Raw genomic sequence first — 125,601 nt, 5'->3', positions numbered from 1 at the left:
GCATGAGTCACTGTGCCCAGCCAGAAACTCATTTTTCTAAGAGAAAAATTCATTCTTCTGTTAATGAATACTTGAGTTGTTTTTAGGGTTGGCAATTGATATAGTTTGGCTCTGTGTCCCCACCCAAATCTCATCTCGAATTGTAATCCCCATGTGTCGAGGGAGGGAGGTGACTGGATCATGGAGGTGGTTTTCCCCATGCTGTTCTCATCAGAGTGAGTGAATTCTCATGAGATCTGATGGTTTTATAAGCGTCTGGCATTTCCCCTGCTTGCACTTCTCTCTCCTGCCACCATGTGAAGAAGGTCCCTGCTTCCCTTTCAACTTATGCTGTGATTGTTAAGTTTCCTGAGGCCTTCCAGTCATGTGGAACAGTGAGTCAATTAAACCTCTTTCCTTTATAAATTATCCAGTCTCAGGTATTTCTTTTTCTTTTTCTTTTTTTTCTTGAGACAGAGTCTCGCTCTGTCGCCCAGGCTGGAGTGCAGTGGCGTGATCTCGGCTCACTGCAACCTCCACCTCCTAGGTTCAAGCGATTCTCCTGCCTCAGCCTCCTGAGTAGCTGGGATTACAGGCATGTGCAACCACGCCTGGCTAATTTTTGTATTTTTAGTAGAGATGGGGTTTCACCATGTTGGCCAGGATGGTCTCAATCTCTTGGCCTCATGATCCGCCCGCCTCAGCCTCCCAAAGTGCTGGGATTACAGGCGTGAGCCACCGCGCCCAGCCAGTCTCAGGTATTTCTTTATAGCAGTGTGAAAACAGACTAATACGGCAATTAAGAATGGGTATTGTGTATGTTCTTGTTCCTGTCTTTGGGTTGACATACACAAATTTCTCGAGTGTATACCTACGAACGGAATTGCTGGGTCATAGGATAGGAATATGCTATCGTTTTGATATCTGACTCCTCCAAATTTCATGTTGAAATTTGATCCCCAATGTTGCAGGTGGAGCCTAATGGGAAGTGTCTGAGTGATGGGGGTGGATCCCTCTTGAATGGCTTGGTGCTGTCCTCCTGGTAACGAATTCTCACTCTATTAGTTGGCAGAAGTTTCCTTCACAGCTGACTGTTTAGAGGAGCCTGGCACCTCTCTTTCCCTCTCTTGCTTCCTGTCTCACCAAGTGATGTCTGCCTACACCAGCTCCCCTTGACCTTTGCCAAGAGTGATAGAGGCCGGAGGTCCTCACCAGAGCAGATGCTGGTGTCATGCTTCTTGTACAGCTTGTAAAACCATAAGCCAAATAAACCTCTTTTTATAAATTACCCAACTCTGGTATTCCTTAATCCTTGTCTTGTTTGCTCCGAGGATACTCACTGGCAACGCTTGTGGCTGCAGCATTTACCCTGAGATAAATTTGCCATGAAATATCTCGCTTTTATTATTTTTGCATCGCTCTAGTATATCAGCTTTGGAAACAAAAGACATCGTTCTACTTATAGCATTGTGTTTTTAGCAGTGGTATTTTCATTTACTATAGTAATTGCCTATGATTGAAAATGTCAAATCCTAGAAAATGTAGCATTTCTATGCATGATGTTAACATCATTCTCAAACAGTTGTTGGCCAAAGATTCATTTGATGAATCTGATTTTTCAAAAATAGACAATTCTGATGATTCAGGTGATTCTGACGTTACTTCTGTTTAGAAATAACTCCAAAAACAGTTTTTATATTTTATTTTCACATTGAAAATCAGTCAGATTTGGTTCAGCCTCAAAGAGTGTGTTTCTATAAAATTAAATGAGCGCTGGCAGCAAGCTGCGTTTTTTTTTCTAAATGGGAAAGGGTTAATAGCAACACAAAAGGACTAAGACAGCGTATGTGTAGCTTTAGTAAATACTGACAGTATTTACTGCACTGGCAAAGTGAGAGTTCCAGTTCCACATCTTCACCAATCTTGGTGGTGTTTGTCTTAATTTTAGCCATTTAGGTGGGTGCGTCTAATAGTGGTTTTGTGTTTCCCTGATGAATGATACTGAACACTTTTTCATATGCTTTGAATATGCACATCCAAATTTGCATATCCTCTTTTGTGACTTGCCTGTTCAAATCTCTTGCTCATTTTAAAAACTGGATTGTTGGTGGCCAGGCGCGGTGGCTCACGCCTGTAATCTCAGCACTTTGGGAGGCTGAGGCGGGCGGATCACAAGGTCAGGAGATTGAGACCATCCTGGCTAACATGGTGAAACCCTGACTCTACTAAAAATACCAAAAATTAGCCAGGCGTGGTGGCGGGCGCCTGTAGTCCCAGCTACTCGGGAGGCTGAGGCAGGAGAATGGTGTGAACCCGGGAGGCGGAGGTTGCAGTGAGCCAAAATCACGCCACTGCACTCCAGCCTGGGTGACAGAGTGAGACTCCGTCTCAAAAACAACAACAACAACAAAAAAACCAGATTGTCTTATTGATTTTGAATAGTTCTGGATATATCTGGATTCTAGTTTTATTTTTTTTAAGACAGGGCCTCACTCTGTCGCCCAGGATGGAGCGCAGTGGCACAATCACGGCTCACTGCAGCCTCGACTTCCCTGGGCTCAAGCGATCCTCCTACCTCAGCCTCCTGAGGAGCTGGGACTACAGGTATGCGCCATCACTTCCAACTAATTTTGTATTTTCAGTAGAGATGGGGATTTGCCACGTTGCCCAGGCTGGTCTCAAACTCCTGGGCTCAAGAGATCCACCTGCCTAAGCCTCCCAAAGTGCTAGAATTACAGGTGTGAGCCACCACTCCTGGCTTGGATTTTGGTGTTATTTATATGTACTGTCAATATACTCTCCATCTGAAGACTGCTTTTTCACTTTATTGGTTTCCTTTGTGGAACAAAAATCCTTAATTTTAATGAAGTCTAATTATGGTCGGTGCTTTTTATGTCTTGTTTAAGAAACATTTGCCTAAAGTTTTGAAGATTTTTTTTTTTTTGAGATGGAGTCTCACTCTGTCACCTATGCTGGAGTGCAGGGGCGCAATCTTGGCTCACTGCAACCTCCGCCTCCCAGATTCAAGTCAAGCGATTCTCCTGCCTCAGCCTCCTGAGTAGCTGGGATTGCAGACGTGCGCCACCACACCCGGCTAATTTTTGTATTTTTAGTAGAGATGGGGTTTCACCATGTTGGTCAGGCTGGTCTTGAACTCCTGACCTCGTGATCCACCTGCCTCGGCCACCCAAAGTGCTGGGATTACAGGAGTGAGCCACCGCGCCCAGCTTCCCTTTAAGATGGAGTTTCACTCTTGTTGACCAGGCTGGAGTTCAGTGATGGTGATCTCGGCTCACTGCAACCTTCACCTCCTGGGTTCAAGTGATTCTCCTGCCTCAGGCTCCTGAGTAGTTGGGATTACAGGCACACGCCACCATGCCCGGTTAATTTTTATATTTTTTTAGTAGAGACGGGGTTTTACCACATTGGCCAGGCTGGTCTCGAACTCCTGACCCTCAGGTGATCTGCCCGCCTCAGCTTCCCAAAGTGTTGGGGTTACAGGCATGAGCCACTGCATCCGGCCCTCTTTTCTTTTTTTTGAGACAGAGTCTCACTATGTTGCCCAGTCTGGTCTTGAACACCTGGGCTTAAGCAACCCTCCTGCCTCAGCCTCCCAAAGAGCTAGGATTACAGGCATGAGCCATGGTGCCTGTGCCTACTTTTTTTCTAGAAGCTTTATTGTTTCACTTTCCACGTTTAAGTCTGTGATGCATCTTGAATAAACTTTTATATATGTTGTTAAGTAGGGGGTCAAAGTTCATTCTTTTCATTTAGATCATAGTTCACCGTAGCCTCAACCTCCTGGGCTCAAGTGATCCTCCCACCTCAGCCTCTTGGGTAGTTGGGTACAGGCCCAAGTCATTGCGCCCAGCCAAAATTATATTAGTAGTACAATCTCTACCATGTAAATATTTGCACAGAAAAACCAAGGGAAGACAATTCAGTACAAACAACTGTTATCTCCACATGGTAGGCATTTGAGGAATTTAAAATTTTCTAAAATGAGCATACCCTACTGTTATCAATAAAAACTACTGTTTTCAACATTTTTATAAGATATTTTGAAAAAGAAACAATTGGTCTTTCAGTTATCACTAGGTATAAATAAACTAATAGGCCGGGTGCCGTGGCTCACACCTGTAATCCCAGCACTTTGGGAGGCCAAGGTGGGTGGATTGTTTGAGTGCAGGAGTTTGAGACCAGCCTGGGCAACATAGCAAGACCTGATCTCACAAAAAAAAAGAAAAAAGAAAAAAGAAAAAAAACCCCAGAAATTTCTATGAAAAAAAAAAAATCCAGAAAAAAGGCTTAGAATAAACTCTCAAGTTGGCTGAGTAAGTTGGACTTTGGTTGTTTAGATGTATACCTGAAACAGTTCAGGCTGATAGTTCCCCATGGCTGATCTATGGGTGAGCTATATTTGAATCAACTGCAGTTTTTTTTTTTTATTTAAAAAACTAGATTGTCAAGCTCTCTCTTAGACATGCTGAATCAGAATGCCTACGAGGTGAGGCCAGAGAACCAGTATTTTAAATAAATGATCTAGATTTGGGAACTATTCTACCTTGAATTATAATGAAACAAAGGTATGACTATTCTCTCTGAGCAGGCAAACTACTATCAGATTGGAGAATGTTAACATTTTAGACCCAGACTAGGGAACTAGGAAAAGGCTGTGGGCCAGTGTTCTGACCTTCTCAGAAAACCATCAAGCTGCAGACACCACGTGATGAATGGGAGTTAGTCCAGTGTAAGGTGGTAGTACCCATGTTTAAAAATAACAAGGTCAGGCCGGGTGCGGTGGCTCATGCCTGTAATCCCAGCACTTTAGGAGGCTGAGGTGGGCGGATTACGAGGTCAGGAGATCAAGACCATCCTGGCCAACATGGTGGAACCCCATCTCTACTAAAGATACAAAAAACTAGCTGGGCGTGGTGGCACACGCCTGTAGTCCCAGCTACTTGGGAGGCTGAAGCAGGAGAATTGCTTCAACCCGGGAGGTGGAGGTTGCAGTGAGCGGAGATCACGCCACTGCACTCCAGCCTGGGCGACAGAGTGAGACCGGGGGTGAGGGTTAAGTTCCTTTCACAATTAGTTGAGGTCTTGGCAACCAACTTTCAACCATTTTTGCTCCAGACATAGAGAACTTCAGTTTCTCCTAACCTAGGCAGTCAGTACCTTTGTAGAGCAGTGGACTAATATGTCTATTGTTTTCTCTTTCCAGATAAAGACATCCAGTGAACCAGTCCTTTCACATATCCTTTCATCACCTTAGAATGTCCAATAGAAACAGGAACACAGAGAAGCAAAAGGTCAGAGCGACCCCTGACCTGCCATGCAGTGTGTCCCTCAGAAGGCAAGGGGGAAAGAACAAGTTGAGCCTGCTTCCCCATCCCAGCAACCATGGAGACACTGTGGAGGGTCTCTGGGCCCAGCTCCTGCTCCACTGCTTATCTGGCTGGTCACTGTCCCACAGTGAAAGGCTCCCTGCACTGAATGAAAGGGACAAAATACCATAAGCAGGACTGATGCCACACAGGTGCCAGTGCTGGATGTCTGCTGACAGGGGCATGTGACCTACATCAGAGGACACAGACTTGCAGTCTACCATCTGCACCCTGCTTCCAAATCATTTTTTTTTCCTTTTTTTTTTTTTGAGATGGAGTTTCGCTCTTGTTGCCAAGGCTGGAGTGCAATGGCGCGATCTCGGCTTCCCACAACCTCTGCCTCCTGGGTTCAATCAATTCTCTTGCCTCAGCCTCCTGAGTAACTGGGATTACAGGCATGCGCCACCATGCCCAGTTAATTTTGTATTTTTAGTAGAGACAGGGTTTCTCCATGTTGGTCAGGCTGGTCTCAAACTCCCGACCTCAGGTGATCTGCCCACCTCAGCCTCCCAGAGTGCTGGGATTACAGGCGTGAGCCACCATGCCCGTCCCAAATAATTTTTTAAAAATTGAAACAGTTGCCAACTTTTAAGCACCAACCGACCAACCATGGAAATCAAGATTTCCATTTTTCTTGAAAAATGTAAGACCTACCACCTTGGGCGTTCATCCTCACAGCTTCTGTCACTTCACTACTGCTCCTCAATGCTGAGGATGAGGGTTGATGATCATTGATTATCTTAAATCCAGTTCACACCACTTTTTTATTTATGTTACCTTCTTGGCCCCTATAGACCACTGAAATTGTCACTTCTCCTCCATTCCTTCTACCCCTTGCCTATATCCACAGGATCCTTCATGAGACTCCACTTGTTCCCCACAAGGTCCAAGGGATTACACCCACATTCTCAGCATCTTCGGACTGGACAAACTGAATGGCAACATGAAGAAGAAAACGACGAATCTTCAGCCAATATTTGGAATAGTGGATACATCTACTGGCTTATGATCAGCTACACGATTCCAAACTCCTAGGATATTTATTTACCCACTCCTACCCCCTCCTCCCATTAAAGAAAAAAGATAACTTAGTAGACAGTAGTTGGGTCTACAGTAATTTTATTGTAACAGAGAAACCAGGCCGCAATAAGTCTACATGGTTAGAGCAGATGGTAGTTCTTTCCAGTGGGTGAAGCCTGAACCCAGCTAGCAGCACACAAAGCCTAGAATATCCTCTTTCCTGGTACCACCCTGCGCCGCTGGACTCACGGTGTGAGATGAGTGGCTGCACACCACATTCAACAAAGGGAGGAGGTCCAACCAGGCAGAGACAACATCCCAACTGGAGAAACTTACACTATCATTCAAGAGGATGCTGAGAGAAAGTACAGTTTCCTACTCTCCACTATTCTTTGCTGAGAAAGGTGAGGGTATAGCATCAGCAGAAAATTATGTTCTTCATTCTTAAATAAATCTCAATAGGATGGAGTTGATGGTAAGTCAAGCAGTAGAATGGGATGAAAATCTGCAATAGTTAAAAAATCTTTGTGTGTAAGGAAAAGAACAGCAATGACAAGGGAGAAAAGAGAGCCTTCTCTTTTTCTTAAATAAGACAGGAAACCGCATTATTTTCCTTGCTGGAGTGGCAGCAGCCTCATTAGTTTTCATAAAACATCACTTCTGCAGTGCGGCCTGTTGATAAGGTTGCTCCAAGATGGGAGGACAGATACGAGGCCGACTGCTCATGATAGAACTAGGTCTTCTCTCAAAGCCTCTAATGTGTGCTGTTTCTCACGAGGAAGCTGACACTTCAGTTAAAGCTTCTGAAATATTGCAATGGCATAGTTGACAGGTTTTTTGGTGCGATGACTTTCTTGCACATGTAAACTCTTTGAAAAAAGTTGGAGAAAAAAGGACAGGGGAGAGTTTGGTTTAATGTTCCAGACGCCAGCCACAGATGCCTCTGCCCTGTGTCACTACATATTCTTTTCTGAGAAACATTCAAATGCTGAGTGTTACACACTGTGGTTGAAAGAAATGATCCACTCACCACCATCCACCCTCTCTCATTGTCTGTGTGAAGCTCTCAATCGCAGAGGCTGAAGACAGAAAGGTTGTCTCTGTTTCCTCACACCAGGGACACTACTTGGTGACCTGGTGAATGGCATGGGCAAGGTAGCCCACATTGCTGGAGGTGACCCCTGCCACAGAGATGCGGCCGTCCTTTGTCATGTAGATGGAGAACTCCTTGATCAGCCGCTCCACCTGCAGAGAGGAAAGAACTTGGGTACCTCTTCCCGGTACAGGGGATTCTCCCCAGCCTGACATGGCACAGTAGCCAACTTACCAAAGCTCTATTTCCTCACTTAAAACCTGTTCCCAGAATTTGCTGTTAGCTTGGAATAAAATAAGAATAAAAAGCTACTTTAAGGCTGAGTGCAGTGGCTCACACCTGTAATCCCAGCTATTCAGGAGGCTAAGGCAGGAAAATAGCTGGAACCTGGAACCTGGGAGGCAGAGGCTGCAGTGAGCCGAGATTGTGCCAATGCACTCCAGCCTGGATGACAGTGAGACTCCATCTCAAAAAAAAAAGCTACTTTAAAGTAGGATGATGAATTCTGAGGCATAAACAGATGGGGAAAAAAACACCTTTAGATTCAGCAGAGCCAGGATTCAATTATGAAACAGCTATTTCTCCTGTTGCTCTCTTGGGAGAAGCAACAGTGATCATGAACATGATCGAAACAAGCTCTGCTCTTTAGAAATTTGTGAGTTCATGGGGGATACAGAGAGGTAAACAACTAAAAAAAAAAAAAGCAAAATAAATGCTAAAAAGTATTACAATACTTTTACCTAAAAGGGCTCCAAAATAACTGTTTTAACTGTTTTTAGGGTAACTTTGAACAGGTGGGTGATCTATGAAGACTCCTTCTGGGGCTGGGCTCAGTGGCTTACACCTGTAATCCCAGTAGTTTGGGAGACCAAGGCAGGCAGATCGCTTGAGTCCAGGAGTTCAAGACAAGCCTGGGCAACATGGCGAAATTACGTCTCTACAAAAAATACAAAAATTAGCCAGGTATGGTGGCACTCACTTGTAGTCCCAGCTGCTCAGGAGGCTGAGGCAGGAGGATCACTTAAGCCCTGGGAGGTGGAGGTTGCAGTGAGCTGAGATTGCACCACTGCACTCCAGCCTGGGTTTCAGAGCGAGACTGTCTCAAAACAAAAACAAAAACAAAACAAAAAACCCGAAAACATTAAATAAAAAAGAAAAAAGAAAAAAAAAGAATCCTTTGGGTTTGCAAAGACTGATCAGTTGGTCTGCTGCAGAGAAATCAGAATCACTCACCTGTTCAGGCTTTAGCCCTGTGAAACAGAACATGCCAATTTGGTCGGTGATGTGTTGCCAGTTGTGGGTGGAACCCTCCTTCTTGAGGTTGGAGACCAGTTGAGTCCGCATGCCAATGATGCGGTCGGCCATGCCTTTCACTTCTTGCAGCCTGTAAAGAAACCCCGAGATACAGCTCATTCTGCCTAAGCACTGACCGATATGCTGGAGTTCACTGCATTTTTACCTCCCTTGAGCGCTCCCTTAGTGTGCCTCAATTCTCAGGTCACGAGTGAGTGACATGCTGTCACTGGCCAGGGAAGAAAGCTATTTTATAGTATTCTGTTTTATATTGGAACACTATTTCCATCAGGCAACTAAAACAGTTAACACACTTGAGTAGAGACAGTCCTTGACGTACAATTTTTCAACTTCATGATGGCACAAATGCAATATACATTCAATAGAAACCATACTTTAAGTACCTATACAGCCATTTTGTTTCTTTCAGTACTGTATTGAATAAATTACATGAGACATTCAGCACTTCGTTATAAAATGGCTTTGTGTTAGATGATTTTGCTCAACTGTAGTCTAATACCTGTTCTGAGCATGTTTAAAGTACGCTAGGGTAAGCTATGATGTTTGGTAGGTTAAGTGTATTAAATGCATTTTCTTTTAATGTAGAGATGGGGTTTTGCCATGTTGCCCGGTTTGGTTTCAAACTCCGAGGTTCAAGCAATCCTCCTGCCTTGGCCTCCCAGAGTGCTGGGATTACAGGTGTGAGCCACCACGCCTGGCCCATTTTCTTTTTCTTTTTTTTAGATACAGGGTCTCAGTCTATCATCCAGGCTGGAGTACAATGGTATGATCATGGCTCACTGCAGCCTCAATCTTCCAGGCCCAAGTGATCCTCCTGCCTCAGCCTCCCAAGTAGCTGGGACCACAAGTGCATTCCACCATGCCTTGCTAATTTTCTTTTTTTTTTTTTGTAGAGACAAGGTCTCCCTATTTTGCCCAAGCTGGTCTGGAACTTCTGGGCTCAAGTGATTCTTCCACCTTGGCCTCCCAAAGTGCTAGGATTACAGACATGAGCCTGGCCTTAAATGCATTTTTGACTTATGACAGGCTTATTGGGATGTAACCCCATCATAATTGCATCTGTAGTAAGAAAAGTGGGCCGGGCGCGGTGGCTCACGCCTGTAATCCCAGCACTTTGGGAGGCCCAGGCAGGTGGATCACGAGGTCAGGAGATCGAGACCATCCTGGCTAACATGGTGAAACCCCGTCTCTACTAAAAATACAAAAAAATTAGCCGGGTGTGGCAGAGGGTGCCTGTAGTCTCAGCTGCTGGGGAGGCTGAGGCAGGAGAATGGTGTGAACCAGAAGGTGGAGCTTGCAGTGAGCGGAGATGGTGCCACTGCACTCCAGCCTGGGTGAGAGAGCAAGACTCTGTCTCAAAAAAAAAAAAAAAAGAAAAGTGGATGAATCACTCTAAAACCTACTAAGATTAAGGTAAAAGCTGTGGGTTAAACAAAAAAAAGACCTTATTTTTGACATGGATGAAATATACATTCCCATCTTCACAATTGAGACAATGTACTATGAATCTACAATGAGCCAAGCTATTTTAGGTGGTGAGGACTGAGACATAGTCCTTGCCTTCAAAAGCTTGCAAGGGATGCTGGTAACCAAACCTGTAAACCAAGTACAGAATATGGCCGCAAAATGTAAAACACATAGGACATTGCTATGCTAAAAGCCCCAAGGAGAGTAAATTCTGTGAGGGACTGGAGAAGGTAGTCCTCTGACTGTGCACAGGGATCACCTGATTCTGAATACAACCTTCCCCTTCCTCAGAATCTACCCTTTCCACTCCATTCCCATGGCTCTGGGACATTCTTGGCTTTCACCAATGACATTCCCATTTACAGTTTATCTCCCTGTTCTTAGGTGTTCACTTTCCTAAACCATCTCTCTATAATGATGTTATGCACAGTTAGAAGAGAGATCACAAACTGCCAATTAAAGACCAAATATGGGACCTAGTAATGTTTTACTTCACCCAGTGAAACATTTTTAAATTGGGCACCTATGCCTAAAAGCTTAAACCTGTAGTTTCTCTTGAAAAATGAGAAGCTGATAGCACTGTATTAGCAAAATAATTACTGGCTGGAGCTGAGGAGCCCCTGGACCCTCCAGCTATGGCATCTGATTTTAAATTTCCTACGGTCTCCATCATCCAGCTTCATTCACTTTGAGGCCTGGATCTCAAAGATATTGAGTACATGAACAGGGCTAGATGTGGAGCCATCTTAGCCAAACCCCTCCATCCTCCTTGTTGCCTGGAGAATCAAGTTCTGACTTCTTACAGTATCAACCAGGGTGCTTCACGATCTGCTCCACCTTCTCAGCTTGGCTGCCTCCCACAGTCCTCCTCACACTCGTGTTTTCATCACGAAAACAACTTGGGGCTTTCTACACAAGTTCTGCATAATGCATGTCCCACGCCTATGCCCTCACTCAGATCTCTGCCCAGTTTCCTTGTCCGTTTCATTTCCTTTGCAAAAAAAAAAGCCCTTTCCCCTCTTTAAGGCACAGCTCACATGCCGCGGTCCTCACTACATCTTCTCCAACTCCCCGCTAGAATCAACAGCTCTCCCTTTAGTCATCATTTATTCCATTCTGTCTTATATTAAATATCATGTGTGGCCAGGCGTGGTGGCTCACATCTATAATCCTAGCACTTTGGGAGGCAGAGGTGGATGGATCCATTGAGGTCAGGAGTTTGAGACCAGCCTGGCCAACGTGGTGAAACCCAGTCTCTACTAGAAATACAGAAATTAGCCAGGCGTGGTGGTGGGTGCCTGTGATCCCAGCTCAGGGGAGCCTGAGGCAGGAGAATTACTTGAACCCAGGAGGCAGAGGTTGCAGTGATCCGAGATTGTGCCACTGCACTCCAGCCTGGGCCACAGAGCAAGAGTCTCTCAAAACAACAACAACAATAACAACAACAACAACAACAACAACAAGAAAGTCATGTGTGTATCTTTCTCATTGGATTATAACCACCCTGAGGGCAGTCATTAACACAGTCTGGCATCTGTGTCTACTACAGACACTCAAATTGTGTATTGAAATGCATGTATTAAAAAAAAACTTCATAACCAGAGAATATGAAAATATGTTAAAAAACATTGAAAATATTAAGTAAAAAAAGCTTAGTATAATTCTAAGTGACAAAACCAAAACCAGTCCTGCACATATGTACATAACAGTATGTCACAACTACAGATAACGATGGGTGGCTGGGCACGGTGGTTCACGCCTGTAATCCCAGTACTTTGGGAGGCCGAGGTGAGCAGATCACCTAAGATTGGGAGTTTGAGACCAGCCTGACCAACATGGAGAAACCCCGTCTCTACTAAAAATACAAAATTAGCCGGGCGTGGTAGCACATGCCTGTAATCCCAGCTACTCGGGAGGCTGAAGCAGAAGAATCGCTTGAACCCAGAAAGCAGAGGTTGCAGTGAGCCAAGATTGTGCCATTGCACTCCAGCCTGGGCAACAAGAGCAAAACTCTGTCTCAAAAAAAACCCACAAAAAACAAAAAAAAAACCCCACACAAACAAAAAGCAAACAAACAAACAAAAAACAAACAAACAAACAATGGGCAAGGGAAAAAAAAAGCTGAGTTAGAATAGCTAGAGTTATGGTTAATTTTTTCCCTTTCACAAACTTTCTGAAATATACTTACATGTTAATATCATGCTGCAAAAAAATATAACTTAAAAAGTACTCAATTTTTTGGTAGGTCTAGCATGAACCTATTATATCATAAAGAACTATCCTGAGCTGGGTGCGGTGGCTCACAGCTGTAATCCCAGCACTTTGGAAGGCTGAGGTGGGAGGATGACTTGAGCCCAGGAGTTTGAGACTGGCCTGGACAATGCAGTGAGACCTTGTCTTCATAAAAAATCAAAAGGAAAAAACAAAACAAACAAAACAAAACAAAAAACAAAAAAAACTATCCTGAACCAGACTCTTAGTATTTAATGTTCATGAGACAGAAAGTGAAGACAGAAAAAACAGTTGTCACATGATGACTAGGCGAGGTACATATCAAGTTTCTTAGAGATAGCAGATTTAGCTTTTCTACCCAAGAGCTGCTTAGAGATGTGACCTCTCAACTAAGCAGCTACACAGGATAAACTCATATAACAAATCGCACCTTCCACAGGCATCATGGTTTTATGAACTCATAGAGTAGGGGTTGGCATACTTTCTGTAAATGGCCAAACAGTAATTATTTTAGGCTTTATGGGCCATATGGTCTCTGCCTGCTACAGCTGCTCACTCAGCCATGGCAGCAAAGTAGTAGCTATACAAAATTCATCAACAAATGGGTACAGCTGTGTTCCAATAAAACTTTATTTACAAGAATAGGGGGCAAACTGGATTGACTCTCAGAACAGTTTGCCAACCCCTTTCTAGAGCAGTGTTTTCTAAATTATGTGTCATGACCCATTGGTAGGTTAATTTTTTTATTTTTTATTTTCTTTTATTAATAGAGACACAGTCTTGCTATGTTGCCCAGGCTGGTCTCGAACTCCTAGGTTCAAGGGAGCCACCCGCCTTGGCCTCCCAAAGTGTGTGCTGGGATTATGGGTGTGAGCCACCTTGCCTGGCTTAGTATGTTAAATTCAACTTAGTAAGATGCAATTGGCATTTAGAAAATATTGGAGTGGAGGCTGGGCTTGGTGGCTTACGCCTGTAATCCTAGCACTTTGGGAGGCCGAGGCAGGTGGTTCACTTGATGCCAGGAGTTAGAGAACAGCCTGGCCAACATGGCAAAAACCCGTCTCTACTAAAAATACAAAAAAATTTAGCTGGGTCTGGTTGTGCACACCTGTGATCTCAGCTACTTGGGAGGCTGAGGCACGAGAATTGCTAGAGCCTAGGAGGTGGAGGTTGCAGTGATCGTGCCACTGCACTCTAGCCTGGGTGACATAGCAAGACTGTTTAAAAAAAAAACAAAAAACACAACAAAACAAAACAAAAAACTCAAGTAAAGCACATGAAGGCTTTAGTATTGAGTCTGAAAAACAGTTTCAGTTATACACACATATAAATATATAATATGTTCAAGGTCATGATGTAAAATATATATTTTTAAAATTTTATAGATGGGGTTTCAGTATGTTGCCCAGGCTTGTCTCAAACGATCTTTCCACCTCAGCCTCCCAAAGTGTTGAGATTACAGGTGTGAGCCACTGTGCCCAGCCTTAAATATATTTCTTACGTGGATTGTGGTCAAAAAGATTTAGTAACACTAATTCAGAGAACAGATGTTGAGAGTCAGATAGTACAGATAATAAAAAACAGGCTGAGTGCAGTGGCTCACACCTGCAATCCCAGCACTTAGGGAGTCCGTGGTGGCAGGATCATTTGAGCCCAGGAGTTTGAGGAGACCAGCCTGGGCAAGACAGCAAGACCCTGTCTCTACAATAAAATACAAAGATACGCAAAAATACTGATTCAATGCTAGCAATTATTAGGACACAAATAAAAATATGATGTTTTTAAGGAAGTCTTCCTATGTAAGGTACTTAATTTGAAAATGATTTTAGGGGAAAGCAGGTTCTATTTAACATAGAAATGATGGAATAAAAGGAACTACCATTTAAAAATTATGTCTGCCTCTTACAGAGAAATACCAATTAACTTGGTTCAAAGTGCTAACAAATACTCGGGAGGCTGAGGCTGGAGGACTGCTTGAGGCCGGGAGTACAAAGTTACAGTGAGTTAAGATTGCAACACTGCACTCCAGCCAGGGTGACAGAGCAAGACCCTGTCTCAACCAATCTATCTATCTATCTATCTATCTATCTATCTATCTATCTATCTATATGTACATATAGATTGAGATGGAGTTTTGCTCTTGTTGTCCAGGCTGGAGTGCAATGGCACAATCTCGGCTCACTGCAACCTCCACCTCCCAGGATCAAGCAATTCTCCTGCCTCAGCCTCCCGAGTAGCTGGGATTACAGGCATGCACCACCACATCTGGCTAATTTTGTATTTTCAGTAGAGATGGGGTTTCTCCATGTTGGTCAGGCTGGTCTCGAACTCCTGACCTCAGGTGATCCGCCTGCCTCGGCCTCCCAAAGTGCTGCGATTACAGGCGTGAGCCACTGCGCTCGGCCTTAATTTTTTAAAAAAGGAATACACATTTTTTGCTCCCTTCCCTGCCTTCCGCATATGGAATCTATGGGGTACTGTATATCACTAGAGGTCAATTAAAAACTAGCTTTGAAGGAGCAGTGGTGGGAACAGGTGGGTGGCTGGGGAGTGGCATAAGCCTTTACCATTGTTTTCGCAACTCTGGGGTGTTCAGAATGGCAGCAGCAATCCGGGCCCCATTGAGGGGAGGGTTGGAATACATGGGACGGATCAAGATCTTCAACTGTGACTCTACCCTTTTGGCTTCATCCGCATCTTTGCAGACCATAGTGAAGGCTCCTACACGCTCACCTGAAAGACAAAAATGGATCTTGTCTTCTACTTCTACTATCTAATGTGCTAAAGCAAATCATGAATGTATTTGCTACCTATTATCTGTTTCCATCCAAAGGACCCCAAAATAACTTTATTATAAATAAAAAGCTTTCAACAACCAGAGTGGTGAACTGAGGCACAAGGAAGTTTTGAGTACTCAGAGTATTTATTCAAAGGTATTTTTTATTGTATCTATCTTCTTGGCTCATGGATTTGTTACTTTTTGTTTAGAGAAGCAGTAATCAGTTTCCTTTGCTGGAAAAATTTAGGGACACCGAAGAATATATGGCTAAGAAAATCAGTAAAATCTATGATACTGGTCTTTCATCTTAGGGTAGGGAGGGACATGGACATGGATGGACACACACACACACACACACACACACACACACACACCTACAAGCTCTATGCCCTCGTGGCATTCTCTCCCAGCATAAGAGCATGTGTCATGCTGGGTGCTGTAGCTTACCATATAAGCCCATGTTCTTGGCATATGATTGGCAGAGACAAACATTAATGCCCTGTTCGATGAAGTGGCGCACAGCCCAGGCATCCTTATCACCATCACCACTGGCAAAGCCTTGGTAGGCCATGTCAAAGAACGCAAAGAGATTCCTTTTCTGAGAAGGAATGAAAGATCAAAGCTTTAGCAGTCTTTCTGAAGAGGCCCCAGATGTTTATAAAAATCTGAAAGACATTTATGTGAAGTGGGCATGGTCCCAATAAGCACAATAAGCCTTTTCTGGGGCTAACATTGTAATCCTGGAAGACTCATCTTATACCTGGGACTCACAAGACAACATCATTAGAACCATTTTATCTTGAAAGTGCTCTCCAAATGCTGTTTCTGTCTCATTCTGTTTGCAGCTTAGATTTGACAGAAGTTAAAGAAAGGGAAACTGGCCAGGCACGGTGGCCCATGTCTACAATCCCAGCACTTTGGGAGGCCAAGGTGGGAGGATTGCTTGAGCCCAGGAGTTTGAGATCAGCCTGGGCAACAAAGTGAGATGCTGTTTCTATGAAAAATAGAATTAGCCAGGCAGGTGTGGCACACATGTCTGTAGTCCCAGCTACTCAGGGGCTGAGGTAGGAGGATTGTCTGAGCCCTGGAGGTAGAGGCTGCTGTGAGCTATAACTGTGCCACTGCGTTCCAGCTTAAGGCGACAGAGTGAGACTCTGTCTCAAAAGAAAAAAAAAAAAGAGAGAGAGAGAAAAGAAAGGGAAATGAAAAGTAGTGAAAAGGGAAAACAGGGACATGAGACAACAGGAATAATATTTTCCTCTCTAGAAATTTTGACTAGTGTCTTCTCTTACAGCTGGCTACGCTTTGAGAGTGATCATGGCAATGCTGCAAAGGAGAGGACATGAAAAAGTGTTTAAAAAGATCAATAAGCAACCACTGACCAGGGCGAATATAGGCATCAACAGCAGACATCCTGGGGCCAGTGGACAGGTTTTATCAGAGTTCCCTACATCCAGGATGAGGAAAAAAATTATTTTCTTTTTTTCTTTTTTAGAGACAGAGTTTTGCTCTTGTTGCCCAGGCTGGAGTGCAGTGGCACAATCTCGGCTCACCACAATCTCCACCTCCTGGGTTCAAGTGATTCTCCTGCCTCAGCCTCCCAAGTAGCTAGGATTACAGGCATGGGCCACTACGCCCAGCTAATTTTGTATTTTTAGTAGAGACGGGGTTTCACCACGTTGGCCAGGCTGGTCTCGAACTGACCTCAGGTGATCCACCCACCTCCCAAAGTGCTGGGATTACAGGCATGAGCCACCGCGCCCGGCCAAAAAAAATTACTTTCAAATACTCATGCGTCATCAATCCCAGAACTGCTAATCACGCAAATGGGGAGCCCTTTTCTGGCAGCTTATCCACCTGTGTGGACATTTCACGCAGGTTCAAGGTTAAGACTCTCTGTTGAGACATTGCCAAATTAAGCCTCCAAAGCTGGTTACTAAACACAGAACTGTCGCCAGTGAGTGCATCCTCCTCACCTTCACCACTGTTGCTATTTCCTTCCACTGTTCCGGACGCGGGTCCACTCCCGTGGGATTGTGGGCGCAGGCATGCAGAAGAAGAACACTCTGCTCTGGTATTTTCTAAAGAGAAAAACAGCCAAGAGACGACTTTGAAGCTTTAAAGGAAACGGTTTATCTGAAATGCCACAGGATCCTCATCATTTGATAAGTAACAAAGGTAACCAGAAGTCTGGGAATCAGCTCTTCCGCAGTATTTTAACTCAGATATTGGGACATGGTGGGAGACATCAAATGTCCACAAGCAAGGAGTTTTGTTCACCTCTCTCACCCTGAAAGCCACACTTACTGAAATATCCTCCACAGCTCCTGTGCAGTCAAAACCGCAAGTCTTGGGGTCGTAATATCGATAACCTTGTAGCTGCATGCCAGCATCCCTGAAGATGGGTGTGTGGTTTCCCCAGGTTGGTTTGGGCAGAAAGACATCTCGGCTGAACTTAAAAAATCTTTGCTAAAAGATGGGACGAAAGGAAACAGAAAAATGAACAAAGGAGAGGCAAAAAAATGTTGACGTGCTTTACTGAGAGAACATTTTTCTCCACTGACACCCAGTTTCTCTCTATGGTTGAGAAGCAGTATTGACTCAGCAGTAAGACTGCCTGGGTTGGAATAGTCTCTGACAGTTATACTGGCTGTGTAGCCAAGGACCTTTCTGGGTCTTGCTTTCTTCACTTGTAAAGGGGGTTAATTGTACCTCTCTCATAGGGATTAAACAAGTTAAAATGCAAAAGCTCCGTAGTAAATAGTAAGTTCCTAGTGAACTGAATTTATCATCATCACTAATATATCTTTCCTGTAATTTCTTCAAAGTCCTTTCATTTTTTCATCATAGAATAGGACATCTGCAAACTTCATGGAAAGAAGAAATCTACTTCTGCATCAACAGTCAAATACACACACAACAGGAAGCCCTGTCATCCGGAATTTACAGTTCTTTCCTGAAGAAGCTTCCAGACTCACCAGAAAACTGGCTCCGATTCTTAAGGCTCCAGTTCCAGAAATGGTCTGCACAGTGACAAACTGAAGGAGAGATACCCACGGTCAGTGATGTGTAACACTCTCTATACAGGCCCAGACCCAGGGCCACTGCTCTGTCCAGGACCCTTCATACTTCAGAAGCTCATTCTTTATGGCCTGTTAGTATCATTCCATGCTACACGGGAAACTTTCAGGACACAAAAATTCCTCCTCAATATGAAAAAGGGGTGAATTATATAAAAGATATAAAAAGACACTGAGAGGCTGGGTGCGGTGGCTCATGCCTGTAATCCCAGAACTTTAGGGGGCCAAGGTGGGTGGATCACCTGAGGTCAGGAACGAGACCAGCCCGGCCAACATGGCGAGACCCTGTCTCTACTAAAACAAAAATTAGCCGGGCGTGGTGGTGCATGCCTGTAATCCCAGCTACTAGAAAGGCTGAGGCATGAGAATTGCTTGAACCTGCGAGGTGGAGGATGCAGTGAGCCGAGACTGTGCCACTGCATTCTAGCATGGGCAAAAGAGTGAGACGCTGTCTCAAAAAAAATAAATAAATAAAATAAAAAGACACTGAGAACAGTCACTACATTAAAACATTACTTTAGAATTATACAAAGTAGAATGACTCTCTAAACATCAAAGTTCCTTGAAAAGCAAGTCAACAAGTATACAAGGATAACATTACAACATTTTAAAGGTTTTCTGGCCGGGCGCGGTGGCTTATGCCTGTAATCCCAGCACTTTGGGAGGCCGAGGTGGACGTATCACCTGAGGTCGGGAGTTTGAGATCAGCCTGACCAACATGGAAAAACCCTGTCTAAACTAAAAATACAAAATTAGCCAGGTGTGGTGGCGCATGCCTGTAATCCCAGCTACTCAGGAAGGCTGAGGCGGGAGAATTGCTTGAACCTGGGAGGCGGAGGTTGCGGTGAGCTGAGATCGCACCATTGCACTCCAGCCTGGGCAGCAAGAGCGAAACTCCATCTCTAAATAAATAAATAAATAAATAAAGGTTTTCTAAGAGGTCCCCTTCTATGTGTTTTCATAATCTGAAAATATTCATGTTTTGGGTAATAGGAAGATGCCTGAGGTGAATCTCCTTATTCAAATTGGTCAGCTTTAAGGGACAAACAAGACATCACCGTAGGTTTAAGAGGTTTTTGTTTGCTGTTTTTAAAGGCGTTGTAGAAGTACAAGGCTCTATAAAGCACAAACGTATTTTTCTGGACTGGGGTGGCAGTAGATTATAGAGGGAAAAACCCAACTAAAAAATGATTTTAAATAGTTTGTCCTGCAAACTTTGGCATGATGGAAATAAAAACCTCACTGAAGGTCCGATAATACTACAATTCACAAAGGCACAACAATTTTTTTTTTTTTTTTGAGATAGGTTCTTGCTCTGTCACCCAGGCTAGAGTGCAATGGCATAAACTTGGCTCACTGCAACCTCTACCTTCTGGGTTCCAGCAATGCTCCCATATCAGCTTCCCCAGTAGCTGAGGCTACAGGCGTGCACCACCACACCTGGCTAATTTTTGTATTTTTAGTAGAGACGGGGGTCTCACCATATTGGTCAGGCTGGTCTCGAACTCCTGACCTCAGGTGATCCACCCGCCTCGGCCCCCGAAAGTGCTGGGATTACAGGAGTGAGCCACTGCGCCCGGCTCAGGCACAACAACTTATAAAAGACAAGCTGATGTTATTTTAAGGTAGGCCAGTCTCATACTTAGGTTGTTATCTAGATGGAGCAGAGACTAGGCAAAAAAACACGAGAATTAAAAAGTACAGAAATTTCCAGGAGGGGCTAACAGGCAGTTGACTGTATGGACAGAACTAAACCAAACTCTATTTGACGTAGGATAATTACTACATAACCCTGGGGTTGAGGTTGCATGCTTTACTCTGAGTTAACAAATTCATGTGTGGACTTAGACCAGTCTTGTAAATAAAGTGTATTTATTCTGGCTTTTCAGAGGGGGAAGGGGAGAGAAAATGTTGACTTAATTTTGCTAGTTTGTTTGTTTCTTCACTCCCCAGGCTTACCCAGAAAAACATACAAATGCACTCACTAAAAAACATATTTTTTTCAAAAGAAAGTGAACCACAATGTGCATGAGTTCACATGTTGGGAGCATGGTCTTCTTTCTGTGTCCATGTGGGCTGTGAAGGGACAGCAGAGGGCTGCCAGACTGGTCCAGCCCCCACAGTCCACCCATGGCTTGTTTCCTGCTTGCTGTTTCTGTGCAAGTTGGAAGCTTAGGACATGAGGGTGTGGGCTAACTGCAGGCTTAAAACTCGGCATAGTTAACATTTCTAAAGCATATTCAATGTAAAATGAACATAAGCAGGTAGAGACTAACAGCAAAAGTAACGTCAAATCTATCAGTCAAACGACTACCACATTTTCAGGATTACTAGTAGTACATTTTTGGAATTGGTGTCATGTAAATTATTTTATTTAATGATGGCAATTTACTATCAAATAAGAATTATTAGAAATAGTGTGGCCTCCTCAAAACAATCATTACACACAAAATGAGTTATCTTTTCATATTTCTTAATTTTTTTTTTTTTTTTTTGAGATGGAGTTTTGCTGTTGTTGCCCAGGCTGGAGTGCAATGGCACGATCTCAGCTCACCACAACCTCTGCCTTCCAGGTTCAAGTGATTCTCCTGCCTCAGCCTCCTGAGTAGCTGGGATTACAGGCATGGGCCACCATGCCCAGCTAATTTTGTATTTTTAGTAGAGATGGGGTTTCTCCATGTTAATTAGGCTGGTCTCGAACTCCCGACCTCAGATGAACTGCCCGCCTTGGCCTCCCAAAGTGGTGGGATTATAGGCGTGAGCCACCATGCCTGGCCTAAAATTGTTTAAATAATTACAAATTTGTTAAAACAGACCTGGGATGATGCCAGAGCCTGCTCAGCTTACCCGACCACTCTTCAAGACTTCGCTGTTCTCACCCAGGGCTAGTTCTGCAGATGCCTTGCAAAATTCAGCCAGTCCCCCAATGGGCAGGTATTCCTTGTCCAAATTTTTTGCGGCAATCTGGGCCTCTGCCTAGACAAGAGAAAATACATCCATTGAGTTTCTTCTCCTTACTTGGAATTACTATGATTAATGTTTAAAGTTTTATAAGTTAAGTTTTGGAGGTAAAGTCTTTTTTTTTTTTTGAGACGGAGTTTTGCTTTGTCACCCAGGCTGGAGTGCAGTGGTGCGATCTCGGCTCACTGCAACCTCCACCTCCCGGGTTCAAGTGATTGTCCTGCTTCAGCCTCCTGAGTAGCTGGGATCACAGGCGTGCACTACCACGCCCAGCTAATTTTGTATTTTTAGTAGATATGGGGTTTCACTATGTTGGCCAGGCTGGTCTCGAACTCCTGACCTCAAGTGATCCACCTGCCTCGGCCTCCTAAAGTGCTGGGATTACAGGCATGAGCCACTGCGCCTGGCCAAACCTTTTTTTAAAATTTGAAGTTACTCTCCGAGAAGAAGAGTAGGTAGAATGCTTGATAGTTTATATTGTAGAACAGAAATACTTTCTTTTTCAAATTGTATTTTGTTGTTAAAGTTAGGTTTTATGTGGATGGGTATAGTCTCTCTTGGTTACAATTTAACATAAAATGAGATTCTTGGAATGCACAAGACCAAGGTTTAAGAGCAACACCTAAAATAGATATAAGATGATTAAATCAAACTAAATACAAAACGAGAAGCACGTCAAGCTATATGCCAGTCTAAGAACTTCGAAGGGTTAACAGTAATAGCCACACATCTTCGCGCTTTGGCATTGGAGGCCTGGCTGTCCCTTACAAGTTGTGTTACCCTAGGCAAGTTATTTAGCCTTCCTGAGCCTCAGTTTCCTCCTCTGTTAAATGGAGGAACTATTTCTACCTCTCACACAGTGTTGAGGTGAAGTGTGAATGAGGGAATGTACAATAGTGCTTGGTTGTGATGCAGGTTGCAGTAGCAAATACTTGCTGAATAACTTAAAAAATTATTCTAAGGGGATTTGTTACATTATTTAGTTAACAAATGAAGATGCTACTAATAAAAATATAACAAAAGAAAGAGGTGAAAAACATTCCATAGCTCAGCAGGAAGAAAGGACAGAGCATGCCTGTGTACAAAGGTTTGATTAAGGTAATCACAGTTAGAGAAATGGAAAATAAAAATAGTAATCCACGAAGAGCTGTTCCTCTCACCAAGAGACAGTGCTTAAAGTCTTGGTCCTCTTATGCACCTTCAGGATTAAACTAGGCATAGCTAAGCATTTCTAAAGCATATTTAATGTCTGTCTTACAGATGATCACAGAACCATAGAAAGTTCAATCTTGGAAAAAAACAGGTGGTTCCAACCTCTCACCTTTACAGTCAAGGAGAATATAGCCCAGAAAAATCGGGTGATTCATGCCATTAGTGCCAGAACTAAAGCCCAGGGCTCCTGATTCCTGGTCCAGCACTATTCCTGCCACTCTCCAGGGCTCTCTTCAGTTTATTCATCCCACTCAGAAGGAGATGAACAGCAAGCTCACCTTGCGGACGCTAGGCAGCACGTAAGGCTTTCCGTTATCATCCCGGTAGGCACCAACTCCCAGATTCATCTTTTTGCTATTGGTGTCCCTCTTAAAGGCTTCAGTGACTCCCAGAATGGGATCTGGAGGTCCCATTTCCACATGGGTCCACCAGGAGCTGAAATGAGAAATACATTAGCTCAATCCCATTAGCTAGATCCAAGATCCATTTTACTTATTTATTTATGAGATAGACTCTTGCTCTGTTGCCCAGGCTGGAGTGCAGTGGTGCTATCTTGGCTCACTGCAGCGTTTGCCTCCTGGGCTCAAGTGATTCTCCCATTCCAGCCTCCCAAGTAGCTGGGATTACAGGCATGCATCACCACGTCAGCTAATTTTTGTATTTTTAGTGGAGATGGGGTTTCACCATGTTAGCCAGGCTGGTTTTAAACTCCAGACCTCAAGTGATCCACTGCAACCGGCCATATTACTCTTATATGTTTAAAATTATGAAAAATACAAATTTGTGTTAAACGAAATTGAATTGCTATTCTGACAAACTTTTTTTTTTTTTTTTTTTTTGAGACAGTCTCACTTTGTCACCCAGGCTGAAGTACAGTGGTGTGATCTTGGCTTACTGCAGTCTCTGCCTCCTGGGTTCAAACAATTCTGCCTCAGCCTCCATGAGCCAAAACAGTATTGATTTACAGAAAATTGAGCAGATAGTACAGTCCCATATACCCTTACCCCCAGGTTTCCCCTATTAACATTTTACATTGGTATGGCACACTTGTTACAATTAATGAATCCATACTGATATATTATTATTATTATTATTTTTGCGACGAAGTTTCCCTCTTTGTCACCCAGGCTGGAGTGCAATGACGTGATCTCAGCTCACTGCAACCTCTGTCTCCCACGTTCAAGCGATTGTCTCACCTCAGCCTCTCGAGTAGCTGGGATTACAGGTGACCGCCACCATACCCAGCTAATTTTTGTATTTTTGGTAGAGACGGGCTGGTCTCAAACTCCTGACCTCAGGTGATCCGCTTGCCTTGGCCTCCCAAAGTGCTGGGATTACAGGCGTGAGCCACCATGCCTGGTCCATACATTATTAGGTCCACACATTGTTTAGATTTCCTTAGCTTTTACCTATTTCTGTTCCACGATTCCATCTAGGACACCACATTATGCTTAGTTGCATGTCTCCATAAGCTCCTCTTGGCTGTGACAATTTTGGGAATGCTGGTCAGGTATCTTGTAGGATGCCCCTCTACTGGAATTTGTCTGATGTTTTTCTTATTAGACTGGGAATATAGGCTTTTGGGAGAACAGTAATTGTATTTTGTAATACACCAGCTTAACAATTTCTTTTTTTTTTGGAGCCAGGGGATGGAATCTTATTCTGTCACCCAGGCTGGAGTGTAGAGGCATGATCTTGGCTCACTGCAAACTCCGCCTCCTGGGTTCAAGTGATTCTCCTGCCTCAGCCTCTCAAGTAGCTGAGATTACAAGTGTCCGCCACTACACCCAGCTAATTTTTGTGTTTTTAGTAGAGATGGGGTTTTACCATGTTGGCCAGGCTGGTCTCGAACTCCTGACCTCATGTGATTTGCCCGCCTCAGCCTTCCAAAATGCTGGGATTACAGGCGTGAGCCACTGCGCCCGGCCTTGAAGACAATTTCTAAGATCTTTAGGGTAACTTACACTTTTGGTCTAATATTACAATGAATTGATTAACAGATTATTATTCATTGCATACCTAAATAATTTCTAAGATAGACCACAGACACATTGATTACCAAGCATAATTTAAAAATTATATACCTTTATTTTTACATGCTCGAGAGGCTATAGCTTTGAGTCATTAAAATAAAAAGGTCTTTCTTTGTTGCCACTTTAAGGAGGTATAAAAGGGATATATGTGGCTGTAGAAGTTGTACTGCGTGTATTCACGAGTTTTGCCAGTTGGTTTAGAATGCTTGTGTAGGACTGACATCACCACCCTCTCTTCTTAATTTTCTCTGGGAAATAGAAGCTACTTTGGTTAAAAGATAAGCAACGAGTGTTGAGACCACACTAGGATCAACAGTGACAAATAAATACAACTGTGTGTTTTTAAGGAAAAAGAGTAGTATTGGTCTAAAGCAGCAGTTCTCAAACTTTGTGATCTTTAGATCCTGTTATACTCTTAAAACTTACTGAAAACCCCAAAGAGCTTTTATTTATGTGGGGTATAACTATTAATACTTACTGTATTAGAAAAACTGAGCAGCTTGTTATACTTACTGATTTATTTGAAAATAGCAATGATGGAAACACACTGCATGCTAACATAACTAACACAGAACTAACATGTTCCCAGGGAGAACTACCATCCTAAAAGACCAGTTTGTTTTAAATATGAAAGAGCACATGAGGACAAAACTTAGTGAATTTTGTTTATTTTTTATTTTTTTGAGACGGAGTCTTGTTCTTGCCGCACATGCTGGAATGCAATGGCGTGATCTTGGCTCACTGCAACATCCGCCTCCCGGGTTCAAGCGATTCTCCTGCCTCAGCCTCCCAAGTAGCTGGGATTACAGGCTCCTGCCACCATGCCCGGCTAATTTTTGTATTTTTAGTAGAGATGGGGTTTCGCCATGTTGGCCAGGCTGGTCTCGAACTGCTGACCTCGTGATCCACCCACCTCGGCCTCCCAAAGTGCTGAGATTACAGGCGTGAGCCACCCCCAGCCTGCTTTTTTTTTTTTTTTTTATTTATTTTTGAGATGGAGTCTTGCTCTGTCACCCAGGCTGGAGTGCAGTGGCACGATCGTGGCTCACTGCAACCTGTCTCTGGGTTCAAGCGATTCTTCTGCCTCAGCCTCCCAAATAGCTGGGATTACAGATGTGTGCCACCATACCTGGCTAATTTTTGTATTTTTAGTAGACACAGGGTTTCATCCTGTTGGTCAGGTCTCTAACTCCTGACCTCAAGTGATCCACCCACCTTGGCCTCCCAAAACGCTGGGATTACAGGCATGAGCCACTGCACCCGGCTGTGAATTTTGTTTTGATCTATAGTAAGTGAATCTGAAAAGAAGTTAACTTTTTTTTCTTTTGTAAAGAGATGGGTCCCGGCCGGGTGCAGTGGCTCACGCCTGCAATCCCAGCACTTTGGGAAGCCGAAGTAGGCGGATCATGAGGTCAGGAGTTTGAGACCAGTCTGACCAACACGGTGAAACTCTGTCTCTACTAAAAATACAAAAATTATCTAGGCAAGGTGGCGTGCGCCTGTAATCCTAGCTACTTGGGAGGCTGAGGCATGAGAATCGCTTGAACCCAGGAGGCGGAGGTTGCAGTGAGCCGAGAACACACCACTGCACTCCTGCCTGGGTAATAGAGCAAGACTCCATCTCAATAAACAAACAAAGAGATGGGTCTCACTCTGTCCCCCAGGCTGAAGTGCAGCCTTGACCTCCTAGACTCAAGCCATCCTCCCACCTCAGTCTTTCAAGTAGCTGGGACTACAGGCGCACACAAGTTAACATTTTAACAAAGTTTGCCCAATCTTGATGGACTAGTTTCCTTGGTTTAGTGATTAATAACTACACCTACAATATAAAAGGCTTTAAAAAAAAAAAAAAACTGTGCAATCAGTTTAGAGTGTAGAGATTCTCTGCCTTGCCTGAACACTTTTCTAGGCTTTATGATCTTCTAAAGCAATCATTAAGAACACTATGCTAAGGGTTGGGAATGTAAAGAAGAGTACAACACAATCCCTTACCACCTGACTAGTCCACTGTAGTGATCAGCAGGGATCTGCATGCAATGCAGGCTGGGCACTGCAGGGAGATGACGGATAGTGATATACACCTACCCAGGGCATTATTATGGGATATTACTTATGGGAGCCCTGAGCAGAGGACCTAATAGCTTGGAGAAGGGAAGGAAAGTACTGCACAAGGTTAGGAAGGCTTCCCAGAGGACGTGACTTAGCAGCTGAGTGCTAAGGCTGAAAGGAGGAGTAAAAGGGCTTTCCAAGCAGAGACCTAAGAATAAAGGCTCACGGTGAGAAAGAGCTGGGGGTTGTTGCAGGAGAATTGCTCAAGTTCTCCTAGTAATCACTTATCCACTGTGAATCAGCCACATGTTTCAGTATGGTACCATGGAAGTTCTCTGTGTTCACCATGCTGATAAACTCGTGAATTACCTCATGAACACTTCGTTCCCAACAAAGGTTCTCTTAATGTACTTGTGGCCAGTCAGCACTCATACACCTCACTCCTCCATGGGGCACATGTGATGGCAGTACAGAGTTTAATTCATGCTCCCTTGACAAGTTTAAGACTGCTGCAGTCTCAATCGTTGTAATTAATTAGTGTGTACAGTCAATTCTCTGTTATTAAAGGGCAGATTATTTCCAGTTTTTTGGATTTCCCAGGCTCTTATTTCTTGTAATGGTTCTTTTAATAGTTTGCCTTGGGTAATTTCAGTACTGGGCAAACTGCATGGATTCAAATAATAGCTCAGTCACCTGCCAGCTGTGTGAGCACTGGCAAGTAAATTAAGCCTCAACTTTCCTTATCTGTAAAATGGGGCCATAGAACTACCTATCTCACAGGGCCGGTATAATGATGAAAAAAACACTCAGAACCTAGATTGGCAGAGTGCTTGATGTTCGCTAATAGTCATCGTTACTAAATTATTACCACTCCATTTTTATTTGTAACCATCCTGCATCCCAGTACAGAGCCTGGTGAGGCCAGTATGTAGAGAATTCAAGGAGCACATACAGCCGTAAGACCTTGTGACCAAATGCACGTCCTTTCTGCTTTTTTTCCTCTTTAAATACAAAGCGAATCAAGCATGGCTGTGGGGGGAGACAATGTTCATCAGTTTAACAATAACCCACAACCCTCCGACCAACTAACCTTTTCTGCTTTTCTTTTTTTTGAGACGGAGTCTCACTGTGTTGCCCAGGCTGAACTGTAGTGGCACGATCTCAGCTCACTGCAAGCTCCACTTCGCGGGTTCAAGCTATTCTCCTGCCTCAGCCTCCCAAGTAGCTGGGATTATAGGTGCCTGCCACCACACCCGGCTAGTTTTTAAAAAAATTTTTAGTAGAGATGGGGTTTTGCCATGTTGGCCAGGCTGGTCTTGAACCCCTGACCTCAAGTGATCTGCCCGCCTCAGCCTCCCAAAGTGCTGGGATTACAGGCGTGAGCTACCGTGCCCGGCCCTTTTCTGCTTTTCAATTACTACTGCATAGTTTTTTCTAGAGTATCGGGAGACACTGCCATTATCACCCTTCCCCCTCACTAGTGTTGGTGCCAGTTCTTTTAATAGCTTGCCTGTCATTTTGTGTTGTTGTGGCTCTAGGTTGCTCGGCTATTCCTAGGCGATAGTAAGAAGCACAGATACCTTAAACCAACTTCTGAACTGGGCCTGAAGAAAGCTTTCATTATTACTTAACCACAATTCAGACCCTGAAAACATGTACCCACCTGTCTATCTACATCACTGTCATTAACTGCCGAGTGAAAGGAATACCCTGAATGTCAAGGACATACTAGATTATAAAAGAGAACACTTCTGGAAAAGTTTTCATTTTTCAAAAGATGGTCTGGCTGGGCATAGTGGTGCTTGCCTGTAGTCCCAGATACTCAGGAGGCTGAGGTGGAACAGTCACTTGAGCTTAGCGTTTGAGGTAAGCCTGGGCTACATAGAGACCCTGTCTCAGGAAGAAAAAAAAAAAGAAAAAGAAAAAAGACGGTCTGTATCTTCCAAGACCGTCAGTCATAACAAAGCCACTGCCCACTGCTCCCTACCACAAGGAGAGAAGGCATCATTCTTGTTAAGTAGTGTGAAAAGCACTTATTTTTCAAGTTCTTTAAAATGTTAAGCATAGAAACTCAGAAACCATAGCCTTGTGTCTTCTGGTATATCTTTTAAGAATTCTTTTTTTTTTTTTTTTTTTTGCTTTGGAAAATGACATGTTTTTATTGCTATGTTTGCAGTGGCTTTTTAGCACAGTAAGAATGTCCCCGCAGGCCCACCACCCTCACTCAATCCCAGCCCTCCAGCCTCTGTCTTTTAAGAATTCTAAACACAATTTCAAAGTACTGAATTTTTAAACAATCTAAATATAGGAGCAGGGATACTCAATTTTTTTTTAAATGTAATAAATTATGTTCATTTTACAATTACAATGCTAGTTTTGAGGTTGAAAATGAAATACAGATTAAATAACACAGGTATGAAAACCACATATCTATTGCTTGAGACAAGTTTATAATCTAGATCACAAGGAAAGTTGTTCTTAGCCAGAGAGAGAGGAAGGGGTTGCCTAGCTAGGGAACACTGACAATTTATGGAGACATTTCTGTTTGTTGAAACTCTGGGGGAAAGCAGGTGCTACTAGCATCTGAAGGGCAGAGGCCTGGGAGGTTTTTTTAACTTTTATTTCAGGTTCACGGGTACATGTGCATGTCATGGGGGTTTGGTGTACAGATAATTTCATCATCTGGGTAATAAGCATAGTACCTGACAGTTATTTTTTCTGATTTTCTCCCTCTTCCCATTCTCTACCCTCAGGTAGGCTCCAGTGTCTGTTGTTCCCCTCCTAGAGGGATACAAATTTTTTTTTTTTTTGAGACAGGGTCTCACTCTGTCACCCAGGCTAGAATGCAGTGGCATGACCACGGCTCACTGCAGCCTCTACCTCCCGGGCTCAAGTGATCCTCCCCGAGTAGCTGGGACTATGGGTGTGTGCCACCGTGCCTGGCTAGATTTTTGTAGAGATGGGGTTGTGCCATATTGCCCAGGTTGGTCTCCAACTCTTGTGCTCAAGTGATCCTCCTGCCTCAGCATCCCAAAGTGCTGAGATTACAGGTGTGAGCCACGGCATCTGGCCTAGAGGGAATACTCAATTTGATTAGCCCCACATTAGTAACCATCTTTCAGCTCCTCCATGCCTTTCATTATTCCATTTCTTAAAATGGTAAAGACTACGCACACACACATTGTAAGAACTCTGATGTTTTTAAAGGAATTGAGTAGATGAAAATAAGAGTGTTCTAGGGGCAGAACTCATGCTGATAACCTGTGACCTAGAAAGTGATTTCTATCAGTACACTTTGGATACAAGCACAACGCCTCAAACACTGAGCAATATTGACTGGTCATCCAAGAGAGGTTAGGTACAAAGTATTCAGGTAAGCCTTTCCAACCAAATCACACTGTAGTTTCCCTGGAGCTTAAGCCTACTTAAAGTTTTACAGTTTTTAAACTGCTTTTCCTCACATTCTTCTTACTTTAAAATCAGAAGGGAAGTTAATTAGCTTGCCCACAATCACAGAGCTAAAAATGGCAGGGACAATAGCACAGTTGTGATTTTTTTTTTTTTGAGACACAGTCCTGCTTTGTTGCTCAGGCTGGAGTGCAGTGGCGTGATCAGCTGGCTCACTGCAACTCTTCACCTCTCAAGCGATCAGGCTCAAGCGATCCTCCCACCTCAGCCTCCCAAGTAGCTGGGACTCCAGGTGCACATCACCATGCCCGGCTAATTTTTGTATTTTATGTAGAGACGGGGTCTTGCCATGTTGCCCAGCTGGTCTAGAACTCCCGAGCTCAAACAATCCACCTGCCTCAGCCTCCCAAAGTGCTAGAATTACAGGTGTGAGCTACTGCGCCTGGTCTGTGATCTTTTAACCAATGGTTATGGTACCACAGTTGCACACTGCATTTTTAAAGTCTCATGAGACCTGCTGAGTTATTTCACCAAAAAGTAAATAATCAGAATTAAATAATTAAAAGCAAATCATTATAAATCGAAATACATTAGTATCTTTTAATCAGAATTAAATAATTAAAAGCAAATCATTATAAATCTAAATACATTAGTATCTTTTTTTTTTCTTCATTCAACTGCAACTATGTCTGATCTCATGTCACTATACATTTACAGTACAGGTCAACAAGAGAAAGTTTTATTCGCAGTGTTTAGCTAAATGATACACCTGAATTTACAAAGAGTTCCACATATTTACAAAGAGTTCCAAGTATGCCATTGGATAAATCCTCAGTTCTTCAGAATAACAACAGACAAGGTTTTATTGTATTAGAATGAGCCATTTAAATAGAAACGTCGATGAGTTCAGTTTAAGTATTTTCCACTTTTACCATTTGGAGCTAGGTAAAGATCACTTCCACAGTGTAAGGAGGGAAGTCTGATCTTGCCTGAACGGTTAACTTTCATGCCAAATATGGCATCTGATTCTATCATCTAATCAGGTATCATTATTTAAATCTGAAGAGTAATTCCTCAACATCAGGTGCTCAACTATTTCAAGAATTTATTTTCTGGTCAGGTGGGGTCGCTCAGCCTATAATCCCAGAGCTTTGGGGGGCTGATGTGGGAGGAGTCTGAGACCAACACAGGGAGACTCTGTCTCTACAAAAAATGAAAAATTAGCTGGGTGTGGCAGTGTATGCCTGTAGTCCCAGCTACTTGGGAGGCTGAAGCAGGAGGATCACTTGAGCCTGGGAGGTCAGGCTGCAGTGAGCCATGATTGTGCCACTGCACTCCAGCCTGGGCAACAGAGTGAGACCCTGTATTTAAAGAAAAAAAAAAAAAAAGGGGAATTTTTTTTGTGTGCATATTTTGCAGCACTGTGGTTCCCCTGTGTAAGATTAGTCGAGAGAAGAAACAATAAAATCTGTAACTGGTTATGATCAATTAGTTGTAAACACCATTACACTTGGATCAGTCTATGTTCAGATTTTGATCTAAGATACAACATTAAAATGTCATACTGTATTTGTTTCTGTTGCATTACGTGAAAAATCAGGGCTTAAAATAAAAATATCCAATATAAGAGACATGCCAGGAACTGTTAATAGTGCTGAGATGTAACAGTGAATATAAAGTAGGTAAAGTCTCCGCTCTCATGGAACTTATATTCTAGTGAGAAAAATACAGAAAAGAAAAATGAGTCAGACTCTCAAACTGAAAGAATGACTAACCCTGACCCCAAGGGATTTTCACCAAGCACTAAAGCTTCAGGCGATCTAGCCAAATCCATAAAACAAGGTATTATTTTAAGATTACTACAATAGGGAAACATACTTTCTCTTGCCGGAAATTTTAAGCACTCCTTTGATTTTCCAAATTTGCTGCATAAATAACTCCTCCTGGCTCTGGCCCACTAGGTAGGCAGACTTAAAGAGCACACGTTGACAGTGGGCCAGGAAGGAGCCAAGTCGGGAAGAGAAGAAAGTGCGAAGCCTGGGCAAAACTGTACTGCCAAGGCTGTGGGGCCCTGCTGGCTGAAAGACACAGAGCATACATTCAAATGAAAGGCCAAGCTACGCTTTGCTCCTTGCAGTTAATACCTGCTTGGGGGTGGTTTTAAAACTCAGTTCCTTATTAAGGTAGTGCTTAAGGAGAGTGCTCCAAATCGGCTTCTTGAGTTGAATTAATCGTCTGGCTCCGGTCTCCATTGGGAATGAATTACTAGAGCTCGTTTCAAGCTCTGAAATTTCCCTCCATACTATTATACACGCCACAGTACGAAATTACGTTGTCATTTTTTGAGCAATGACAATTTGTCATTGTCCTTCCCTCGCTTTGTTCACAGTTGTATCGCTGGCATCTGGTCCAGAGCCTGGCTCTGAGAAACTGCAGTTACGAAATATTTACTGAATGAAAGAGCACAGGGAGATGGAGAGGAAGATTGATGGCCTCCCTGCAACCGGACCTCCTTAGGGGCAATAAGGAAAAAACAAAACAAAAAAAGAGGCACACTACACCTCGACCCTTTCCCAAGCAAAGGCCAAACGGGCCGCGGGGTCATAGGCACCTCGGGGGGTCGCAAGGTCAGGATGCCGCACGCCAAGGTCGCAGGTGCGGGGAGGAAAGCGAGGCCCGAATGCCGGCGCCCCAGAAACCTTCTTCTCGCACGCTTCCCGCCCAGGGCACACACGCGGCAGCCAGCCGCCGCCGGCCCACCGACTCGGGCGGGCCGGGGGCCAGGACAGGTGCGCCCGCCGCCCCCAGGGCACCCTATCAAGGGCACGGGCGTTCCCCGGCGCCGCTGCCCCAGTACTGTCCGCACCCCTCCCACTTGAACGGGAGTCCGGGAGCCGCCGAGGGCCACACTGCCTTTCCCTAGGGATTGCGTTGCACGCCCTGCTGCAGGGCCCAATGTGGGGACCAGAGGGATGTGGGATCCTGAGGATCATTGTGGGGCACGGACGCTCAATCCTCAGCCCCCAGTAAGGGAAAGCCGAGGGGGTGGCAGAAAAGTGTGTGTGTGTGAGTGACAGTGTGTATTTGGGAGCCGGGAGGGGTGAATGTCCTGGGGTGCTCGCAGCTCGGCGGGGCAGGGCCATCGCCCTGGCTTCATCTCCGTTTCCGTTGGCTTACCTGGCTCTGGCAGAGGCCGCGGCGGCAAGACCCCGGTAGAAGGCGGCGGCGATCCCGGGGAGGACGCGGCCGGAGTGCAGCAGGGCCATGGTGGACCGTAGGAGGGCAGTGGGCAACCGCAGGACGGAGCAGAGGGCGAGCGGACACACACACAGGGAACGGGCTCCTGTTGAAGGTAAGGACAGCGACTTCCCCGGGCCAGAGCGGCCGCGTGCTGGGCCCGAGCCGCGTCACAGCGATCCCTGGCGGCCGGCGGGCGGAGCGGCGTGGGCTCAGCGGAGGTCGTGGAAGAGGATGACTGCAGTTTACCTACGCCCAGCCCTTGCTGCGCTTCATTCATTTAATCCAGCCGGGCCAGGCCTGGCCGGCCGAAGAGGTGGCTGCTGTTATGGCAGTTTGAAAGATGAGAAAATGTAGGCTGACATAGTTGACGTATTTTGCCTGATGCCTTACAGCCATTAGGACCCAAGGTGGCCTTACTTTCAACCCTAATAGTTTCCCTAAGCACAAGTCATGTCACGTCCTTCCTGGATGTTTCCTTATCCCCCACCCTTTTTTTTTTTTTTTTTGAGATGGAGTCTCACTCTGTCTCCCAGGCTGGAGTGCAGTGGCGTGATCTCGGCTCACTACAACCTCTGCCTCCTGGGTTCAAGCGAATCTCCTGCCTCAGCTCCCCGAGTAGCTGGGTTACAGGCACCACCACCACGCCCGGCTAATTTTTGTATTTTTAGTAGAGATGGGGGTTTCACCATGTTGACCAGGCTGGTCTCAAACTCCTGATCTCAAGTGATCCTCCTGCCTCAGCCTCCCAAGAGTGCTAGGATTACAGGCATGAGCCACCGCGCCTGGCTTCCTTAACCCTTTTATGGAGAGGGTCGCATGTGTATTTTGTGGGGCAGTTGTGAGGATTAATAAGATTAGCAGATTATGTCTAAAACAGGGCCTGATTTAGTAAGCACAAAATAACCCATGGTCATTAATGACAAACTCGTGTATGTCAAATCCTGATAACTGTTTGTGGAAGGAAATGAATCGGTTTTAAAGGAAAAAGCAAATGAATTTCAGACACATCCACAAGTCAAACGAGTCTTTCTCGTGTGTAGTCTATTTCTCTGATACTCGTCTCTTAAACCCAGGTAGGGGCCCGGTGTGTTGGCTTATGCCTGTAAACCCAACACTTTGGTAGACTGAGGCAGGAGGATGGCATAAAACCAAGAGTCTGAGACCAGCCTGGGCAACAAGATGAAACTCCCATCTCTTAAAAAAATAAAAAAAAAACTAGCTGGATGTGGTGTTGCGCGCCTGTTCCAGCTACTCAGAAGGCTGAGGAGGGAGGATTGCTTGAGCCCATTAATTCAAGGGTGCAGTGAGCCAGGATTGTGCTACTGCACTCCAGCCTGGGTAACAGAGTGAGACGCTGTCTCTAAATAAATAAATACATACATAAATAAAATAAAACCGAGATAGCACTGTGTACCTTGGCAATTTAATATCTCCTCTGTGGCTCCACGTTGCCTGAATGGTAAAGTCTAAACCCCTACTTATGGCCACATTCTAGGTCCTTCCAGCCCAGCTCCAATTTACTGTCTCAGACCCTTATGCTCTCGTATGACCTTGACCTATGCCCCTATAGGCCATGCCTTGGGATTCTACCTGTAAAAAGTAAAGTAGAGATTCCTCTTCAAAGACTTTTCTCCCTGTCTAATTAGAAATAAATAGTAACTTCTCTTAAAAACAAAATGTATTCAAAGACCTGTACTAACATTCTTAAATATCTACTAGCCATAATAAAGAAATCAATGTACTTTATGTTCTTAGCTCCCACCATTTAGCTTAAATATTTGCCCTGGCATGCTTATACTGGTCCAAGCAAGCATTAGGTCATAGCCTGTTCCTCCTCCTTATTTGAAGGTGTTTTTACCTTTCTCAGCATTCCACAAGTTACTTCCTCCTTCCTTTGCTCTCCTCTGCCTTTCTCTCTTTTAAAAAGTTCTAAGTTGCTAGCCAATCAGAACAAATACAAAATGTGAGGACCTGTTCCAGCCAATGAAAACCGGACACAGCAGCAAGGTGGATGCATCAGGTTATAAGTGACCCTGTCTCCTTTGTTTGGTGCACTCTCATGGCAAAACTGCTGTTGAGTGTACCCTTTCTGCAGAAAATATAAAAATGGCCTTGCTAAGGAAATTAAATTTATGTTCAAGTGCTATTTCTTTACGGCACCAAGAAACAAGCATTTCGAATATACCAGTACATCAGTTTGCTCAGGCTGCTGTAACAAATCCCCATGAACTGGGTGGTTTAAAATAACAGAAATTTATTCACTCACAATTCTGGACGCCCAAAGTCAAAAATCAAGGTGTCGGCAGGGTTTGTGCCTTATGAGGTCTCAGAGACTCTGTTCCATGCTTCTCCTAGCTTCTGGCAATTGTCTGCACTCCTGGGCATTCGTGTGCTGTTAGAGGCATCACTAATCTCTGCCTCTGGTGTCACACGGTGTTCTCTCCCTGTCTGTCTCTTCTCTTCTTTTAAGGACACGAATCATATTGGGGTAGGGTGCATCTTAATTGCCTCATCTTCGCCTGATTACATCTGTAAAGACCCTATTTTCAAATAGATCACATTAATGGGTTCCCCAGGTTAGAACTTAAACATATCTTTTTTGGGGGCACATTTCAACCCATAACAACTACTATTCCCAAAACAATTACACTTCCAGGTATAAACCCTAGAGATCTTCTGATACATTTTTAAGGCTGTCAGTAAAGCATTGTTTATAAAAGCAAAATAGGGAACAACCTAGTCGCCCATTGATGGAGGAAGAGATGGATGGTCTGCAACAGTCTCATGATGGAGCATTACAGAACTACTAACATGAATGAACTCAATAGATGTCACCATGGACAGACCTCAGAAACATAAACATGCTATAGAATTATACATATAATATGATGCCACTTAGATAATATTTTTAAAATACATGAAACCATAACATACATTTATTCATAAATGTATGTAAAAGTTTGAAAAAATATGCCAAGGATATAGTTCAATACAGGATTAGGAGGGCATGAGCGTATTTGCCCTTGTGGAGGGACGGAGACAACTTTGTCATATTTGCTTCATAAAATTTATAGATAAGAGGCAGGCGTGGTGGCTCACGCCTGTAATCCCAGCACTTTGGAGGCCAAAGCGGGCAGATCACCTGAGGTCAAGAATTAGGGACCAGCCTGGCCAACATGGTGAAACCCCGTCTCTACTAAAAACACAAAAATTAGCCAGATGTGGTGGCACGTGCCTATATTCCCAGCTACCTGGGAGGCTGAGGTAGAAGAATCACTTAAACCTGGGAGGCAGAGGTTGCAGTGAGCCTAGATCGTGCCACTGCACTCCAGCCTGGGCACGGAGCAAGACTCTGACACCAAAAAAAAAAAAAAAAAAAAAAAAAAAGAGAAAAAAAATACAGATAAGATTAACAATTGTCACCATTTTGGGGTTGAGTATTTGTCACATTGGATTCTGTACTTTTCTGTATGTGTGTATATGTGTGTGTGTGTGCATATAGTTTTTTTGTGTGTATGTGTATATACATATACACATATATATACATATATACATATATACGCATACATATATACATATATACATACATACACATATGTGTGTATGTATGTGTATGTGTATATATATATATATAGATACACACACACACACACACACATATGTGCTAATTTGAGTTCCTGATATGAAAGGTGGATTGGAAGGAACAACCCTACAGTGGGGAGACTAGGTAGAAGGAAGGTTTACACAGGAATCCAGGCAGGAAATTCTGATTGCCTGAGTTCAGGCAGAGGTAACAGTGATGGAGAAAAGGTTACAGATCTGGGGCATATCAAGGAGGTAGAATCAGATGGATTTGGTGATTAGATGCAGAGAAAGGTAGAAAAGGAGTCAGAAATAATTCCCAATGCTTTAGTTAAAATTGGGGTTGTCTGCAATTAACAGAGACCCCGAATAATTTTTTTTTTTTTTTTTTTTTTTTTTGAGACGGAGTCTCGCTCTGTCAGCCAGGCTGGAGTGCAGTGGCGCGATCTCGGCTCACTGCAAGCTCCGCCTCCCGGGTTCACGCCATTCTCCTGCCTCAGCCTCTCCGAGTAGCTGGGACTACAGGCGCCCGCCACCACGCCCGGCTAATTTGTTTGTATTTTTAGTAGAGACGGGGTTTCACCGTGGTCTCGATCTCCTGACCTCGTGATCCGCCCGCCTCGGCCTCCCAAAGTGCTGGGATTACAAGCGTGAGCCACCGCGCCCGGCCTGACCCCGAATAATTGACTTAACATAAAATATATCTTTCTCACATAAAATTCTGGAGATACGCCGTCCAGGGTTGGGGTGGCATTTCTGACCCACTGAGTCCTTAGGAAGCCAGGTCCTTCCAGATCCTCGCCCCGTCCTCCCTGAAGTGTGGTTGACTCCCAGTGGTCCAAGATAGTAGCCATAGCTTCATCCATCACATCTCCATTCAAGGCAGCTGGAGTGCAAAGGACATACACCAGTTAACTTTTAAAAGAGTTAAAATATGGGCCGGGTGCAATGGCTCATGCCTGTAATCCCAGCACTTTGGGAGGCTGAAGCAGGAAGATTGCTTGAGTCCAGGACCAGTCTAGACCAGTCTAGGCAACACAGTGAGACCCTGTCTCTACAAAAAAAAATGCAAGAATTAGCCAGGCGTGGTGGTGTGCGCCTGTAGTTGAAGCTACTTGGGAGGCTGAGGTGGGAGGATCGCTTGAGCCTGGGAGGCAGAGGTTGCAGTGAGCCGAGATTGTGCAACTGCACTCAAGCTTGGGCAACAGAGTGAGACCCTGTCGGGGGGCAAGGGGTGAGGCGGGGAAGTTAAAATAGGGGGAGGCAGAGTGTGGCAAAGATCAGATAGAGGAGAGAGTGAGCCAGGGGAGCACAGAGGAGGAAGGGCTCAGTGTCAGCTGTGGAAATCAGGGAGGCCTTCATGGGGGAGGTGACATTTGATCTGAACTTTAAAGGACAGAGGTAATGTGGTATGTGGAGGAGGAAGGAAGGAAAAGACATGGCCTATGCCCCTCCTGATTATCTTCCTTGTCCTGGCTGTCTACCTCCCCAATCTCCCTCCACCCCCCTCTTCTGTGCACCTGCCCCTTCTGGCCATTGCCCTGGGCTTTTTCACCCATGCACCTCATATTTCCAACCCTACTATTAATTACTTGGATTCATGAATCCTGCATTTCAGGTTTTGGTCCTGAGCCACGGGTCCTTTAAGCTGTCCACCTGTTCTGACAGTCTCAGAAGCAAATGATGGCACTCCTTCCCCCTCGGGGTCAACCACCATGTCTCCATTTCTCTGTATTTTACAATATGGAGTAAATGCTCATTTAAAAAAATCAACAGGTTTTTGATTTTTGAGTAAGACTCCATCTCAAAAAAAATCATAAACTTTGTTAAAACATTATGAGTTTTTTTGCGATTTTTTTTCTTTAGCTCTTCAGCTATCATCAGTGTTAGTGTATTTTACGTGTGACCCAAAACAGTTCTTCTAGTGTGGCCCAGGAAGCCAAAAGATTGAATACTCCTGTCTTACATTGTCACCTCGGGACATCTATAAAGCTTAGATGTTGCAAAACAATGAACTTTGTCCTCAAGAAACACAGGTAATTTACTAAAAATGCACACGTAGACCTATGATTTTAATTTAAAACCATCTTCTAGGTATTTACCGAAGAGCCCTTTCCTCCACCCTTTCTCTTCTCCTTCCACCATTCCAGGGACTAAGTACAGGACTATGTCTAGCTCCAAGAGGTCTAGGGACAAAGGTCTCTCCCAGAAGACAGGCGTTTGTAAAAACGAACAAGAGTACATTTATAAAGGGATTATTTTACTTCCTCTACTTTTAACATACTTTGAGCATTATAACTTATTTTATTATTTAATGCACGCAATAATAACTAAAATGTGCATACAGAACAATGGTTAGGCCATGTGAACTAATCTAACTCATGGGCATAGAACCCTTCTCTCTGCAAACTTCCTCCTCCCCATCAGCCACCACCACCCAATGAGCAGTCAGCATACCCTCCAAGACATCAACTTTAACAATTCTGTCCCCAAAATGCAACCACTCCTATAATATTAAAAAAAAAACCTTGAAGGGTATTACTTTAGCCCTTTTAACATATTTTTGTGCATTTTTAAACATCTAGGAAGATAAGCTGTTTCAAATAGGACTTAAGTTTTTCACTATACACACAGTACCATTGAGTAAACAGTGCACATACATAAAAAAGGCTATAATTTCAATATGTTTTCTAACTAGGAACATTCTGGCCTAGAATCCTACCTTCCTACCTCTATCAACCCAGGGGACAAGTATAAGCATCTGCAATGCTTAGAAGAGATTTTTTAATTTTAATTTTTTTTCCTTTTTTTTTTTTTTTTTGAGATGGAGTCTCGCTTTGTCGCCCAGGCTGGAGTGCAGTGGCGCAATCTTGGCTCATTGAAACCTCCGTCTCCCAGGTTCAGGCGGTTCTCCTGCCTCAGCCTCCTGAGTAGCTGGGATTACAGGCACATGCCACCATGACTGACTAATTTTTTTTTTTTGTATTTTTAGTAGAGATGGGGTTTCACCATGTTGGTCAGGCTGGTCTCGAACTCCTGACCTCGTGATCCGCCCACCTTGGCCTCCCAAAGTGCTGGGATTACAGGCATGAGCCACTGTGCCCAGCCCGGGATTTCTTTTTTTCTTTTTTTTTCTTTTTTGAGACAGAGCCTTGCTCTATCGCCCAGGCTGGAGTGCAATGGCGCAATCTTGGCTCACTGCAAACTCTGCCTTCCAGGTTCAAGCCATTCTCCTGCCTCAGCCTCTGGAGCAGCTGAGATTACAGGCACCCACCACTATTCCCAGCTAATTTTTGTATTTTTAGTAGAGATGGGGCTTCGTCATGTTGGCCAGGCTGATCTCAAACTCGTGACCTCAGGTGATCCAGCTGCCTGGGTCTCGTAAAGTGCTGGGATTACAGGTATGAGCCACCACGCCTGGCCTTACAAGAGATTTTAACAATTTCACTTCCATAAGTGTTTTTAAGAACAGTCTTTCCTATGAATTTTAACGTAAAGTGTACTCAGTGTATTAGTTTACTAACTTCACTTTTGTCATATGCTGGCAAGCTCCTTAACATCTTGAAAGACTAGATGTTGTAAAGCAAGACTCATTTGACCCTTATATACACTAGATACACAGCAAAGTAAAATTAAATGCACAGACGTAAGGGACAACGGTCAAATGCTGTTCACCATAAACACTCTTGTATAAAGCCCTTTGAACTTTCTTCTCCTCCTTCCTCCCTGAACTAGCACAAATATAATGTGTACTGCTCAGAGAAGTGGTGTGATCAATTTCTAAAAGACAATATTTCATATGAATTTTAACAAAAGGGTATCCACAAAATGTGTTATTTACTACCTCTACTTTTAACATACTTGGTCCACTTCTAAATATCTAGAAAGAGTAGATGTTTCAAATAAGGACTTAGGCTGGGGGCAGTGGCTCATGTCTGTAATCCCGGCACTTTGGGAGGCTGAGGTGGGCGGATCATGAGGCCAGGAGTTCAAGACCAGCCTGATCAACATAGTGAAACCCCATCTCTACTAAAAATACAAAAATTAGCCGGGAGTGGTGGCATGTGCTTGTAGTCCCAGCTACTTGGGAGGCTGAGGCAGGAGAATCGCTTTAACCCGGGAGGTGGAGGTTGCAGTGAGCCGAGACTGTGCCACTGCACTCCAGCCTGGGTGACAGAGTGAGACTGGGTCTCAAAAAAAAAAAAAATTAAAAAAAAAATAAGGACTTAAGTTTTCCACTATACACACAGTAATGTTAAATAAATGACACATGTCGCAATGGTTATATCTGAAAGTATCTTCTAAATGGGAATATGCTTGTTTCTTTTCTTTTTTTCTTTTTACTTTTTCACTTCCTTGTCCCTTCCAAGGAACATTCTGGTTTGAATCCTTCATTTCTTCCAACTCCTCTCCACCACCAATCTGGTGGATATAGGGACATGTGTCACTTAGAAGAGGTTATAATTTCACTTCCAAAAGTCCTTTTCAGGAGACAGCTTTTCATGAATTTTAACACAAACTGTACAAAATGTGTTATTTACTAATATTTAGAGACTAGATATTATAAAATTAGGACTCATTTGTCCAGTATATACACAATACATACAGTACAGAAAAGTTAAGTGAAATGCATGTAACATATAGGGCAATGGATAAACTGAAATTTTCTATTTATTTATTTATTTGAGATGGAGTTTCGCTTTTGTCGCCCAGGCTGGAGTGCAATGGCACGATCTCAGCTCACTGCAACCTCCGCCTCCCGGGTCCAAGCGATTTTCCTGCCTCAGCCTCCCAAGTAGTTGGGATTACAGGTGCCTCCCACCTCACTCGGCTGATTTTTGTATTTTTAGTAGAGATGGAGTTTCGCCATGTTGGCCAGGCTGGTCTCGAACTCCTGACCTCAGGTGATCTGCCCGCCTCAGACTCCCAAAGCACTAGGATTACAGGCATGAGCCACTGCACCCATCTGATAAGCTGAAATTTTCTAGTACATAGTAACAAAACACATTTTGCAATTTCTTCCCTCCTATCTCCCTCAACCCAATGAACAACTACAGAGATTATACTGTTCCCAGAGATTTCATATTAGAACTTGTCCACTGTATACACAGCACTGTTAAAATTGCACACATGTGGGCCGGGCGCTGTGGCTCATGCCTGTAATCCCAGCACTTTGGGAGGCCAAGGTGGGTGGATCACCTGAGGTCGGGAGTTCGAGACCAGCCTGATCAACATGGAGAAACCCTGTCTCTACTAAAAATACAAAAATTAGCCAGGCATGGTGGTGGGCACCTGCAATCCCAGCTACGTGGGAGGCTGAGGTAGGAGAATCGCTTCAACCCAAGAGGCGGAGGTTGCAGTGAGCCGAGACTGTACCATTGCACTCCAGCCTGGGCAACAGAGCGAGACTTCATCTCGAAAAAAAAAAAAATTGCATACATGTAACAATTGTTATAGGTTGGTGCAAAAGTAATTGAGGTTTTTGCATATAATTTGAGGTATCTTCTAAGTATGACCATCATGGGCTTGAACCATGTGCTCCTCACTTCCTTCTCTCTGTCATCAATCCAGTGGACTAGTACAGGCATGTGTAATGCTTACAGAGGTTGCACAAACTCATATCCAAAAGTCATTTACAGAGGACAGCGTTTCTTATGAATTTCAATACAAACTGTACAAAATGAGCTAATTTTACTAAGACTTGGTCATACGCTGGCAGCCTCTTTAACATCTAGAGACTATGTGTTGCAAAATTAGGACTCATTTGTCCATTACATACACTAGATACACAGCAAAACAAAATAAACAAAATGCGCAGAAAAACGGTGTCTGAAAATTTCCAAGTGTGAATGCACTAGCATATAATCTTTTGCAATTCCTTCCCTCCCACCTCCTGCAAACCATTGAACAAGTATAGATGGTACTATCCTGCTCATAGAGGTGGTTTAACAATTTTATTTCCAAAAGATAATATTTCTTATGAATTTCAGCAAAAGATATTTACAAATTGATATTTTACTACCTCTATGTTGAACATATGTTGGGTACTTGTAAACATCTACATGTTTCAGCCTAGATGTTTCAGGTAAGGATATTTGTACTCCATAGACACAGCAGTACTGAATAAACCTCATACATGCAACAATAGTTGCATTTTTTTTTTCTTTTCTTTTTTTTTTTTCTGATACAGAGTCTGGCTCTGTGATCCAGGCTGGATCTTAGCTGACTGCAACTTCTGCCTCCTGGGTTCAAGCAACTCTTGTGCCTCAGCCTCCCAAGTAGCTGGGATTACAGGCATGTGCCAACATCCCCGGCTAATTTTTATATTTTCAATAGAGACGGGGTTTCACCATGTTGGCCAGTCTGGTCTCAAACTCCTGACCTCAGATGATCCGTCCACCTTGGCCTCCCAAAAAGCTGGGATTACAGGCATGAGCCACTATGCCTAGCCTGTTTTTTTTTTTTCTTTCTTTCTTATTAGAAAATATGGGATGCTTCATGAATTTGCATGTCATCCTCGCACTGGGGCCATGCTAATCTTCTCTGTATCATTCCAGCTTTAGCGTATATGCTGCCAAAGTGAGCACGATAGTTATCATTTGACAGTGTCTTCAAAATATGAACATTCTGGCCTAAAACTGTTCCCTTCTACAGCAACACAGTGGGCTATAATGCTCAAATTTTCAGATGACAATCTTTCCTAGGAATTTTAAAACAAAATGTACAAAATATATGAGTTTAACTCTACTTTTGCTTTTGTCATACACTGGCAACCTCTCTAACATCTAGAAAGAGTAGCTGTTGTAAATTAGGACTCGTTTCTCTTTTATGTGCACGATATACACAGATAAGTAAAACAAAATGCACAGACAGAAGGGCTAGTGGTTAATCTTGCTTCATTATAAACACAGTGGTGCAGAGTTCATTGCACTTTGAGAGGCTACAGTGAGCTTCCTTCTTGCCCTGAAGCGGTGCACAAACACAACGTGTACTACGCAAAAGCATTCCATATGAATTTTAACAAAAGGACGCCTGTAACCCCAGCACTTTGGCAGGCAGAGGTCTGCGGATTGTTTGAGGTCAGGAGTTCAAGACCAGCCTGGCCAACATGGTGAAACCCCCGTCCATCCCTACTAAAAATACAAAAATTAGCTGGTTGTGGTGGTGCACACCTGCAATCCCAGCTACTTGGGAGGCTGAGGAAAGAGAATGGCTTGAATGTGGGAGGCAGAGGTTGCAGTGAGCCGAGATCGAGCCAGTGCCCTCCAGCCTGGGCAGAGCGAGACTCTGTCTCAAAAAAACAGTTTTAGAAAATGTGATATTTTACTACCTCTATTTTAACATATATCAGGCACTTCAGAATGTCTAGAAAGACTAGATACTTCAAAAAAGTACTTTGCACTGTCAACTATATATAAAGTAGTGAAGAATAAAATGCACACACAGAACAATGATTATAATATGAAAACATCTTCTCCATATGACCTGCCTGGCATAGAACCTTCTCACGGTCTTCTGCTTCACGTCCCCTAACCCCCTGTACAAACGTGGACGTGTGTCACTCTTGGTGCTTCTACATTTCAAAAAGTCATTTCCAGCGGGGGTGGCAGGATTGGGGTGGGGTAGCTCATGCTTGTAATCCCAGCACTAAGGGAGGCTGAGGCAGGAGGACTGCTTGAGGCCAGGAGTTCTAGGCCAGCCTGGGAAACATAGCAAGACCCTATCTCTGCAAAAAAATAAAAAATAAAAAAAAATTAACTGGTTATGGTGGCATGTGCATGTAATCCCAGCTACTCAGGAGGCTGAGGTGGGAGGATTGCTTGAGCACAGGAATTTGAGGCTACAGTGAGCTATGTTCACATCACTGCATTCCAGCTTAAGTGACAGCAAAATCCTGTCTCAAAAAAAAAAAAAAAAAGAAAAAAAAAGTCATTTTCAGGAGACATACCTCTTTATGATTTTTTAAAAAAACAAGTGGATGTTTACAAGATGTGTGATTTTCTAACTCTGTCATAGTTGGCAACCTCTTTACATCTAGAAGGACTAGATGTAGCAAATATTTTGTTTTGTTTTGAGACGGAGTTTCGCTTGTAGGCCAGGCTGGAGTGCAACGGCACAATCTCGGCTTGCTGCAACCCCCCTGGGTTTGAGCAATTCCCATACCTCAGCCTCTCAAGTAGCTGGGATTACAGGTGCCCGCCACCACACCCAGCTAATTTTTGTATTTTTAGTAGAGACGGGGTTTTACCATGTTGGCCAGGCTGGTCTCAAACTTTCGACCTCAGGTGATCTACCCACCTCGGCCTCCGAAAGTGCTGGGATTACAGGCGTGAGCCATTGTGCCTGGCTGCAAATGTTTCCTTTTTTCTTTTCCTTACTATTTTTAACACAGGGTCTCGCTCTGCTGTGTTGCCCAGGCTCTAGTGCAGTGGCACGCTCATAGCTCACTGCAGCCTCTGCCTCTCAGGCTCAAGCATCCTCCCACCTCAGCCTCCTGAGTAGCTGGTACCACAGGTGTGTATCACCACACTTGGCTAAATTTTAAATTTTTTGCAGAGAAGGGAGTCTCACTATGTTGCCTAGGCTGGTCGTGAATGTGCCTAGGCTGATCGCTCAAGCAATCTTCCCACCTTGACCTCCCAAAGTGCTGGGATTATAGGCATGAGCCACCAGCCCAGCCAAATTTTTTCTTTTAAAAAGTTGGGGGGCAAGTTGAGATTAGCTTTTTCATATTATATACACAGGCCTTCTGTGTATTATACACACAGCCAGTAAATCTTTCCAAAGGGTGGTAGGCATTTCCAGTTGGCCAAATGTGGTCTCTTATTCTACCATTTCTCTCTACCTATATTAAGGTCTGGTAGATTTGTCTGATGGCTGCTGACTCGTCCATCTGTGGTTGTCCTGCGCTCCCTCATCTCCTGGCTGGTTCAGGCCTAGGGAGGTCTTGTCCAATTGGGACAGAGCGGGTAACCCAGGATCCAGATCTGCGCGGCCCCATGGCCTACAGAGGTGACCAAGCCTGTGTCAGTAGACCCGCCTTTTCGCCTGGCCACACCTGTGCCACTCAAGGGCGCTGTGTCCTAGCAGCTTGCAGGGGCTTTGCCTGGGCCTGGCAAGACTGGGCCAGGAGACCTGTTGGCTGGCATGGTTCAGGCTGGGAGAAGCTGCCACTGCCATCAAGTCACCCAGGTGGGGAGGGGTGAGAGGTTCCCTGCTGCCTGGGCAGCAGCATGGCGAGAGCTCTGGGTATCTGCAGTGCAGAGGCTGCAGCCTGTCCTGGGGACCCCCAGTTCATCTGCCAACCTGGAAGAGCTGGCCTCGTTCCGCTTCTCACCCGGCTTTCTGCTGGAACGTAAAATCAGTTTTTGTTTTGTTTTGTTTTGTTTTTTTGGAGACAGGGTCTTGCTTTGTCACTTAAGCTGATCTTGGAACTCCTGGGTGACTGTGCCCAGCCAGAATCAGTTTTAACAAAACAATGTGCAAGTCCTTGGATTAGGCAGTCTGAGTGACCTTTGGGTTCAGGCGTTCATGGTGCCAAGTTCCATCACTTAGAACTTACTAGACACCATGCTCTGTTCTGCTGCATCCAGAGCTTCTCTGGGCCTCTCCCATTTGTTTCCTGCTGGCTCCCAGACAGATCCAGAGAAAACATTTCCAGAATGACCTCAGAAATGATTGCAGGGATCCTTTTCACCCATGGATCCAGGTGTGTATATATATATATGTGTGTGTATATATATGTGTATATATATATATATATATATATATGTATATTGGATTCTCCTGGGAGGAAGGGTTTGGGAAGGTCAAACAATGAGGGGGTCCTGAGTCAAAGAAAGGTCCTGTCTTCACCTGCTTGCTGACATCATCATTTGTATTGTTATTTAATATTAATTTTTATTTTAGAGACAGGTTCTTGCTCTGTCACCCAGGCTGGAGTGCAGTGGCACAATGCTAGCTCACTGCAGTCTTAAACTCCTGGGCTCAGGTGATCCTCCCGCCTCAGTCTTCCTATAGCTGGGACTAAAGGCATGTACCACCATACCCGGCTAATATTTTATTTTAATTTTTTGTAGACATGGGGTCGCACTGTATTGCCTAGGCTAGTCCTGAACTCCCGGCTTTAAGTGATCCTCCCATGTCAGCCTCCCAAAGTGCTGGGACTACAGGCATGAACCACTATGCCCAGCTGTATTGTTTTAAAATTACTTTGACCACAGCTGGACATTCTGCTGAAATTATGAAAGCTGTTCTGTGGTCACCAGGGATCAATACAGACAAAGCTTTCCTGCTAAGTAACCAACTCTTCTCAACCAAAAGCCTCATGCTCCCATCTCAATCTTTTTTTTTTTTTTTTTTTTTTTTTTTGAGACGGAGTCTTGCTCTGTCCCCCAGGCTGGAGTGCAGTGGCGCGATCTAGGCTCACTCAGCCTCCCGGGTTCCAGTGATTCTCCTGCCTCAGCCTCCCCAGTAACTGGTGGGACTACAAGGGCATGCCACCACGCCCGGCTAATTTTTTGTATTTTTAGTATTGATGGGGTTTCACCGTGTTAGCCAGGATGGTCTCGATCTCCTGACCTCATTATCCGCCCGCCTCGGCCTCCCAAAGTGCTGGGATTACAGGCTTGAGCCATGGCACCCGGTGTTTTTTTTTTTTTTTGAGACAGAGTCTCACTCTGCTGTCCAGGCTGGAGTGCAGTGGCGCCATCTTGGCTCACTGCAACCTCTGCCTCCTGGTGAGAGGTGACAGCATGCTGGCAGTCTTCACTTACCCTTGGCGCCTCCTCAGCCGCTGCGCCCACTCTGGCTGCGCTTGAGGAGCCCTTCAGCCCGCCGCTGCACTGTGGGAGCCCCTTCCTGGCATGGCCGAGGCCAGAGCCGGCTCCCTCAGCCTGCGAGGTGGTGTGGAGGGAGAGGCACAGGTGGGAACAGGAGCTGCGCACGGCGCTTGTGGGCCAGCTAGAGTTCCGGGTGGGCGTGGGCTTGGCGGGCCCCGTGCTCGGACGGGTGGGCCGGCCCGCCGGCCGCGGGCAGTGAGGGGCTTAGCACCCGGGCCAGCAACTGCGGAGGGTGCGTGGGTACCCCAGCAGTGCTGGCCCACCGGTGCTGCGCTCGATTTCTCGCCGGGCCTTAGCTGCCTCCCCGCGGGGCAGGGCTCGGGACCTACAGCCCGCCATGCCTGAGTCTCCTCACCACACCACCGTGGGCTCCTGCAAGCCTGAGCCTCCCCGACGAGCACCACCCCCTGCTCCAGGGCGCCCGGTCCCATCAGCCGCCCAAGGGCTGAGGAGTGCCGGCGCATGGTGGGGGACTGGCAGACAGCTCCACCTGCCGCCCCGGTGCGGGATCTACTGGGTGAAGCCAGCTGGGCTCCTGAGTCTAGTGGGGATTTGGAGAACCTTTGTCTAGCTAAGGGATTGTAAATACACCACTCAGCACTCTGCATCTAGCTCAAGGTTTGTAAACACACCAATCAGCACCCTGTGTCTAGCTCAGGGTTGTGGAGGCACCAATCCGCACTCTGTATCTAGCTAATCTGGTGGGGACTTGGAGAACCTTTATGTCTAGCTTAGGGATTGTGAATACACCAATCAGCACTCTGTGTCTAGCTCAGGGTTTGTAAATACACCAATCAACACTCTTATCTAGCTAATCTAGTGGGGACATGGAGCACTTTTGTGTCTGGCTCAGGGATTGTAAATGCACCAATCAGCACCCTGTCAAAACGGACCAATCAGCTCTCTGTAAAACAGACCAATTGGCTCTCTGTAAAATGGACCAATCAGCAGGATGGGGGTGGGGCCAGATAAGAATAAAAGCAGGCTGTCTGAGGTAGCCGTGGCAATGTGTTTTGGCCCCGTTCCGCATTGTGGAAGGTTGTGTTCTTTTGCTGTTTGGGTTCACGCTGCGTTTGTGAGCTGTAATACCGCGAAGGTCTGCAGCTTCGCTCCTGAAGCCATAGAGACCACGAACCCACCAGGAGGAATGAACAACTTCAGACGCACCGCTTTAAGAGCTGTAACACTCGCTGCGAAGGTCTGCCGCTTCACTCATGAGTCAGCGAAACCCCGAACCCACCGGAAGGAAAAAACTTCGGACACGCCGCCTTTAAAAACTGTTAACACTCACCGCGAGGGTCCGCGGCTTCATTCTTGAAGTCAGTGAGACCAAGAACCCACCAATTCTGGACACGTTGGGTTCAAGGTTCTCCTGCTTCAGGCTCCCGAGTAGCTGAGATTACAGACGCCTACCACGCCCGGGTAATTTTTTTTGTTTTTTGTATCTTAAGTAGAGGCGAGGTTTTACCATGTTGGCTAGGCTGGTCTCAAAGTACTGACCCCGTAATCCGCTTCGCCTCCCAAAGTGCTGCAATTACATGCGCCCGACCACTGCCACCCCAATCTTGTTGAAATTGTGGAGTACATGGAATTCTAGAAACTTGAAAAAGCTTTTAGAGCTCATTTGGAGCAGTGCTTCTAATGTACATCACCTTGAGAACTTGTGAAATTGCGGGTTCTGATTCAGCATGGTGTTGTAGGGTGGGGGTGTGACTGCTTCAGTGTTTTTTTGTTTTTTTTTGTTTTTTTGAGATGGGGGTCTCACTTTGTTGCTTAGGCGGGAGTGCAGTGGTGCAAACAAGGCTCACTGCAGCCTTGACCTGCGGGGCTCAAGTCGTCTGTCCACCTCAGCCTTCTGAGTAGCTGGGACTTCAGGCGCACATCACCACACCCAGCTAATTTTACTATTTTTCGTAAAGATAGGATTTTGCCATGTTATCCAGGCTAGTCTTGAACTCCTGGGCTCAAGCAGCCCGCCACCTTGGCCTCCTAAAGTGCTGGGATTACAGATGTGAGCCACCATGCCCGGCTGCTTCTGTGTTTTTATTTTTTATTTCTTAAAATATTTATTTGAGATGGAGTGTTGCTCTGTTGCTCAGACTGGAGTGCAGTGGCACTATCTTGGCTCACTGCAACCTCTGCCTCCCAGGTTCGAGAGATTCTGCTGCTTCAGCCTCCCAAGTAGCTGGGATTACAGGGGCCTGCCACCACGGCTGGCTATTTTTTTTTTTGTGTGTGTGTGTTTAGTAGAGACGGGGTTTCACCATACTGGCCAGGCTGGTGTCGAACGCCTGACCTCATGTGACTGGCCCACCTTGGCATCCCAAAGTGCTGGGGTTACAGGTGTGAGTCACTGCACCTGTTCTGTATTTTTAGTAAGTTCCCAGGTGAGGTCAGTAGGGGCTATTAGACCACATTTTGAGTATCATAGATCTGGTTCATGCCCTGGCTGGGCGTGGTGGCTCATGCCTGTAATCCCAGCACTTCGGGAGCCTGAGGTGGGTGGATTACCTGAGGTCAGGAGTTCGAGACCAGCCTGGTCGACATGGTAAAACCCCGTCTTCCCATCTCTACTAAAAAGAAAAAAAAAAACTAGCCTGGCATAGTGGCACATGCCTGTAATCCCAGCTTTTTGGGGGGCTGAGGCGGCCGAATCTCTTGAACTGGGAAGCGGAGGGTGCAGTGGGCCGAGGTCATGCCATTGCACTCCAGCCTGGGCAAAAAACGCAACTCCTTCTCAAAAAAAAAAAAAAAAAAAAAAAAAATCTGGTTCATGTCTTACCAGCCATTTATAGATGTTAGAGTGAGGCCTGAGACCGGAAACTCATGTCCCAAACTCCAGACTTCCCACAATATATATAGAAAATCTGAGGCTAAAAGAGGGAGGTATTGATAAGATCACACAGCAAAATGGGGTTTGAGATTAGAAACATGCGCAGGTGAAGCGTAGATTCCCATATCAATTCCAACACCAAATATAAACAGCTAAGAAGACCCTTTGATCTGCACCCAGCTGTGAGCCGCTTCTGTGGCCTGTCCAGGAATCATTTTGGGGCTTTCACTCGAAGCCCAGGCTATAGGATGGATTCTGTAATTTAGCCTTCAGGCTCTAGGAAGAAAAAAACCGGAAAGTCTTCCCCCAGGGCCAGAACTCTGAGAGGGAGTGTCCTGTGCAGACTCACACTATCGGGGAATGTGCTGGCAATCCCTGAGCAGCAAGACCGCCCCCTCTACACAGACATTTATTTAAATGTGTAAGAGCAAGTGTGTGTGAGATGCTCCTGTAGACATGGGTGGGGTGTGTGTGTGTGTGTGTGTGTGTGGAGCCAACTGGAGCCTGTGGAGGGTGTGGACTTGGTGTTTGAGCATGACCTTGTCGTTTTTACATGTGTGTGCATATGTGGAAGTCGGTGAGTGGTGTGTGTCTCCATGCAGGTGTGTCTGTGTATGTGCATGTTTGCATGCCTGTTTTCTGTGTGTGGGAGGCATGAGGAATGGATGTGTGGCAGATTCCAAACCCATCAGGCCAGAAGGACAGAGGAGGCCGGGTGAGCCAGGGACAGGGATGCTGGGTGGCCTCAGTGGCCTTGGTAGCATCCTCGTGGGGGATAGTGCTGGTTGAAAGGACTGCTTTTTCTTTTCTCTTCTTGAGACGGGGTCTCTATATTGCCCAGGCTGGTCTCAAACTCCTGGGCGCAAGTGATCCTCCTGCCTTGGGCTCCCAAAGTGCTAGGATTACAGGCACGAGCCAACGCGCCCGCCGAAAGGGCTGCTTTTATCTGGAGCAGTAGCCCTTCCTTTGGACCAGTGTCTTTTGTATTCCTACAACCCTGCGATCCCGGGCTCAGCCTGCTCCAGGGGAAATGCAAAGCCTCAGGAAGAACTGAAGGAGTCCTGCGGGAAGGCACTGCCTTGCCAGCGGCAGCCTGGTCCAGGAAGAGGCAGGAGGAGTCATTGCTGGTGACTCTGTTCCTCCTCATGGTCGGACAGCATCTCCTGAGCCCCCACAGAACATAGTAGTTTCTGGCTAGCAGCCCCTCTGGAGACCTCTCCCACTGGCCCACAGAGTGTCTTCAGATACTTTTCTGTGCACGTGAAATTATTCAGAAAAAGTACAACCACAAACCCTACCTGATAATTATAAGGAATTTAATAAGTGATTAAAAAAAATCCTTTATAGTAGTGTCCATCTGTGGCCCCTGTTTTGTAGCCCCTGTGGGGCTGTCCTGATTGCCCTTCATTCTGCCCTATGCTCAGACTTTTCACCAGAAGAACCCCGGTTCCCTTGCTGGCTTGGGTTACCACAGCAGGAGCTGCAGGTTCTAGACTGGCCCTGGGCTCCTGCTGGCCGCTTGCAGGGATGGGGAACAGAGCAGCAAATGTGCTGGTGAGTGCCTGGGTGTGTCCTGTCCTGTGCCAGGGCCTGGGGTAGATAGAAGTACTCAGTGTGGAGATTCTAGGAGCTTAGAGTGGAGGGAGGTTGCTTCTGGCTGGGGAACTGGGAGAGGTGCATGGAGGAGGTGGTGTGTGAGCAGGGCCTGGAAGGAAGAGGGGGAGTTTTAACATCATCTGTACTTCATGGCCATAGTGTCTGGAAGGGCTGGGCAGTTTTCTGTCCCATTCACACCTGTGAGCACAGGTCCCAGATGGTGAAGTGACTCACCCAGGGCCACATGAATCTCTTGTCAGCTTTGCCTTTCAGATAGGTGGCCTATTGTTTTTTCCAATCAATTTCCAATCAGTCCTGCCCCTCTGGCTGCCTGTGCTGGATCCACCCTGTCCTGTTCAGGGGGGTGAGGACCAGGCACCAGCACCAGCCAGGGCTGAGGCATGAGGGCCTGAATATATCCCACCACAGATTCCAAATACCTGTCCTCCTCCCGCCACTCCCAAGACCTGACATGCCCATGGGTGAGTCATATCTGACTTGACTATCCATCTCCCTTAAGCCAGAGATCCAAGAGTCATCCTTGGTCTGTCTCTCTCTCACCTCCCATGCTTCCCAGTTGATCTCCAGAACATGTCTGGAATGGTAATGTTCCATGAAAGAGTTGTATATGCAAAGCAACCCCCAAATGCTGAAGGAGCCCCGAAACCAAAGAGGGAGGCAGACAAATCTAGTTTTTCTGTATAAGACTTACTGGGGGAACTTAACTGAAACGTGGTCTTGGGCAACTGGCAAGACAGGCAGATTTTTGCACCACAGTCCCCTTGACCCAGGGCTTACATCTTGGGGTGGGGGAAGTATGCATGCTGTGGGAGGAGTGTGTAGGTGCTTCTGGGGGCATCACAGTGTATGATTTCTGCAACAGCATTCAGGGTTCATTTTTGTTTTTGGAGGAATAGGTGAAACTTACAATGAATAGATGTTTTACAGAAAGGGTAACACATCTGCTAAACATTTTAGAGCCATTCCTGGACTTGGGATTAGTCAGAAGTCACATGGTAGATTAGCATTTAAAATAAAGCCACTCTTGTCCCCACAAGTAATAGTAATGATAGTAACTATAAACACTCATTCGCTCTTGTATTCCTCACAGTGATGCTGTGAAGTTGGTGCCCAAGATTCATAGCCAGGGAGCCAGGGAGGAGCAAAGTGGGGATTCAGCCACGGTCATCTCCTCGTCACCCCCTGCCTTTCTCCATCTGCATGGTCGCCATCATCAGTACTCTCTTGGCCTACACCCAGAGCCCCTCAGTGGACTGCAGGACTCTTCTCACTCATCCAGAACATCCCCCACAGCGGGATCCTTCTAAAATAAGCAGCCATTCATCTCTTCCTTGCTTAAAACTCTTCACAGTCTCTTTAGTGCCCTCAGCCTTGAGTCTAATCTCTATGTAGCCTGCATAACTTCACGTAACTCCACGTAACTTCAGGAGGCCTTGGAAGATCTGCCCACCAACAAGAGAGAAGCAGGTGCCAGCCTCCTCCCATGAGCATTCAATGCAGGTAAGTTCAACGATGTCCAGTGGGGCCCTCAACTGCCTTGGTGTCCCCTGTCCCTTGTGTGCCATCAGTCTCAATGGTCAACCATTATGTGCTGAGAGCAGAAGTAGCCACGCTAGGGGATGTTGCAAAACAGGGCAATTATGAAAGAATATACTGCATCTGCCACAGGCCTATGAGCAGCTTGAAGGTGGGAACGGTGATTTTGTGCTCTCTAAGCACAGTGACAAATGCTACTAAATTCAAGTGCAACTGCCAGAAGAGTGCAGAACAGACATCTAGCCTGGGATGGCAGGAACACCTGGGCTGAGTCTAGAAAAACGAGTAAAAAGTTTATTAAGCAGAAAAAGGACAGATGTTATCAGAAGGAGCAGCACCGGTCAAAGCTAGAAGACATCAAAGAACAAGGTAGCACAGTCAAGGTCAAGATGTTCCCAGGTAGGAGGGGGGCAAGAGATGTCCCACCAGCCTGATGAGGTTTTCTGTCTGTTTCTGAGATGGAGTCTCCTTCTGTCACCCAGGCTGGAGTGCAGTGGCATGATCTTGGTTCATTGCAACCTCCGCCTCCCCAGCTCAAGTGATTCTCATACCTCAGCCTCCCGAGCAGCTGGGATTGTAGGCGCCTACCACCACACCTGGCTCATTTTTGTATTTTTAGTAGAGACGGGTTTCACCATGTTGGCCAGGCTGGTGTCAAACTCCTGACCTTAGGTCTCCCAAAGTGCTGGGATTACAGGCGTGAGCCAACACGCCCAGCCTTTTTTTTTTTTAATAGGGGTCTTGCTCTGTCACCCAGGCTAGAGAGCAATGGCATGATCATGGCTCACTGAGGGGATTCAGACAAACCCCAGGCCTGAGTCAGCTTGCAGAGTGTGGAGAGCAGGGAGAGGGGTGCAGTCATTGACTTCAAAGTCAAGACTTGAGGCCTTACTGGGGAGAGATTCTCTGTGCTCAATAGTAAGGATTTTTTTTTTTTAGTTTTATTTTTAAATGTTTATTTATTTAGAGATTGGGTTAGGAAACTTGGTAATTTTTGTTTTTTGGTAGAGACGGGGTTTTGCCGTGTTGCCCAGGCTGCCCTCGAACTCCTGGGCACAAGTGATCCCTCTCCAAAGTGCTGGGGTTACAGGCGTGAGTCACTGCACCTGGCCAATAGTTAGGATTTGTGCTCTGCCCTCCTAACCACAGTTTGGAGAAACAGAAACCAGTATACAAATTCACAACATTTAATTCTTCCAAATAGTTCTGTTTAAATCATGCTAATGTTAATTAAAGGAAAAACATCAAGCTTTTAAAGAATTAAAGATAGTTTTATTCAGAAGTCTTACCGAGGGCTAGAAACTGAAGCCTACAGCCTGGGAGTGGCCTGTTAGAGATGTCCTATCAGACTGCTCCAGAAGTGCCCACTGCTCATACACAGGTGGCAGAGGTTCAGTATGTGTAAAATCACATCCAGGCCAGGCACAGTGGCCCATGACTGTAATCCCAGCACTTTAGGAGGTCGAGGCAGGTAGATCACCTGAGGTCAGGAGTTTGAGACCAGCCTGGCCAACATGGCAAAACCCTATCTCTACTAAAAATACAAACATTAACTGGATGTGGTGGTGCATTGCTGTAGTCCCAGCTACTTGGGAGGCTGAGGCAGGAGAATCACTTGAATCCAGGAGGTGGAAGTTGCAGTGAGCCGAGGTTGTGCCACTGCACTTCAGCCTGGCGACAGAGGAAAACTCCATCTCAAAAAAAAAAAAAAAAAAAAAAGTACATCTGGTTATAGCTTATAGAAGCATAACCACTAACCCTACTGGACATTATCTTATGTGTAGGAAAAGGCAAGGCAAGGATCATCTACCTTAAAAAAAAAAAAAAGATTTTTTGGGGGAGGGAGGGAGGGATAGCATTAGGAGATACACCTAATGCTAAATGACGAGTTAATGGGTGCAGCACACCAACATGACACATGTATACATATGTAACAAACCTGCACATTGTGCACATGTACCCTAAAACTTAAAGCATAATAATAATAAAATAAAAAAGATTTTGTTAAAATTAGCTTAACATTAATACGCTGATACAAAGGTAAACTTTTTCTTTTTTGAACAAGATTTTTTGGTAGTATTAATAAGAGGTATTAAAAGGTATTTGTTTACCTTTTGAGTAAACTACAAAAAAAGGGGCAAGAAAGAGAGACAGATTCAGTGTTTGCCTCATGGTATCTTTATTAGGTCTTGTGATTGTTTAGGAAACTGAGTCTTCTATCAAAGACTAAAGATTGTTTTTTGAAATCTTTGAGTTACTGCTTTGGCTAAACGAATGCCTTATTTTACAAAGTGACATGTGATTCTGTATTGAGCAACTGTCTTAAACCTTTGATATTTGAATTGGTGAAATCAAAATTTCAGTTTCTAAATACAGTCTTTTTGACCTCAAGCTAATTTTCTGAATATTAGGGCTCCTGGAAGTCCAAGAGATAATACAAGATTTGATATGTTAAAAATCATATAGGAATGTCAAATAAGAAATAGTGTCTAACTTTTGGGGAGGTTATATTTGTATAAATATGTTCTCTATGTATTCTAAAATTGTATGTGATTCCTAAAATTTTGATAATATGCCTTAATATATGTATCATATGTATCAGTAATTATTATTATATTAGATTGTTGTATGCCACAAAAAAATGATTTTTGAGAATGGGTCTTGCTGTGTTGCACAGGCTGATCTCTAACTCCTGGGCCCACAATTCTCCTGACTTGGACTCCCAAAGTATTGGGATTACAGGCATGAGCTACTGCACTTGGCCTCATTTATCTTTTAAGGAATGTATTGACTCAGGCGAGAGATGTGGGAGGCTGTGTGCTCTGTCCTGTTCTGACTTCAAGACATTCTTCCTGAGAGCTGTATTTTATCAGAGTCAGGGGTTCAAGCAGAAATGAGCAAATACGGCCTCTTAGCACTTGCTGCTTTGTCTCACACTAAGCACCTGAAAGCGCCATGAAAGTAAAAACAAACTTTAACTTCAAACTGGAAGCTATTCTCCTGCCTTAATCTAAGCCACGGTGTCTGGCCCACTTCCAGGCCCAGGGCTAGCTCGCTCCTTGCTTTTGTGAATTTCAACTTCAGTAAACCCTTTCTTCAGTAAACCCTTTCACATAACTCCAAGTAACCTTAAACGAAGATTCTTGTGGATGTTTTAATTATTAAAAAAGACGGCCAGGTGTGGTGGCTCACACCTGTAATCCCAGCACTTTGGGAGGCTGAGGTGAGCAGATCACCTGAGGTCAGGAGTTCGAGATCAGCCCGACCAACATGGTGAAACCCTGTCTCTACTAAAAATACAAAAATTAGCCGGGCGTAGTGGCATGTGCTGGTAATCCCAGCTACTTGGGAGGCTGAGGCAGGAGAATTCTTTGAACCTGGGAGGCAGAGACTGCAGTGAGCAGAGATTGTGCCACTGCAATCCAGCCTGGGTGACAGAGACTCCATCTTTGAAGGACGTCCTAGAAAACTGTTTGGGAAGGAACATTTTATTTATTTTTTAAAGATGGAGTCTCACTCTGTTCCCCAGGCTGGAGTGCAGTGGCATGATCTTGGCTCACTGCAACCTCTGCCTCCCAGGTTCTAGTGATTCTCCTGCCTCAGCCTCCTGAGTAGCTGGGATTACAGGTGCCCAACACCACACCTGGCTAATTTTTGTATTTTCAGTAGAGACGGGTTTCACCATATTGGTCAGGCTGGTCTTGAACTCCTGACCTCAGGTGATCCACTTGTCTCAGCCTCCCAAAGTGCTGGGATTACAGATGTGAGCCACCGTGTCCAGCCAGGAACACTGTTTTTAGGGGGAAAATCCTCTCATTCTATCTCTTTTATTCAGTTCATTCCCAGTTACTGCTTAGGTCTCAAATTAGGTAACCTTTGGGAATCCTTCTCTGCCTTCTCTGACTACCCAGAGACAGAGTTAAGTGCTTTTTTGATGGGCTTCTTAACACAGTTCTTATTAGAATACGTTTCATAGTTTATAATGATAATTCCCCATTTTTTTCTTGTCTGTTTTCTCTATGAAGGCTTGTGAGGGCAGAGACAGGGCCCACCTATGATATTTTCTGCGTGCCTAGAACCTGGCATAGCATATCACATATATATTATAGAATGGTATTCTGTTTATGGATTTCATCAGTTTGATGCAGGATTTTTCTTGGATACTCTGCCAGCCAGAGACCTCTGGTGGCGACATCCTTGCCCAGGCCTTACTTGGGCCTGAGCTTGCTGTAGAAGATGCCCCATCTACTCGGCCCACCAGACCACACCTGGCTTGCACTCCGGCACAATCCCATGGCCACTGCAACTGCGTGCTCAGCTCCTGGCAGAAGTGGGTCTGTGAGCCAGCAAGTGTGGGGATCTGGCTGGCTGTTCCAAGTGCTGGCACAGGAGTGGGCTCCATGTGGGGCTTGCAGCTGGACCAGGTGTGTTGCACTGAGGGGAGCACAGTGGTGCCCAAGCAGGCGTGCCTGAGACCTGGAAGCCCCAGAGTGGGTGTTATAGCATGCTAATAACTCTTTTAGTCTGGCCGTCCACAGCCTGACAGGTGGTGGCGTGTTAATAGCTCTGTCAGTCCTGTCGCCCTGCTCCGGCCAGCAGCTCTGGGGCTGGCTCTGCCCTGCCCCTGCTTCCGTTCACGTGGGGCAGCTGCTCTCCGCCAGCAGAGAGTGGAGGGTCATGGTATTGCAGCCTTCTTTGTACCCACGTTCAGTGGGTCCCAAGTTCTTGTCCTGCATCCAAGAAGAATGAGGTTATGCTGACAATTGAAGGGTGAGGAGGGTGGAGAAGAATTTTACTGAGTGACGAAACAGCTGTCAATGGACAGGGGATGCTAGGGTGGTCCTCCACCCAAAGTCAGGTGGTTTCTTTCTAAGTGTGGCTGGGTCCAGGGCTTTTATGGGCTCAGAATGGGAAGTGCATGCTGATGGTTTGTGATTATGCAAAAAAGGCTAAAACAAAGGTACCAACCAAGGGTGGGCACGACAGTGTATATAAAACCAACTAGGGAAGGGTAGATATATGTAAAATAAGTAAAGGGTGGGGATCAAGCAGAGGGAAAGCATGCCAAACAGGAAGAGGTTCTCAATCCCATCTGTGGATTTACCTGGGACTTGCAGCTTGACTTTCAAGCTTTAAACTGTCTTTAGTTTGAAGGTCGGGTTTTCATTGAGGACCTGCTCATGTCTGAGTAGGGATTTGTCTGCCTCCTGCTGCTATCAAGTTCATCAAATATTTATTGATGCCCTCACCAGGCCACCTATTTCATTCATTGTGAGACAGTGTTGGGTGTGACAGTGCTCTACCTTACGGTGAGATAAACTATCTGTGTACCTTCTATTCATAGGCCTGTATCTGATCATTAGAGCCAGGAGAAAAAAAGAAACAAAACCCTGCCTATTTGAATACAGGTTTAATAATCTCTTCTTTAGCCCATGGCATGAGAAACAGCTGAGGACCTGGGGCTATCTGGTCTGTATCCCCTGCCCTCCTAATCTCTCTTCTCTGGCTAACAAAGCATTAAAATGTCGTGATAAGAATTTACAACCACATCACTGCTGCTTGTTTGGTTTAAAAAAATTAAATTAAATTAAAAAATATAAAAAAGAATTTACCACCACAGGAGATGTCTGACCTAGGCAAGTAGAGTGAGATGATCACTTCCATTGTTTCGAACCTTATCCTTTTATTAATACAACTCAAGCACGTATTGGTGTGTTGATGATAATGACCTGTGGCCAGCAGTAGCATATGTGAAAAAGGAATCCTGGCCGGGCTTTTTTACAGGCATGGTGGCTCATGCCTGTAATCCTAGCACTAGCACTTTGGGAGGCTGATGTGGGTTGCTTGAGGTTAGGAGTTTGAGACCAACCGGACCAACATGGTGAAACCCTGTCTCTACTAAAAATACAAAAATTAGCTGGGTGTGGTGGTGGCAGGCTACTTCGGAGGCTGAGGCATGAGAATTGCTTGAATCTTAGAGGTGGAGGTTGCAGTGAGCTGAGATCGCACCACTGCACTCCAGCCTGAGCGACAAAGCGAGATTCTGTCTCAAAAACAACCAAACAACAACAACAACAAAAAACCCCTACGAGTGCACAGTTTATTTATTAAACTTTTTGAGAGTGTGGCAATTTTCATATAATTTAAAAAAAATATATGTGATGTTGAGGCATTTTAGGCACTATTGTGATTACAGAAAACGCCATTTTATGCAGTACCTTTGAGAATTCACGTTGACTAGAATTCCATGTTCCACTCAGGTATGGCTTGCCTTTGGTAGGACAATTACTATTTAGCACTTGGCAAAATTCTTTGTGTAATTTGACTGGACTTATTGGTAAAAAGAAGAAAAATTGCAAGTGACACTAAATTCTTCTCAGATAACTGGACGTTCTTGGTTTTCCAGTATTTTAGTAAATGCTGGAGCAGGAGAAAGAATGGGGTTTGGAATTAGACACATTTGGCTTTGAATCTCTTTTCTACCACTAGGTAATTGTATGATAATGGAGAGGTGATCACTGCACTGAAAATCAGTTTCCTGAAGTGAAAAAGGGAATCAAGTTATGTCACAGAGCCTGGCTTGAGCAGCGCTCAGTCAACACCAGCTCTTCATGGGTTGTGGTTTCCTCCAGTTCCTGGATGTGCGGAGTTCATCCTCCACTGACTGGCGCCTTGGTCGACAATGAGGTCTGGTAAGTCCTGCCACTAAAACTGTTATTGAATGTGCTAGATCTCCAGTGACTTCTGTGTTTAAAATAGGAAATAATGAACAGATAGATGCAAGATCCCTCTGAATCTTGAGATCTGGTAGTTCAGGAGCGTTTTCTCAGCTTGGACATCTTGTGCAGGGTGGTTATGTGCATGTGTATGTGTGCGTGTGTATAATAGGCACACCTGTGTAGAAGATAACAGGACCCTTGAAGTGAATGAGGGCGGGAGTGTGTACCTGTGGTTGCATGGGGAGGACGGCCCCTGACCAGGAGATGTTTTCGGATGCACCCCTGCTCCTACCAGCAGTTCTCAGGGCCCTCTAGTGTTCTGTGAGCTTATTGGGAGGTGTTACGGAGGTGGCCTCGGCTGGTTGTAGCATCTCAAGGCAGTGGCTGCCATCTCGTGGTAGAAGTCTCAGGATGCTTCCTGCAGAATGCTGGCTTCAAGGGCTGAGCCTTTTATCTGGCTTCTCAGCAGGCCAGATTCTGCTTTTCAAAGAGAATTAGGTGATTGCACCAGAAAGCAATTTAAAAAATGTATAAACTGAATGAAGGTAGATGTATTCTGGAGTAAAACATATGTCATATTCATTTGTTTATTTTTATTTTTATTTTTTTTGAGATGGGATTTTGCTTTTGTCCCCCAGGCTGGAGTGCAATGGTGAGATCTCAGCTCACTGCAACCTCTGCCTCCTGGGTTCAATCGATTCTCCTGCCTTAGTTGGGATTACAGGCGCCCACCCCCACACCTGGCTAATGTTTGTGTATTTTTTAGTAGAGATGGGGGTTTACCATGTTGGCCAGGCTGGTCTCAAACTCCTGACCTCTGATCCATCCGCCTTGGCCTCCCAAAGTACTAGAGTTACAGGCATGAGCTACCGTGCCTGGCCCTGTCATATTTATTTTTAACTTTATAGAAACTTTACACAATGCCAAGCCACTTAAGGTCATCTATGCAAGCCCTTGATAAACCCATTCACTCCGCTCTACATTATTTACTTAGGGAAAAAAATCCAGATCTTTATAATATAGACTTGTATACTTACTGAACCAAAACAGGTGCAAATCCACTCTCCTGTTTACATTTTTAAATTTAGAAATTCTAACATGGATATATGTTAATTGGAAAGGGCATAAGATAAAACGAGAAGAAAACATCTTTCTCCTCACATCCTCTCTCTCCAAAAGGAACTAATATAAATGGTTCCTTCTAATTTTTTTTAAATTTATTTTTATTATTTATTTTTTTGAGACGGAGTCTCCCTCTGTCACCCAGGCTGAGTGCAGTGGCACAATCTCGGCTCACTGCAACCTCTGCCTCCTGGGTTCAAGCGATCCTCTTCCGTCAACTTCCCTTCTACCTCGGCTTCCTGAGTAGCTGGGATTACAGGCCCATGCAACTATGCCCGGCCAGTTTTTTTATTTTTAGTAGAGACAGGGTTTCACCATGTTGGTCAGGCTGGTCTCGAACTCCTGACCTCAGGTGATCCACCCGCCTCGGCCTGCCGAAGTGCTGGGATTACAGGCATGAGCCACCGCGCCTGGCCTTAAATGTTTTATTTAGATGTTTAATCAGGCTGGGCACGGTGCACCTGTAATCCCAGCACTTTGAGAGGCCGAGGCCAGTGGATCACTTGAAATCAGGAGTTTGAGGCAAGCCTGACCAACACGGCAAAACCCCATCTCTACTAAAAATTCAAAAATTATCCGGGTGTGGTGGCACATGCATGTAGTCCCAGCTACTCGGGAGGCTGAGGCAGGAGAATTGCTTGAACCCGGGAAGTGGAGATTGCACCACTGCACTCCAACCTGGGTGACAGAGTGAGATTCTGTTTCTTTTTTGTTTTATTGTTAGGTGTTTTTTTTTTAATTTTTAATAGGCTTTTTAAGAACAGTTTTAGATTTACAGGAATAATTGAGAAGATAGTACATGAACAGAGAGATCCCACATACCACACATGTGGCTTACCCTCTTATTAACATCTTACCTCAGTGTGCTACATTTGTTTTTTATATATATATATATATATATAATTAATTATTTATTTATTTTTTGAGATGGAGTCTTGTTGCAATGCCCAGGCTAGAGTGCAATGGCACGATCTCACCTCACTGCAACCTCTCCTTCCTAGGTTCAAGTGATTCTCCTGCCTCAGCCTCTGGAGTAGCTGGGATTACAGGCGCCCGCCACCATGCCTGACTAAGTTTTGTATTTTTAGTAGAGATGTGATTTCACCATGTTGGCCGGGCTGGTGTCGAACTCCTGACCTCGGAGGCGATCCACCCACTTCGGCCTCCCAAAGTGCTGGGATTACAGGTGTGAGCCGCTGTGCCTGGCCACATCTTTGCTTTGTGATGGTTCAACATACAAACTTTGTTTCATGAACAAAATTATTAGAAATGTTCTATAAAATTACCCACAGGGTATGTGTATACAGTGTATATGAAACATAAGTGCTAAGACTTGGGTCTCATCCAAAAGATATCATATGTATATGCAAATATTCCAAAATCTGAAAATATCCAAAATCTAAAATACTTCTTCATATCTTTTGTTCTTATTTTTATTTTTATAGATTTAGGGGGTACAAGTGCAGTTTTGTTACATGGATATATCACATAGTAATGAAGTCTGGGCTTTTAGTGTACCCGTCATCTGAATACTGTACATTATACCCAATAGGAACAGTCTCATTCGTCATCCTCCTCCCATCCTCTCACCTTTCGGAGTCTTCACTGTCTATTATTTCTCTGTATATCCATGTGTCCTTATTGTTTAACTTCCACTTACAAGTGAGAGCATGTGATATTTGACTTTCCGTTTCTGAATTATTTGACTTATGATAATGGCCTCCAGATCCATCCATGTTGCTGCAAGACATAATTTCATTCTTTTTCATGGATGAGTAATTTTCTCTGATGTATATATCATATTTTCTTTGTCCAGTCATCTGCTGATGGACACTTAGGTTGATTCCATCCCTTTACTATTGTGAATAATGCTGTGATAAACATCTGAGTGCAGGTGTCTTTTTTATATAATGATTTGTTTTTCTTTGGGTAGATACCTAGTAGTGGGATTGCTGGATCAAATGGTAGTTCTATTTTTAGCTCTTTAAGAAATCTCCGTGTGGCTTTCCACAGAAATTGTACAAATTCACATTCCCACTAACAGTGTGTAAGTATTCCCCTATGTACCTATACACTTAAAAGTGTTCCCTTTTCTCCACATCCTCACCAACATCTGTTGGTTTTTTTTGACTTTTTAATAATGGCCATTCGATTGGTGTAAGATTGCATCTCATTGTAGTTTTAATTTGTATTTCTCTGATGATTAGTGATGTTGAGAAATTTTTCATATGTTGGCCGCTTGTATGTCTTTTGAAAAAATGTCTGTTCATATGCTTTGTCCACTTTTTGATGGGGTTATTTGTTGTTTTTCTTGTTGAGTTCCTTGTAGATTCTAGATACCAATCCTTTGTTGGATGCCTAATTTGCAAATATTTTCTCCTATTCTTTAGGTTGTTTGTTTACTCTATTGATTATTTCTCTTGCTGTGCAGAAGACTTGGTTTAATTAAGTCCCATTTGTCTATTTTTGTTTTTCTTGTATTTTCTTTTGAGGTCTTAGTCATAAATTCTTTGCCTAGGCCAATGTCCAGAAGATATTTTCCTAGGGTTTCTTCTAGTTTTTTTTTCTTTTAAATAGTTTCAGGTCTTACATTATACTAGTCCGTTTTCATACTGTTGTAAAGAAATACCCGAGGCTGCTGGGTAATTTGTAAAGGAAAGAGGTTTAATTGACTCAGTTCCACATGGCTGGGGAGGCCTCAGGAAACTTACAATCATGATGGAAGGCGAAGGGGAAGCAAGAACCTTCTTCACATGGTGACAGGAGAGGGAATTGCAAGCAGGGGAAATGCCAGACACTTATAAAACCATTAGATCTTTTAAGAACTCAGTATCAGGAGAACAACATGGGGGAAACTGCCCCCATGATCCAATTACTTCCCTCCTTTGGACATGTGGGGATTACAATTTGAGATGATATTTGGGTGGGGACCCAGAGCCAAACCATTTAAGTCTTTAACCCATCTTGAGTTAATTTTTGTATATGGTGAGAGACAGGGGTCCAGTTTCATTCTTTTGCATATGGCAATTCAGTTTTCCCAGAACCATTTATTGAATAGGGTGTCCTTTCCCCAGTGTGGTGTATATTTTTGTGAAGTTGGTCAAATATCAGTTGTTTGTAGGTATGTGGATTTACCTCTGGGTTCTCTTTTGTTCCATTGACCTATGTGTCTTTTTTTTGAGAAGGGCCTCCTCTGTTGCCCAGGCTGAGGTGCAGTGGCATGATCTCGGCTCACTGCAGCCTCGACCTCCGAGGCTCAAGTGCAGTCTTCTCACCTCAGCCTCTGAGTAGCTGGGACCACAGGCATGTGCCACCATACCCGGCTAATTTTTGTACTTTTTTGTAGAGATGGGGTCTTGCTGTGTTGCCCAGGCTGGTCTCAAATTCCTGATTCAAACAATCCTCCCACCTTGGCCTCCTAAAGTGTTGGCATTACAGGTCTGAGCCACTGCACCCGGCCTATGTGTCTATTTTTCTACCAGTAGTGTGCTGTTTTGGTCACTATAGGCTTGTAGTATAGAGTCATGTAATGTGATGTCTCCAGATTTGCTCTTTGTTCTTAGAATTGCTTTAGCTATTCGGGCTCTTTTTTGATTTCATATGAATTTTAGGATTATTTTTTCTAATTCTATGAAAAATGATGTTAGTATTTTGATGGGAATTGCACTGCATTTGTAGATTGCTTTTGGCAGTATGGTCATTTTCGCAATATTGATTCTACCCATCCATGAGCATGGGATGCGTTTCCATTGTTTGTGTCACCTATAATTTCTTTCAGCAGTGTTTTGTAGTTTTCCTTGTAGAGATCTTTTACCTCCTTCGTTAGGTATATTCCTAAGTATTTTATTTTATTTTTGCAGTTATTGTAAAAGGCGTTGAGTTCTTGATTTGATTCTTATCTTGGTCGCTATTGGTGTGTAGCAGAGCTACTGATTTGTGTACATCTCTCTTTCTTTCTTTTTGGTGACAGGATCTCACTCTGTCGCCTGAGCTGGACTGGGGTGGCATGATCATGGCTTACTGTAGCCTCAGCCTCCTGGGTTCAAGCAATCCTACCACTTCAGCTTCCTGAGTAGTTGGGTCTACAGGTGCACACCACCACACCTGGCTAATTTTTTTTTTTTTTTTTTTTAAGACATGGGGTCTCATATGTTGCCTAGATTGTTCTCTAACTCCTGGCCTCATGTATGCCTTCTTTTGAAAAGTGTTCATGTCCTTTGCCCACTTTTTAATGGGGTGGTTTGTGTTTTGCTTATTAATTTGTTTAAGTTCCTTATAGATTCTGGATATTAGACATTTGTTGGATGCATAATTTGCAAGTATTTTCTCCTGTTCTGTAGGTTATCTGTTTATTCTGTTGATAGTTTCTTTTGCTTTGCAGAAGATCTTTAGTTTAATTAGGTCCCATTTGTCGATGTTTTGTTTTTTGTTGCAGTTGCTTTTGGTATCTTTGTCATGAAATCTTTGCCAGGTCCTATGTCTAGAATAGTATATCCTAGTTATCTTGCAGAGTTTTTATAGTTGTAGGTTTTTAAAAAAGAATTTTTTTTTAGTGATGGGGGTCTCACTGTGTTGCCTGGGCTGACCTTGAACTTCTGGCTTCAGGCCGTTCTCTCACCTCTGCTTCTCAGAGTGCTGGGATTATGGACATGAGCCACTGCACCTAACTCACACCATTTGTTAATAAGGCCATCCTTTCTGCATTCCTGATATTTCTTTGTAAAAAATCAGCTGTTAATTACATGTTAATTTTTTTCTGGATCCTTTGTCTATTTTTATGCCTCTGCCATGCTGTTTTTATTATTGTGTCTTTTAAATAATTATTGACTGGGCACAGTGGCTCATGCCTGTAATGCCAGTTCTTTGGGATGCCAAGATGGGAAGATCGCTTGAGCCCAGGAGTTCAAGGCTGCAGTAAGCTGTGATTGCCCTACTGTACTGCAGCCTGGATGACAGAGCAAGACTCTATCTGGAAAAAAAAAAAAAAAAAAAAAAAAGAAAATCATAAAAAATTCTTGAAATTAGGTAGGTTAGTTCTCCAACTTCATTCTTTTTTCTGAATTGTTTTGGTTATTTTAGGTCCTTAGCATTTGCATATGAATTCTAGAATCACCTTGTCAATTTCTACAAAAAGTCTGCTGGGGTTTTGATTGGGATTATTTTGAATCTATAATTTGCGGAAGAATTGACATCTTACCAATATTGAGTCTTTTGACCCATGAACAAGGTATACTTTGTCATTTATTTAATTCTTTTAAAATTTCTCTAAACGTTTTATTTTTAGTGTATGAGTCTTTTCCCATTTTAAAAAAAGATGTATGTCTAAGTATTTAACATTTTAGAATGCTATTGTAAGTGGTATTATAAAAATTTCTATTTCCCAGCTGGGCGTGGTGGCTCACACCTGTAATCCCAGCACTTTGGAGGCTGAGGTGGGTGGATCACTTGAGGTCAGGAGTTCAAGACCAGTCTGGCCAACGTGGTGAAACTGTCTCTACTAAAAATACAAAAATTAGCCTGGCATGATGGCAGACACCTGTAATCCCAGCTACTCGGGAGGCTGAGGCAGCTAATTGTTTGTAGCTAATATAGAACTGTATTAGATTTTTGTATATCGATATTGCATCCTACAACCTTTCTATATTACTTATTAGTTCTACTAGCTTTTTGGATGATTTCATGTTTGTCTATATAGGTTTTCGTGCTATCTGTGAGAAGACCATCTACTTCTTTTTTTCCAATCTGGATGGCTTTTATTTCTTTTTCTTGCCTGATTGCACTGTCTAGAACTTCCAGTATGATGTTAAATAGAAGTGGACATCCTTGACTTGTTCTTGATCTTGGGGGAAAAGCATTTAAGTCTTTCCCTATTAAGTATGTTAGCTGTGTGTATGTTTGTGTGTGTGAATGGCTTTTACCAGGTTGAGGAAGTTCTTCTCTGTTATTTGTTCACTAAGAGTTTTTATCAGGAATGGACGTTGGATTTTGGCAAGTGCTTTCTCTTCATCTGTTAAGATAATAATGTTTTTTTTCTTTAGTTAGTTAATATAGTAAATTACATTGATTGAATTTTGAATGTTAAACTAACCCTGCATTCTTTGAATAAATCTCACTTGGCCCTGGTATACTATTCTTTATATAGAGATATGATTTAGCATTTGACATGCTAAAATTTTGTTTAGAATTTTTATGTCTAAGTTCAAGAGGATTATTGATCTATGTATTTCCTTGTAATGCTTTCTTTCTGGATTTTAGTGTTAGAGTACTATTAGCCTCAGGGAATAAGTTGGAAAGTGTCCCCTTCTCTTTAATTTTTGGAGGAGTTTGTATTGAATTAGCATTATTTCTTCTTTAAATATTTGGTGGAATATACCTGTGAAGCTATTTGGACTTGGAGTTTTCTTTGTGGGGATGTTTTAAATTATAACTTCAGTGGCTTTTATAGATAGATCTTTTCAGTTTATTTTTTCTTTAATGAGCTTTGGTAATTTGTGTCCCATGAGGATTTTTTTTTTTCATTTTATCTAAGTTTTTGAATTTGTTGCCATAAAGTTATTATATTTGCTTTTTATCTTTAATATGTGAATAAATTTAAATGATGGAACTCGTTTATTTCTGATATTAGTGATTTGTGTGTCTCTGTTAGTCATTCTGGCTAGAGATTTGTTAATTTTATTAATCTTCTCAAACGACCAGCTTTTGGTTTCATTGCTTTTCTTTATTGCTTTTCCATTTCATTGATTTCCACTTTGATTTTTATTATTATTTTTCTTCTGCTTAATTTAGGTTTAGTTTTTCTTCTTTTTTATTTTTTAATTATACTTTAAGTTCTAGGGTACATGTGCACAATGTGCAGGTTTGTTACATATGTATACATGTGCCATGTTGGTGTGCTGCACCCATTAACTTGTCATTTACATTAGGTATATCTCCTAATGCTATCCCTCCCCACTCCCCCCACCCCACAACAGACCCCAGTGTGTGACGTTCCCCTTCCCATGTCCAGGCGTTCTCATTGTTCAATTCCCATCTATGAGTGAGAACATGCGGTGTTTGGTTTTTTGTCCTTGCGATAGTTTTCTGAGAATGATGGTTTTCAGCTTCATCCATGTCCCTACAAAGGACATGAACTCATCCTTTTTTATGGCTGCATAGTATTCCATGGTGTATATGTGCCACATTTTCTTAATCCAGTCTATCATTGATGGACATTGGTAGTTTCTCTTCTTACCGTAGTTTCTAAGGTGGAAGCTGAAGTTATTGATTTGAGACCTTTCTTCTTTTCTAATATAGGCACTAATTTCTGTTAGTTGCTTTATGGCACTTTATAAATTCTGATACGTTGTGTTGTCCTTTTCATGCTGCTTGGAAAACTTTCTAATTTCTCTTTTGATTTCATCTTTGATCTGTGGGTTATTTAGATGTGTACTATTTAGTTTCCAAATATTTTGGGATTTTTCCAGAGCTCTTTCAGTTACTGATTTCTAATTTAATTAATTTGTGGGCAGAGAATATACTTTGTATACCTTGAATTCTTTTGAAATAATTGAGACTCGATTTATGTCCCAGAGTAGGATTTTTTTTTTCGTGCATTTGAGAAGAATGTTTATCCTGCTGTTGTTTGGTCGAATGTTTTATAAATGTCAACTAGGTCAAGTTGGTTCATAGTTGTTCAAGTCTACTATGTCCTTGGTGATTTCGTGTCCCCCCTATCATTTTTTTTTTTTTCTGAGACAGGGTCTAACTCTGTCATCCAAGCACTGGAGTGCAGTGGTGTGAACATGACTCACTGCAGCCTCGACCTCCTGGGCTCAAGTGATCTGCTTGCCTCAGCCTTCTGAGTAGCTGGGACCACAGGCTTATTCCACTATGTCCAGCTACTTTTTACATTTTTTATAGAGATGGGGTCTCACTTTGTTGCCCAGGCTGGTTAAGAACTCGTGGGCACAAGTGATCCTCCCATCTCGGCCTTCAAATGTGGTGTGATGACAGGTGTGAGCCACTGTGCCCAGTGTTCTATCAATTTTTGAGAGAGAGAGAGATGCTGAAATTTCCAAGTATAATTGTAGATTTATCTATTTTTATGGACCACATTTTGAGTTGCAACAATATGGGTATTCCCTGCTTCTTACTTCTCTGGGAAGCTTTTTCTAACCTCTCAGCTCACCCTAGAATGAAGTACATTCTACTTTTGCAATCAGAGCATTTAACAGTGTTTAATTTACCTGTTCATTATTCTGTCCCCACACTAGATCATTATGTCTTAGATAACAGTGATGGGGTTTTGTTACATTCATATATGAAGGACTTGAGAAATATATATATATATTTTAATCGAGATGGAGTCTTGCTCTGTCACTCAGGCTGGAGTGCAGTGGCGTAGTCTTGGCTCACTGCAGCCTCCGCCTCCTGGGTTCAAGCAATTCTCCTGCCTCAGCCTTCTGAGTAGTTGGGATTACAGGCATATGCCACCGTGCCAGGCTAATTTTTGTATTTTTTAGTAGAGACAGGGTTTCATCATGTTGGCGAGGCTGGTCTTAAACTCCTGTAGTCAAGTGATCCGCTTGCCTCGGCCTCCCAAAATGCTGGGATTACAGGTGTAAGCCATCATGCCCGGCCAACTTGAGAAATATTTGATGATATAAGAAAGATTTTTAGGACTCAGTAAATGAATATGTGGCATGACTAAAATCAGAAATCAGAATTCAGTGGAGTTAGGGAATTGCTGAAAGGAGTGGCAATGAGAATATAAAGATCTTAGAACCGAACAAAAATTATTGGAGAGGGCATGGCTTTTCACATCATGCAAAATGGAGAGTGAAAGCTGAAGAGAACATCTGTTACTGTTTTTGTTTCTTTCTTTTCTTTCTTTCTTTTTTTTAAACATAGTCTTGCTCTGTCACCTAGGCTGGAGTACAATGGTATTATCTTGGCTCACTGCAACCTCTGCCTCCTAGGCTTAAACGATTCTCCTGCCTCAGCCTCCCAAGTAGCTGGGATTACAGGTGCCCACCACCATGCCTGGGTAATTTTTTTTTTTTTTTTTTTGAGACGGAGTCTGGCTCTCTTGTCCAGGCCGGAGTGCAATGGCGTGATCTTGGCTCACTGCAACCTCCGCTTCCCGGGTTCAAGCGATTCTTCTGCCTCAGCCTCCTGAGTAGCTGGGACTACAGGCACATGCCACCATGCCCAGCTAATTTTTTTTGTATTTTTAGTAGAGACGGGGTTTCGCCACATTGGTCAGGCTGGTCTTGAACTCCTGACCTCATGATCCACCTGCCTCGCCTCCCTAAGTGCTGGGATTACAGGTGTGAGCCACTGCACCCAGACAATGTTTTGTATTTTTAGTAGAGACCGGGTTTTGCCATGTTGGCCAGGCTGGTTCAAACTCCTGACCTTGGGTGATCCAGCCACCTCGGCTTCCCAAAGTGTTGGGATTACAGACGTGAACCACCACGCCCGGCCTGTTATTGGGTTTTATTAGCATTTACTCAAATTAAGAGGGTCATATTGCTGATCCTTTTTGTTTCCCTTCCTTCCAAAGGATCCAGGTAAAATGTTGACCAACATGCAGTAAGTGGGCATCAGTCAAGAGCTCATGTGAACATCCAGAGATCACAGAGATTACAAGGGCCTATCCTGGGTATTGTGGCCCGGCTGTAGGGAATGAGGGATTTACTTTGTTTACAGTAACCAGAAGTAGGAAATTAATGGGAAAATTAGGCATTATGGTTGGTGAAGAGAACCACTGGTGTACAGCAATAGTCTGAGGACACATGCCAGATTCTAAATGGAAAAGAGGTGGAGAAAAAAAAAAAGCAAGAGGGGGTGGTTCAGGATGAAGCTTGAGAATGAGAGAAAGCTGCCAGAGATGCCTTCATTTTAGTCTTGTGATGTGAGAATGGGGCAACAGGCTTAACGGGACAGAGCTGGGCTCTGCTAGACAAGGTATAATCTTTAGAAGTGGTACATTCAGTGTTGTTCTGCAATAGTAACAGAATGAAGCTCTTTCAATGCTTAAAGACCCAACTTACAGAGCCAAGACAGATGGTGAGCAGCAATCACTGAGTGAATGGATAGAAAAATGTAAACTTCACAGAGCATTTTATCTCCCATCTGTTTCCCTCTGCAATTTCAACCTGGTACCATAAATCCAAATTCTGTACTTTCCCTCTTCAGGCTACCCAGGTTGCCTCTGTCTTGGAAGGTTGTAGGCAGCTAAGCTGTTTTGGAAGTGACCTGTTTGCCCAAGATGTTGACTTTAGAGTTTTTAAAGGGGGTCTCCTTGCTTATGTTGTCAGACTGTATTAATGTATTCCTACACTGGGATTTGATTTTGCATATACAGTATCTTCATAAAGAGACCAAAATAGTTCATTCAGTAGCTTTGTGTTCAAATGCTCTGCCTTAGCTACTCACAGACTTACTCCACTGGCATATTGATATATGACTTTATTCAGATCTCTGTCTAGGAATTGGCAATGCAGATATAATTTGATATGGTCTTTGCCCTTAAGGAGTGCATGATCTAATAGAAAAGAAAATGAATAAATATTGCTTAATTATCTATACAATAATTTATGATTTCCCATAAATCTGTGGGTTGTCTTGCTTGCTTGGGCTCAGCTGGGAGGTTCTTCTGCATGTCTTGCCTGGTGGCCTCTTACACAGATGCATTCAGCTTGCAGTTGGGCTTGACTGGAAGATCCTGCTTGGGTTCATTCATATATCTGGTGCCTGAGTACCTTTCCCTGTGGTCTTTCTCTTTCTTTGTAGTGTCTCTTCATTCAGTAGTCTAGTTCAAGCTTCTTTACAGGAAGGTGACTGGCTTCACCAGGGAGAAAGTGGAGGTTTCTGGGCTTTTTATTTATTTATTTAGAGACAGGGTCTTGCTCTGTCACCCAGGCTAGGGTGCAGTGGTGCAATCTCGGCTCACTGCAGCCGAACACCTGGGCCCAAGAAATCCTCCCACCTCAGTCTCCTGAGTAGCTGGGACTACAGGTGCATGCCACTACACCTGTCTAATTTTTATATTTTTGTAGAGATGGGGTTTCGCTACATTGCCCAGCCTGGTCTCCAACTCCTGTGTGCAAGCGATCTGCATGCCTTGGCCTCCCAAAGTGCTGGGATTACAGGCATGTGCCACCATGCCTGGCCTCTGCTGGGTTTCTTAAAGGAGAAGACCAGAAATAGCATCCATTCTGCTGCATTTTATTGGTCAAGGAAAGTCACAGTGCCAGTCTTGAGTCAAGAGGAAAGGTAATGAACTTAATGGGTGAAGTGGCACAGACTTATAGGCAAGGAGGGGATTGACAGCAACCCTTTTTGGAAAGTATCTCCCACAGATACAAATAAACCATAACTAAAATTTAGTGAGCACTTCTGTGTCAGACAGCAGGCCAAGTACCTGACACGTATCATCTCATGAAATCCTCATACATGAAGTGCCCATATCCAGTGAAGTAGGAATCATTATTATCCCCATCTTATAAGCAAGTGGAAGCTGGCAGAGATTAAATAAATAACCCCAGGTCAAATACCTAATCAATGATGATGCCAGGATTCAAGCCCCTTGGAGTTGGATTTGTTGTACTCTGAGAGGGAGCTGAGTGCACTGGTTAAGAACTCAGTCCTAGGCCGGGCGCGGTGGCTCACGCTTGTAATCCCAGCACTTTGGGAGGCCGAGGCGGGTGGATCACGAGGTAAGGAGATCGAGACCACGGTGAAAACCCGTCTCTACTAAAAATACAAAGAATTAGCCGGGCGTGGTGGCGGGCGCCTGTAGTTCCAGCTACTCGGAGAGGCTTAGGCGGGAGAATGGCGTGAGCCCAGGAGGTGGAGCTTGCAGTGAGCCGAGATCGTGCCACTGCACTCCAGCCTGGGCGACAGAGCGAGAGACTCCGTCTCAAAAAAAAAAAAAAAAAAAACAAAAAACAAAAAAGAACTCAGTCCTAGCTGGGCGCGGTGGCTCACGCCTGTAATCCTAGCACTTTAGGAGGCCCAGGCGGGTGGATCACGAGGTCAGGAGATAGAGACCATCCTGGCTAACACGGTGAAACCCCGTCTCTACTAAAAATACAAAAAATTATCCGGGCATGGTGGCGGGCGCCTGTAGTTCCAGCTACTCCAAAGAGTGAGGCTGGAGAATGGCATGAACCTGGGAGGTGGAGCTTGCAGTGAGCCGAGACTGCGCCACTGCACTCCAGCCTGGGTGAGAGAGTGAGACTCCGTCTCAAAACAAACAAAAAACTCAGTCCTGTAGGTCACCATACTGTAGTAAATGCTATGAGAGAGGGTTCAGAGAATAAAGATCTCTTCTATTTGGGGGTTCAGAAAAGTCTTCAGGAAAGGTGCCATTTGAGTTGCATGTTGATGCTTAGGAACGATTTAGACCTGAACAAATTTGTGAATTAAGGATTTCTTGTAGGCAGAAAACATCATAATATATATGTGAGGAGAGGAAGCAGAGGCATGCACTGAGACTAGTAATCAGTTCAGCTCAAGGAAGGAGACAGCAAGAGCTGTTGGAGACGGGAAGTTTGGGGTGAGATTATGAAAATAGTTGAATACCAGGCTGAGATATTTGGGCCTCTATTTAGTGGAAACTAGGGAGACATTTAGTGTTTTGGAACAAGAGCTTTATTTTTAAAGGTTAAAATCACTGGCCGGGTGCAGTGGCTTACACATGTAATCCCAGCATTTTGGGAAGTTGAGGCAGGCAGGTCATGAGGTCAGGAGTTCGAGACCAGCTTGGCCAATATAGTGAAACCCCATCTCTACTAAAAATACAAAAATTAGCCGGGCATGGTGGCACGCACCTGTAGTCCCAGCTACTCAGGAGGCTGAGGCAGGAGAATTGCTTGAAACCAGAAGGTGGAGGTTGCAGTGAGCTGAGATCGTGCCACTGCACTCCAGCCTGGGCAACAGAGCGAGACTCCATCTCAAAAAAAAAAAAAAAATCACAGGGTAGGCTTGATACACTGAAATGGAGATACTGAAGGCAGGATGAACAAAGTGAATGCTTTTTCAATAGTTGAGAGGGAAACTTTATACTGACCATCCATTGGAGTGGTGAAGAGGTATGGTATAGTAGAGATATTGAAGAGTTTGGTAGTTGAGGAAGGAGTCAAAAATAGATCTAGAATATCCAGCCTGAGTAACCAAAAGAATAGAGATGGGGCAGACTTGGAGAACATATAATTATTTAAATTTGAGGGCTACTGAATTGACTTCAAACAGCGCTGCTGACCTTGCGAGAGGCCAAGGTGGACTTCTGGGAGTTGGTCCAAAGGTGAGAGCCATTTATAATGAAGAAACGTGACACTTTTCCTTTTAATTATTTGTGCAAGATATTGCAGACCAGTGACCTGGTTTTCTCCTTTTCTCTTCATTACTCTCAATTATTTCCAGAATTAGTCAGATGCAGTGGCCCACACCTGTAGTCTCAGCTACTCAGGAGATTGCGGTGAGAGGATTACTTGAGCCCAAAAGTTCTGGGCTGTAGTGCGCTATGCCCATGGGTGTCCATGCTAAGTGCAATGTCAGCATGATGACTCTTGGGAGCTGGAGACTGCCAGGCTGCCTAAGGAGGGGTGAACTGACCCAGGTCAGTAATAGAGCAGGTCAAAACTCCCATGCTGCTCAGCAGTGAGATCATGCCTGTGAATAGCCACTGCACTCCAGCCTGGGCAACATAATGAGACTCTATCTCTTAAAACAAACGAGCAAACAAACCTCAAAGTAACCCAAACCCAGTGACGTTTCTGGCCTGCTCCATTGGCTTTTACTATCCCCCACCCACATCCCTCTCCCTACCACCCTCACATCAACATCATAAGAGGTACTGCCTTGTATCAGGGCAATTGGTACTCAGTGGGGCACTATGCCTTGATCATCTGCTTTACGTATAAAGGAAATGAGATAGAGAAAAGTTAAATGACCAGCACAACATAAAACCAGGATATGTGTGTTGACCTGAGTCCATACAGGAGGGAGGGCATTTATGACCTTTATTCACAGGGTGAGGGGTGGTGGAAGGCCAAGTCATGGTCAGATGAAACAAATACATAGAGGAGGGGTGAGTATTGCTTTGTGACCTGGCACCATCAGGATTAATCCTGGGATAAGTAGAGCTGTGAACCGATGACTCAGTTTCCTTTGCAGAGGCTGGAAAATGCAAGATATTTACTCGATAAAAGCCTTAATAGGTTCAGGATAGAAGATTCTGTAATGGTGCTGTGATTAAGGACTTTCATTCTGATTAGAATTACACCCTAGCAAATGAGCGTGAACTATCGGAACTTAAGTAGCTGCTCAACAGAACGAATGCAGTCATTTCTGAAGTGGCTTGTTAACTTATTACTTGCTCTCTTGTTTTCATTTGCTCCCAATCTGGGCATGTGGATTCTGGGGTCTTGGAATGGCAGCTGGGATTTGCATATTTAATGTGGAGCATTTCCTACCACTCTGCCTCATTACCGACACTCACCCTTATCGTTCATCAAGATTGGTAGCCCCTTGAGGAGAAGAGGAGTGGGGAATTGTATAAGTTGTCTGTAACAGGTCCCATGCTGAAGGGAAAGGGCCCACATAGGAGCAGGTTTCCAAGAGCTTCTGCAATTTGTTAAGGACCTCCTAGGTCAAGCTATTGTTACCTACATGCATATGCTAAAACAATACTACTGTTAATATTTGTAATAGTAACAGTGACAATAATAACTATCATTTATTTCACAGTTTCAACTGATCTTACAGTGAGCTGGGCGGGATTCATATTATTTTGAATCCCCTTAACAGCTCCCTTTACAGATGGGAAAATAGATTTCTCAGTTCCACAGCTTTAAATCCTGTTTCAGACACCAAAGTCCGTGCTTTGTCTTCTGTGAAGGGAAATGAAATTGCTATTTTCTTTTCTAAGACAGGGTCTCACTCTGTAACACAGGCTGGGGTACAGTGGTGTGATCAGGGCTCACTGCAGACTTGACCTCCTGGGGCTCAAGCAGTCCTCCCACGTCAGCCTCTGAAGTAGCTGGGACTACAGGTGTGCACCATCATGCCTGGCTAATTAAAAAAATTTTTTTTTTTTTGTAGAGATGTAGTTTCGACATGTTGCCCAGGCTGGTCTCAAGCTCCTGGGCTCAAGTGATCCACCTGCCTTGGCCTGACAAAATGCTGGGGAAATTGCTATTTTCTATCTTACATGGTGGTGAATAGGAATGTTAGGATAGGCCTTTGAATCTAGTTTTCAGTTGTTTCCATAACATCTTTTGGTTATTTTAGTGAGTATGGGGAATATATATATATATAGTTCCCAATGATGTAATTCTTCATTCTTCCCCATCATCATGGTAGTCAGGTTAGGACGCTCGTGGGAATAAATCAGACTTGAACATCAGGAAAAGCTGGGCCAAACACAAAATTGGCCACAAACACAGAGCTTGTGGATTTATTTTATTTATTTATTTTTAAGAATGCTTGTTTGTTTACTTTCAATAGTTTTAAGGGCACAAGTGGTTTTTGGTTACATGGATATATTATATAGTGGTGAAGCCCGGGCTTTTAGTGTGCCTGTCACCTGAGTAGTGCACATCGTACCCAACAGGTAATTTTCATCCTTCTCTCCCCTGCCACCGTCCCTGCTTCTGAATCTCCAATGTCCATTATTCCACTCTTTATGGCCCTGTGTACCCATAGCGTAGCTCTTGCTTATTAGTGAGAACATGCAGTATTTGGTTTATGTGGATTTATTTTGGGTCATCTTCCCCTGTGCAGCTAGGCTGGCCTCTGCCAATAGGAGGTGAACATTTTGAAGCTACATGTGAATCAATACTTACCAGGCTTAGCTTAAAGTAATAGGTAATATTGATTAGAAAGGAAACCTATTGCATGTATAGGGAAATACAGCTGGCTAAGTAGGCAGCTTAGTGTAATGAAAGCAACACAGACTCTGCAATCCAACAGACACTGGTTTGAGTTTTGTCTCCAAAACTAACCTTGCAACTTTGAGGAATTCTCTTGATCATTCTGAGGCTCAGTTTCCTTGGCTGTAAATGCAACCTACCTCACAGGCTTGGTTGAGGAAGCAATTGCTACTATCAGTAGATGCCAAGGCTTCCTAGTCCTTGGGCGCTATAATAGCTGTTTTAAGTACATTCTGTGTGTGTGTTTATGGTTTTGTTGATGCTTGGAGGCTCCCAGACCTTTATTTTGGAAATAGGGACATCAGTTTTTGCTGTTATATTTTTCTTTACTTTTTTTCCCCCATTTGTAGTCATTGACGTTTTTCTGAACACCCCAGCCTGCTCCTGCTCTCCTTAGAGACATGTCGATATGGCATTATGGAATTCTAAGGAGTAAGCAGGATATTCCTGGACGCTGTTGTGTAGTAAAAGGAAAAATCCAAGCAGAAGGCAAGACACAGAGGGGCTGTGTGCAGGGCTGTTCATATAGCCCTTCTCTCTGGGACAACCCTCTCTGGAGCCCTAAACACTTAAAGATCCAAACTGGTCTTAGGGTACTGAATTTAACACAGGATATTAATTCTTTACTAATTCCTTTACCCCCCTTTTCCATTATCTATCTCTTTATATTTTTAGCTAGATAATATCCATCTATATTTAATCACACCAATAATGTAACACATAATTATATAATTCAAGAAAGTGGATATAGTATTGCAAAAATGTAAGATCTTTGCCTTGCATAGAAAAAGGGTTTAAAAAGGTAAAGCAATACTTAGAACTAGAATCTGGTAGGTCAGGGATGCATTTGTAATCACACAGAATGAATTTCTAGCTTGTCTTTGGACCTTATCAAATGTTACCTCACACCATAGATATTTTCTAATAATTTTATCACTGTTTCTTATAGTGCAAAGTTATTGCCAATACCAAAGTACTTAGTTCAGAGCTGGTACATAGAGGTGCCTAGTTTTTTTGATGGTGGTGGTTTTGATTCAGGAAGGAAATTAGAAAAGAGGGACTTGGCCAGTTTCAATGAATCTGTACAGTATTATATGAGGTGTTGTTCGTATCTGTTCAGTTAAATACTTGAGTGTTTGTTTTGTGCAATACTGAGTATACAAAGAAAAATGAACATAGTTCCTGCCTTTGAACTTATCATAGTTGGGGATGCAAAAATCACACAGTCAGAAAATGTCATGATCACATACAGGATATTATGAAAAAAAAAGGGGAAAGAGGAGGTTAATATTATCTGGGGTTTTGAAGAAAGCTGGGCATAGCACCTTCATTAAGAACCTGAATGAATGAACAAGAGTCATCCAAGGGGAAAAAGGAGAGTCCATTCCAGGCAAAGAAGTCAGTGTAAGCAAAGTGAGAAGATATGAAACAAAAAACAAGTGGGGGCCGGGTGTGGTGGCTCATGCCTATAATCCCAGCACTTTGGGAGGCTGAGGCGGGCGGATCACCTGAGGTCAGGAGTTCAAGACCAGCCTGACCAACATGGAGAAACCCCATTTCTACTAAAAATACAAAATTAGCTGGGTGTGGTGGCACGTGCCTGTAATCCCAGCTACTCGGGAGGCTGAGGCAGGAGAATTGCTTGAACCTGGGAGGTGGAGGTTGAGGTGAGCCAAGATCGCGCCATTGCACTCCAGCCTGGGCAACAAGAGCAAAACTCCGTCTCAACAACAAGAATGACAACAACAACAACAAACAAGTGGGAAATTTGGTGTTTTACCAGAGTGTGGGCCCAAATGAGCCTCCCACCTCAGCCTCCCAAGTAGCTGGACAATTCCCAATTCCCGATTCCCACACCTGGTAGCAGGTGCCACCACACCTGGCTAATTTTTGTATTTTTAGTAGAGACTCTCAAACTCCTGAGCTCAAGTGATCCACTCACTTTGGCCTCCCAAAGTGCTGGGATTACAGGCATGAGCCACTGGGCCCAGCCATGGTCTATGATTTCATGAAAAGAAGTGGCTGGAGCACAAGTTCAGACTCAAGTAGAGTGGCTCTGAGTCTGCGTCCTAGCACTCCTCCATGCTGCTTCTCTTGGTTTAGAAACCAAAAAGTTGCTTATATTTTTGTCAAAGGAATCTTTTCCTTAGTGAATTCCTGTAATTAAAAAATAACTTTCTTATTTAATATTCATTATAGAAAATTTAGCCAGCACTGATAAGCAAAAAGAAAAACTCCATTTCCAACATCCTTTAGGAAACTATTTAAAACAGTTTGGGATTTCTTTCTATTGTTCTCTCCCTCCCTCCCTCTCTCTCACTTTACTTTCCCTTAATTTGTGTGTGTGTGTGTGTGTGTGTGTGTGTGTAGTATAGAGTGATGCTTTGGGCCATCACTCTAAGTCATTAGATATTTTGTAGTCTTCTTTCTTTCTTTTTTTTGAGACAGGGTCTTGCTTTGTTGCCTGGGCTAGAGTGCAGTGGTGTAATCATGGCTCACTGCAGCCTCTATCTACTGGGCTCAAGCGAACCTCCCATCTCAGCCTCCCTAGTAGCTGGGACTGCAGCAGCATGCCACCATGCCTGGATAATTTTTGTATTTTTTGTAGAGATGGGGTTTCACCTTGTTGCCCAGAATGGTCTGGAACTCCTGGCCTCAAATGATCAACCTGCCTTGGCCTCGCAAAGTGTTGGGATTACAGGGGTGAGCCACTACACCCGGCAGGCTTATTTTTAATAATTGCATGACACTCCTTTTTGGGTCAGTTTTAACAATTATTTTTAATTTTTTTTTTGTCTTTTAAATTCTTCGTTTGTGACAACTTAGTTTTTTGAACATATAAAAATCGGGAAACAGGCTGGGCACAGTGGCTCATGCCTATAATCCCAGCACTTTGGGAGGCCGAGGTGGGCAGATCATGAGGTCAGGAGATCAAGACCATCCTGGCTAACATGGTGAAACCCCATCTCTACTAAAAACACAAAAATTAGCCAGGCGTGATGGCATGCACCTGTAGTCCCAGCTACTCGGGAGGCTGAGGCAGGAGAATCACTTGAACCCGGGAGGCGGAGGTTGCAGTGAGCGGAGATGGCACCACTGCATTCTAGCCTGGGCAACAGAGTGAGACTCTGTCCCCCCCAAAAAAAATTGGGGAACAACACACACTGGGGCCTGTCGGGGGTAGGGTAGGGGGAGGGAGAGTATTAGGAAAAGTAGCTAATGCGTGCTGGGCTTAATACCTAGGTGATGGCTTATAGGTGCAGCAAACCACTGTTGCATATGATTACCTGTGTAACAAACCTGCACATCCTGCACATGTACCCTAGAACTAAAAATAAAAATTAAAATAAAAAAAAATTTAAAAAACTGTGTATATTAGCACACTACCAGTCACCCCAGCAACAGCCACCTTCTCCCCACTCCCCCCGCCTCTGTCTCTCCAACAAAAACTAGGCCGCTACTTGCCCACTGCCCGGGATCTGCAAGCTGGCACGCCCATGAGTTTCAGTGCCTATTTGGACTTTCACAGTCAGAGATGGCAGTGGTGAAGGCATCAACATCGAAAGCTTCTAGGCCTTGGTATTCTCATCTGGCGTATGCAAGATACTGGCAACATTATCATCAAGCAATGGCTCGATGGCAAAGCCATCAGAATGCCTACAGGAAGGCCGTGGAATCCCGTTTCAGTCTCTTGTGGCGCTTCCCTTTTTTTTTTTTTTAAGACAGAGTCTCGCTCTTGTTGCCTAGGCTGGAGTGTGGTGGCACAACGTCGGCTCACTGTAACCTCCACCTCTCGGTTTTAAGTGATTCTCCTGCCTCAGCCTCCTGTGTAGCTGGGATTACAGGTGCCTGCCACCACACCCGGCTAATTTTTTGTATTTTTAGTAGAGATGGGGTTTCACCGTGTTGGCCAGGCTGGTCTCGAACTCCTGATGTGATCTGCCTGCCTCGGCCTCCCAAAGTGCTGGGATTATAGGCGTGAGCCAGTGCGCCCAGCCGGCACTTCTTTTCTGCACTTCTTTTCCAAAGCTCTTAGGACAAACAGGCTGGATATCCTCAGTCCTTCTATGACCATCATGTGGCCTGGCAGGACTCCACCTGTAGTTCTTCACATTTCAGAGGGTCTGGGCAGCATCCACATGACAGCACTGGGATCTAGGCATCACGAGAGAAGACCAAGCTTTGTTTAAAGAGGAGGGGTAGATGTAGAGGTAGAATGTGACCTGAGCAGTATGGAAATCACCGAGGATCTCCGCCAGTACTTTGCAGAAACCGGGAGGAACAGAGAAGAAGGAGGGTGGCGGCAGCAGCTGGATGCAGAGTGCCTGGACAGCTACGTGAATGCCGACCACAACCTTTGCTACAACACCCACCGGTTGGTGGAGCCCCCGACTGAGCGGCCCGGGGAGTGGCGCCAGGCTGAGATGAAGGTCTTGTATGGGAACAGCGCTGCCAAGCTCCAGGCCATGGAGGCTTCGGTGCAGCTGAGCTTTGACAAGCACTGTGACTGAAAGCAGCCCAAGTTCTGGCTGGTCATCCCCGTGAAGTTCTGAGCTCGGGGCACAGGGCCCCAGCCTCTCCCTCTTCCTTTTGGGTACACTCTCTTCATTCTCCCTTTGTACATTTCTCAGGGAAAGGGGGCTTTGTACTGAGGTACAGGCATGTTCACCACAGTCCCAGTAGGCCTGTCACAGGGTGGATGTACAATGCCTGCTCCTTGGGGGTTGGCAGGACGTGTTCTCTTGCCAATATGATACATTTTCTCCTGACATAAAATAATTTTGTATATATTACACTGGTTTTTGCTGTAGTCAATCAAATCATTAACTGCCTAGAAACAAAAAATTGTATATATTTAAGGTACACAACGTGATGTTTTGATAGTGTGAGATGATCATCACATTCCAGTAATTAACATATCAATGACTTCTACGTAGTCACCATTTCTGTACCCTTTGACCAACATCACCCCATTCCCCTCTCCTCCCAGCTCCCGGCAATCACCATCCTACTCTGCTTCTATGAGTCTGGCTATTTTAGATTCTGTGTATAAGTGTATAAGTTTGTAGAGGGCAGAACATGGTTTAGACATGCTGAGTTTTTGGGGCTTATGGGTCATTTAAATGGGAATGCCCTCAAGTAGCTGAAGGTATGAATCTGCAGGCCAAAGAAATTTTGTGTGAAGAAGTTCTTATTTTGGCCGGGCGTGGTGGCTCACGCCTGTAATCCTAGCACTTTGGGAGGCCGAGGCGGGTGGATCATGAGGTCAGGAGATCAACACCATGCTGGCTAACACGGTGAAACCCTGTCTCTACCAAAAATACAAAAAAGTAGCCAGGCATTTTGGCGGGCACCTGTAGTCTCAGCTACTCGGGAGGCTGAGGCAGGAGAATGGCGTGGACCCGGGAGGCGGAGCTTGCAGTGAGCCGAGATCGCACTGCACTCCAGCCTGGGCAACAGAGCGAGACTCCATGTCAAAAAAAAAAAAAAAAAAAGTTGTTCTTATTTTACACTTGGTGAATTTAAGACTTAGAAGATAAGTCACTTTCCCAAGGTTCAAAGACTTTATATGTCTGGTTAATGCTGGGTTCTTCATGCATGATATTTACCATTTCATGGGTCAAGAAACTAATAAATTCATCTGTGAGGTAAAACAGTTTTTTTTTATCATACGCAATGTTCAGCTCACTTTTCATTCTGGTCACTGTCACCTCACACTTTGTTTATTATTTATTCATTTTTTAGAGACAGGATCTTGCTCTGTTGCCCAGGCTGGAGTGCAGTGGCACAATCAAAGCTCACTGCAACATTGACCTCCTGGGCTCTAGTGATCCGCCTAAGCCTCCTGAGTAGCTAGGACTACAGGCACACACTACCATCTTTTAATTTTATTGGATTCTTTGGTCTCTCAGTGTTTCATTTTGAATAGTTTCTATTGCTATCTTTTTAATTCACTGATCTTTTCTTTGCAATGTCTAATCTGCCATTACTCCCACCCAATATATTTTCCATGTGATACATTGTATTTTTTCATCTCTAGAAGTTAGATTTGAGTCTTTTTATATCTTTTATTCTTGTACTTCAAATTTTAAACATGTAAAATGAAGGTATAATAATCATTTTAATGTTTTTGCCTGCAAAATTCTAACATCTGTCTCAATTCTGGGTCAGTTCTGATTGATTGCTTTTTCTCCTCATTATGCTTGTATTTTTTTTAAACTTTGTGTTTCTGTTAATTTCTGATTGGATGCCAGATATTGTGAATTTTACCTTATTGTATATCTTAGTTCATTTAGGCTTCTGTAAAAAATACTTTAGACTGAGTAATTTACAAGCAACAGAAATTTGTTGCTCACAGTTCTGGAGGCTGGGAAGTCCAAGATTAAGGTGCTAGCAGATTTAGAGTTTGGTGAGGGCTTGCTCTCCACTTCAAAGATAGTGCCTCGTTGTTGTGTTCTCACATGGTGAAAGGGTCAAGGGGGTTCCCTCAAGCCTCTTTTAAAGGGTACTATTCCTAAATTACCTCCTAAAGGCCTCACTTCTTTTTTTTTTTTGAGATGGAGTCTCACCCCATCACCCAGGCTGGAGTGCAGTGGTGCAATCTCAGCTCACTGCAACCTCTGCCTCCTGGGTTCAAGTGATTCTCCTGCCTCAGCCTCCCGAGAAGCTGGGACTACAGGTGTGTGCCACCAGGCCTGGCTAATTTTTGTGTATTTTTAGTAGAGATGGGGTTTCACCATGTTAGCCAGGATGGTCTTGATCTCCTGACCTCATGATCTGCCTGCCTTGGCCTCCCAGAGTGCTGGGATTACAGGTATGAGCCACTGCACCCGGCTGCCCTCACTTCTTTTTTTTTTTTTATATTTTTATTTACTTATTTTATTTATTATTAGTATACTTTAAGTTCTAGGGTACATGTGCACAATGTGCAGGTTTGTTACATATGTATACATGTGCCATGTTGGTGTGCTGCACCCATTAACTCATCATTTACATTAGGTATATCTCCTAATGCTATCCCTCCCTCTTCCCTCCACCCCACGACAGGCCCTGGTGTGTGATGTTCCCCTTCCTGTGTCCATGTGTTCTCATTGTTCAATTCCCACCTATGAGTGAGAACATGGGGTGTTTGGTTTTTTGTCCTTGTGATAGTTTGCTGAGAATGATGGTTTCCAGCTTCATCCATGTCCCTATACAGGACATGAACTCATCCTTCTTTATGGCTGCATAGTATTCCATGGTGTATATGTGCCACATTTTCTTAATCCAGTCTATCATTCATGGACATTTGGGTTGGTTCCAAGTCTTTGCTATTGTGAATAGTGCCGCAATAAACATACGTGTGCATGTGTCTTTATAGCAGCATGATTTATAATCCTTTGAGTATATACCCAGTAATGGGATAGCTGGGTCAAATGGTATTTCTAGTTCTAGATCCTTCAGGAATTGCCACACTGTCTTCCACAATGGTTGAACTAGTTTACAGTCCCACCAACAGTGTAAAAGTGTTCCTATTTCTCCACATCCTGTCCAGCACCTGTTGTTTCCTGACTTTTTAATGATCACCATTCTAACTGGTGTGAGATGGTATCTCATGTGGTTTTGATTTGCATTTCTCTGATGGCCGGTGATGATGAGCATTTTTTCATTTGTCTGTTGGCTGCATAAATGTCTTCTTTTGAGAAATGTCTGTTCATATCCTTCGCCCACTTTTTGATAGGGTTGTTTGTTTTTATCTTGTAAATTTGTTTGAGTTCATTGTAGATTCTGGATATTAGCCCTTTGTCAGATGAGTAGATTGCAAAAATTTTCTCCCATTCTGTAGGTTGCCTGTTCACTCTGATGGTAGTTTGTTTTGCTGTGCAGAAGCTCTTTAATTAGATCCCATTTGTCAATTTTGGCTTTTGTTGCCATTGCTTTTGGTGTTTTAGAGATGAAGTCCTTGCCCATGCCTATGTCCTGAATGGTATTGCCTAGGTTTTCTGCTAGGGTTTTTATGGTTTTAGGTCTAACATTTAAGTCTTTAATCCATCTCGAATTAATTTTTGTATAAGGTGTAAGGAAGGGATCTAGTTTCAGCTTTCTACATATGGCTAGCCAGTTTTCCCAGCACCATTTATTAAATAGGGAATCCTTTCCCCATTCCTTGTTTTTGTCAGGTTTGTCAAAGATCAGATGGTTGTAGATGTGTGGTATTATTTCTGAGGGCTCTGTTCTGTTCCATTGGTCTATATCTCTGTTTTGGTACCAGTACCATGCTGTTTAGGTTACTGTAGCCTTGTAGTTTAGTTTGAAGTCAGGTAGCGTGATGCTTCCAGCTTTGTTCTTTTGGCTTAGGATTGTCTTGGCAATGCGGGCTCTTTTTTGGTTCCATATGAACTTTAAAATAGTTTTTTCCAATTCTGTGAAGAAAGTCATTGGTAGCTTGATGGGGATGGCATTGAATCTATAAATTACCTTGGGCAGCATGGCCATTTTCACGATATTAATTCTTCCTATCCACAAGCATGGAATGTTCTTCCATTTGTTTGTATCTTCTTTTATTTCATTGAGCAGTGGTTTGTAGTTCTCCTTGAAGAGGTCCTTCACATCCCTTGTAAGTTGGATACCTAGGTATTTTATTCTCTTTGAAGCAATTGTGAATGGGAGTTCACTCATGATTTGGCTCTCTGTTAGTCTGTTATTGGTGCATAAGAATGCTTGTGATTTTTGCACATTGATTTTGTATCCTGAGACTTTGCTGAAGTTGCTTATCAGCTTAAGGAGATTTTGGGCTGAGACGATGGGATTTTCTAGATATACAATCATGTCATCTGCAAACAGGGACAATTTGACTTCCTCTTTTCCTAATTGAATACCCTTTATTTTTTTCTCTTGCCTGATTGCCCTGGCCAGAACTTCCAACACTATGTTGAATAGGAGTGGTGAGAGAGGGCATCCCTGTCTTGTGACAATTTTCAAAGGGAATGCTTCCAGTTTCTGCCCATTCAGTATGATATTGGCTGTGGGTTTGTCATAAATAGCTGTTATTATTTTGAGATACATCCCATGAATGCCTAATTTATTGAGAGTTTTTAGCATGAAGGGCTGTTGAATTTTGTCAAAGGCCTTTTCTGCATCTATTGAGATAATCGTGTGGTTTTCGTCTTTGTTTCTGTTTATATGATGGATTATGTTTATTAATTTGCGTATGTTGAACCAGCCTTGCATCCCAGGGATGAAGCCCAATTGATCATGGTGGATAAGCTTTTTGATGTGCTGCTGGATTTGGTTTGCCAGTATTTTATTGAGGATTTTTGCATCGATGTTCATCAGGGATATTGGTCTAAAATTCTCTTTTTTTGTTGTGTCTCTGCCAGGCTTTGGTATCAGGATGATGTTGGCCTCATAAAATGAGTCAGGGAGGATTCCCTTTTTTTCTATCGATTGGAATAGTTTCAGAAGGAATGGTAGCAGCTCCTCCTTGTACCTCTGGTAGAATTTGGCTGTGAATCCATCTGGTCCTGGATGTTTTTTGGTTGGTAGGCTATTAATTATTGCCTCAATTTCAGAGCCTGTTATTGGTCTATTCAGGGATTCCACTTCTTCCTGGTTTAGTTTTGGGAGGGTGTATGTGTCCAGGAATTTATCCATTTCTTCTAGATTTTCTAGTTTATTTGCATAGAGGGGTTTATAGTATTCTCTGATGGTAGTTTGTATGTCTGTGGGATTGGTGGTGATGTCCCCTTTACCATTTTTTATTGCATCTGTTTGATTCTTCTCTCTTTTCTTCTTTATTAGTCTTGCTAGCAGTCTATCAATTTTGTTGATCTTTTCAAAAAAGCAGCTCCTGGATTCATTGATTTTTTGAAGGGTTTTTTGTGTCTCTATCTCCTTCAGTTCTGCTCGGATCTTAGTTATTTCTTGCCTTCTGCTAGCTTTTGAATGTGTTTGCTCTTGCTTCTCTAGTTCTTTTAATTGTGATGTTAGGGTGTCAATTTTAGATCTTTCCTGCTTTCTCTTGTGGGCATTTAGTGCTATAAATTTCCCTCGACACACTGCTTTGAATGTGTCCCAGAGATTCTGGTATGTTGTGTCTTTGTTCTCATTGGTTTCAAAGAATATCTTTATTTCTGCCTTCATTTCGTTATGTACCCAGTAGTCATTGAGGAGCAGGTTGTTCAGTTTCCATGTAGTTGAGCAGTTTTGAGTGAGTTTCTTAATCCTGAGTTGTAGTTTGATTGCACTGTGTTCTGAGAGACAGTTTGTTATAATTTCTGTTCTTTTACATTTGCTGAGGAGTGCTTTCCTTCCAACTATGTGGTCAGTTTTGGAATAAGTGCGATGTGGTGCTGAGAAGAAGGTATATTCTGTTGATTTGGGGTGGAGAGTTCTGTAGATGTCTATTAGGTCCACTTGGTGCAGAGCTGAGCTCAATTCCTGGATATCCTTGTTAACTTTCTGTCTCGTTGATCTGTCTAATGTTGACAGTGGGTTGTTAAAGTCTCTCATTATTATTGTGTGGGAGTCTAAGTCTCTTTGTAAGTCTCTAAGGACTTGCTTTATGAATCTGAGTGCTCCTGTATTGGGTGCATATGTATTTAGGATAGTTAGCTGTTCTTGTTGAATTGATCCCTTTACCATTATGTAATGGCCTTGTTTGTCTCTTTTGATCTTTGTTGGTTTAAAGTCTGTTTTATCAGAGACTAGGATTGCAATCCCAGCCTTTTTTTGTTTTCCATTTGCTTGGTAGCTCTTCCTCCATCCCTTTATCTTGAGCCTATGTGTGTCTCTGCACGTGAGATTGGTCTCCTGAATACAGCATACTGATGGGTCTTGACTCTTTATCCAATTTGCCAGTCTTGTGTCTTTTAATGGGAGCATTTAGCCCATTTACTTTTAAGGTTAATATTGTTCTGTGTGAATTTGATCCTGTCATTGTGATATTAGCTGGTTATTTTGCTCATTAGTTGATGCAGTTTCTTCCTAGCCTCAAACATTTTGTCATGTTTTTGCAGTAGCTGGTACCGGTTGTTCCTTTCCATGTTTAGTGCTTCCTTCAGGAGCTCTTGTAAGGCAGTCCTGGTGGTGACAAAATCTCTCAGCTTTTGCTTGTCTGTAGAGGATTTTATTTCTCCTTCACTTATGAAGCTTAGTTTGGCTGGATATGAAATTCTGGGTTGAAAATTCTTTTAAGAATGTTGAATATTGGCCCCCACTCTCTTCTGGCTTGTAGAGTTTATGCTGAGAGATCTGCTGTTAATCTGATGGGCTTCCTTTTGTGGGCAACCCAACCTTTCTCTCTGGCTGCCCTTAACATTTTTTCCTTCATTTCAACTTTGGTAAATCTGACAATTATGTGTCTTGGAGTTGCTCTTCTCAAGGAGTATCTTTGTGGCATTCTCTGTATTTCCTGAATTTGAATGTTGGCCTGCCTTGCTAGGTTGAGGAAGTTCTCCTGGATAATATCCTGCAGAGTGTTTTCCAACTTGGTTCCATTCTCCCTGTCACTTTCAGGTACACCAATCAGACACAGATTTGGTCTTTTCACATTGTCCCATATTTCTTGGAGGCTTTGTTCATTTCTTTTTACTCTTTTTTCTCTAAACTTGTCTTCTCGCTTCATTTCATTCATTAGATCTTCAATCACTGATACGCTTTCTTCCAGTTGATCGAATCGGTTACTGAAGCTTGTGCATTCATCATGTAGTTCTCATGCCATGGTTTTCAGCTCCATCAGGTCATTTAAGGACTTCCCTACACTGGTTATTCTAGTTAGCGATTCGTCTAATTTTTTTTCAAGGGTTTTAGCTTCTTTGTGATGGGTTCGAACTTCCTCCTTTAGCTCAGAGAAGTTTGATCATCTGAAGCCTTCTTCTCTCAACTCATCAAAGTCATTCTCTGTCCAGCTTTGTTCTATTGCTGGTGAGGAGCTGCGTTTCTTCGGAGGGGGAGAAATGTTCTGATTTTTAGTATTTTCAGCTTTTCTGCTCTGTTTTTTCCCCATCTTTGTGGTTTTATCTACCTTTGGTCTTTGATGATGATGATGTACAAATGGGGTTTTGGTGTGGATGTCCTTCCTGTTTGTTAGTTTTCCTTCTAACAGTCAGGACCCTCAGCTGCAGGTCTGTTGGAGTTTGCAGGAGGTCCACTCCAGATGCTGTTCCCCTGGGTATCAGCAGCAGAGGCTGCAGTACAGCAAATATTGCTGAACAGCAAATGTTGCTGCCTGATCGTTCCTCTCGGAGCTTTGCCTTAGAGAGGGGTACCTGGCTGTGTGAGGTGTCAGTCTGCCTCTACTGGGGGGTCCCTCCCAGTTAGGCTACTCGGGGGTCAGGGACCCACTTGAGGAGGCAGTCTGTCTGTTCTCAGATCTCAGACTCTGTGCTGGGAGAAGCACTACTCTCTTCAAACCTGTCAGACAGGGACATTTAAATCTGAAGAGGTATCTGCTGCCTTTTGTTTGGCTATGCCCCGCCCCCAGAGGTGGAGTCTACAGAGGCAGGCAGACCTCCTTGAGCTGTGGTGGGCTCCACCTGGCCGCTTTGTTTACCTACTCAAGCCTCAGCAATGGCGGGTGCCCCTCTCCCAGCCTCACTGCTACCTTGCAGTTAGATCTCAGACTGCTGTGCTAGCAATGAGTGAGGCTCTGTGGGTGTGGGACCCGCCGAGCCAGGTGTGGGATATAATCTCCTGGTGTGCTGTTTGCTAAGACCCTTGGAAGAGCGCAGTATTACAGTGAGAGTGACCTGATTTTCCAGGTGCTGTCTGTCATGGCTTCCCTTGGCTAGGAAAGGGAATTCCCTGACCCCTTCCGCTTCCCAGCTGAGGCGATGCCTCGCCCTGCTTCGGCTTTCGCTCAGTGGGCTGCATCCACTGTCCTGCACCCACTGTCCGACACACCCCAGTGAGATGAACCCAGTACCTCAGTTGGAAATGCAGAAATCACCTGTCTTCTGCGTTGCTCACGCTGGGAGCTGTAGATTGGAGCTGTTCCTAATCGGCCATCTTGGGACTGTCTAGCTAAATATCCTCACTTCTTAATAAAATCCTGTTGGGGATTAAGTTCCAACATATAAATTTTGGAGGAACACAAACATTCAGAGCATAGCATTCTGCTTCTGGCCTGAAAATTCATGTCCTTTTCACATGCAGGATACATTCATTACATCCCAGTAGCCCCAAAACTCTTCACTTTTTTCAGCATCAACTCAAAAGTCTAAAGGCCAGAGTTTCATGTAAATATCATCTAAGTCAAATATGGATGGGATTCAAGGTAGGGAAATTGCTCTCCAATTGCAAACCTGTGAAATCAGTCATGTGATGTGCTTTCAAAATAAAATGGCAGGACAGGCATGGAATAGACATTCCCATTTCAAAAGAGGAAAAATAAGAAGAAAGGAATAACTGGTTCCAAGTAAGTCCAAAGCCCAGGAGGGCAAATCTAGAGTCTTGAAGATAATCTTTACACTGGGGCAAGGTTGGGCCCCCAAGGCAGCTTCATGGCTTTGCTGGGCATAAACCATGCTGCAGTTCTCATGGGTTGGATTGTTATGCCTGCAGCTCTCCGAGACTGGAGTTGCACGTGGGTGACTCTGTTAATTTCTGATTGATCTCTCTGTGGTGGCCCCTCCCCTGTGACAGTTCACTGCTGGGGCCCTGAGGCCCTTCAGAACATCCTTTGAAATCTAGGTGGAGGTAGCCATACTTCCATAGCTCTTGCACTCTGTGCCCCTGCAGAATTAGCACAGTGTGGGTGCTGCTAAAGTTTAACACCAGCACCCTTCAGAGGGAAAGTGATTGCAGCCTGCATTGCACCTGGTCTCACTGGAGCCATGTCTGGGATGACTGAGCATCTCTGGGCCAGAATACAGGGAACAGAAACTTGAGGTGGCACAGTGAAGTGAGTGCTGAGGTCCCACGATACCTGAGGACCCTTTTTTGACATAATTCTGTCCCTCAGGCCTTGGCATTCTGGTCCTTGATGGCAGTGGCAGCCCCCATGATCTCTGAAACGCTTTTAAGGTCAGTCTTCCGTTGTCTTAACAGATAGCATCTAGCTTCCTTCTATCCATACTAATCACCTTATTAAATGTTTGCTTGGCCATTACCTTGGTGTTTTCTCTTGAATACATTTTTTTATTCTTTTTTTTCAACAGAGTCTGGCTCTATTGCCCAGGCTGGAGTGCAGTGGCATGATCTTGGGTCACCGCAACTTCTGCCTCCTAGGTTCAAGTGATTCCCTGCCTCAGCCGCCCGAGTAGCTGGGATTACATGTGCCTGCCACCATGCCCAGCTAATTTTTGCATTTCTAATGGAGACGGGGTTTCACCTTGTTGGCCAGGTTGGTCTCAAACTCCTGTCCTCAAGTGATCCACCTGTCTCGGCTTCCCAAAGTGGTGGGATTACAGGCGTGAGCCACCGTGCCTGGCTGCATTTTTATTCTTTACAACATGGGCAGGCTGAGGATTTTCCATATCTTTAAGCTCTGTTTCTCTTTCGATTATTAGTTTAATCTTTAATTTGTGTCTCTCCTCTTGCAGTTTATTATAAGCAGTCCAGAGAAACCATTCTGCACTCTCAAAAGTGTTCAGAGATTTCTTTTTGCCAAATATCTTATTTTGTTGTTCAAAAGTTCCATTTTCCACAAAACATTAGGACACAAACACAATTAAGCCAAGTTAATTGCAACTTTATAACAAGAATCACCTTTTCTCCAGTTTCCTATAACACGTTCCTAATTTCCATGGGAGACCTCATCGGAATGGCCTCTACTGTTTATATTTCTACCAACATTCTAATTGTGACCACTTAGGTAATCTCCAAGAACACTGAGGCTTTCTCTACAGCTCTCTTCTTTTTGTGAGTCCTTACCAAATTGCCCTTAAGACTCCTTTCATGGCAATGTACCTCAGAACTTTTCCAGCCTCTGCCCATTACTCAATTTCAAAGCTGCTTCCACATTTTAAGATATTTGTTATGGTAGCACTCCACTTCTCAGTACCAATTTCAGTCGTAGCCTGCTCAGATAGCTATAACAAAGTACCTTAGACTGGCTGATTGACAAACAACAGAAATTAACTGCTTACAGTTCTGGAGGCTGGGAAGTCCAAGATTAAGGTGCTAGTTGATTCAGTGTTTGGTGAGGGCTTGCTCTCCCCTTCAAAGACAGTGGCTTGCTGCTGTGTCCTCACATGGTGGAAGGGGCAAGGGGGATCCCTTGAGCCTCTTTTACAAGGGTAATATTCCTAGATCACCTCCTAAAGGCCTCACTTCTTCTTCTTCTTTTTTTTTTTTTGAGATGGAGTCTCATTCTGTCACCCAGGCTGGAGTGGCTTAATCTCAGCTCACTGCAACCTCCGTCTCCCGGGTTCAAGCCATTCTCCTGCCTCAGCCTCCCAAGTAGCTCTTTTTTTTTTTTTTTTTTTTTTTTTTTTTTGCGGACTCGCCTCCACAGTAGTGGGCGATCCTACTGATGCCTCCGTGCCATTCCTGCTATTGTACTACGGCCCACCCTAATTTTTTTTTTTAGTAGACGGGGTTCCTCTCCCCTCCCCCCCCCCCCCCCCCCCCCCCCCCTACCTGCTAATTTTTGTATTTTTAGTAGAGACGGGGTTTTACCATGTTAGCCAGGATGGTCTCAATCTCTTGACCTCATGATACACCTGCCCCGGCCTCCCAAAGAGCTGGGATTACAGGCGCGAGCCACCGTGCAGGGCCAAAGGCCTCACTTCTTAATACAGTCACACTGAGGATTAAATTCTAACATTTGAATTTTGGAGGAACACAAACGTTCACATTATAGCACTGAGTGCTGAATATTTTTGTACCTCTATAAGTATTTTTGAGGTTTGTTCTGGGACACATTTAAGTTACTTGGAAGTAGTTTGATCCTTTCAGGTATTTCTTTTAAGAATTATTAGATGGGACTGGAGCAGAGCTCAGTGCAGGGATAATTATTTTCCATGACTGAGGCAAAACCCTACTGTGTACTCTATCCAGTGACTTATGAGTCCTGTGGTTTTCTAATCTTGCTGGTGGGAATAGGCACTATTTCAAGGCCTGTTTGAACATTGGATACTTTAATCTTTTTGGATGGTTCTTTCTCTGGCCTGGGTAGTTTCCTGACATATATGCATGGATCAGTCAGTACTCATTATACACTTGTGGGGCACCCTGTGCAGCTCTCTGGAGTTCTGTCTCTGTGCACTTCCCTCCTCTCTGTTACTTTGTGCTGTGAACTCTAGCTACTTTCTTATTGGACTTGGCAGTTGGTTTGTCTTCGCAACTTAGGCAGTCTGCAAAGCTCAGCCTGGTTTCTCCTCCGTGTGCAGAGGTCTGAAAACTCTCTTAAAAGAGTACACTGGGGCAATCCTTTGGCTTATCTTATTTGTTTCCCATCTGCAGGGCGTCACAGTCTTTGTTGCCTAAATGTTCAGTATATCTTGAAAATTTTGTTTCACATATTTGATCTGGTTTTTTGTTTTGTTTTTTTTGAGCCTGATTGTGAGTGACTTACACAAGGTTCTGCAGCAAGCAAAAGGTGGAACCGAGATTTGAACTCAGCCGGCTTCTGGACAGCCACCTTTTTTTTTTTTTTTTTTTTAAGACAGGGTCTCACGCTGTTGCCCAGGCTGCAGTGCAGTGGGTAATCTCTGCTCACCGTAGCCTCAAACTCCCAGGCTTAAGCAATCATGGCTCACTGCAGCCTCAAACTACCAGGCTTAAGCAATCCTCCCACCCCAGCCTTCTGAGTAGCTGGAACTACAGGCATGCACCACCATGCCCAGCTATTTTTTTTTTTTTTTTTTTTTGTATTTTTTGTAGAGATGGGGTTTTGCCATGTTGCCCAGGCTGGTCTCAAACTCCTCTTGGGCTCAGGCAATGTTTGTCTCAGCCTCCCAAAGTGCTGGGATTATAGGCATGAGCCATCACATCCAGCCTTGGTCTATTTTTTTGTGGTTTTAGATGTCTCTGTTAAAGTCTATCTCATGTGTCCAATTAATTTTAATTTAATTTTATTGGTTTTGAGAGCCTTGCTCTAACTTCCATATCCTGGGTTCAAGAACTCCTGCCTCAGCCTCCTGAGTAGCTGGGATTATAGGCATGCACCACCACGCCTGGCTAATTTTTGTATTTTTAGTAGAGCCAAGGCTTCGTCATGTTGGCAAGGCTGGTCTCGAACTCCTGATCTCAGGTGATCCGCCCACCTTGGCCTCCCAAAGTGCTGGGTTTACAGGCGTGAGCCACTGCACCCAGCTGCTTGCCCAGTTTTAAAAATAAAAATATATAATTTTAAAAGACCTAAAATTAGCCATCACCTTATATTCTAGAAATAACTACTATTGACTTTTTAAAGTGTCTCCCACAAATCTTCTGTGCTGTGTAGTAAAAACGGTTTTTGGGGTCAGAGACTTGGGACTAAATCTGCCACTTATTTTCTGTGTCATCTTTTATAAGTTATTAAAACTCTTTAGTTTTGAATTTCTCATCTAAAATGTAGAGATAATGATATTTATCTCATGAGTTGCTGCGAGGACTAAATAAAACTGTATTTATAAAACACCAAGTACAGTGCCAGGTATATCACGAATGCCTGAGAATGGGTAGTTAATGCTTATGGTTATGAGTTAGGGAAAAATAAGGCAGAGAGAAGCAGATTTGAGCAATCTGTGTGCCCTGGGAAAAATGAGAAAAACTGTTACGGTGCCTCCTGCTATGGCAGTTTTGGGCATGAGACCCCTGATGCTTGCATTTGGTGGCAATTCAGAAAGTTTTATGGTTGGGTTGCATGAAAAATGCAGCTAGGGTGGAGGCACACAGGAGTCCATGTTGAAGATGTGGACAAATGGGTATCAATGTAGCATAATAATCACCATCATAGAGAAGGAAAATCAGAGTGACAGAGCTGGGGGAATAATGAGGGGTTCACCCGTGCAGCCCTAAAAAGAAAACCCATTCACATACAGATAAAAAATAAACTCATTCAGTCAGTCCAAGTTTCAGTGGACTAGTTCTTTAGTTCTAGAATTGCTTGTTCTTTGGACAGAGAGGAAAGTGGAATGGTTGATTTCAGCATGAAAAAAGGGCTTAGCTAAAGGCAAATTGAGGCTCTTTTTAACCTCTAAGAGCTCTATGCATAATACGATCTAGCTTTTTTATTCTCCCTTGATGGGTTTTAAAAATATCATCAAATTACGTCATTTGCTGTTGCTACTGGTTGAAGCTTTTAACTCCCTATCTTGTTTGGGCCAGGCATGGTGTGGAAGGTGACTCAAGGTCAGTAATTTGGTCTCTGCTCCTAAGTTATCACTCTGTGTTTCTTTCTGTCTTTCTTCCATAGATAAAAGGGGCCCATGAGCACTGTCGTCTGTTGAGTGACTTTCATTTGTAACTTTAAAAGAGGTTGTCTGAAGGCTTAAAAAATTTCCCAAGGTGGGAGTTTTAATATTCAGAGATGCAGCCTGCTTTTTGGAAGCTGAATTCTTTTGTTGCTGACAAAAATCAGAAAAGCTCTGGAGTTTGGGGGAAAAGATTCTTGTTTTTAAAATTGCTTCTGAAATCACTGTGTTATTGTTAGAAAAATGTTCACTTTGTGGATAATGGGGACATAATTCCTATCCTCATGCCGGCCCTGCCCCAGGAGCTCAGTGCTGCATGCTGCCTGCTGCATTGGTTATGGGCTCTTTGTATTGCCTTTTGAGCCGGGGTCAGGCATTCCAAAATCTCTCTTTCAGTTCAACACAGTCGTCTTGTGGTTTATATTAAAAAAATACTGGGGTGTCATTCAAACCTCCTCTTTCTTAAAGGGCAGAAATCAGATACATGGGGACCCCAGTCTTTAATATGGGCCAAGGCATGCCATCAGGACCAAGATTATGAACTATGGAAAGAGCACCACCAAAGCAAAACAGTGCTTAAACTTGAAACTTTTCTTCCATATCTCCTATGCATTGCATAGTGCAAGGTTATTTAAGTTTGGCACTATTGGCATTTTGTGCTGGGTAATTCCTTGTGGTCCTTGTGGTGGGGGTGCTGTTCTTTGTTGGATGTTTAGCAGCATCCCTGGCTTCCACTTACTGGATGTCAGTAGCACCCCTTCCTACTTCAAATTCTGACAACCAAAAATGTCTTCAGACACTGCCAAATGTCCCCACGTAGGAAGAGGGGCAAGATCACCCCTGATTGAGAACTGTTGGCACGGTAGTTAGAATCCTGGGCTTGGAATCAGGCAGACCTGGGTAAAATGTGACTATTATTTATCAGCTGGATGGCTTTGGGACAGTTAATGGACCTTTTAGGTCTCAGTAGCTTCATAGGGATGTAAAATAGGGGTGTGATTACCTACTTCATATGCTTGTTCTAAGGTCTAAGAGAAACAATGCCTGTAATAGCACAATGCCTGCTAAGTCTCTTCCTTTGCTGCCTCACCTTCCTTCCTGGATTCCTCATATTTTTCTTCCCCATCAACTGCTGCTGGCCTTGGTCTTAGGTGGCTCATAATATTCTAATTTTCTTTCTTTTTTTATACTTTTCATTTTTATTAGTCTTAATTTTACTTTTTATATTACATAGAACACTGAATGTTAAGAGAAAAAGATAAGCATAAAATAGCATTTCTTTATTTTTTAAAATTTTATTTTATTTTAGTTTCGGGGGTATGTGTGCATGTTTGTTACATAGGTATATTGCTTACTGGTGGGGATTAGGCTTCTAGTGTACCCGTTACCTAAATAGTGAACATTGTACTTGATAGGTAATTTTTCAACCCTCACCCATCTCCCCCTCCCATCTTTTGGAACCCCCAGTGTCTATTATTTTCATTCATATGTCCATATGTACCCATTAGCTTCCTCTTGTAAGTGAGAACATGTGATATTTGGTTCTCTGTTTCTGAGTTAGTTTACTTAGGATAATGGCCTCTCTCTCCATCCATGTTGCTGCAAAGAATATGATTTCATTCCTTTTTATGGCTGCAGGAATTCTGATTTTCTTACTGAGATCTGAGGTTGTCTTTCATGGCTTGGTTCCTGACCTGTGACCCAATGGTGACTCCTTTGTTCTACATTAATAGGCTTTGGTGCTGGGAAGGTCTGCATAACATTTATGGGGTTATGCTTTGTTATCTGAACTACCATCTCAATATCTTTTAGTCCACTGAATTCAAAGGATCAGGAACACATGTGATAAACATCAGGAAGAATTCCAGGTCACCCAGAGGAAGAAGTTTGGAACATCATGGTGAGAACCTGCAGGAGGGCATTATTGAGAGAAGACTCACTTTTCTTGGGAATGGATTACACATGAGTGCACAGCTCCTGCTTAAAGTTGTTTAGATACAGTCCAGTTTTGGAAGAACAAGAATTACAGCTGTCGTAATGTCGCTAAAAGGAAATATGTCTAGAGTGAATTTTAAAAAGTGGTGATGTGATTTACCACAATAAATCAATAATATTAGAACCTGTTATACACAAAGCAGTGGAATCAGAATTGAAAGAAACATTTGAGGTCATCAGGCTCTATCTCCTCTAAAACATAGTTATCCAACTTCTCTACAGCATTCCTGATTTGTGTCTCTCCTTGAATACCTTGAAAGATGGGGCTATCACTGTGTTCTCGGACAGTTTACTCCATATTGAATGCTTGTGAGAAAACAATGCAAGTGCGATATGAGACCAAAATCTACGTACTAGAAACCACTACAGATTGATCCTTGCTATGGTTTCTGTAACGACGTGAATAAGACTTAAGTAAAACTCAGAGAGACTACCATCTATGGGATATTTCTTTTCAAAAAGTTACATATTTCTTCAATCCTCTTCTATGATAGCATCCTAAGAATATACTCCACCTGCGCAGATGTGGACATCATGTTCCAGATGTCTGAATAGTGCAGACCTCATTTATTAATCTAATCTGTTATCCAGTTTATTGTTTGAGCAGACATAGCACAGGGTTGGGGCTCAACATGACCCGTAGCCAACTAAAACTCTTAGGTTCTAATTGCAGTTAATCTGAGCTGATCTTTTGAAAGTGAAAATAAAGACATGTTTTGGTGGTGCAAAAATTTTTATTTAGGTTTTCTTTCTTTATTTGTTTAGAGACAGGGTCTCATTCTGTTGCCCAGGCTGGAGTGCAGTGGCTCAATCTTGTCTCACTGCAACCTCTGCCTCCCAGGCTCAAGGGATCTTCCCATCTCAGCCTCCTGAATAGCTGTGACTACAGATGTGCACCACTATACCTGGCTAATTTTTGTATTTTTTGTAGCGATGGGGTTTCAACATGTTGCCCAGGCTGGTCTCGAGCTGCTAAGCTCAAGTGATCCACCTGCCTCAGTCTCCCAAATTGCTGGGATTTACAGGGATGAGGCACCATGCCTGGCCTATTTTGGGTTTTAATCCAAGAAAATTTGGATTTGCATTTTTGCTCCATATCTTATTAGGAAGTCCTTCTATTTTTTTGAAGATCAGTTTCTTAACATAATAGAAAGGGTAATGGTACATATTTGAAGGAATTTTGTAAGTATTAGAAATAATTATATAGAGTATTTGTCAGTTACTAGATACTCTATGTATGGTAAATGTTTGATTTATAATTTTAAGATTTAAAAATGTCTATTATTGGCCGGGAGCAGTGGCCCACGCCTGTAATCCCAGCACTTTTTTGGGAGGCTGAGGCGGGCGGATCGTGAGGTCAGGAGTTCAAAATCAGCCTGGTCAACATGGTGAAACCCCATGTACTAAAAATACACAAGAAATTAGCTGGGCGTGGTGGTGCATGCTTGTAATCCCAGCTACTTGGGAGGCTGAGGCAGGAAAATTGCTTGAACCCGGGAGGCGGAGCTTGCAGTGAGCCGAGATCGCACCATTGCACTCCAGCCTGGGTGACAGAGCAAGACTCCATCTCGGGGGGAAAAAAATTCTATTATTAGCTTTAATGATTTGTCACTATATGCCAATAGCATTTTCCTGTTTAAAATAAGTTAACATTTACATATAGTAAAATTTACCCTTTAGAGTATGTATTTCTGTGAATGTTGACAAATATATAGTTATGTAGCTACTATTGTAATCAAGATATAAAACAGTTTAATCACCCCCCAAAATTCTCCTGTGCCCCCTTGTAGTCAATCTGTCCCTCTAACCTAGACTCTTGACAACCACTAACATGTTTTCTGTCCTTAGAACGTTGCCTTTCTAAGAATATTAAATAAATGGAATCATACAATGTTAACATTTTAGATCTGGGACTTATTTCACTTAGCATAATGCAGGGTTCCCCAGCCCTGGGCCACGGACTGGTACCAGTCTGTGACCTGTTAGGAAGCAGGCCGCACAGCAGGAGGTGAGCGAGTGAAGCTTCATCTCTATTTACATCCGCTCTCCATAGCTCACATTACTGCCTGAGCTCCGTCTTCTGTCAGATCAGCTGTGCCATTAGATTCTCATAGGAGCATGCAGTTCCTATTGTAAATTGCACATGCGAGGGATCTAGGTTGCATGCTTTTTATGAGAATCTAATGCTTGATGATCTGTCACTGTCTCCCATCACCCCCAGATGGGACTGTCTAGTTGCAAGAAAGCAAGCTCAGGGCTCCGGCTAATTCTACATTATGGTGACTTGTATAATTATTTCATTATATATTACAATGTAATAACAATAGAAATAAAGTGCACAATAAATGTAATGCACTTGAATCATCCCCAAACCATTCCCCTGCCCCTCACCCCCAACTCCTTGTCTGTGGAAAAATTGTCTTCCACAAAACCGGTCCCTGGTGCCAAAAAGAGTGGGGACTGCTGGCATAATGCATTTGAGATTCGTTTATTTTTTTTGGCTCACTGCAACCTCTGCCTCCTGGGTTCAAGTGATTCTCCTGCTTCAGCCTCCTGAGTAGCTGGGACTACAGGCACCCGCCACAACACCTGGCTAATTTTCGTATTTTTAGTAGAGATGGGGTTTCACCGTGTTGGCAAGGCTGGTCTCAAAATCCTGACCTCAAGTGATCCACCCACCTCAGCCTCCCAAAGTACTGGGATTACAGGCGTGAGCCACTGCACCCCGCCTCATTTATGTTATTGTATGTAGCAGTTCTTTTTAAAATTGCTGGGCAGTATATCATTGTATGGCTATACCATAGTTTGTTTATCAATTTCCCAGTTGAAGAACATTTGAGTAGCTTCCGGTTTTTGGCAAAGACGATGGAAACTGCTGTAAATATTTGCATACAGGTTTTTGTGTGAATATAGGTTTTCATTTCACTTGGGGAAAAACATATACGTGGGATTGTTATGTTGTCTGAAAGCATATGTTTGACTTTATAAGAAACGGCTCTACTATTTTTCAAAGTGTCAGTATCATTTTGCATTCCCACCAGCAATGTAGGAGAATTCTGGCTGCTGTGCATTCTCACTGACTCTCAGTATTGCTGGTTTTTCTTTCTTTTTTTGTCATTCCAATAGGGGCACAGTAGTCTCACGTGGTTTTGATTTGCATTTACTTAATGATCAATAATGCTGAGAATCTTTACATGTGATTTTCATTCAGTTTGCATGTCTTTTTTGGTGAAGTGTCTGCTCGGATATTTTGTCCACTTCTTTTATTTTGTTGTGTCTTCATCCTTTCAGGCTGCTATAACAAAATACCATAGCCTGGGCAACTTAAAAATAGTGGCAGATTCAGTGTCTGCTGAGGGCTAATTTCTGGCTCATAGATGGCACCTTCTAGCTGTGTCCTCATATGGTGGAAGGGGCAGGGCAGCTCTCTGGAGTCTTTTATAAGGGCACTAAGCCCATTCATAAGGGCTCTGCCGCCGTGCCTTCTGACCTCATCACCTCCTCAAAGGTCCCACCTCTTAAGGGGATTAGGATTTCAGTACAGGAATTTTTCAGGGAGGGGACATGCATATTCAGGCATCGCATTTAGTTTGTTTTCTTATTTTATTTCAAGAGTTATTTATGCATTCTGAATACAGTTTTTCTGTCACATATCTGATTTGCAAGTATTTTCCTTCATACAATGTTGAATTGCAGTGATAAGAGTGTAATTCTTGGCGTGGCACGGTGGCTCAAGCCTGTAATCTCAGCACTTTGGGAGGCCGAGGTCAGGAGTTCAAGACCAGCCTGGCCAACATGGTGAAACCCCCTCTCTATTAAAAATACAAAAATTAGCTGGGCATGGTGGCCCATGCCTGTAATCCCAGCTACTCAGGAGGCTGAGGCAGCTGAATCGCTTGAACCCAGGAGGCGGAGTTTGCAGTGAGCCAAAATCGCGCCACTGCACTCCAGCCTGGGTGGCAGAGTGAGACTCCGTCTCAAAAAAAACAAAAAGGAAAAAAAAAGAGTGTAATTCTTGTCTTGCTCCCAGTCTGGAAGGCATTTCTCCTTTCACCATTAGACATTACCTGTTACCAGGTGAAGGAAGTTCTCTTCTGTTCCTAGCTTCCTGAGAGCTTGTATCATGAGTAGTTTTGAATTTTGCCAAAGGCTTTTTCTGCATCTATCAAGATGATTGTATTGTTCTTCTTTAGTCTGTTGTTATGGTGAATTACAGGGATTTTCAAATGTTAAATCAGTTCTGTGTTCAAGAGATAAATTCCTGTTGGTCATAATCGATTATACTTTTGGTTTATTGTTGATTTCATTCACTACTATTTTGATGATAATTTTCATGTCTGTATTCATAGGGTAGGGTGTATGATTCAGTAGTTTTCTTGGATTCTTTGTCAGAGTATCAGGGTAATGCTGGACTCATAGAATGAGTTGAGAAGTGTTCTCTCTTCAATTTTCTGGAAAAGTTTGTGTAAAGTGATATTATTTCTTCCTTAAATGCTTGGCAGAATTCACCAGTGAAGCCATCGGAGCCTGGAGTTTTCCTTGTGGGAAGGCTTTTAACTGCCAATTAATTTCATTAATAGGCACAGGGCTATTCAGGTTATGTATGTTTCCTTCAGTGAGCTTTGTTAGTTTGTGTCTTCCAAGGAATTTGTCCATTTCCTCTAAGTTGTCAACTTTATTGGCATAAAGCTGTTTATTTATTTGAGGTGGGGGTCTCGCTCTGTCACCCAAGCTGGAGTGCAGAGGTGCGATCTTTTTTTTTTTTGAGACGGAGTCTTGCTCTGTCACCCAGGCTGGAGTGCAGTGGCTGGAGTGCAGTGGCTGGAGTGCAGTGGCGTGATCTCAGCTCACTGCAAGCTCCGCCTCCTGGGTTCACGCCATTCTCCTGCCTCAGCCTCTCCGAGTAGCTGGGACTACAGGCACCCACCACCACGCCCGGCTAATTTTTTGTAGTTTTAGTAGAGACGGGGTTTCACCGTGGTCTCGATCTCCTGACCTCGTGATCCGCCCGCCTCGGCCTCCCAAAGTGCTGGGATTACAAGCGTGAGCCACCGTGCCCGGCCGCAATCTTGACTCTCTATATCCTCCACCTCCTGGGCTCAAGTGATCCTCCCACCTCAGCCTCCTGAGTAGCTGAGACTACAGGCCTGAGCCACCATGTCCAGCTAATTTTTGTATTTTTTGTAGAGACAGGATTTTGCCACGTTACTCAGAATGATCTCAAACTCCTGAGCTCAAGTGATCCGCTTGCCTTGGCCTCCCAAGATGCTGAGATTACAGGTGTGAGCCACTGCACCTAGCCTGCATTGTTTATTTTTATCTGTCTGTCTATCTATCTATCTATCTATCTATCTATCTATCTATCTATCTATCTATCTAATCTAATCTAATCTATTTGAGACAGAGTCTTGCTCTGTCACCCAGGCTAGAGCGCAGAAGCGCAATCACAGCTCACTGCAGTCTCGACCTCCTGGGCTCAAGTGATCCTTCCATTTCAACCTCCTGAGTAGCTGAGACTACAGGTGCACATCACGCCATCCAGACAGTTTTTGCATTATGTGTAGAGACAGGGTTTAACCATGTTTCCAGCCTTGGTCTTGAATCCTGGGCTCAAGCTATCCTCCTGCCTCAGACTTCCAAAGTGCTAGGATTACAGGTGTGAGCCACCATGCCTGGCCAAGTTGTTGAGAACATACCCTTATTTTCCTTTTAATATCTATAGAATTTATTGTGTTCTCACTTCTCATCTGGCATTGGTAATTTTTTTTTCTGATCAATTTGGCAGGTGGTTTGTCAATTTTATTGATCATCTTTAAGAACAAGCTTTTGTTTTCATGTATTTCTCTATTAAATTTTTTAAAATTGATTTTTGATCTAGTCTTTATTATTTTCTTCTTTTGGTTGGGATTGAATTTTCTCTTACTTTTTTAGTTTCTTAAGGTAGAAGGGGAGGTTATTGATTTGAGAATTTTTTTTTTTGTAATGTGGATGTTCAGTGCTACAGATTTCCCTCTGAATACTTTTTTCGCTGCATCCTGCAAATCTTGGTATTGTGTTTTCATTTTAATTCAGCTCAAAATACATTCCAATTTCCCTTGTGATTTTTTCTTTGTCCCATGAGTTATTTAGAAGTGCATTATTTATTTTCCAAACATTGGGAGGTTTCTCAAATATCTTTCTGGTGTTTACTTATATTTTGATTACATTATGTTTACAGAGAATACTTCATATAATTTCAGTTCTTTAAAATTTGTTGACATTTCTTTTTTTGACCCAGAATATGATCTGTCTTGGATAATGTGTGTATAAAGAGACTGTATATTTTACTATTGTGGGTGAAGCATTTTATGTGTCGATTTAATCATATTGGTTGATAGTGTCCTGCAAATTTTGTCTATCTTTACAAATTTTCTGTCTACTTGTTCTATCAGTTACTAAGAGGGAAGTGTTGAAGTTCACAACTATAAACTGTAGAGTTTTTTCCTTTTCTAGTGCTATCAGTTTTTGCTTCATGCATTTTGAAGCTCTGTTGTTAACTACATACACTTTCAGCATTGTGATGTCTTTTTGAAGAATTGATCCCTTTGTCATTACGTGGTACCCTCTTTATCTCCAAGTCTGTTATGTATATTTGTAAAACAACTCAAGCTCTCTTTTGATGATTGTTTTCATGGTTCATTTTTATCCTTTCTTTTAAATTTAATCTATGGCTTTATATATGAAGCTGGTTTCACGTATCATTGGGTTCTGCTTTTTAATCCCATGTTACAATCTCTGTCTTATAATTGGTGTATTTAGACTGTTTGCTTTAATGTAATTATTGATATGGTGGGATTAAAATCTCCCATATTGATAGTTTTCTATTTATTCTGTTATTTGTTTCTTTTTTTTCTTTTTCTGGCTTCTTTTAAACTGAATATTTTTGTTTCCAATTTTCTACACTATTAGCATATTATACATCTTTGGAATCATTTTTAAGTGATTGCCCTAGGGTCAGCAATATACATCTATTATGGACCCAAATATTTGTGTCCCTACAAATTTCATATGTTGAAACCCTAACCCTCAACATGATTGTATTCAGAGATAGGGCCTTTGGGAGGTAATTAGTGTTAGAGATCATGAGGGTAGGGCCCTGGTCTGATTGGATTAGTGTCGTTATAAGAAAAGACACCAGAGAGCTTGTTCTTTCTCTCCCAACCATGTGAAGACACAGCAAGAAGGTGGCTGTCTCTGAGTCAGGAAGAGAGCCCTCACTAGAAACTTAATCAGCTGGCACAGTGAACTTTGGACTTCCCTATCTCTAGAACTGTGGGAAAAAAATTTCTGTTCTTTAGGCTGCCAGTCTATGGTATTTTGTTATGGCAGCCTGAACGGACTGATACATTTTCAATTAATCAGAATCTACTTTAAAATAATACAGTACTGCTTTATGTGTAGTGTAAAGATCTTACAGCACTATACTCCTAATACTTTCTTCTAAGTACTTTGGGAGGCCAAAGTCCTGGATTCCCAATACATTATATTACTTTGACATATGCTGTTTTACATTGTTATTATTTTTGCTTTGGGCAGTCGGTTTTCATTTAGACATAGAAGTAAAGAAACTAATTTTATATTTACTTTTATTCATTCCATTTCAGAGACTCTATTTCTTTGTGTAGATCCAAGTTTCTTTCTGATATCATATTCCTTCTGCCTGAAATATTTCCTTTAAAATATTTATACTGGTAATAAATTCTCTTTTTTTGTTTGTCTGAGAAAACCTTTATTTCTCCTTTATTTTTTGAAGATTTTTTCACTGGGTATCGAATTTTGGGTTGACCACTCCTCCCATTTAGCCCTTTAAAAAGTGTTATTCCATTATTGTCAGGCTTGCATAGTTTCTGACAAGAAGTTTGCTGTAATTCTCATTTTTGTTTCTCTTCATGCAATGTGTCTTTCCCCCTCTAACTGCTTTCTAATATTTTCTCTTTGTCTTTCCTTTTTAGCAGTTTGATTAGGATGTGCATAGGTATGTTTGCTTGGTACTGATCCTGCCAAACCACAGGTGTTGTCATTAATTTTGAAATATTCCTCATCATTCTTTTTTTGGATATTTTTCTACCTTGCTCTCTTTCTTTTCCTGGAAAAGAAATGGGATTCTTTTTCTAGGATTCCAGTTACATGAATAATCAACTATTTGATATCTTCCTACAGCTCTTGGATGCTACATTCTATTTTTTTCTCTCATTTTCCTCTTCAAGTTTTAGTTTGGGTAATTTCTATTGATGTATAGTCAAGTTCACTGATTTTTTTTCCAACTGTGTCAAGTCTGTTGATTAGCCTGTTGAAGCCATTCTTCACCCTGTTGCTGTGTTTTTTATTTCGAGCACTTCTTTCTTTCTTTCTTTCTTTCTTTCTTTCTTTCTTTCTTTCTTTCTTTCTTTCTTTCTTTCTTTCTTTCTTTCTTTTCTTGAGATAGGGTCTCACTCTGTTGGCTAGGCTGGAGTGCAGTGGCATGATCTCAGCTCAGTGAAGTCTTAACCTTCTAGGCTCAAGCAATCCTGCTTTGGCCCCCTGAGTAGCTGGAATCACAGGTGCACACCACTATGCCTGGCTAATTTTTAAATTTTTTGTAGAGATAGGGTCTTGCTGTGTTGCCCAGGCTGGTCTCAAACCTTTGGGCTTAAGTGATCTTCCCACTTTGGCCTCCTGAAGTACTTGGATTACAGGCATGAGCCACTGCACCTGGCTTTAATTATTTCTTATAATTTCCATCTGTCTGCTGAAATAATAATTCATCTGATTTTGTATGCTGTCCATCTTTCTGCTATAGCCATTAACACAATTATTTAAAATTCCCTGTCAGTTTCAGCATCTGTGTCATATATTAGTCTGAATCTGTTGATTACCTTGTCTCTTGACAGTATTTTTTTTTGCTTGTCTTTTTCATATGCCTAGTAGTTTTGATTGAAAGCCAGATAGCATTAGTATTGTAGAGACTGAAGCAAATAGTTTTTGTCATGGAAATGTGCATGCCTTTCCTTCTGCTAGGCCTTTAGTATAGTGGTTGAGTCAACCTAGCCATGAGCTGGGTGGGGTTTGGAATTTATTTTTTTCTATCTTAATTTGCTAGGGTTGCTGTAACAAAGTAACAAATGGAATGGCTTAAACCAGGCTTCCCCAACCCCCAGGCCTCAGACCAGTACTGGCCAGTGGTCTGTTAGGAACTGAGCCGAGCAGTGGGTGAGTGAGCATTACCACTTGAGCTTTGCCTCTTGAGATCACCTGACCTCAGATGATGCACCTGCCTTGGCCTCTCAAAGTGCTGGGATTACAGGCATGAGCCACTGTGCCCAGCCTTAGATCTTCCCTGTTGCCTCTCCAGCAATAGGCCACTGGTGGGGTGGGAGCAGCAGAGGGCTCATGTTTTCTGTTGTTCTGACGAAGCCTCCATATCAGGCAGGCACTCTGCTGTGGGTCTTGAGGATGGGCTCCTGTAGGGGTCCTGCTCCTCTCCCCCTCAGCTAGAGGAGATACATATTTTTTAACTTAATCCCAAATGTGATAGTATAAACTGCTTTTGTTTTTTGTTTTTCTTTTTCAGACAGGGTCTTGCCCTATTGCCCAGGCTGGAGTGCAGTGGTGTGATCACGACTCACTGCAGCCTCTAACTCCTGGGCTCAAGCAGCCTCTAACTCCCACCTCAGCCTCCTGAGTAGCTGGGACTACAGACATGTGCTAGCATGCCTGGCTAATTTTTTGGAACTTTTTTAGAGACAGGGTTTTGTCATGTTGCTTAGGCTGGTCTCAAACTTTTGGGCTCAAAGTGATCCACCTGCCTTGGCCTCCCAAAATTCTGGGATTACAGGTATGAGCCACCTCACCCGGGCAAGGAGATCTCTAATGGTCTAGGCTCAGCGTGTGTTCTTGCCTCTTCCCCAGGAGTAGAGGTGTTTTGTTTTTTTTTTTTTTCTGTTCCCTTCTCTCAGATTCAGAAGATTTTTCATGTATGCTGTAGGGATGATAAAGCCTAATACTTTATGAGATAGAGATATGGTAATAACAACAGCAACTCTACAGGGATTTTTTTTTTTTGAGGCAGAGTCTCACTGTTTTTCAGACTGGAATGCAGTGGCACAATCATAGTTCACTGCAGCCTTGAACTCTTCTATAGAGATTTTTATGATAAAATAGTAGGACTTAAGTTTAAAGCAACTTATTCATGTTTAATAGACAGTTGCATATTGCATTTCATTCAGTAGTTTATTTCCCCCACATCTTCACTTTATTTGCAAGGCTGAGCTCTTACCATTTACATCTTCATCTAAGTCATTACAAGTGCTGATTATTACAAGTCCTGAACATAATGACACACATAAACAGTTTTCAGAAAAACAAAATATCTTATTGAATATACCTATTTGATTTAAATTCTATTCAGTATTACTTGATTTGGGGTGAACATTCCGGCAAGCCCTTCTTCTTGGCAATTGGAATGTGGTACAATGCCCCTAAAACAATGTTGTTTCTGGTGGGATATTTACACAAGGCAATGAAGATGGGGGAAAATCTACATTACAGTTTAGAGTTGAGGTCATTAATGGAAGGTGAATTGTAAGGCTGTAGGCTATTCAAGTTAAGACTCCAACCATAGGCAGTGTAGTAAGTGAGTAAGCCTAGTGTTATTTAAGAAAACTCTGTGACTATTCACAGTAGCAAAGACCTAGAATCAACCTAAATACCCATCAATGGTAGACTGGATAAAGAAAATGTGGTATATATACACCATGGAATATGATGCAGCCATAAAAAATAATGAGATCATGTTCTTTGCAGCAACATGGATGGAGCTGGAGGCCATTATTTTAAGTGAACTAACACAGGAACAGAAAACCAAATGCCACATATTCTCACTTATAAGTGGGAGCTAACCATCGAGCACACATGGAAACAAAGGAAGGAATGGTATACACCAGCTCCTAATTTAAGGTGGAGGGTGGGAGGAGAATGAGGATTGAAAAACTACCTATTGGATACTGAATTAGTCCATTTTCATACTGCTGATAAAGACATACCTGAGACTGGGCAATTTACAAAAGAAAGAGGTTTATTGGACTTACAGTTCCACATGGCTGGTGAGGACTCACAATTATGGTGGAAGGCAAGGATGAGCAAGTCACATCTTACATGGATGGCAGCAGGCAAAGAAAGAGCTTGTGCAGTGAAACTCCCGTTTATAAAACCATCAGATCTTGTGAGACACATTCACTGTCACGAGAACAGCACAGGAAAGATCTGCTGCCATGATTCAACTATCCCCAACTGGGTCCCTCCCACAACAGGTGGGAATTGTGGGAGCTACAAGGTGAGATTTGAGTGGGGACAGAGCCAAACCATATCAGGTACTATTCTCAATTCTGGGTGAGGAAATAATCTGTACACCAAACCCCAGTGACACACAATTTACCTGTATAACAAACCTACACATGTAGCCCTGAACCTAAAATAAATTTTTTTTTTAAAAGGCTGTGGACACTTTGAGGACCCCATGACCAGTTGAAGTGAAATACACATTCAGGGAGTGATTGATATGAGAGAATGTAGGGGGAAGGGGATATTCTGATGGTGAAGTGAAAGGTATGGTTACCATGTGCTTTGGCTTACAAAGTTCATGCCCTATCATTTCTACCTCCAGGATTTGAGCAAAAACCAAGACAAATATGTATTTATTTCTTCCCAATCCGCTACACTGGTGTACAGAATGGGGGTACAGAGAAAACTGGGGAAAAGTATGGTGCATGTACTAGAAAGAACACTTATTTCTGACATCTGTGATACAGAGAAACATTAGGCAATGTACCTCTTGATTTCCTAATTCCCTGGTGAAAAGAAGATTAATCCTTTTTTAGGTAATTAATAGGAGCACTGAACCTTTTGTTCACCTGTATACAAATCATTAACAGAGCAAGATACCAGCTGGAGGCAGGTAATTTTCCAGCTCCTCCAGAGAATTCTTTGGGGATGAATATTTTTCTTATTTTCAAGCTTCATTGTTATTAAAAAAGGGAAGGGCATTTGAACACCCATGTTTAGCTAGCTTTGTTATACCAGTGTCTTAGTAGAGTGCCCCAAGTGACCTATTCCATGGATTATATGAATTTACTCATTCTTGAGGCCCATTTTAATTCCTTATCAGCTAAATTCAGCCTTCAGTTTTTCCTCTCTACTGTCTCCTTTGAATTTCCCTCAAAAACCATAGGCTGTGGCCAAGATTGATGGTCTAGCCCAGGTCCTTCACATTATCCCATATCAGACTCAATCCCCACAGGGACTGGGTCACCCTTTGGGAACAGGTGTGTCACTGACCCAAGATTTGGGCCCTCTTTAATTTTTCAAATGTTTCTGCTGATCTTCAGGTATGAAGACGGGTGAGCTTCTCTATGAAATTCTTGAGTGCTTTAGAAAAACCGACATTCAGTAGTCCCATGAATGAAAGCCAGCCTGTGTAAGGATATTGCTTTCTGTCCTTGCTTCCTTCCATTCTCACTTCCTCTTCATCAGCTTTGAGTATCCACTATTTGCTATGTTCATAACCATTTGGTCTCAAGAGTGAAGACTCTTTAAATTTAGTTAAGATTAAACAGAAAAGGATAGAAGAGCATCACGAGAATACAAAACCAGGCCTCATAAATGTCTGGAATGAATACACTGAAAAGCCAGTGGGAACCATGGAAGCTTTTCTACTCCTTATTCTCTCCTTCTCCCTTTCCTCCTCTTCTTCCCCCTCTTTAAAACATGTGCTAATCTCTCTAGTTTAAGACTCTGTATGGAAATCAAGTGGTCAGGGGATGAGTGTGGGAGGAAGCAACTGGTTATATTCTGGAGATATCACCTGCCCCTGCCCCTTTTTTTTTTGAGACAAAGTCTCACTCTGTTGCCCAGGGTGAAGTGCAGTGGCTTCATCACAGCTCACTGCAGCCTCAAACTCCTGGGCTTAAGTAATCCTCCCACCTCAGCCTCCCGAGTAGCTGGGGCTACAGGCATATACCACTAGGCTGACTGATTAAAAAAAAATTTATTTTGTAGAAACGGGTTTCACCATGTTGCCTAGGCTGGTCTTAAACTCCTGGCCTCAAGTGATCCTCCCACCTCGGCCTCCCAAAGTGCTGGGATTATAGGTGTGAGCCGCCATGCCTACCCTGAAAGATGCTTTCTTTAGCTCCTCCTTCCTCTTGCCCCATTCCCAAAGAGCGCTGTTTACAGGCTTGGATTCCTTTTCAGCAGTCCTTTAGACTCATAATAATAGAACAGAGATTTATTCTAACATTAATTCAACAAACGTTTCCTGAATGCCTAGATTCTGATGATACAGAGATAAATGAGAGAGTGCCTTCCCTTGAGGAGCTAAGAGTTAGTAGAAAACCTTCCAGTGAATTGGCTTGGCAAGAGGTTTTTTGCTCAGATTCATGGAGGGAAACAACTCTCCCTTGTTTTGAAAATTCAAACTTTGTTTTTATAAGTGTTATAAAGGTCCTGCTTGAACGTAAAATGGCACAGTTGTTGGTAGGGTGTGTCGTTAGCCAGGTGTGCTGAAATAGTCTGTCTTGGATGTTCCAAATACTCCTTAATTCAAGAAAACTGAACTCATCATTTACCACTTCCTTCCACCTCTTGACACACACTGGCTGCAAACATATGTAGAAAAAGGCATCACAATTCTCCCAGCTGTACAAGTTAGAAACATAGGAGGTATTCTCAATGTATGCCTCATTGCCACACCCAATTCATCTTGTTCATCTAGTTAGTCCTTTTTATTTTTCGAATACATCATCTCTCACAGCTGCTTCCTCTTCTTTACCTCTTCCGGTATCACCTTCAGACACTCATTGTCTCTCACTTAAATCACTGTCACTGTCGGTACCTAACTGGTCTCACAGCTTCCAGTCAATCCTCCTTCCATCTGTTCTCCAGGCATAGTGTCTAACAAACAGTGATTGTTGTTAAAGCTGGAAAAAAAAAAAGAAAACTTGGATGGTGAGTTTTAGTTACCTTGCCCCAGATTATCATCTGTGAAGACTCAGAGTCTGTTTAATTTTTTATTTGATCATCTCTAGATCCATTATCAGTGCTAATATACTGATAGTATTTATATTTTCCATTCATTGAGAACAAATTTTTAAATGAATTTTTAAATTAAAACCTTATATATAGATATTACAAATGTGTAGAAAACATTATTCAATCTATAGACTATGTCTTTTGGAAAATCAAACATCATATGTTCTCACTCATAAGTGAGAGGATGCAAAGGCATAAGAATGACACAATGGACTGGGGACTCGGGGAAAGGGTGGGAAGGGGTTGAGGGATAAAAGACTACAAATAGGGTGCAGTGTATACTGCTCAGGTGACAGGTGCAGCAAAATCTCACAAAAAATCTATGGACTATTATCTTTTGAATAGAAATTCACATACTATGTGTAATATCTAGATAGCTCCTTCCATAAACTTGTGGACTAAATTATAGAAATCACTATTCTGGACAATGTCCCTTTCATGGTAAAACAAAATACAGCCTTTCTCTGGTAAATAATAAGGTGTAAATCTTCCTCCCACCGTGCCCTGGTAATTGCATTTGATGATAAGTGGATCCCCGTGCATAAGATTCAATCATTTAATTGGTCTAAAACTTTCTTTCTAGCTTATTCTTCTGTTACTCCCTGATAAACCTTCTAAATTCTCATTATACTGCATACTCTTATCATAGGGTGTGTGTAAACATTTCCTGACTCTGTATCTTTGCTTGTGCTTCCTTCGACTAGTATAGCCACGTGCTGCAGGACAATGTTTCAGTCAATGATGGACTGCATATAAAATGGTGGTCCCCTAAGATTATAATGGAGTTGAAAAATTCCTATTGCCTAGTGATGTAGTGGCTGTCCTAATGTCATAGCACAACACATTATCTTTTCTATGTTTAGATATGTTTAGAGACGTGAATACTTACCATTGTGTTACAGTTGCCTACAGTATTCAGCACAGTACCATGCTGTACAGGTTTGCAGCCTAGGAGCAATGGCTTTACCACATAGCCAGGTGTGTAGTAGGCAATACCATCTAGGTTTGTGTAAGTACACTCTGTGATGTCCTAACAATAATAAAATCACCTAACAACACATTTCTCAGAATGTATCCCCCATTGTTAAACAACACATGGTGGTCAACGTACTCTTTATTTTCTTTCTTGTTTTTTTTTTTTTTTTTTGGAGACAAAGTCTCACTCTGTCACCCAGGCTGGAGTTCAGTGGTGTGATCTTGGCTCGCTGCAACCTCTGCCTCCTGGGTACAAGCTATTCTCCTGCCTCCCGAGTAGCTGGGACTACAGGTGCCCGCCACTATGCCTGGCTAATTTTTGTATTTTTAGTAGAGACACGGTTTCACCATGTTGGTCAGGCTGGTCTTGAACTCATGACCTCAGGTGATCCGTGTGCCTCGGCTTCCGAAAGTGTTGGGATTACAGGTGTGAGCCACTGCACCAGGTCTCATGTACTCTTTTTTTCACATTTTTTGTCTATTGAAATATTACCCACTTCAATTCAGTGTATGTATAAAACTTGTCTTAGTCTGTTTTGTGCTGCTATAACAGAATACCACAGACTAGGTAACTTATGAAGAACAGAAATTTATTTCTCACAGCTCTGGAGGTTGGGAAGTTCAAGATGAAGGCACTCGCAGGCATGGTGCCTTGTGAAGGCCCAGTCTCCACTCCCAAGATGGCGCCTTGAAGGCTTCATCCTTTGGAGATGGGAAACTGTTCCTCACATGGCAGAAGAGTGGAAGAGCCAAGAGACAAAAGGGACCAAACTCACCCTTTTATGACAGCAGTAATTCCACCCATGGGGACAGAGCCCTCATGGCCCAGTCACCTCTTAAAAGCCCCACCTCTCAACACTGTTACAATGGTAACTAAATTTCAATGTGAGTTTTGGAAGGGACAGACGTTCAAACCATTACAAAACCTTTCCAAGATCCTTTTTCAGTGGATTGTATTCTCTTTCCATTGAAGCAACTGAGTTTTCTATTTTCTTCCATTCTTCTTCTGCCAGTACTTATGGGTAGAAGAGCCTACTATGTGCCATGGGGGCTACAAACATGAGTTTCTTCCCTAAAGGATTCTACTGTCCTCTAGAGAAGACACACACGTTACACACATCCTCTTAGTTAGAGGCACTTAATATTATCTTCTCTGGTAGACCACAGTGATCTCGATATTACAAATTATATTTTAATCACCTTTGTGTTCTTTTTCAGCACATACTACATCAATCATCCATTATAGTGAGTGCTTAAAATATTTGATAAATGAAGGAATACAGTAGCTAATACATATTGTATACTTACTAAGTGAAGGTTACTAGGGTAGGTATAAAGTGGGGTGGCAAAAGAACAATAAGATGTGGCCTTTAGTGGTGGGTAACTCCTCTGTTTGTGTTGTTGCATATTCCTACAAATAAAACAAAAAAATTTTGTCTTCAAATACATAAAAAACAATAAGCCAACTCTGTACCATTCCCTAAATGCATGCTTGGGGTGGAGGTGCAGAGAGGTGGATTGTGCAACTTTGCTAGGTGACTATCTGCTCATTCAGATGTAAGTTCTGGTCTTTTTGTTGCATTTCCAGTGTGGCAGGACAAGACTTTAAAGTATTTGTGTGGTGCAGAATAGGGGTTAGTTGGGGCCAGTATTTATACAAGCAATGAATTTCCAGTAATTCAAGAAAGAATGCTAACTACAGCCTGAGAAACAAAGAAGAATTATAGAGTGAGGTGAGCACAGTGCCTGAAGCACAGTTAGGGCTCAATCAATATTTGTTAGGAAGGAAGAAGGAAGAAGAAAGAAAGGAAACAAGCGAAGGCAACCACCATGTGTCTAAATAAACAGAAGCAACTGAGTAAGAGCAATACCAAAATTGAGTCAATAAATGTGAACCAAAATTAGAAAGCAGTAAGGCAAATGAGCTATTACTCTTACTATTTTATTAACAATACCAAAACAACTTAATGTGTTTTTCTTCTTGCACTAGGCATCTCACATATATTAACACATTTATTATTTAGAAGAGCATTTAATTAGAGCTACCATTGTAATTACTTTATGGATGAAGAAATTAGGCTTAGAGGGAAAAGAAGTTTGCCAAAGCTCGCACAGGTAGCAAATGGCAAATGTGGCACCCTGTCCTCTAAATTATTCAAGATGAGACTCTTCCTGGAGGACATAGATGCTGGTCATACCCAGGCCACATCACCTCAACCCATCCTTTTCAGCCCAGTGGAGGTGGACAGTTCCTGTTCCTGCCCCCATCTCACCTCAAGCATTTCCATGTGGGTCATATTCTCTTCTGCCTCGACTCTCTCGAAAGCCATGGAAGGACAGTCAACTGCCTTATCCCAGATGTGCAAGAGAACAATCCTTCAACAGGGAACGAGAGCTAGTTGAAAAGTCACTAGAGTCTGGGTGTGGTGGTTCATGCCTGTAATCCCAACACTTTAGGAGACCCGAAGCAGGAGATTTGCATGAGGCCATGAGTTTGAGATCAGCCTGGGCAATATAGCAAGACCCTGTGTCTCCAAAATAAAAATAACTGACATGGTGGCATGCGCCTGTGGTCCTAGCTACTTGGGAGGCTGAGGTGGGAGATTCGCTTGAGCCCAGGAGTTCAAGGCTGCAGTAAGCTATGATTGCATTGTGGCACACCAGCTTGGGTGACAAAGAATGATTCTGTCTCAAAAAAGAAAAAAACAAGAAAAAGGCACCAGACTGTTGCCCTTTAGCGGCACAATTCTACATGGGTTCTCAGAAGTTCCCTGGTGGGTCTGAGCTCCAATTGACCCAAAGGTAAACAGCTCAATAACCCAGACCTGCTTTCTCCTCATTCCTGTTTTGCTCCTGGCCTTCCACACTCCTGCTTCTGACATCACCTGCACTCAAATCCTTGTCTCAGGTTCTGCTTTCAGGGGAGCCCACATCAAGATGCTGGTTAATCACCCTACCAATCACATCAAGATCAAACTCCCTAGGGCATTTTAAAGGAACACCAGGTATCTGAATCTGTTAAGCCATCAGTATCACTGCTTGAGAATTATAACTTGTGCGATAGGGAAAGATGTGTGTTATTTTTCTTTTCTATTTTTTTTTTTTTCTGAGACAAGGTCTTGCTCTGTCACCCAGGCTGGAGTGCAGTGGTGCAATCATAGCACACTGCAGCCTTGACCTCCCAGGCTCAAGCAATCCTCTCACTTCAGCCTCCTGAGTAGCTGGCACTGCAGGCATGCACCATGCCGGGCTAATTTTTCAATTTTTTTTTTTTTTTTTTTTTTTGTAGAGAAGAGGTCTTGCTATATTGCACAGGTGGGACTCAAACTCCTGGACTCAAGTGACCCTCCTTTCTCAGCCTCCCAAAGTGTTGGGATTATGGTGAGTCACTGAGTTCGGCTTCTCCCTCGCCCCTAAAAACAATAGTACCTTTTAGGAGGAAGGATGTGTTTTTTAAACGCTCACCTTTTGGTGTTCCAGTGGTGATTAAAGTCATCTGGACCTTTTTTTGTTTCCTTGTGCTTCTATGTTCCTCTAATTGGAACTCGTGGGATTGATTTCTAGAAAATGGTGCTTATTTAAGAAAAAAGCGAGGAGGAAATAAAGGCAGCTGTATGCGCTCCAACTTTTGACAAATGGATTTTGGATTGCTGAGCGGGTCATGACTGTTAGTGGACACGAGGGGGCAGCCTCATCCCGGGCTCTAAGGGAAGAGCTGCGGCTTCTTTTTTCCTCCTGTGCACAGTAAGTAAAACTCAACAGTTTTGTGGAAGCAGATGGATTTTTTTTTCTTTTCCTTTATGAAGGACTTGAGTGAGGGACCAGGGTTCACTCTGCCGCACATCACAGGGAGTGTGCGTCTTCGCGTCTCACCTCTGAGGGCCTTTTGATTATGGGGAAGAGGCACCAACTCCAAACACGCTGCGTCTAAGGACGCTGAGAGTCACCTCTCTTCCTTTGTTATTTTCAAGCACTGTCAAAGAACTGCTGTGTGTGAGAGAGAAAAGCACAGAGCTCCTCCTGGAAAGGAGCGGGGTGGACTGCTCCTTTGCAAACATTCCTCCTTTAGCCCGGTGACCTCATCCAATTCCATGACTTTTTAATGACAGCTCTAAGGTAGTAACTCCCAATTGGATGCCCCTGTCCCAAACATCTTCCCGGAATACCAGGTTTGTATATTTCTATATCCAGTCATCTAGCTGGTATCTCACATGGGTATCTTATAGGGCATCTGAATTTGGCCCAAAAGAACTATTTCTTCTTTTTTAAAAAAAAATTTTCAGGGATACATGTGCAGATTTGTTACATAGGTAACAAACATAGGGGGCTTGTTGTACAGATTATTTCATCACCTGGGTATTAAGCCTAGTATCCATTAGTTATTTTTCCTGATCCTCCTGTCTCCTTTAATCCAGTCTCTGCACATCTGCCAGGATGATCTTTTTAAGAGAATTCAGATCATTCCTTGTTTAAAATCCTCCAGTAGATTCTGTTTCACTTGTAATAAAATTCATACACCCTATCATGGATGTGCAGAGTCCTATATTATCTACCCATGCCCTGCTGCGCCTCCGTCATCATTCTTCAGCAGCCTCAGGCCTTGGCACCAACCATCCCTGTCTGCTTTTATGCCCTCTCTCTGGTTCTCACAGGAATCGCCTGCATGCCATTCAAGTCTCAGCTGAAATGTCACCTTTCAGGGAGAGCTTCCCTGGTCGTTCCATCTGTAATAGTCAGCCAGTCACTATCACATTCCTCTGTTTCAATTCTCTGTAAGCACTGATCCCAGATGCAGCTTTCTTGCTTCTTTGTTAGTTTTATTGTCTATTTTCCTCCACTAGAAGGGAAGCTCCTTGATATCGTGTCTTCTTTGGATACTCAACCACTTCCCAGTGACTATACAAGGTCCAACACATGCAAGAGGCCCATTCAATAATTATTGGACAATTAAATGACTAAGTGGGTGGAGAAAGCACATCTGACCCTGTGAGGAAGGACAGCAGGGTCCTCTACTATTACCTTTCTTTTTGACTTTAGGCAAGTCATTTCTTTTCTCTGGGCACCAGTTTTCTCTTTCAGGTTAATAATATCCTGTGATCAGTGTATTTATTTTATTTTATTTTTTTGAGCTGGTGTCTCACTGTGTTACTCAGGCTGGAGTGCAGTGGTACAATCTCAGCTCACTGCAACCTCTGCCTCCTGGGTTCAAGCAATTCTTCTGCCTCAACGTCTGAGTAGCTGGGACTACAGGTGCCTGCCACCACGCCTGGCTATTTTTTTTTTCCGGTATTTTTAGTAGAGATGGGGTTTCACCATGTTGGCCAGGCTAGTCTTGAACTCCTGACCCCTGGTGATTCACCCACCTCAGCCTCCCAAAGTGCTGGGATAACAGGCATAAGCCACCGTGCCCAGCCCCTGTGATATGTTTATTCTATTTCACAAGTATACTTCTCAGGAACTTCTGTAGAAGTTTTTGAGGCACTGGGAGTAGAAAAGTTTCTTGCTGATGAAGAGTTTTGAACACTGTTGAAACTGGTAGAAAGCACTAAGATTTAATGGTTTCTATCATCCCATTCATTCACTTTCATATAATGAAGCAAAACCTGAAGCTGCCAGAGTTTTTAAAGTCTCTGGTGAAACTGATCCTAGGTCATGAAACAGACCGAGCTCACCCTCTCAAGATGCTAGCCCCCAGAGGAGGGAATGAGCTGCAGGTCAGGCTGCCTTTTTCTAAGCCTTTGGTTAGCGGTTCCTGATTTGAAATTCTGGACCTATTTCAGAAACAACTTAAGCACAGCAGAACTGTTCCATCTTATTGCACTTTAGGTGTGATCTAAATGAGGCAACAGTTACAGACCCACACTCTTTAGGATGTTAAAGTGCTACTCATAACTAACCAGGAAAGGTCACCAAATAAATACTTTGACGTTTGCTAAGAAGGGAGATTAGTGAAAGCCTTGACTCTGTGTTCATCCAGATCCCAGGATGTAGGAATGTTTTTATTCCCTCTCAATTCCTTTGTTGCTCTGGGATTCTGATGCGCTTCTAAGCTTTAATTTCTTGAAAAGCCCTTTCATCAACCCTGTTGACTGTACTCTAAGATTCCCTCTTCCCCCCTCCCCTACATTTGGGTCAGCCTGTACCAAAGGAGAAGGTTATCTGGGCTGTTAAACCTTTGACTCGGTGTCTTTTGAAGAGTACATTTTGCATTTTGTTATGTCAGGATTGTAATTAGATCCGTTAATTAAGGGAAGAATGAACTTTTCCCAAACTCTGCACCTCTTTGAATTTTTGATAAGTTTGCTTAGGTTGCTGCTGACCTTTGCTAAGGGGTATGCCACTGCTCATTAATTGGCAAATTTTAATGAGGAGAGTTGATGAATGTGTTGGCCTTGACAATAAATAAAGCTGGCTACCACTTCAGGCTTTACCACCTTTGGCTACTTCAAAGTGTGTAGTGTTTCTTGACTAGTGACCATTAAACTTGGGACACTTCAGATGACATTTTCCCATATAACTGAGCGAGGGCTTCCTTACCCAGGCACGGTTCCAGATAATTCCTCACCACTGTCTCATTTTAGTCTTATGGGAATCTGTTACACCTGTTTCATGGAAGGAAAAATTGAGGCATAGGGAGAGTAGTAACTTGCATAGGACACATAACTAGTTAATAATGATGATAATAATAATAATGATAGTAATAGCCGATGTTTGAGTTCTACTTATGTGCTAGGTAGTCTCCTAAGCTGTTTTTTTTTTTTTTTTTTTTTTTTTGGGACGAAATCTCACTCTGTCACCCAGGCTGGGGTGCAGTGGCGCCATCTCGGCTCACTGCAAACTCCGCCTCCGCGTTCAAGTGATTCTCCTGCCTCAGCCTCCCTAGTAGCTGGGATTACAGGCATGTGCCACTACACCCGGCTAATTTTTGTATTTTTAGTAGAGATGGGGTTTCATCATGTTGGCCAGGCTGGTCTTTAACTCCTGACCTCAGGTGACCCGCCCACCACAGCCTCCCAAAGTGCTGGGATTACAGGCGTGAGCCACTGTGCCTGGCCCCTCCCAAGCTCCTGTAAGTGTTGTATCACTTCATACTCAGAACATTGCTATGAGATAGGCACTGGTTTTGCCCCATTTTACAATGAAGTACTAGAGACAAAGAGAGCTGGAGTAATTTGTCCAAAGTTATACAACTTACAAATGGTAGAATCAGGATTTAAACCCAGTCTGTGGGAATAAGGCTCTCAACCATACTAAGTGGGTGGCAGGCCAGAGTTCCAACCAAGGTCAACTTCATTTTAAAGCACATAGTCCTTTCTCTTCACCCATTTGCCGCATTGATTTAGCTTTACTGAGGGTATGTGTGCGTGTGTTTGTGTGTGTATGTGTGTCTGTGTGTGTTTGTATATATGTGTGTGTGTATGTCTGGGTGTATGTTTGAACTTGGATTGTTTTAATTCCCTGAGCATAATTCTTCTGGAGTTATAACAACATCTAGAATATTCTCTGTGATTACAAGTATTTAGAGTACAAAGGAAAATACAATTCAGATTCTCTCTCTCTCTCTCTCTGTCACACACACATTCTCTCTCTCTGTCTCACAGATTTCTCTGCTCAAACATAAAATTTTTACTGCCCCTGGAAACGGAGTGAGCTGTGACACTTCAGAATATAATCAGAAGTACAGTATTTAACAGATAGAATTGGGTGATGAAAGATTTACTTAGTGATCACAGTCCGGGATGTGAATTTTGTTATACTCACTGTGACTCCCTGGATTATAGTGAGTGAGAAAGTATCTTCTCTTTGGGGGTCATTGGTGGAAGATGGAATAAGCCTGAGGAGCGCAGTCATAAGTAACTCTTCAGTGCTCTCTCTCTCTTTTTTTTTTTGAGACGGAGTCTTACTTTGTTGCCCAGGCTGAAGTGCAGTGGCATGATCTCGGCTCACTGCAGCCTCAACCTCCTGGGCTCATGTGATCCTCCCATCTCGGCTCACTGCAGCCTCCTGAGTTGCTGGGACCACAGGCATGCACCACCATGCCTGGCTAATTTTTGTATTTTTTGTAGAAATGGGGTTTTGCCATGTTGCCCAGGCTGGTCTCAAACTCCTGGACTCAAGTGATCCACCCACCTCAGCCACCCAAAGTGCTGGGATTACAGGTGTGAACAACCATGCCAAGCCCAGCACTCCTTTTAAAGGTGCTCCAAAATGCTATAACTTATAACGATGATAAAATATAGTGCTGACATCACTTTACCCCTTGCTTAACACTTGCACTCCTAAGAGTCTACAATCACAATTACTCCCCAAAATAATTATTAAATACTCAACAGTTTAAAATACACACCAGCATCCACAGTTGCCGCAAAGATTCCTCTTTTTTTTTTTTTTTTGCTAAAGACATCCTCTCTTGCAAAATGTCACCATTTTTAGAATTTCTGTCTCTGAACATTGTCCTAAATGACTTCTTTGAAATTTCTTCCAACTGTTGCTGAAGATAATTTGACATCAGTGGGGAGCCTCCTTCATTTGGGGAAATGCCATACTCATTTCATCCTCATCGTGTTCTATTATGCCTGCTTTATACAGGGGAGACACTGAGGTAGACAGAATGTTGGTGTCTTGCCCAGGGCACCACTTAGCAAATACTTTGTCAAAGTGCGCTGATTATAAATATCCAAATAAGCCTGTGTATTTGGGTATACACCTTATGATCTGCTAGCTTGGTGAAAGCTCCTATTATCCTTAGAGCCACGTACACGGGCTACCTTATCCAAAACGGGATTCTTTCACATACTGAGAGGAGGAAGAACTTGCTCAAAGTCATACTTTAAGTTAATATCAGAGACATCTCTGGAGCTCAGCTGTCTGAGTCCCAGAAAATAGTATTTCTGATTAGAAATATGTCCTGAATTCATGGAAAAAGTTATGATAAACTGGGGTTTCAGGAAGCAGTGGAAGCAAATCTCCCTTCCACCAGCTATGGCCTTGCCCTTTTGTTGAGACAGTGAAAGAGTTGGCTATAAAAGTGAGAAAAGAGTGCTGGGATTGTCAACATGGAGCTCCAAGAAGGTTTTTATGGTGAGGGCAGTGAATGAAGCCTTGGAAAATGAATTAGATTTGTTTCTAGATGTGTACTTCTTACCCCATCAAAAGCTTATTTCCCCTCTTGCTATAACGTGAATAAAAAGAGGGCAACACGTCTTCAAGAAACCTGGTACGCCAAGAAAAATCTTCACGGTGTTCTGTTTTCTTCTGAGCTCCTGTTGCAGAGTGAAGAAATGAGTGCATTTTATTTTCTATTGGTTGTGAAAAAACCAAAGCCATAAGTGGGTTAAAAATAAAATCAAATAAAAAAATACAGAATATCTGTGACTATGTCATTCTAGTTCTGGATACTGGATGAATCAGCAAATTGGTAATATTAGGCTTCACAGTGTTTGCAAGGAGGTGGACTGTTTTCCCAGGGAGTTCTCAAGTTTAAACCCAGGAGGGTTATGAAGTCACATTGTTATTATAGTTGGAACACAGCAGCCCTGTCTTCCAGGACAAGAATCACAACTTTTTATGAGTGTTGAATCAAGAGGCAAGGGCCAACTTTTCAAGTAGTGGAAATGCTGCCTATTAAAGTTTATTAAAAACAGAGAAGCAAAAAGCCTAGTCATTCTTGTTTATGCTCTTGACTTCAAATTCCTCTCCAGAACCATCATCTGGATCTACAAACCCATGTTTGTCCTTGCCAGCATTTCAGCTGAATTAATATGAGTAAAACATATGACATCATCTCTTGAAAATATATGTTGTTTCTTGGAATTGAGTCTGGTGTGCCTTTGTTGAGGGCCATGCAGTCTGAATTCTCTCAAGAGAGGCTTAGACATGAACTTGAGTGGGTAGTTTACTAGGGAAGCAGAAATAAGGGAGTGGGAAGAGAGAGACAGGGAATGAGAAAAATCAGTGCAAGCATTATCAAGGTCAGTGCTGTGGGGTGATGGGCATTCAATTCTGCTGGGAACGTCTGAGAAGATTGGAGAATGCCTCTCAGAAATTTTTTATCCGAAGGAAGGGATGCTGGAGAATTCATCCACATACCTCATCCCCCATTGTTTGAGGTTGTCTTGAGGGGTGGAAAGCACTAACTTACCTGCACTTTTATGTAGGCTAAGAGGCAACTTAAGGACTAGAGAACTTCCAGGGCAGACAGAGAACACAGTGCAGCTTGAGGCAAGATGCTGCATATGAGGTTAGCCTGAGTTCACATAAAACTGTCCACTCAGCTGCTACTGAATCACATGTAGATCAAGAGAGTGTGACTGCTGTAGTCTGCAACCACAAATGAGGTATATATCTGTAAGTATAGTGTCAGGCTTGGGATGAATGGGCTCCGTTTACAAATACTGTCTTAGTCTGCTTTTGTGCTGCTATAAGAGAACACCATAGACTGGGTAATTTATAAGAAAATAGAAATTTATTTCTCACAATCCTAGAGGCTGAGAAGTCCAAAATCCAGGCATTGGCAGGTTCAGTTGTCTGGTGAGGGCTGCATCCTCTGGAGGGAAAGAACACTATGTCCTTACATGGAGGAAGGTGAAAGGGCAAACTAACTGAGTTCTGCATGGACTCTTTTATGAGAGCCTTAATCCCATTCAAGAGGGAGGAGCCCTCATGTTCTAACCACCTTAAAATTTTTTTTTTTCAAATATATCTTATTTTAGATTCAGGGGTGCATGCGCTTGTTTGTTACATGGGTATATTGCATATGAGTAGGGATTTGGCTTCTAGTGTACCCAATACCCCAATAATGAACATTGTACTGGATAGGTAATTTTCAACTCCCCTTCACACGCTCTCCCCCTCTTTGGACTCCCTAGTGTCTATGGTTTCCATCTTTATGACCATGAATACCTGTTGTTTAGCTCCCACTTATAAGTGAGAACATTTGGTATTTGTTTTTCTGTTTCTGAGTTAGTTTACTTAGTATAATGGCCTTCAGTTCCATCCAAGCTGCTGCAAAAGACACTATTTCATTCTTTTTAGTGGCTGCATAGTATTCCATTTTGTATGTATACCACATTTTCTTTTTCTGGTCAACTGTTGATGGACAATTAGGTTGGTTCCATGAGTTTACTACTGTGAATAGTACTGTGATGAACATATGAGTACAGGTGTCTTTTTTTATACAAAGACTTTTTTCCTTTGGGTAGATACTCAGTAGTGGGATTACTAGGCTGAATGGTAGTTCTATTTTAACTCTTTGAGAACTCTCCATACTGTTTTCTGTAGTGATTGAACTAATTTATATTCTCAACAAAAATGTATGTGTTTCCTTTTCTCCACAGGCTTACCAATACCTGTTATTTTTTGACTTTTTAGTAATATCCATTTTGATTGGTGTAAGATGATATCTCATTGTAGTTTTAATTTACATTTCTTTGAAGATTAGTTATGTTCAGCATTTTTTCATGTGTTTGTTGGCTGTTTGTATGTCTTCTTTTGAGAAATGTCTGTTTACATCCTTTGTCCAGCTTTTTTTTAAAGACTCTTTTTTTTATACTTTAAGTTCTGGTGTACATGTGCAGAACGTGCAGGTTTGTTACATAGGTATACACATGCCATGGTGGTTTGCTGCAACCGTCAACCTGTCCCCAACAGTAGATATTTCTCCTAATGTTATCTCTCTCCCCTCCCCCGACCCTGCCAAAAGGCCCCAGTGTGTGATGTTCCCCTCCCTGTGTCCATGTGTTCTCACTGTTCAACTCCCACTTATGAGCAAGAACATGTGGTATTTGGTTTTCTGTTCTTGTGATAGTTTGCTGAGAATGATGGTTTCCAGCTTCATCCATGTCCCTCCAAAGGACATGAACTCATCCTTTTTTATGGCTGTGTAATATTCTTTTTTTTTTAAATTATTATACTTTAGGTTTTAGGGTACATGTGTACAATGTGCAGGTTTGTTAACTATGTATCCATGTGCCATGTTGTTTTGCTGCACCCATTAACTCGTCATTTAGCATTAGGTATATCTCCTAATGCTGTCCCTCCCCCTCCCCCCACCCCACAACAGTCCCCGAAGTGTGATGTTCCCCTTCCTGTATCCATGAGTTCTCATTGTTCAATTCCCACCTATGAGTGAGAACATGCGGTGTTTGGTTTTTTGTCCTTGCGATAGTTTACTGAGAATGATGTTTTCCAGTTTCATCCATGTCCCTACAAAGGACATGAACTCATCATTTTTTATGGCTGCATAGTATTCCATGGTGTATAGGTGCCACATTTTCTTAATCCAGTCTATCGTTGTTGGACATTTGGGTTGGTTCCAACTCTTTGCTATTGTGAATAGTGCCACAATAAACATACGTGTGCATGTGTCTTTATAGTAGAATAATTTATAATCTTTGGGGTATATACCCAGTAATGGGATTACTGAGTCAAGTGGTATTTCTAGTTCTAGATCCTTGAGGAATCGCCACACTGTCTTCCACAATGGTTGAACTAATTTACACTCCCACCAACAGTGTAAAAGTGTTCCTATTTCTCCACATCCTTTCCAGCATCTGTTGTTTCCTGACTTTTAAATGATCGCCATTCTAACTGGCATGAGATGGTATCTCATTGTGGTTTTGATTTGCATTTCTCTAATGACCAGTGATGATGAGCATTTTTTCATATGTCTGTTGGCTGCATAAATGTCTTCTTCTGAGAAGTGTGTGTTCATATCCTTTGCCCACTTTTTGATGGGGTTGTTTTTTTCTTGTGAATTTGTTTAAGTTCTTTGTAGATTCTAGAT

General features: G+C 43.2%; 1 protein-coding gene, 1 non-coding gene and 1 pseudogene across 2 annotated transcripts; 1 reads left to right on the top strand and 2 right to left on the bottom strand.

Moving 5' to 3' along the window:
• Positions 1–6,468: 6,468 nt before the first annotated feature.
• Positions 6,469–33,403, bottom strand: GOT2 (glutamic-oxaloacetic transaminase 2). The gene is made up of 10 exons (XM_030795979.1): positions 33,192–33,403; positions 22,803–22,959; positions 21,199–21,327; positions 18,250–18,309; positions 17,579–17,740; positions 17,248–17,352; positions 15,719–15,869; positions 15,060–15,225; positions 8,713–8,863; positions 6,469–7,631 (listed from the first exon to the last, which is right to left on the bottom strand). The coding sequence occupies exons 1-10, from the start codon at positions 33,278–33,280 to the stop codon at positions 7,509–7,511; spliced, it is 1,293 nt and encodes a 430-aa protein (XP_030651839.1). The 5' UTR covers positions 33,281–33,403; the 3' UTR covers positions 6,469–7,508.
• A 9,913-nt stretch (positions 33,404–43,316) lies between these two features.
• On the bottom strand, positions 43,317–43,423 carry LOC115831776. The gene has a single exon (XR_004027272.1). It is a non-coding gene; the product is annotated as a U6 spliceosomal RNA (small nuclear RNA).
• A 37,506-nt stretch (positions 43,424–80,929) lies between these two features.
• On the top strand, positions 80,930–81,977 carry LOC100593665 (annotated as a pseudogene).
• The last annotated feature ends 43,624 nt before the right edge of the window (positions 81,978–125,601 follow it).

Source organism: Nomascus leucogenys, chromosome 2, assembly GCF_006542625.1.
Source record: "Nomascus leucogenys isolate Asia chromosome 2, Asia_NLE_v1, whole genome shotgun sequence".
In the NCBI taxonomy this organism is placed as follows: Eukaryota; Metazoa; Chordata; class Mammalia; order Primates; family Hylobatidae; genus Nomascus; species Nomascus leucogenys.
The sequence above is the reverse complement of the archived record's forward strand: the minus strand, read 5'-3'. Positions and strand labels throughout refer to the sequence as shown.

Excerpts from the sequence above, each read along its gene's own strand:
- GOT2 (XM_030795979.1), bottom strand. The coding sequence starts at position 33,280 with ATGGCCCTGCTGCACTCCGGCCGCGTCCTCCCCGGGATCGCCGCCGCC. Across the intron at positions 17,741-18,249 it reads GAATCGGAGCCAGTTTTCTG|CAAAGATTTTTTAAGTTCAG; the intron begins GTGAGTCTGGAA and ends CCCATCTTTTAG. Across the intron at positions 15,226-15,718 it reads CAAGAACATGGGCTTATATG|GTGAGCGTGTAGGAGCCTTC; the intron begins GTAAGCTACAGC and ends TTTGTCTTTCAG.